This window comes from Ambystoma mexicanum, chromosome 2q (genome assembly GCF_040938575.1).
Source record: "Ambystoma mexicanum isolate Mex_15411 chromosome 2q, UKY_AmexF1_1, whole genome shotgun sequence".
Lineage (NCBI taxonomy): Eukaryota > Metazoa > Chordata > Amphibia > Caudata > Ambystomatidae > Ambystoma > Ambystoma mexicanum.
In genome coordinates, this window is record NC_090924.1 from 846,317,164 (window position 1) to 846,461,342 (window position 144,179).

Sequence of the window (144,179 nt, forward strand, 5' to 3'; positions counted from 1 at the left end):
ACCCACCCACCCTACCTGCACTCTCTCCACAGACAGCCACCTCCCCTACCCCTGCAGTCTCTACCACCACCCATCCTAAACCCACACTCTCTACCCACCCACCCTAACACCACTCTCTCTAGCCCCACTCACCAACCCTACCTCCACTATCTCTACCCCCAAGCACCCACCCCACCTCAACTCTCTACCCCACCCACTCAACCTACCTCCACTCTCTCTACACATACCACTCTCCACTCTCTCTACACCAAGCCACCCACTCTACCCCACACACTCTACCACCACCCATTTTAAACCCACACTCTCTGTTCACCCCCCAACCCCACTCACTCTAGCTTCACTCACCAACCCTACCTCCACACTCTCTCTACTCCCATCCAGCCACCCTAACTCATGTCTCTACCCCCACCTACCCACTCTATGTGCACTATCTCAATCCCCACCCACCCTTCCCCCAATTTCTCTATCCCCGCCCTACCAAGTCACATTCTCTCTAACAATACCCTCACCCATCCTACATCCACCCTATCACCACCCACACTTCCCCCACCCTGTCTATCACCACCTACCCTAACACACCCTCTCCACCCCAACCCACTCTACCACCCCTCTCTATGCCAACCCACCTACACTACCCCCCCTGTCTCTACCCCCACTCCCTCTACCCTGACCCACCCAATCTTCACTCTCTCTACCCATACCCCCACCCTCTCTATCCTAACCCTACCCCGATTCTCTCTAGTCCAAACCACCCACCCTACCCCCACACTCTTTACCCCTCCCACCCTACTTCCACTATCTCTAACCCTACCAATCCTACACCCACTCTCTCTACCCCCACCCTACCCCCACTGTCTCTTCCCCACCCACCCATGCTGCCCTACCCCCACTCTGTCTACACCCCACCCTACCCCTAATCTCTCTAACCCTACTCACCCACCCTACCCCCCACTCTTTCTAACTACACCCACCCACCCTACCCGCACTCTTTCTACCCCCACCCACCCACCTACCCTACCCCTACTCTTTCTAATATGACCCACCCACCCTACCCCCACTCTTTCTTACTCTGCCTACCCATCCTACCCCCACTCTGTCTAACCCCACCTACCCTACTCCTAATCTCTCTAAGCCAACTCCTCCACCCTACCTCCACTCTTTCTAACTCCATACACCCACCCTACCCGCACTCTTTATACCCCCACCCACCGTACCCCCACTCTTTCTAATCTGACCCACCCACCCTACCCCCACTCTTTCTTACCCTGCCTACCCATCTTACCCCCACTCTGTCTAACCCCTCCTCCCCAACCTCACTCTTTAACCCCGCCCACCCTAACCCTGCTCTCTCTACACACACTCTAAGGCCACTCACCCTACCCCCACTCTCTCTAACCCCACTCACCCACCCTACCACCACTCTTTCTAATCTGACCCACCCACCCTGTCAAGGGCACACTGATCCCAGGCACAGGGGTGGATTTAACCAACCACTCCCACACTGGTTTTGATACCTGCAAGTCGAGGCTTACGCATGCATTCGCGACCAGGGCAGGGAAAGAGGGTTAGGGTCTCGTTGATTGGATGGGGTGGGGTAGTTAGGGAAACCGGAAAAAGGGTTAGGAAGAGGTTATGGGCAGGTAGGGGGAAATTGGATGAGGTTCAACTGCTGCACACCTTCATTAGTTGTCAGATATGGTATTTCCTGCACTTCCTGAAGGCTGGTCAATTGTGTCCCAGTAGCACACTCCAAGAAACCTTACACCATGCTTATAGAATCACATAGACCTAGGCTAAACACCTAATACAACTTGGTTATACAATTTGGCAGTGGGCTACCACTGACATAGTTAGTCATGCATGCAACACTTAGCTCTGTTTATTGTCCTGTCCGAATGCACGGTCCTCGGTGTCACTGTCCCAAGCTGTCAGTTTGTGCTGCGTCTCGAAGATTGTGCAGGGCTGGTTTCAGCTACAAAGAAAGAATATTGTGTTATTCTTTGTCGTTCACTCACACGGTCATTCATTCCATGCCGCATTAATGCTTCCATTCCAAGATCGATAACGTGGCTTCCCACGAACTGTGTCACTCGATGCACTTGTCTCTAGTAAACAAGTCGATCACTATGTATGCCAGTGCAAACTTCGCCGCGCGTGGCTTGTAGCGTTAGGCTATTCCTGTTTTCTGTAATGCCAGCGTTGCGTACCTTAAATATGCGTTACACGCGTTGCTGCGCCTGCTTTCTCCCAGGTCTAATGCCCTCCGGAGCGTGGGGGGCTACCACAGTAACTTATTACCAATCCCCAACACTGCTACTTATCTAGTATGTCGGCGCAGTGGCGACTGGTATGAGCTGGGACACAATGCCCCCTGCGCTTCCCCCAGCTCCCTCTGCGGGCTTCCTTGGACCTCTATGCTGCGCATTCCCACTCCCCTTGCAGCATGTCCCAGACTTATCTGTAGCTTGGCGAGGGGCCGGATTCTCAATCTGGTGGGGCGGGGCCCCTCGCACGTGTTTTTCGGCAGAGCTCTCTCGCACACGTCTTCCTCCTCGGAATTCTCGAGCACAAACCCCGTGCTGGGGGTTTCGCGCATGCGCGTTGATGCGCGCCATGCCCGGTCTGGCTCCCGATTGGTTGCCCATGCGAAAAGCATGCCGGGCAATGTAGTCTTGGCGTGCCTTTAGCCTACAGGGAGGACAAAGCAGTCTCCTGAAGGGCAGCACCTTTCCTCTACTTGTTTTTACTGTGTGCATTTTGTTAATATGGTACAGGGCACATACATATTTACCGCTTGGGGGTCTAATTACATGTTTTGTCTGTGTTACCGTGGGTCTGCCCCTGACATCACCCCCTCACACCCACGGAAGGCCAGCAGAGGCCGGGGTTTGTCTGGAAAATTGCGATGGAAGGTGCGCAGCAGTCTTGGGGCGTGTACATGAGTGGAGGGCTCCCAGGAGCGATCCTCAGGCCCATACTTCACCCAATCTACCAGATACAGAACCCGCCCAGTCCGATCATTTTTGGAATTCAGGATGGCTCGAACCTAATATTCGGGTTCCCCTTGTACTAGGATGGGTGGTGATTTTTGGGTTTTGGTGGTCTTGGGGGCTGGCTTCAATAATGACAACTACCGACTCATAACTAACGTGCCCTATGTTCTCAAGATACTTGATAAACTGGCCTACTTACAGCTACAGGCCCATGTTGAAAAATATGATATCTTGGGCACCCGTCAGTCGGGATATAGGGCTTGTCATGGAACTGAGACAGCTATGCTTGATCTCAAATCTACACTTGCTAGCATAGCTGACAAAAACCAAGCTGCTCTGCTCATGCTATTGGACCTCTCTGCGGCCTTTGACCTAGTTGATCACAGCTTACTAGTGTCAAGGCTCGGAGAGGTCGCCAACTGCTCTGCAATTGCATCCAAATGGATCGCCTCCTATCTGGGTCCCAGAATGGTAAGGGTCTGCGTGGGTGATAAACAATCTTCCCCTATCTCTCAGACATGTGGCGTCCCTCAGGGCTCCTGTCTGTCGCCGCTGCTCTTAAACCTTTACGTCCGGCCCCTTCTCGATCTTTTGAACAAACTAGGAGTGCAATATACAAACTACGCCGATGACACTCAGGTTGTTATTCAGTTGAGTGGCTCATATAGTAGTGAGTCTGTAACCATTAACCGAATATATAAAGCCATACAAGATTGGATGGCTTGTAATTCCCTGGCCCTTAATGGTAAAAAGACTGAACTCCTTATTGTGGCATCTAAAAACACCCGGGCAAAACTGGATCCTAACTACGCCTCTTTTCATATTGCCAACAACACCATCACAGTTCAAAAGAAAGTCAAGACCTTGGGAGTAGTTCTTGATGAGGTACTCTCCATGAAACCCCATATTTCCAGCATAAAATCTAGTTGTAGTATTATAACCAAGAGAATCATATATATTCGATTATTCATATCGGAAGAGAACTGCGCTCTATTGTCCACTGCATTGATAAATTCAAGATTGGACTATTGTAACAGCCTCCTGGCGGGAACCACAGCCTCTAATATTCAATCCTTACAAGTGGCACAGAACAATGCCGTGAGTAACATCTTCAATCAGTCACGTCGCACACACATCTCTACTTTTAGGAAAAGACTCCACTGGCTACCCTTTAACCACCGCATAACGCATAAGATGCTTACTACGACCCATAAATGCCTCAGTTTTAGCAGCCCAACCTATCTGTCATCCCGTATAGGCATCAAACCCAACGTGAGGAACCTTTGTTCTTCTTTGGCGGTCACTCTCAATTATCCCAAATTCAGGACAGCCAAATTTGGAGGCACAACACTGGATGCTCAGGGTCCCCTTTTGTGGAACACTCTTCCAGCAGGTACACGGCAGATCCAGAGTTACACTGCGTTCAAACGTGCCGTCAAAACTCACTTATTCAACTTGCAATAATGTCCTGACCTATTTCTCCTTTTCCACTTTCTTGTTTGTCCTCGTCTTGTTTTGTTCTATGTGCGCCCTGAGGCCCACGGGCATGTTGGCGCGTTACAAGAATTAAAATAAATAAATAAATAACGAAGTATGGAATATTGGATGAATTTTCATTTGGGAGGGCAATTTGAGGCGCGTGGCCACAGGATTAATAATCCGCTCTATGGGAAACAGGCCCAGGTATCGTGGTTGTAACTTCCGTGGTCCATACAAGGAAATATATTTGGTAGATAGCCATACCATATCCCCTACACGATATTGGGGGCAAGCTCGACGATGTTTGTCGGTGTAATTCTTATAGGTGTTTTTGGAATATACAAGATTGTCCTGCACCTCTTTCCATACTTGTTCCATGCACTTCCTCCGCCCCGTTAAGGTTGGAAGGGTTGACTCGGAAGTTGCCAATGCAACAGGAAGTACTCTGGGGTGGTGGCCATAAAGGCAGTAAAAGGGTGATTGCTTAGTGGAAGCATGGCTCGCGTTGTTATACGCCAATTCCGCTAACCACACATGTTTTACCCAAGATGCTTCCCTACTGGCAATGAAACAGCGCAGGTACTGCTCAAGCCCCTGATTTACTCTTTCTGTTTGGCCATCGGTTTCTGGATGATAGCGCAATGTCAAGCCTACATCCATTCCGATAACCCTACAGAACTCTCGCCAAAACCGAGAGGTGAATTTTGGTCCTCTATCCATCACAATGCGGTATGGCAGTCCATGGAGGTGCACTATATGCTGAAGGAATAGCTCTGCGACCTGACCCGCTGTTGGTACCCCTATACAGGGAATAAAGTGTGCCATTTTAGAGAAGGTGTATACAACCACCAATATGGAAGTAAACCCCTGTACTGCAGGTAACTCCACTATGAGATCCATAGTAACGGTGTGCCAGGGCGCAAGGAGTGTAGGTAACGGGCATAACAACCCTGCAGGTTTTCGGTGGTCAGCTTTGTTACGTGCACATGTATCGCAGTCACTTAAATATTGTTGTATATCCCGCCGCCAAGTAGGCCACCAAAAATATCATGATACCAATTTTTGGGTTTTTGTCCTGCCCGGGTGGCCTGCCAGAGGTGAATCATGGCACCAGAATACGGCCTTTCTTTGGAGTTCTTTAGTGGGTAAGAATAGTTGCTGGCCATGATACGGAAGCCCAGCAATCACCTGGTGTTGCAGGTCCTCTGCACACCACCTGTGCAAATCCTGCACAGTTAATTCTTGTTGCACCGCCTCAAATAAACCACAATAAGCGCCAGAGGAACTATGGTTTGGGGTGCATTTTCAGTGCTCTTAACAGGGTCAGGGTATCGTGACAGAATGTCGGCTTTCTGATTACTAGTACCCGGTCTGTAAGCAATATTGAAATCGAACTCTGCGAAGAACAGGGCCCAACACAATTGTCATGGGCTTAACTTTTAGCGGTCCTGATAAATTGCAGATTTCGATGATCCGTCATCACGGTTACCGTGTGGCGGGCCCCCATCAGGTAATGTCGCCACTCATCTAAGGCGGCCTTAATGGCTAGTAATTCACGATCCGCAATGATGTAGTTTGCCTCAGCTGGAAGCAACTTTTGTGAATAATAGGCCACTGGGTGGAGTAGGCCAGACTCGGGATTCCTTTGGGATAAGATGGCCCCTAAGGCGTAGCTAGAGGCATCTGTCTCCACTACAAATGGATGGGCTAAGTCAGGGTGTCTCAGGACAGGTGCATTGGTGAAAGCTCTTTTAAGCTGTTGGAAACCCCGTTCCGCAGCTTGATCCCACACGAAAGTGCATCCCTTACGTAGTAGTCTGGTAATTGGTGTAACCAGCTCTGAGAAGTTTTTAACAAAACACTGATAGAAATTGGCGAATCCCAGAAAGGATTGGATCTCTTTTACGTTAGTAGGGGATGGACAATCTAATATAGCTTGCACCTTCTTTTGGTCCATTTGTAACCGGTGGGTGTCAAATAGTACCCCAGAAATTCAACGGTGGTACGATGGAATTCACACTTCTCTAACTTAGAGTAGAGGTGGTGTCCCCGTAGCTTTGATAGTACAGCACGAACATGCTGGCCGTGTTCCTGAGGACTGCAAGAGTATATTAAGATGTCATCTATATAGACAACAGCACACATGTCCAGATACTCTTGGATGACTTCATGTAAGAAGTGTTGGAAGGCCGCGGGCGCATTGCAGAGGCCCAATGGCATGACCTGGTATTCATACAATCCGAATTTTGTACGGAAGGCGGTTTTCCATTCGTCCCCCTCACGCACCCGCACTAGATTTTAAGCGCTTCTAAGATCCAACTTGGTGTAGATAACCGCGTCTCGTACCTGATCTAGCAGAACTGGTATGAGAGGTAGAGGGTATTGGTTTTTGATGGTAATCCGATTTACTCCTTGGTAGTCTATACAGGTCCGGAGCTCCCCGGACTTCTTGGGAACGAAAAATAAGGGGGAGGAGACTGGCGAATTTGAATGGCGAATAAAACCATTCTGCAAATTCCTAGCGATATACTCGCGGAGATATTCATTTTCCGCCTCAGTCAACGCATAGATACGACTGCATGGAAGGACAGCTCCCTGTTCGAGATCGATCCTGCAGTCGAAAGGTCTATGCGGGGGCAACGTCTCTGTGGCCTTTTTATTGAAAACGTCCGCAAAGTCGGTTTATTCCTTAGGCAAATCTTTGGGACATATCACAACTGGTTGGTTCTCTGTGGCACCAATGACACAAGAGATTGCGGTGGGCTTTGGCTCACAATGTAATCGGAAATAAGGGGAATTCAATTCAATCCGGCCTGTGATCCACTGAATGTCAGGATCATGCTTTCGTAACCAGGGCAATCCTAGAATAAACCCGAACTGTGGGCAGCAATCACATCAAAGGTGATTTCTTCCCAATGTGAGTCCCCACACTGTAGGATCATTTTTTGGGTACTATGAGTGACAGGACCTGAACAGAGAGGGGTAACATCGACAGCCTGAACCGGCTCTGGTTTTAATTTTGGGTGAACAGAGATCCCTAGTGCAGCAACACACTTGGTATCAATAAAGTTTCCTCTTGGTCCCGAATCCACCAGCATAGATACCGACCTCTGGAGTTCTGAATAGCTCAATTGACCCGATACCTTAATATGGGAAGCACTACCCCCACTACCGCCGAGCCGAGGCATTTCCCTGGGCCTTAGGTTTGGTAGGGCATTCTTCCAGAACGAAATGTCCTGATAGACCACAGTAAAGGCAAACACCTTCTTTCCTCCTCTGTCTGTTCCTTTTCCTCTTTGGACAAAGGTCCTCGGACAGAACCTATTTGCAGAGGTTCATCTCCACCTGACCTTTCTGCAACAGGGCCACGGTGTCCCCAAGACTGGTCTAACTGGACCAACGGACGGGGTTCACCTTTTCTTTTATCGCCCCGACTCTCAGCCTGATGATGGTCTAACCGCAGGGTAAGATCAATCATATCGGATCATTCCTGTGGTTGCGGGTCAACTTGGGCGATCAAATCTTTCAGATCGTGCCGTAACCCTTTGTAGAATAGGGACATTCTTTTGTCAGCAGGCCATTCAGCCTCAGCTACCAAGCGGTTACAATGTGTGACATATGTCACTAATTCCTTATTTCCCTGCCTAAGCGTCAACAGCTCTCTATCCTTATACAGGGTGGCTGCCCGCCTATTAAATACTTTTTCGAACTCACCCAAGAACCCATCCCAGTCATATAGCAATGGGTCATCTTCATGTACTAATGGATTGGCCCATGCGGCAGCATCCCCCGTAAAATAGGATATGATGAAGGCCATTCTAGACTGGGTGGATCGAAAGGCCGTGGGTTTAGTGAGAAACTGGAGGCAACACTGAGTAATGAAAGTGGTAAACTTCTGGGGATCCCCTGAATAATGCTCTGGGGGCGCTAGAGGAATTGTTGGTTTGGGTGACACCTGCACTTGTACCGGGACCGGGGCTGAACCAGGCAATGGTGAAGTCTGCGCTGCCAGGCTTTGGACTTGTACTGATAGGGTGGCATACTCCTGTCTGGATGCTGCCAGTTTGTTCTGCAGATCCTGCAGAGCTTTAGCAATCTCCGCTCCTCCATGTTGCAGAAAGAGGGGGGTGGTCACACCCACTCAGGCGCCGTAATTATACGTGGGCTGGTGCTTCTGTCAAGGGCACACTGATCCCAGGGGCAGGAGTGGATTTAACCAACCACCCCCACACTGGTCTTGATACCTGCAAGTCGAAGTTTACACGGGCATTCGCGTCCCAGACTTATCTATAGCTTGGCGAGGGCCCCTCGCACGTGTTTTTCGGCGGAGCTCTCTCGCACACGTCTTCCTCCTCGGCATTCTCAAGTACAAGCCCCATGCTGGGGGTTTCGCGCATGCGCGTTGATGCGCGCCACGCCTGGTCTGGCTCCCGATTGGTTGCCCATGTGCAAAGCATGCTGGGCAATGTAGTCTTGGCGTGACTTTAGCCTACAGGGAGGACAAAGCAGTCTCCTGTAGGGCCGTACCTTTCCTCTACTTGATTTTACTGTGTGCATTTGATTAATATGGTACAGGGCACATACATATTTACCTCTTGGGGGTCTAATGACATGTTTTTTCTGTGTTACCTTGGGTCTGCCCCTGACACACCCTACCGCCACTCTTTCTTACCCCGCCTACCCATCCTACCCTCACTCTGTCTAACCACACCTACCCTACCCCACTCTCTCTATCCCCACCCACTCACCATATCCCCACTCTCTCTAACCTTGCCCACCCTAGCCCAACTCTCTCTACCACTACCCACCCCACCCTCTCTTCCTCTACCCACCCTACAACCATTCTATCTACCTCCACCTACCCTATCTCCACTCTCTCTACCCCCACCCACCCTAACTCCACTCTGCCTACCCCTGCCCGCCCACCCCACCCCCACTGTTCCTACATACTCCGCTCTTCCTACCCACCCTACCCCCACTCTCTCTACCCCCACCACACACCATACACACACTCTCTCTACCCCCAACCTCCCACCCTACTTGCTCGCTCTACCCCCACCCACCCTACCCACTCTCTCTACTGTAGGGGAGGCATGGTATCACAAGTATGACACTGACACAATAAGTACCATTTGTAAAACCTTAATTGAAGTTTCTGGGGTTGGAAAAACTCGTACTTTGCCCTATTACTAAGATGGGAGTAGGCTCAACCATCAAACGATAAACAAAACAGTGATAGTGGAGCCTGTCAAATCAAAATGTCTTATGCTAACAAAACCTAATGCCTGCCCTATCTCTTGTAAAAAAAAGTGTATAAAAGAGAAATGTATGTAAAGAAAAAAATCAGTGTTCAAAAGAATATATGTGGCTGAATCAGCTCGTTACAATTCGCAGAGTAGGGTGGTCCCTGTAGGCAGGATGACACACTATGGCTCGGGTTTATAACACAATAAACAGTTCTGAAAAAGTGTATCGAGGCACGATTGGCCTTCCACGTTAAAGTTTATTTTTCCAGACTTCCAAATAATTTTTCAACAAAAAGTCACTCCTTTGTCGAGCTCAGACCTCTTCAAAACACAGTTCAAAGGGTCCCCCTTTGTCAGGGTCAGACCTTTCAGAACATAGTTCACATAGGTCCTCCTCTAACAAGAGGAATGGAATGACACATGCCATATTGACGCCCGAAGGAGAAGATTGAACCTCCGGATGCGAGCGAAAGATTGGGTTATACGGATTACCGGTAAGAGCTTTTTCAATTCAGCGATACCTGTCCGTTAGACCGTTAGTAACGTGCCGCTTTGGTCTGCTCCACTCCTCCCACATTCTCTGTATAGGCGATTGGAACGGCACAACATCCGTGACAAGGGCTGTTGCTATCAACTATCTATCAAGCCCCTAGCCACTTGGAACAACGAAGAATCAGCGGTCATTGATAGCTACCGCACAGTTAGGTAAGCCCTTGTGACAAATACGCTGCTGTTTTATCGACAGCAAAATACTGTTCTTCAGAATAGGACCGAAAAAATATAAAGGAAATAGATTAATCATATATTCGATCTTCTTTGCCTCCATGCTCCCTTAGACTATGAGGTACCAAGGTCAAGCAACCTGATGCCAGAAAGAGAGACTGCGCGTCAGATCCTGCAACACGCGCATCCATTTTGGCCACATGTAAATGCTACATACGATTGAAGTGAGCTAATATCACAAGAAGTAAACAAAGAAGAAAAATTGCGATATCTCACCAACCCATTACCTTGGTGAGACATTTAAGACGCTGCAATTACTGTGTATTACAACATATTGTTGACACTTGGTCTACTATAGCAAACTATGAAACAAATCATTAGTAAGCGATGGTCTGTTCTGTTTTTCGCCAGCCAGCCATTACTTTGAAGTGACAAAGGTGCACCTCAGAGCCAATTACCTATGAGGGACCGCCTTAATAACCCATTCCAGGACAGAAGTCTGGCCACATATGCAAAGAGGGTAAGGAACTGCTCTATTAGCCCACCTGCGTCCTTTTGATTAGTAGTAAACTGAATAGAGTATCGATTAGCATTAATGACCCTAGACAGCGTTGAGGATTAGCGCACACATCATACGGATAAAGACACCTCTTCCAGTGATGTAGCCTAAAGATTTGAACAAACTTAGTCCATCTTTAACTGTTAAATGACATCAACCCGTGAAATAAAAGTACAGGACAGAAGAGAATGTGACATTTTGAACTGATAAGCGGTTTGAGATAAATGACTATTCTCACACATGACCCAGATTAAATGAATGAATTTGGGCATTGTTAGTTTTATTGAGAATTACACTCCAAACAGATGGACACTTGATATCCTATGTTTGTTTTTGTTATAGGGGAGGATCTCCACATTTGCATAATGAAGAAATTGCGCAAGAATCGAGGACTTGGGCTGTAATTTAAACCAGAGCAAGAACCACAAAGAATGTTTAGGTTGCCTGGCTTGAATACTTAGGAGTTATGATGCACAGAACCATAAACCACTGATGAATTTCCCAAAAACCTATGACACCAAATGTTAAGGAAAGAAACATGTTGGGCATACAACTGTGCTTTTTATGTATATGTTGTTTATGAACTCTGGTATGTTGGGAACGGTATGAAAGGTATGAGAGTTGATGAGTGCTTGTATAATGAGGTATGACTAGTGAGGAATCACACAGCACAAGCCACTTCAGTAGGGAATTATTAACTCTTTTTCCGATTTGCTGTTGTGTTCTGTTTTGAACTACCTCCTAGGTATCGTCATAGTAATGAAGACGATTGTCATGATTTTAACCATGCTGCATAATTATTAAAATTTGTATTTTTCTAAAAAAAACCTTTGCTTTGTCGATATGGACTGAATGCAGCAAATGTGAATATCCCCCCGGAATAACAAATTTTCCTACACCACAAAGCACTTTTTGTTTGTAGACTAAAGGTTTTCACCTTTTTGAAGGGGTCGCTTTGTGGTTTGTGTGTTTTTTCCCCTTTAGCCTCCTTGAGTAGGATGTTGTCAACTTTCACTCTCCCCTTCTCTGGGAGTTAATTTAGCTTACTTCGCTTTTGCAGTTCATTCGCTTTATCATTACAAACAATGCACTGTTCACAGAGACTTTTGCGTGGGCTACTTTCTTTCGCCGGACCACTCCGTTACTCAGTATTGCTGATTTCACAGCTGTCCTTACTTCAAAGTTCATTCACAGACCTGACTTTCTTAGCGTCTCATCTACACGCATGCAGCCTTCACTTGCGTTATATAATGTTGCCACTTCAAACTTTCTTTAACACACACCAGTCTCTCAGGTCGCTTGCCAACTCACAGGCTGTGTACGTTTCTTTCTTGGATTTACGATTTTCAATTCACGAGTCAAGGTTAGTACCACAGACTTGGCCTCACCTCCCCAACTCTGGCGTTCTCCCGGGAGGGTCACTGGCATCATTGAAAGACAATGCAGCCTTCTGATGTGGGATCTGGCCTTCTCCACATGTCTTTCACGGCCGGTCAGAGGATAAGATAATTGGTATTAGGTGTATGCATTTAAAGTCAAGTGCCTGACTTTGCCTGACCTGATTAAAGGGACATGTCCAGTACAGTGTATGAGAATTAGTCTTGTTACGCTCAGTCACCCTCTTCCACGGCCCAGTGTTTGTTTAAAAAGGCAGGGAGCCGGGATATCAGGGATTCCTAACAAATAGGATGGGTTAAATTAACAAAAATGGGGGGAATACCGCGTCTCACTATCGGCTGTCTCACCCCGACTTCCCGAAGACCCCTCACCCAGGTGATCCTCCTATACTGGTCCACCCCCAGGAACTGGATCCAAAAGCGATTGCTGTGTCCTGGCCACCTGGATGACAAATCTCTGAGGATTAGGGGTGAGAAATCCCTTAGGATTCTCACACTACCCACTTCCACCCACCCTACCTACTCTCTCTACCCACTCCCACCCATTCTACCCACTCTCTCTACCCCCATACACCCTATCCACTCTCTACACCTACACACCCACCATACCCACTCTCTCTACCCCCACCCACCCTTCCCTATTCTTTCTACCCCCACCTACCCATCCTTCCCCCACTCTTTCTATCTCCAATGACCCACCCTTTCCCTGCTCTTTCTACCCCTATCCCCACCCTTTTATACTCCTACCCACATAACCCTCTTTAGCCCCACCCTACCCGACCTTCTCTACCCCCACTCATGCTATCCTACCCCCACTCTCTCTACCACCAGCAACCCACCTGACCCCAATCTCTCTACACAGAGATACCCACCCCACCCTACCCCACCCAACCTCCCTCAATCACTACCCACACCCACCCTCTCTATGCCCACCAATCCTAACCTCACCCTCTCTACCCCACCCGCCCTCCCCTACTCACTGTACCCCAACACACCCTACCCCACTCCCTCTACCCTCACCCACGCTATCCCCACTCTTTACCCCACTCACCCAATCTCCACTGTCTCTACCCTCACTCACCCACCATACCCTCACTCTCTCTACCCCACCCACCCTACCCAATCTCTCTCTACCCCACCTACCCATACTACACCCGCTCTCTCTGCAAAGACCAACCCAGCCTACCCCAATCTCTCTAGCCCACCCATGCTACCTCCAATCCCTTTACCTCCACCCACCCACCCATCTTACCTCCACTCTCGCTACCATACCTCCAGTCTCTCTATCCCATCCACCCACCCACCATACCCCCAGTCTCTCTACCCCACCCTACCTTCAGTCTCTCTACCCCACCCGCCTCCAGTCACTCTACCCCACCCACCCTTCCCCCACTCTCTCACACCCCACCCACCCTTCCCACACTCTCTCTAACCCACCCACCCTTCCCGGCTCTCTCTAATCTACCCACTCTCTCTACCCCAATTTACACCCACCCACCCTTGCCCCACTATACCTACCCCACCCACCCACCTTTCCCCCACTCTCTCTACCACACCCACCCACTCACCCTTCCCCCATTCTCTCTACCCCACCCACCCTTCTCCCACTCTCTCTACGCCCACCCACTCTCTCTTCTCCCACCCACTCTTCCCCATCTCTCTACCCCCACGCACCCACCCTACGCCCACTCTCTCTATCCCACTCACCCTTCTCGACTCTGTCTCCCCCAACCACCTACCCATCCCTACTCTTACTACCCACACCCACCCTTCCCCACTCGCTCTACCTCCATGCAACCACCCTATCCCCACTCTCTCTACCCCCAACCATCCTATCTCCACTCTCTCTACCCCCACCCATACAAAGTACCTCCACTCTCTCTACCCCCACCCACCCTACCTGCACTCTCTCTACCCCCACACACCCTATCCCCACTCTCTCTACCTCCACCCAACCTCTCCCACTTCTCTACCCCCATTCACTGTACTCTCTCTACAAAATTATTCACTTTCCAATGCTTTTATAAAAGAAGCAAATGCATACCTTATTAATATCAACTGCTTAAGTCCAAAGGAATTGTATGCATTAGATCCAGTCAATGTGTTAAAACATTATCTTGCTCATTTTCTTACAATGTAAAGATTCATTTTAAACTCAAAATGTCCACCAAGAAGGTAAGTAAATAATTTATTTTTGTGAAAAAGAAGATTTATTTATTTAGTGTGCATTTGTAAGGCACATATACATCAAGCACATTGTTTCAAAGCGCCCACAGGGCAACAGGGAGGGAACATGTGAATTAAAGGCCTTATGAACATTCAGAACGTGCAAGTGTAGAGAGAGATAGGGTTGAGGTTGAGGGGTAGGGGGGTAAGTGCTTAGGAGTGCCACGAAAGGAAGTGCTATGGAATTAGTTGCAAGCAACTGTTAAGTGCCAGGCAGAGATCACTTGGTAAGAGTGGTCAATGAGTGCAGTGAGATAGCATACACCAGTGGGGCCCCAGCGGCAAGTGCTGCGAGTGGGCTTAAGCTAAAAACTATTGGGGGGGAAGCCAGGGCCCAGAAGGACACATAAGGGCCCTGGTCACCAATATAAGCGACAGTGGGGTTAGCAAGGAAGATAGAGGGGGGAAGGAGTAGGTGAAAAGAGAAGCCTTGAGGAGCTTCCGGAATGTGAGGAGGTTCAGCTCGAGATGGGGATGAAGGGGGAGGCTGTTCCAGAGGAGAGAGCCAGCCGTGGAAAGAGATAGGCAACCAGCTCGCTGTTTAGAGAAGCGCTTGGCACACAGAGAGTTGGCGCTGGAGGAATGTAAAGATCTGGAGGGAGAGTATTTGGTGAGAGCCAGGTGTAGATGGGGTGATCAATGGCCCCAGATAGCCTTGTGGATGATGCAAAGGGATTTTAATTTGATCCTTGCAGCAACCGGGAGCCAGTGGAGAGATTTTAGTGTTGGAGAGATGCAATCCATGGGATTGAGGCAAGGTTAAGTCTTGCAGCCCTATCCTGGATTAGCTGGGGGGGTCGTAGAGAGGAAGAGGGTAGATTGAGGAAGAGGATGTTGCAGCAGTCCAGCCCAGAGGGAACCAGAGCTCTGGAGACATTGAGCTTCTGGGAGAACGTGAGGAAAGAAAGGACTCCTTTGAGGAGATAGAGTTGAAAATGTGCCTTCTTGGCAAGGTCCTGGATGTGAGGAAAGAAGGAAAGAGAGGAGTCGAAGATGACTCCAAGGTTTCTGGCTTCAGAAGAAGGAAAAGAGGGGGAACCCATAGAGGGGGGCCAGAGTCAGGGGAAGAAAGAGGGAGCAGGAGGGCCAGTGGGTAGGATCTCAGTCTCTCTGGCGTTGAGGCAGGGATCATTGGAGGCACACCAGGACTGGATGGCAGATAGGCCATCAGGAATGAAGGAGGAAGTAAGGAGTCGATCAGAGGGTACTTTGAAGGATAGTTGTGTGCCATCTACATTATAACACTGGAGATGATGGGAGAAGGTGGAAATTAGATGTGCAAGCACAACAAGATAGATGTTAAAGAGCCAGAGACACATGTTGGAACCCTGGGAAATGCCACAGGTGGCGATAGAGGCAGGAGAGGAAAAAGAGACCAGAATACCTGGGAGGGACGGTCGTTGAGGAAGGAGGTCAGCGAGTCCAGTGCCAGCTCCGAGATACCAAGGGTATCGTGGAGCTGTTTTATGGGGATGGAGTGGTTGACCATATCAAATGCAGGGGGAGAGATCAAGTAGAATCAGAACAGCTGGAGAGTTAGAAACAAGAGATGCAAGCAGTTCTTCACAAGTGTTTATGTGAGGAGTTTCCGTGCCTCTGCATGCTCGGAATCCAGATTGATGGCCGTGTAGGCAACCAACAAGCTCAGTGTGCTGGGTCAGTTGGGGGAAGACCAGCTTCTTCAGGAGTTTCCCAAGGAAGGGAGCGATGGAGATGGGGCAATAATTAGCTAACAAGAGGGGTCCACCGAGGGATTTTTCAGGAGGGGCGCATAAGAGAGTGCTTGAGGGAAGAAGGGTAAGACCCGGTAACAAAGGAATGATTGCAGAAATCTGCAAGTGCAGGGTCAAGGGAGCCAATATTGTCCTCAATGGTTCTAGAAGAACGGGAGACCTGTTTGGAGGAGACCTTCATAGAGGGGACAACTCTAGTGACCTCATCGGATGGGATAGGAGAGAAAAAGGACAGAAAGGCAGAGGGTGTTGGGTGGCCATAAGGCCATAAGTGGCAGGAGGATGGAGGAGGAGAGGGGGAAAGGGAAGAGAGAGTGCTCAGGATGTCCTGAGTTTTTGCAGTGAAGTGTGTGGCCAATGCAATGCAGAGGGAAGAGGTAAGGTGGAGACCGTGGAAGGGTTGGATAGTACCTTGCATATTTTAAAGAGTTCAGCCGTGTTGTTGAATGCCCCAGAGATGAAAGCCTGGTTGTGGGCCCTTTTCTCAGAGCAAATAGAGAGTCAGTATTGCCTTTGGAGAAGGGGACAGGGCAGTTTGTCAAAGGGTGATCCTGAAGTCTGCCACTTCCGTTTGGCATCTCTGCAACTGTGTTTCAGGGCTGCAGGTTCAGAGTTGTACCAAGTGTCATGCTTGCAGGCATGTTTCAGGCGGATCGTCATGACTGGGGCATGAATGTCGAGAGTTTACTGAGAACAGAGTCCGAGGTAGAGTCTGCTGTGAGGGGAGGGATGAAGGTGGATGCGAAGACAGAAGATGACACTCATTTAACCGGTCGGATGTCTGCGAACGAGGTTGGCAGAGCTGGGGAGGAGTGGTCAGACTGCAGAGAGGACCAAGGTGGGAGGAGAGGAAGGAGTGGTCTGACCAGGAGAGTGGGATGGTGAGTGGGGCAGAGAGCAGAAGATCAGTGTGTATCAAGGCATCGAGAGTGTGTCCAGCTGAGTGGGTAGGACCAGAGGGGAGAATGAAAAGGGAGAGCGAGATGCAGAGGCCACGGAAGAGAGTGGATGCTGTGATTGTGGAGTCAAGGTGGATGCAGAAGTCACCCAATACCAAGCTCGAGTAGATCCTCATGTCCATTTGGTTTCAGGGATTGAAGGTGCTTCATGATTTGGAGAAGATACTTCAAAAGCAGTAAGAAACTTAAGAAACTTATGTTATGTACACTTTTAAATGGAATAAAAGCCCCTGAGTTGCAGAACATACAAAAGAAGTGAAAAACTTTATAAAACGTGTCGAGTTGGCTTAAAAGAACCCTTACTTGGAGTTTTTGCAATGTTAAAGTATTTATTACATACAACAATTGGTATATTGAGAATGATAGAAGTGCTTTTTAAATATGGCTTTAAAAAAAAGTTATTGTTTTAAAAAAAATCAAAACAGACCGCGGACTTAACCGGTATCAAACATGTAAAGCTTATAACATTTTGAAAAATACCCTCCTCCCCTTTCCCTCCTCTCTCCCTTACCACCCTCTCCCCTTCAGGTGTATACCACGTGACAGGTATTTTGGGCATCTCAAACATTAAATAGAACGGGACGTATGGCAATGGACACAAAGCATGAAACATGGGGTCTAACCATAAAGGTAGGTCAACCAAGTTCAGCGCCAGTGTCTGACCGGGCATGGCAGAGCATTATAGTCTTTTTGCAAATAAGACAAGATAGGGGGCAAGGTAGCCATGAATGCCGGTAACAAGTCTTTTATATTAGCTGATAGTTTCTCTATTGCCATAATTTCCGAGACTTTGTCAAGCCATACACTGACTGTGGGTGGCTCTGGCTTCCTCCAGAATTGAAGGCGGGTTGAGAGTCTGCGATCCGCCGGGGTGCAGTTTTGCTGAAAGGTGCTAGTAAGTCCAAGAACACATACCAGAGGGCTATATGGAAAGTCTAGCTGCAGAATCTCTTTGAGCCTGGAGCGCACCTCCAGCCAAAAGCTTTGTATCAGCAGACACACCCAAAGGATATGCAGCAGCGTGCCCTCAAGACCACATCCCCTCCAGCATAGCCTATCATTGTTCGGGTTAATACGATTTAGGACGGGGTGGGATTTTGTACCACCTTGTCAGTATTTTATATATAGTTTCTCACAGGCATGGACACAACATAATCTTATTGCCGCTGTAGATCTTTTCCAAATCCTCTATGGCAACCCCAGAGCCAGGATCTCGCTCCTAGCCATCACAGTATGAGTGCCGCTCCAATCCCTTCATAGACTGAATCGCCTTATGGAGTTTAGAGATAAGCCCCTTGGCGTCCGCAGACTCCTGGAAAACCCGCTCAAGTTGCGTCAAGTCCTTTGTTGCCAATGCCCCATTGACGGGTTGGAGAGCCCAGTGCCTTGCCTGCATGCATGAAATCTGTCGGTTTCGTCAAGGCTTCCCTCCTCATTATAGCCCATGAATGTGCAGATTTTCCCCTTGGAGAATAAATCCGCCAATTTACTCAGTTCTCTGTCCGCCCACCCTAAGAAACCTTTGTCAGCCTTCCCAGGTGTGAAGTCGTCATTGCGAATGAAAGGGGTAAATGGGGAGGGGAAGGTAGTGGTGCCCTCCTCCCTTGTAACACTGTCCCAGGCCTCAAGAGAGGCCTTTGTGAGAGGGTTCAGAAAGATGCTTCGTGCCTGGCCTCAGCGAGGCAACCAAGCTTGCATCCACAGATGACATCCCACTAAAGCCAGTTCCATACCAACCCATATCTTCTCTGAATCCCTCTGCACCCAATCGATCAGTGGGAAAATTTGTGAGGCTCAATAGTAGTCCCTGAGCTTGGGAAATGAGAGTCTCCCTGTCTTTTGCTGCATATAATGTTACCTTGCTAACCCTGGGAGAGCCCCCACTCCATAGAAAAATTAGCAGCATAGCGTCCCAAGTCCCCACCATCGTCCTGGCATTGAGAACAGGAATTGATTGGAAAAGGTATAGAAAGTGCAGGAGGAAGTTCATTTTAATGATTTCCATTTTTCGCAACCATGTTAGGTGCAGCGCCCCCCAGCGATCTAGGTCTTTCCTAATCGTGCTCACCAGTGCTGGATAGTTGATACCAAAAAAGTCGCTAATTTTGCTACGTTTGTTGAACCATAGGTATTTGATACTTTTAGCTGCCCACGTGAAGGGGAACATCTGCTGGAGGGCCTCCTTCAGTCGAGGGGGGATGTTTAGACCCAGAATCTTAGACTTGGCTTCATTTATTTTGAACCCACAGACCCCACCATATCTCCCAATTTCCTCTTGTACATGACTTAACGATTCTGAGGGATCTGAAAAGGTCAAGATCATGTTGTCTGCAAAGAGGTTCATTTTATGTTGTGTGCCGCCTAACTGTATGCCTACAAAGCAGTCATTGGTTCACACCTTTACTGCTAACAATTCCATAGCCAGTGCGAATAGGAGCAGTGACAATGGACACCCCTGTCTATTGCCTCTAGTAAACCAGATCAGATCAGTTGTTGCGCTGTTGATCAGGAGCCTCGCAGAGGGGATCTCATAGTTGGAGTGGATCATTTGGATCATTGTGGGTCCCAGGTTACATTTTTTGTAGCACTTCCCTTAAAAACCTCCATTCATCCCGGTCAAACGCCTTTTCAGCGTTGAGCACCAACAAAAGCGTGTGACTCGGGTTCCTCCCCGATTTATCTATTAAGTGGGTGAGCTGCTTTTTGTTGTCCGCTGTTCCTCGTCCCCTGATATATCCCGACTGATCAGGGTTAATAAGGTTCGCCATAAACCGATCTAGTCGGTTAGTGGGGATTTTTGTAAATATCTTGGAATCTAAACTTAGTTGTGCTATGGGCCCATAGGATGAACAATGGGTTTTTTCCCAGCTTAGGTATTAATGTCACTTGGGCCTCCATCATTGATGTTGGTAGGTGGCCACCGTTTCTCACTGCGTTAAACATATCAGCCAGGGGTTTGGCCAGTATCTGACACAGAGATCTGTAGAATCCTAGCTCCTCCCGTCAGACTGGGCAGGTCCATTCCCTCTAAGTAGGCGTGTATGACCCCCTGGGTCGGATTGCTGGATGTGTATAGTTCCATGAAGAAGATGTGAAACACTTCCCTCTTCTTTTCCTCATCTCCCCACTCCTTCCCCTGGTTATCAATGATGAAATGAATAAATGCCCTGCTTGTCTGCTGCTTAAGGAAGTGAGCTAGCAGTGTTTCCTGGACATTCCCTTGCTCATTGAATTAATGGTGAACTTGAAGCATAGTTCTCTCAGGTTTCTGAGTCCTCAGGAGTCTCAACTGACTCTTGGCCACGGTCAGAACCCTGAGTTGACACCTATTGGGAGTCTCAGTGTAGGAATCATTTACTTCCCCAATTGGTTGCTCTTCAGTCAGTCCACTGCTCCCGTTTTAGCACTGCCACGCCTGCTGATAGAAACCCTCTAGCAACTGCCTTCAGCGCGTCCCAGTGGATGCCTTCTGCGGTATCCTCTGGTTGGTTGTTCTTGAGGTATTACAAAATCACCTCTTTCAACTCCTCCAGGCATACCGGGTCTCGGAGGACTTCAGACGGAAGCCGCCATCGATGGGTTTCATGATATTGGGACAAGCCCTTCATTCTTTTTATCACCATGTCATGGTCCGATAGGGTCATGGGTTCGATGTCCATGGAGATGCCGAAGTGGGTCATGCCCATTGGGATAAAAATATAGTTGATTCACTACGCCGAGAAGTGCATGTGCAAAGTGTATGTGTAGGCAGTGCCATCAGGATGAAAGCACCACCACGCATCCACCACATTGAAGTCAGTTATACGACTCCTGAGAGTGGAAGACGCCGTGCCCACAGTAGAGTAAGTGGTCCACGCCAACCTTTCTTTGGTGCCATCCATCACTAGGTTCATGTCCCCCTTTAATAGCACTTCTCCCTGTCCCTTCTTCTCAATCCCTGCTAGTAGAAAGGTTCCTGCACCGAGTTGAGGGCATAAAAGGACAGTATATTAGCTTGCCTACCCAGCAGTTCCCCTTCTACTGATATATATAGTCCGTCTGTCTCCCTGCTGGTTGCTATATGTGTAAAATTACCATCCTTGTGTGTTAGTAGCGAAACACCTGTCCTTTTACTGTATGACGAGGAACGGTATTAATGTGGGACGAATCTATGCCTCAGTCAACCGTGGTCTTTTTTAAGAAGTGGGTTTCCTGAAGTGCTACTATATGCAACTGGAGTCTACCCAGATCTCTAAACAAACGTGCATGTTTACCTGGACCATCCAGACCCCATGTGTTGAGCGTCCCCAAGTTAATCACCATGGTGCATTACAAGGATTTCTCCAACCCGCTGCCCGTCAATGACCATATCAGACCCCATCTTCAAGCCCCTTAAAGCTCTCATGTCAGACCCATTGTTCAGAACTACTGCCGCTAAAGTCCCCTGAGATACATTTCCCATTACAGTTACTGTCATTTGCTTTCCGCCCCTATTGGTATCTCCCGAGTAACCCCCAAAATATCTGCCAGGCAATAAAATACCTGCCCTGGAGGATAGAACCCCCTCCTCCTTTTATCCACCCCAGTTTGTCAGTAGATTTCCATACATGACAAGGACTAATTGCCTGACTCAAACCCCCAAACTAGTCGATCTCCAACAATAAGAACAAGGACCTTATAATAAATCCAATTTAGGGCAAATGCTCTCAAAACTATTAGGCCAGTTCCATGCCCAATGGCGATATTCTGATTTGTATGGTATCTGTATTGGGGGAAAAAACAAGGATAGGGCAGAGACCCTCTTTTTTGTTAACGGGGGGCCTGACTCTAGAGGGCAATTATGTGTTGAACAGAAAAAGCAGAGTGCATGCTACCCCTCCCTTAGACACACAGGAGGTGCTTAGAAAAAACCTACTGTAAGATAGTAATTATTTGGACTAGCTATACACTGGCAATATAGAAACATACTGATAAAACAAAGTTTAATTAAAAAATAAACAGCATAATAAAAACCCAAAAGGGGCAAGGTACATTTTTGTCTAGCAATATCAAAATATGTGAGCTTAACGCATAGTGGGTACCAAATACATAGTTAATAAATGTGCTGTAACAAATGTGCAGCACATTTTTACTGGCGACAAAATGGTGTTCCTGATTCAGATCTTGGTTTTGCAACCAATAGAGTCTTTGAGTGATAATGACTTTCTGGTGCTCTGAACTTTCCTCTGGACAACAAAGAGTTGTTGTAATCATTGGGCGTGTAAAATAGGTCTATCAACAATTCATGGCGTCTTGGGAAGAAATGTCTTAGTATCAGCTGTTATTTCAATTCTTTTTCTTCCCATACAGCTGGCATTGAGGCTCTCATTTCAGTGGACATTTTCCTTTTACAAGAAACTTGGCTTAGAACAAATATAGCCCTGATCGGTATACTGTATTCACACAGAAAGCTTTACTTAATCCCATAGGTCGCCCGAAGCAGGGCCTCTGTATTTGTGTTCGCTCCACTATGGACGCTAAATGGTTTAGTATGGAGGAGTAGCACTCTAACTGCATGTCAATCACCATAGCTAAATGTCCATCTATTAATGCAAACATGTTGATTGTTAAAATGTACATCCTCCTAAAGACATATGTCTGGCCAGTTAAGGGAGAGCATTAATGGCACCATTGCGAAATGGTTAAATTTATACATTGGGATTTTAATGCTCATTGCATAACATCTTGGGATCTACAGGGGTAGACATCTCTAATAGATATTGTCACGAGGCAGGCAGGCGATTCTTCTTTGAACCATGATGGTATATTTGGCACTAATGTTTTTTGTTGCCTGCTGTGTAATTATGAGATCTATTCCACTACGCTAAGTGATCAGGCAATGTTGAAAGCCACTTTTGATATCAATTTACAGTCTAGGTATAGGCCAACATTGAGTAGGCTGAGAAATCCGCTCAATGCATAATATTATTGGACTGAGGCAAACACACAGAAAATGTGTGAGAACATTGAGAAACTGGGGTGGAAGCTGTATGATCTATATATTGACTGTAATGGCAAGTACGATACCTGTTACGGATGATATGGCTGGGTATTCATAGGCCTCGGCGTGTCTTCCATCAGAATGTTATTAGTCCTAAGCCATTTGACATTGGGATTTATGAGAAGAAGACAGCCCCAAGGTGCGAGCTGGCCAACATTAGGTATAAAAAAGCCATTTCACTTGCTAGGCAAAATTCTGAATCGATGACTGCGAAAACAAGATATAAGAATTGGCTGGGGAAATGTTAAAGCAGTGCTTTAACTGCAATTGGAAACTGGTTATCAAGCTGATGACTAACAAATGACTCACGTACATTCTGGTTTCTGTGTCGAACCTACACCCCTGGTAAATCCCCAAAAGAATTGTGTATTGTGTGGGATAAGTGAACAATGGTGGATCCAATTTTTATGGAGACTGACTGGGATAGTGAAATATGTAGCCACACGGATACCAACCCAATCCAAGAAGTTGAACATTTAAGGGACAGGATGAGCTGCATTAATATCATTATTATTATAATGGGGTTGAAATCATACTGAGCCCAGGGACCGGATGGGCTACCCAATGTTCAAATGAAAGAACCCTCAGTTTTGGGAAGAGGTCTTCCACATAATGTTCATGGAAATACTGGATAGTGGCACCATATCAGATAGCTGGCGATCATCAAATTTAATTCCGGTCCACAAAAAAGGGCCTTACAATGACCCACAGAATTATCGCTTGCTAGCTACCCTAGATCTAGTAGTAAAGTATTTGCCACAATATTACTGAAATTACTTCAAGAATGGGCAGAAAATGTACACCTCCTTCTAACGCAACAACTTGGTTTTAGGAGAGGATGCGCCAAAGTTTTAACCATGTGGGCCCTGCAGCTACTTTCGGCTGATGTATATAATGGAATATATGGGGCAGTCTATCTCTGTTTCATCGATTATTCAGTGGCTTTTGATGCAGTGATCCGAGATCGCCTTTGGAATAAACTAACTGCTTGGCAAATAGATCCACAATTACTTTATTTCATACGACTTATGTATACTGATACATCAGTGTCAGTGCGATTATCCCAGGAAGGAACTATTACTGCGCCGGGTTCCACAAATAGGAGATTTAAGCAGAGGTGTGTTTTAGCACACCTGCTATTTAACTTCTATGTGGCAGATATGGGAGCGTCCCTGGCACAATGCTCCAGCCATCCTCCTCGTCGGGGGGCATGTACCTATTTCCTGGATAGGTTATGCAGATGACACAGTAATACTTTATTGCACTCCGCTGGGTCTACACCATTCTGTACACACCCTTGCTCAGTATGCGAAAGATAACAGCATGGTAATTAATCTTCAGAAGACCAAGATTTTACAATTGAAATGCAAGTGAAAGAAGTCTGTGCATTATAATTTGTGGTTAGACAGGATCAAATTGAGCCAAGTTAAGACTTATATATACTTGAGATGTCCATTTCCCGGAATACCATTCGCAATGACAGTTGGGAGCCATGTGACCACCATGGTGCTGCTCAAGTGGCAGGTTCAGAAAAATTGCATTAGAACTAGGGCAGGCGAGTCGGTAAAAGGCCTCTTTGAGGTATACACCAAATCAGCTATTCCGACCTTGATTATGGCTTAGAATCCATGAAAGGTGTTAGTGCTAATTGGTTAAACAAAATTGAAGGAAAACCTCTGAGGTCATTCTGGAAGTTTCTAAATCGGTCTCAGTTGAGGCATTAAAAATGGTGTTGGGGTTGATCTCGCTTGCCTAGCTGTGGAAGTTGAGGTGCACCAAACTACTTATGAACACTCTTGAAGTAAAGACTGGTGAAACCTCAAATACATTTATTCTGTTACCTGGGGCCCCTGGAGTGTTAGGCAGAATCACATGCAGTACCATTTTGGAACACTACACATCATTAAGACTACACGTGTCAGTACAATTTCACCTTTGGTACACGCCTGTACTACAAAGTAATGTGGTATCAGTGGCTGAGCAGCCAGACTTATCTGAAGAGTAAAGTGAGCAGTACAAGGGGTTACACAAAGGAATAGCACTCACAGTGATTCAAACAAACATTTAGTCAAGGTTTCTTGGTAAATAATATACATTTATTTACACAGTCAGTTGAAAAACATTCCACTAGTAAGAGCAGCACAATATCACAATCTAACATACTACAATACACAACCAATCATTTTCTTAACAAGTTCAGCTCCCCTGAAGTGGGAGTAAAATGGCACTTCAGTTACTTTGAAAAGGGGTAAAAAGACAAGGTTAAGAAGAATCAAAGCACAAATACTTTCAGAGGTAGGGCAAATAGTTTCAGTTCACTACAACCATTCAATTAAATGGGCCTGGGCCAAAGTCAATGGTTCAGAGTCTTGCATAGGATAGCACAGTTCTGGTAGTAAACGTTTAAGTCTTTGCCACGGTTTTTAGAAGTAGTTGGTCAGGCGAAAAGTTAGACGTTGGTTTAGGGAAGGACAAGCCTTCAAAGTTGAGGAAGTTTCACAAATGTTCACTGCGGCCGAACAGAGTTCTGCACTGCACTTGCACAGTACCTTTTAAATGAAGAAGAGCTGTAGCCGAGGCAGTTGTTCCTGGCAGTGCCTGCAGATCTCGCTGTCCCTGAGCTTCAGTCATGGGGACAAGAAGGAGGACGTCGGGAGGTTCCTGCACTGCCCAGGGAAGAGGCCACAAGCTTGGCAAAATGTCGGTTTATGGTGTGCCTTAAATACCACAAACTGGTATCCTTCCCACTGGGTATCCAGTTTTCAACAGCACTCTGAAGAAAATTCGACCAGTATAGGGACGGTGTCCAGGTGACTTGCGAGTTGGATGTTCCCACCAAACCCAAGGGAAGAAGTCAACCTTGAAGGGCTTCTCTGTTGCTGGAGTTTCAAGCAATTTGGACGTGCAGCAGGGCTTCACCGGTGGACCAGGAGTTGCAGCAGTCGTCTTCCTTCAGCTCGTCTTCGGTTCTTTTGTTCCAGTGGTAAACTCTGCTTTCCAAGTCCCAGAGACCTGCTTTTAAACAGTTTTCCCCCATTCATTCCAGCCTGGCTGTCACTCACACAGCACAGTGACTTTTCTTGCCAGAGAGCCAGCTGGCCAATCATGCCAGAGTGCATTCACGTCTCCTAGGAGACTAAGCACAGGGAGGTTTGGGCACCTCCCTCACATCCTGTCCACCCCATACACCCTGGCGCCAGAGGATGGCTTCAGCACTGAAGCCCGCAAAGGCCAACAAACAAAGGAACCAAACCTGGTTTGGCGTGCAGTGTTAAACACAAGAAGGACCTTTCCTAAAAGAAACGGTGAAAAAAGTCAACTGGAGTCTGTTTTTACAGATAGGTCTTGGGCGCCATATTGGAAAACATGGGTGGCCAAATTTTTAGATATCGGTGTTCGCGGTTGGAATAAATCAAGATAGTTTTGTAAAAACCACTGCCACCAGCCATTCCAAGTAGAAAAGGGTAAAATTCGACTGTAACATGAGTGTTTAGACTTAGGGGAAGCTAGGCAACCCCCTGGCACTCTATAGGAAGATAGTATATGCTGGATCTGTAAATTTAAAGAGACTAGTAAAGTCAATTTAACTTTACATGCTCTGGGAGACAGTAGTCAGTCCCAGAGAAGGTATTTAAACCTCGGAAAGACACTCCTGTGCCACTGCAATGAAGGTGTTGTGTGACACACAAGAAAAATATGATGCCTATGGAGTTGTTTTAAAACTCCATATCCAGAGAACACAAAAGTAAAACACACATCAAAATACATGAAAGAGCGGGAAAAAAGGCTCACACTCTTTCCAGGTAAACATTTAAATCCTAGAAATCCATCAGAAAGTTGCTGGGGGGTCTCAAAAGGTAAGGGAAATTAGCACATTCTTGAGAATTCTCCCTAACACATGACACGTTTAGACCTGGTATTTCAGCTAATCGGAGCCTGACGAATATAGTGTCTAATCATCTAAAAGTCATCAGCCTTCAAGTTGAGGATATATCAGAGCACAGTGTCTTTCTGTTTGAGTTAAGGAAAAGATCATTATTGTGGGACCGGATAACGACTATCGATGCTCTGACACAGCGTAAGCGAGTTCGTAAAGCAAGGTTTTGCTTGGTGTAAATCTCATAGCTATCGTCTAAAATATTGCAGCCTACCCTTATATTTGCGGCTGAACATATTGCCAGTACGTGAGGTTACATGGGCTTGGGCTAAGAAACTTAGAGAACAGAGGCTATGCCATATTTGTGGAGTTGAGATTGAGTCTTGCAGGCACATTCTGACTGGATGCCCTGGCCTAAAAATGTTTTATGATAAGGGATATGAACTGAACCTTTGATAGCGGTTGCTGCGGCAGATCATATCTGGGCAATAGGTGAAACTAGGCTGTCTCAAGAGGCCACAAGGGCTTGCTTAAAATGTATGATATTGAATATGTATTATAACAAATGACATATCTTGATAACATGTTTTATTATGTTAAAGTATGTTGCAGGGTATAGAACAATGTTTCTCTTTGCTTTTTATTTATTGTAATTATAAGATGTGATATGCAATAGGCTTGAATTATCCAAAAGCATTAATAAAAAAAAGAGAAAATATATCTCGATCTCACACAGCACTCTCTCAGAGTTCATTTTTTAGCCAGCACTGCTGCCCTAAAAAGCTAGCATTTTTGTGAATGTGTCAAATCATGTAGGATAACATTGTCTCCCAATATTAATGTCTCAAAGTCAAATCTACATCTACCCAAAGCACCTCATTCATAACCTTCACCACTTTGCCCAAGAAAGAATGTATCTTACTACATTCCAAGAGCATATGTTCCAATGTGCCCTCTCTATGTCTGCTTCCCCCACAAGGTCCAGAGCCGATAATCCTCTGGTGTATTCTTTCAGTATCCAATATACTCTGTTTAGAAGCTCAATCTGTCTGGCCCTTTCGCCCCAACTCAAAGACATCTGAGGTATATTTTTAAACATGGCTTTCCACCTCTCTTCAGTCCTCTCAGTGTTAAGATGTTTCTTCCAAGACTCTAGCAGGGCAGTGTTATTCTTCGTGACCCTTGACAAGAGGTTGGATTCTGCTGAGGCCATATGTCCTTGTCACTGTCTATGAGGGGGCTTGTGGTGGTTGGAGCAGTTTTTAATACCCCGTATTTACTATGTACACAGTCCCTGAGATTCATGTCGGATTTGAAATTCTTAAATGTGATAGAAAGCCCATCTTGAATAAGATTACTAATCCATGTTACCCTCTAAGTACCAGGCCAGCTAGAATGACATTTGTTTAACCCTCACTCACATGTTGAACCATATTGATGCATCCTTTGTGTGATATAGATCTTTTCCTAGTAAGTTGGAGATTTTCTCCAGACAGTTTCTTAAAGATTCTGTTCAGTGGGCCGTTAATGTTCCCTTCTGCTCTCGTCATCAGGAGAGGATTCCAAAAAGGTCTGTATGTGACATGCTGTGAAGGCCAAATGTTATATATCTCACAGTTAGACACATTCATTGCTCCCTGGTCACAAGGTAGCTGCAGTTTCCATAGTTTCATCCTTACAGCTTTGTGTTCCCAAATGAATTCCTGAATCAATTCATCTATGCCTTTGAAAGAGCCCTTAATGTGGTAGGGAAAGGAATCATGCTCAATGTGCAGTTAATGCATGGCACAGCTGCCATTTTCAGAGCATTAACCTTGCCCAATAATGATAGTTTCAATGCAATCCATCTTTCCAAATCCAGTTTCAATCCTGTAATTGCCATCCTCATGTTTTCCTTCATCATCATCTGCTCTGGGTGGCTAGTTAACCAAACTCCCATATATTTAATTTTCAATTGTTGCTACTGGAATCCATACTCCACAAGGTCTAATTTGGTACAGGCTACTGAACCAGGCATAGCTTCAGACTTTAGCCTGTTTATTTTGCATCCTGAAACGTTTCATCCATTCCATCAAAGATGTAAGAGAAGTACCTGGATCCTGTAGAACCAGTAAGAGATCATCTGCATATAGCCACAGTTTCTTTTCCATTCCACCAAACTTTACTCCAAGTATTCTGTCATCATCCTTAATTGAGATTGTCAAGGTCTCCAATGCCAGCACAAACAGTGGTGGCTAGAGAGGGTTACCTTGTCAAGTTCCTCGCTCCAGTTGGAAGCCTTCAGAGCACAACCAGTTTGTTGGCACTGATGCTGTAAGATTCACATATAGCAGTTTCACCTATTTAAAAAAGAAACCTCCAAAGTCCATCTTTTCAAGCGTTTGGAAAAGGAATCCCCATTCAATGCGGTCAAAGGCCTTCTCAGCATCTAAGGACAGAACTGCTCCACTGGTATCATGTGTCTGTCCTTCTGACCGCATCAAAATCAGTCTCCTCATGTTCACAGCTCACTATCTCCCTTTCACAAACTCGTGCAGTTCAGGTTGACTAGCCTCAGGAGAATGTTCTCCAGACTTCTCGGCATCGTCTTTGTCAGAATCTTGCAATCAGAAATAATAATTCTAATAGGTCGATAACTTCCCAATTCCAGAAGAATTTTGTCCTTTTTTAGCAGAAGCGATATAGTGGTGTGTGTCAATGATGTCTGGAGATGCCCTCGTCCCCATAGGATTTAGACATATCTGCCAGTAGGTTAATTATGCTATCAAGCATTATTCTATAGAATTCTGGTTGCAAACTATCCAGCCCTGGGCATTTGCATGAATTTAGGCTGTAGGCAGCTTTCTTCAGTTCATCCATCGAAATGTCCTCATCTAGTGTTATCTTGTCAGCTTCTGTTAGCTTTGATAGAGCCTATGTGCCAAATGATTTTGATAAATCCCCAGCATGAAGCCATTTCTCTGTGGCATATAGGCATAAGAAATGTCAGAATTGTGCATTGATCACATCTGGGTCATATGGCAATCTTCCAGATTTTTTCTCTATGTCACATATTGCCATGCCCTTATACATTAGTCTTAGTAGGTGAGAAAGTAGCCAACTGCATCTGTTTCCCCCCTTCAAAATATGCACATCTAGTTCCGAATAACGCATATTCTGCCTTATCAGTTTGTTCAGATCATATTTTTTCTCATTTAACGTCTCCATTTTGATTTTCCATCAAATCTTTCTCAAGCCCTTTAACAGTATATTCTAATGATTTCAGTTTCTGTTCTTTGGACCTCTTCATTTTGCTATGGAGGCCCATTACAAAGCCATTCATCATGCATTTAAAGCCTCCCAAACTGATATTCAACAGTAGCATCCGTATTCGATACCATAAAATGTTCTGATTGTTGGGAGATTTGATTCAACATCTCCTCATCTTTCAAAATTGAGGTATTCATCTTCCCGAAGTAGGCTTTATTGACAGAATAATCAAGGGCTATTTCCACCTTGATCGGAACATGGTCTGATATGTACATGTTTCCTATCTCACTCTTTAGAAAATTCTGAGTGACTCTTCTGGCTGTCAGTATTGAGCCAATGCATATGTAAATGTTGTGTGTCCAAGAGTGGAAACTATAGTCTATATCGGTTCAGTGTTCCAATCTCCAGACATCTACCAGATTAAATTCACTCAATAGTACAGTTTCCACTCATCTCCCCTAGGATGATGCCTTATTCCTGTCTGGTCACGGGTCTAGCACTTCACTAAAGTCACTAGCTAATATAATGTTATCCAACCCATGTGGGCTCATCACAAGGTGGGCGGTTTCCCGGCTGTAATATTGCCTAACTGTAATAGCGTTAGTGCCCACTGGTCTGGCGGTATTACCACGGGATCACAGGATGGGCATTAACAGTAAATCCCCATTCCCCATTGGGTCCATGCGACCCAATGGGGAATTTTCGGCGCTAAAAATTCACGCTAATACAGCTGGCGGTAAAACAGGGCGCTAAATGGGATTTTCACCTCCAGAAAAAGCTGCTTGTAAAACAGCCCATTTAGTGCCCAACTCGTGATAGGGCCAGCCCTTAAATGCGGCAGTAATCTGATTACTGCCGCATTTAAGGGCTAACGCCCAACTCATGATGAGGATCATCAGGGTATAAATGTTGCAAATCTTTTGTTTCCTGGATCTTCAGTAGTGCAGAAACATTTTCTTCCTTTGCTAACTTTTTTGTGTGACAATACCCTACCATGCAGTTTCTTCCTTATTAAAATCAGTACGCCTATTGACTTTGAATTGTATGAGGAATTGAACACATGACCCACCGATCCCCTACATCTTCTGTGCCTCTTTCTCAGTCAAGTGCGTTTCTTTGCCACATCAGTGCGTGTTTTTGCTAAATACGACAAAAGCTTTTTTCTCTTCACCAGGTAATTTATGCCATCAGAATTCCATGGTACAATCTGTAAGCTCACTTTGGCATTTATTACTCCTCTAACATTTGTTGTATAATATGACCCGTCATATTATCTTCAGTGATCCTGCAGAGAGATGGGAGAAGAGGGAGAGGAAAAGAAACCTCCCCAAACTCACAAAGTCAGTGTCAAGTCTAACTCGCAACAACAGCAAACCAGTACTCAATCTCTTAAAAGCTTTGCCCCTCCACCCAATCCCGAGCTAGCTCTATCCTCTATTAAACTCTTCTTTTCCTCCAAAAATTGTGTATTTCTATGCCCTTCTGAAGTGCACTGTGGATGTGTTCAACCTTATCTCCAAATCAGGCACATATTATACCGACCGACCTAGAACAAATATTTAGGATTGTAGAGCCCCCTAATGTTTTCCTTAAAGAATGAAATGTAAGAATATTAAAATACCCCCAATATCACTGTCAAATAACCCCCAACCTCCCTGATCGGTGCTCTAGGGTCCAAATTGTTGTAAGATATCTTCTCTCTTGGTAAGTCGTATGACAAGGGAAATCATCGCTGGAGCCATAACCGGAAATATTTATATCATATTCAGTGTTAAGGGAATAGAGGAAGGCAGCTTTGCGTGTGCCTTTAATACCCTCTCATCCGTTACTAGCGGTCCAGTGCTCTACTCCAGGTGAGCCATTAACCATTACCGTCTGCACCAACACAAAATTCATCATCCAATTTGTATTAATAAACCTGATTTACCTAAAAGCAAAAGTATTTATCACAAAAGTAGTCAAATTATCCTAACGGGGGGCAAGGGCCCGAGGTCCGAGGAAGGGGAGATCCACTTGCCTCAGATTAAATTCGACTGAGATGCTCTTAACCAAACCAACGCTTCCACGGGATTGTCAGTGCTCTTCATTCCTTCTTTCATGAAAAACTTAAAAGTTAAAATGTCTGGTTTCACCAAGATCACCTTAATGGTTTTTGCATTAGGCGGGGCCTTTTCTTTCTCGAATGCCTTCCTTTTATACACAACTTCTTTTGTAAAATCAAGAAAAATAGCGAGATGGCTGTTCCCATATGATGCACAGCCTTTATCCCTGGCAGCTTTAAGTATATTTTCCTCAGTGCTCTTTTTTGTCAGAACCTGTATAATCTAGTGGGTCTGGCTTGATCCATTCTCCCAGCTCTGTAGGCAAAGTCCAAGTCTGGTGAGTGGAGCATCCCTGCACCATGCACATTGGATAGAACATTTATAACATATTAGTTAATATTGTTTTCCTTTTCACCTACTTCATCCACTCCTACCAGGCACAAGTTATAGTTTCTGCTCTTCATCTCCAGCTCAATATTACTGGCTTTTATTCTGAGTAGTTGACTTTTCACTTAATGTTATGCTCTGAAACAGCCTGATATTCCTGATGCTAACTCTCCGCTTTCCTTCTCCACTTTAGTCACTCTGCTTTCCAGATGGTTCACCTTCACAGATAAGTCAGTCAGAGTTGTTGTCACATCTCTCACATTCTGCACAACCTTCTGTAGTAAAGCATATATAACCCTAGGGCCAGGCACCTTTTACATTTCAAGTTTAAATTTCTTTGAGGTCGGATTCTCTGCCACTTCAATCTTTTTCTTACTGATGATAGTGTTCATTATTCTTGTAATATCCGCTGGCCATTTATCCAACTTATATGGAAACAGTATGGCAGCAACTATAATGTGTTCAAGTGCATTTTCAACATTTAATGCAACTCTGTTAGTTGGGTCTGTTCTGAGCAAAGAAGCCCTACCTCTAGCACTCCAAACTGACTTAGATATGTTGCCATACATAGGGGCAATTATATTTGAGACTGTATATTGCATGGAGAGGAATACCTATGGGTAGGCTTACATATAGCATTCCATGTGCAATAATGGTTGAGTTAATAGGTGTAAACATAACACAACATTTGGGTGGAACCAGGTTTCCCTATTATGTTAGCATTCATTCAGTAAATGAATTGTAAATGCAGCCTGTCAAATGTTTGCATGGCAGAAGTCATTAACGTAATTCCCTAAGAATCTGCATGGTATTTGCTAGTACCTTGGAGAACTAAACAACTGCACCCATGTGAACATTGAATGCAGGCAGAGATTCATGAGGTTCTGTCACATCGAATGGATGAGGAAGGCCGTAGTGGCATTCACACTCTTTTCACCAGTTCAGTGTCCCAGAAGCATGTAATTTAGAACCATGTTCTGCCGGTGAATTACCATCTACTCCCCCTCCACCACTATGAAAACGAGCCCCTTTGAGTTCCTCATCTGGTAGAAATGAGTTTGGTTCCCTTCATTTGACAAGTGGACATTAAACCCATGAGCTCATAATGGCTCAGCTGTGGGTTACACACCTGCAAGGTAGGAGTAGCCCCCATTAATGCATCTTCTCCCTCATTAGAAATCACAAAGGTTACTGTGAATGGATAACTATGGGAACCTTCAGCAGTGGAAGAAATACAACTGACGTTGCGCCTGAAAGATAAACAACTTACCAAGGACTCCCCGAAATCCTTTGGGAGTGGTATGAGATATTTCTGGATTCCACCTTCTTCTTGTTGATCGTCACTATTAAGTAAGAAATCTGTTTCTGCGACATAATATCAATTCTCCAGAAACACATTTGACTAATTTAGTGGACTGCTTAACACTCTGAAATCAAAACGTTCACATGCCGTTCTGCTCAAGTTCATCAAGAATGACTATTTTACTGGATTAGACCCTTCCACTGAATCCCCTTATGCGTACTGTTAGACAATTGTAAAGTGTGAACTTTAAGAGGCATGGGGCCTCATTATAAGGTTTGCGCTGATGCAAAACCCTTCTTGGTATTCTCTTGGCTTTGCCAACACCTGTCTCAAACAATTCATTCTGTGGTATCTGCTGCTTGCAATTCATCGGCTTGCATTCATTTCATTCACAAGTTCTCATAACTTGCTTTTGTTTTGTGTGGCTTTCAAAAGTGCTTATAGTGTTTTTCACTTCATTCAGTAGTCAAGATTAATTGTTTCGGGCATTCAAAAAGCATTTGGTCCAAGTTCCCGTAGCGCCTCCGGTATGAGTGTTTCCCTGTTTTCACTCACCAGTTGTACGTGGTAGCTCACTTCGTCTCTGCTTTCCGGCTTCCAATACCTCTGCTCTTCAGTTGCAAAGGTCATAGAGAGCACTGCTCGCTCTCCTGGAGTATCGAGGCAACTGGAGTGCTTTGGTACCCCACAGCTCTTGCTGTGCCCAAGGAGGGCTTGCAGGACTTCCAGAACCTCTCGCAGCCGGCCTTGGCCTCAGCGTCCCTCTCTCCTGCCTGACATTGTTCCCGGTACTCATGTCTCCCACTACTCTCTCACCAGTCTGCTTCTTTTTCTCCAGCCAGCTTGTTCTCTGTGCTCTGTGTGGCTAGGCTTCTTATACCTATTGAAATTGTTAAATGACCACATGTGGACTTCCTGGTTGTTCCACCTGCATACCTCCATAGCCCTCTTCTTCGTCTCAGTACCAGGGATGTTTTTGGGAAGGTTTGAAATAAAGGAAGTGTGCATAAAGAACTCTGTTGTCACATCCTCTTCTTGGTACTTGTCTGTGTTAACAAAATAAGGCTGATATGTGTTTATCTCATCTAAATGAGGATGTGTCCTCCTAGTTTGTCTCTTCCTCATTCCAGTGTTGAGGTGGTGTTTCTGGGTGACATTTTGGAGGGAGGAAAGGGGGAAGGGGTGACTGTAGCCTACAAAGGCTTGGGGAATAGAAGGTTCATTCTGAAAAGGGAATGGGGGATACCATCTCTCACCTAAAGGCATCCTCTCCCCACTCCCTAGGTTCCCTCCACCCAGTTGATCCTCCCTCGCATATCCACCCCCAGAGTCGGGATCCAAAAGCGATGGCCTTTCCCTGGCCATCTGAGAGGAGGATCCAGCGGGAAAAGAAGTGAGGATGCCCTCAGGAACCTCACATACCCTTACCCTATGAATAGGGCCTCCCTCACTAGGGATGTATGCTGCTGGTTTCTGTGTTTTTGTATTGGGATCGAAGAGCAATCCCATACAGAGGTTGTGTGTATAAATGGTTCTCCTTGCCAAGTTTTAAACTGTGAAGGGCGAGGGTTGACTTCTTACAATAGTGATGGAAAGCTAGGGAAGTCAGTCCCAATGATAGTTTCCTCTGGCAAAGCTGGAATAACAGCTGAAGGAAAAATTGCAGTTATTCCTTGCACATGAATGGGTATAGCAACTTTGGAGTAGGTATCTTGGTCTCCATGGACACAAGTGATTCTTATCAAAGGTGCACCGATTAATTTCTCAGGTGGTACTAGATCAGCTTGCATTGCCGTCTGTTTACTACCAGAATCTACTAAGGCTTGTATCAGGATCCCATTCACAAGAACTGATTCGTGAGTGGACTTAGCTGATGTTCCACAAAAGACATTTCTTTGGGTTTTGATATTGTCATACGAACATGGATTCTCCCGTTATTCTCCTACCATACATCCAGTCTCAATGGCTTCTTCCCTTTTATTTTGTGAGCAATTCCTTGCTAGGTGTCCTTCCTTACTTCATCTTGGGCTTCGGGATCTGATTGTCTCTCTATCTTTTCTCACTCCCTGCAAGTAAGGTCTCTAGGTCGATTGGGGATATAATTTTCCTTTTTCTCTGTAAAAGGCAGGACAAGTAGGTCTTTGATTTTCTTTCCTCTTTTCCACCTGGTTTAATGAATGAACATGTCTGCTAGCCTCAGCACAATTTTGGGTCATTTCAAAAGCTAAAGAGAGGGTGAGTTTGTTCGGTTGTAAGCAGGCCATTGAAGTGAGGGATGCAGCAGTTTGATAAATGTTTCTATATTTAGGGCTTCCAAAACTTCAACTAATGTTTTCTTTCCCAACTATAAAGACGTGTTCTTAACTCATTATCCCAATTCCACTGGTGTTTCCCCTGGGTTCAATTTAATATTTATTAACTTTTGACGATAGAAATCACTGGTTTGTCCCACTCTTTGCAATAGACCATCTTTGATTTCGGCGAATGTGTCTGTTCCTGGGAGGTTTAGTAATTGGTAGAAAGGTTGTAGTTCCCCCTTTAATAAGGGACCCCAACAGCAAAGTTTTGACTCATCTTCCCATTGGAACTGGGTTGCTAACATTTGAAAGTTTAAGAAAAAATTCCTGAATCATACCCCTCTTTGTAGGGTTGAAGAATTTCCTATGGAATGGTTGTTTTTTCTTGGGCGGCAATACACCGTTTTAACCTGGTTTGAAACCTTTCCTCTGCTTTTCTTTGGTGATCCGCCAACTGGGCCAACACTCCATTTAAGGATGCTATGGTGTCTGCAGATGAGATGGTTTTACTTGGATTTTCTTCAGAATCAGAAAGAGAAATACATTCTGACTCCCCTTCTTTCTCAGTGTCAGAGTCAGTTTCGGTTGGGCTAGTTAAACTCACATTCCCTTTTCTTTTCTTTCTTTTTTTCCTTTCCCCAGAATACCTCTGGAAAAAGGATGGGGTAAAGTAAAAGGGGAGAATACTTTTCCAGGGCTGAAAGAACCTAAGACCCTGGGCTGAATAAATATTTGGGATTTTCTGATTCTTAAACATCCCCATGTTTCAAGTGAGAAGGCGTCAGGGGAAGAATTTCAAGAAGGATTTGTGACCTATTGTCAGTACTCACTCAGGTTTGAGGATGGGTGAATGACAAGACTCCTGTAGTCCTTTCATGTTCACTGTACCAGGCAGCACAAGGGACGCACTAGGTATGGGTTGGTGCACTCTAATTAATCTGAAAAGCGTCCAATAAGTGCACGTGGTTGGAGACAATAAATGTGCTGGACTATGAGGTAAGTATGGATTCAATTGGAAAGTAGTTTTGAAGATCAGTTGAGCAAAGATTGCAATCTCAGGAGGTCAGTTGAGCAGAGATTGCAGTCTCAGAAAGCCCAATGCCGACAAGCTCAAAGAACGTGTGTGTAGACCATATCAGTTGTCAGTCTTCAAATTTAACTTGACAGTGGAACGTAATCGCGCTGCAAAACATGTGGAAGACAATGGTCGTACAGTGGAGCGTGATCACACTGTAGGGTAAAGAAAAGATGCACCTTCGTGCTGAAAATAGAAGTAAATACCAGATACCAATTACGATGTCCGTGTGACAAAGAAGTCCATTAGGAACAGGACAGGTTTGTTTTCAATGCGGGGGTCAAGGTACCAAGTCTTCAAGACAAAGGGAAATCAGGAAGCAAAGCAGAGTTTGCTTCAGATAGTCAGGATGCAAAACGCTATAATGACGGCAATCAGAATTAGCGTTTACCGGGTTTTAGATGCTTTTAAACCCATCCAATGACAATTCACGTTGCACCAAAAGAACGTCTTCACGTGACTTGTTGGAACGCGTGACCCAGGGTGGTTGCGCTGTTTCCGCTGCTGGGAATGGAGATATGAATGTTGACTGTGTCTCCACGGCAACCTCCAACATTGTAAGAACAGAGCTCCGACTCTGCGGGAACAGCTGGAGGTATTCATTTTTGGCAATTCCACTGTTTCACTAGATTCACGACCCAATGGGGCATGACACCTATACACGTCTTGACACTTAATTGGAATCTTCAGCTGTGTGAATAGTAACCTTTTGACTGTTGACACATTCTCCTGAGCTTGAACTCTTATAGTCATTCCCTATCCTGAAGATTGCTGTACTACAAGCAACATAAGTGTTGCCCAATGTGTACCAATTGAGAGTATGCTATTTCTGACACCATTTGTGAAGGCATCAGGAAGTAGACACAGATAACAGATTCAAAATTGGATCTCAAAAACCTTATTAACTTAAATGTCAGGATGGAGTAAGGCCTAACTTGCAGTATGCTAAGGTGGGATTTCGCTACTTGAAGAAAATTTAGGATAATATGTGTCAAGAAGTCCAAATCAAATGTCTGTCTGTGTCCAACACCTGTACTTGCCCTCACAACTAACTGTATACAATGTGTAGGGATGTCAGCATCAAATGAATAATGTTCAAAATAAAGTTCCAAGCTTCTTCCAGCTCTTGGCTTGTAATCATCTTCCCCAAGTTCAGAACAGTTCACAATCTATCGGGGTTCCCTTCTCCAAGAGTTCAAATCTTACAGCGTTTTAAAACAACACAATTCCATTATACATTAAAGTCTATAATAGTTCTCCATCTGGTGAGGCTCTGTGGCTCTAGACATATGTCTAGTGAGGCCTTTAGTCCTTGCCTCTGCATTGCTAGTTATGTATTACCGGAACCCTCTTCTGTTTCACGGTAAGGGCAGCTCTTCTGGTCTCTTCTAAGACTATTGGATATTGGCAAGTATCCTCATACAGTCCCTGTTGTTCACCAGTTTCTATCCAGCAGCCTGTCCCCAGTATCAGGGATGAGGTTCACGTCCCATCTCTGTGGCCCTGCGGAAACTACCCCGCGTAGACCTGCCAGGCACAGCAGCCCTGCATGGGACACAGGAACACGTCCGGCCAATGCAGTCATGGCACACCTGGATGTGATGGAAGCACTCAAGATGAGGATAGAGGGCATGGCCAGCGAACACAACCGCCAGATCAAGGCTATAAGCAGTGCAATTAGGGGGGCTGCCAAAACCATGGTGGGTGACAATGCCCGCAGACATATGGTTGTAGAGGGATGCACAGCGGCACTCACAGGGTTTGGCTGTGAGTATGTGAATTGTGCGAGATGCAATCTGCACATGCAGAACAGATGCGTGAGGCAAATAATCTCCTCCGGCAGATGCTGCAGTTGGCTGCATTGGTGCCATCCACCACAACAACCCCCACATAGGGCTCCCTACAGGGGTCACCCAGGCGTCAGTCACTGCATCATTTACAAGGGCATTCACCTGAAAGCAGAGCATGTGGGAAGCAACAACATCCATGTTAGATGGACAATGGACTGTTGGCCTGAGGGCCGGGCACATGGACCCATATGCACTGTGTTGGGGGAGTGGGGTATGTGTGCTGGGGAGTTGGTGGGGGGAGGCGGTATGTGTTCTGGGGAGTTGGTGGGGGAGGTAGGTATGTGTGCTGGGGAGTTGGCGGGGGAGGGAGGAATGTGTGCTGGGGAGTTGGTGGGGGGGTTAGTTCCACTTTAATTAAAGCCTGTTCAAACATGACAGAAAGCAAGGACATTCATGATTGTGTACAAGTGTCATTTATTTTACAAGTGCCCTTCGTGACATGTGCCCATCCACCAATTCAGGAAGAATTCTCAAAGTCTGTCTGGCCAACCTCCCCTCCCTCACCCCATCCCTGTGTGCATTAGCCCTGGCAATGGGCACATGCATGGTCATCATCACTCCCATCCCCTGGGTGTTGCCCGTCTGCATCCGTAGGTAGTGGCACATTCCTACAGCAACAGTTGTTGTGCAGCATGGCACAAGTGAGTACAATCTTGCCAAATTTCTCTGGTGCATGTATCTGTGCCCCTCCAGTACGGTCCAGGCACTGGAACCGTGCCTTCAACAAACAAAATGTCCTTTCTACACATATACCGGTCCTACTGTGGGCATTGTTGTATGCCAGCTCTGCCGGAGTTTGTGGATTCCTCACAGGGGTCATCAGCCAGGTGAGCTGTGGGTATCCTGAATTACCTGCATGGGATGAAATGTGTACATGAGACATAGGTTGCTTCACTGGGTGTGCAAGGAATAAGCATCAATACACTATGCACTGTGGTCATCTTTGTGTGCAACGGGGACATGCAATGTGATTGGCTGATTGGTATACATCCATCATCTTTCAGGACATGCATCATCTTACCCGTACATGCACCCTGTGTGATTGAGTGGGCTGTCCTGTGGCTGATTACATTTGCCTGCACATGGGATTACTGGACTTGCACCAGTGAATGGTGACCTATGTGTATGGAATTGTGTGGGATACTCATGCTCAACAAGTACCGTCATGTAACCACTTGTGCGCCATGTCCCTTGTAGCCCACTTTATATATGCACCGCTCCCTGGGTTTGATGGGCAGAGCGGTGCACCCATACCGTCAGGTTAAGGCTCCCGTCATGACTGCCTGTTCAGCGCCAATGGTGATTTGTATTTGGTTGTGGCTGTCTCAGTGGATTGGGTGTTGGAATTTCAGCTACATGGAACCAATTATTGTTTTGTTTCACATGCATGTAAATGTGCATTGATGGGTCACTCTCTCAGGGATGTTCATGTTCGGGCTTGATCCTGATCATCTATAGTGGTTTGTTTGATGGGTATTGCATTCCTCTCACTTTGCATTCCTGTGTGGTGCCCTGGGTGAGGTTACTATTGTGTGTCAGGGTGTAATGCAGCACTGCAACACAGACAAGGTGCATTTGGGTTGTTGTGGTCCCATGTGTTATGGTGTTTTGAGAAGTGTGTGGCCATCACCTTTTGTGGTCCAGGTGGGGTGGCTGTGTGCAGGTGTCCTTGTGTGCCACACGTATATGATACTGGTGCTGTGATGGTGCGGGCTGTGGTTCCTGGTGTCATGCAAGGCCTCCTGTGGCTCTGCCCCTCACCCTACATTTGTTATACTTTGGTATGCGTTTTAGGCCAGGTTTGCACTCACCCACTATCCATGTGCGTTGAGCTCTGTGCCTCTCCATGTAGACTGGCAGTGTGCTGCTGCGCAGCACCATGGAGTCGTGGGTGGATGCAGGGTAGCGAGCGCAGCAGTGGCTGATGTTCAGTCTGGGCTACAGGTCATCTGCACGTTCAATTAATGGAAATGCTTCTAATTCCTGTATGCTGCCTCCCAGTACCGGGGTTCAACCCGTGCAACATGTGTGCTGTCTAGGTCTACAATCACATTTGGCACTTGGGCAATGACATAGAACTGTGCCATAAAGTCACCTGTGCCTGGGTGGTGGCCAATGCAATGTGTATGTTCACATGGCTCAGCAGTGCATCCAGCACATGGCCCAGGACTGCACTAAATGTGCACTGGGCCATGCCATGCATTATGGCAACTGTGTACTGGAAGCCGCCCATCGCAAGGTATTGTGGGACTGACATCAGCTTCACGAGTGGGGGCACAGCGGTGCTGATGGCAATCCTGATACCAATGTCACCTTGGATTGTGTCTAGCAATTGGGTAATGGTAGCCCTGTTCAGAGCCCTGGGTGTTGGCCTGACCCTGAGGATGGCTGCCTGGCTTGTTGGGGCTGGTCTCCTCCTCCTCCTCCTCATCATCATCATCGCCCCCCCCAAACCCTGTGCTCCCTGTGCCCTGAGCTGGTTGTCAGACCCTCTGTAGCTCCTGGCTCAGCATGCCAGGCTCCTGGTTCCAAATGGCAAACATGGTGTTAGGAAATGTGTTTGGGGCATGGGTGGGTCATTGTTTGCACATGTGCCTTTAATGCTCTCAACTCCCTGCTCCTAATGGCAATCTGGTGTTGGGAAGTGTTTTTGGGGCATTGTTTCCACCTGTGGCTTTGTTGCTCTCACCTGTGTTCTTTTACCTCCAGCATTTGGCCGGGGGTATGTTCAGCGCTATTAGCACTGTTTTTCCAGTGCTAATATCGCTGATACCCTACTTGTGATAGGTATGTGATAGCGCGTTGGGTTGTCGGTGCGATTACAGCCGGTGCTATTACAGCTGGCTGTAATAGAACCCGGCTGGAATAATACTGGCTGGATTGCAGTCGTGATCCAGCAGAGCAGTATTGGCGGCGCTAATACCATTACCACTGGATTTAAAAGCTACCGTCCAACTTGTGATGAGGCCCAGTGTCTAATACTGTCTGGTATAGGCTAAGAGCCTGGTGAGAAACCACAACTTCTGAAGCTTGTGGTGGAAAACCATCACCCGTCGGGCACAACCATTCATCAATAACAGATATGCAAAACATAGTGAATCAACATGTGCTGGCCAACTCGAATTTCGGATTGAGGTGTCATCATTCCCATGACTTCTACCTTCATCAGGGCCAAACAAAACATTTTCAGGTAGGGGTAATTCTGTCAAAAATAACCAAGTGTCAGACAGACAGTATAAGTTCCAAATCAAATTGATTACCCTGCAAGCATCTGGCTGCTTGCTGTCCAGTGTTATACAACTCCATTTTGTGTGTGGCAACCTGTGCCCCTCAAAGGAAACCAGTGTGGATAAAGTGCTCCAAGCCTCACAGTGCGCCCACGGCAACACCACAGTGCACCCCCACAACCCATCGGGCCAAAAACACCAAACAACATGGAATTAAACACATGCTTTGTTTCTTCCGGCACTGGTTTTGCCCTTGTTCTTTCTCTTCTGCGCTCTGATGCCTGCCGGCTCCAGCGCACTACAAATAAATAAATAAATACTGTCCACATTCGTTCTTACCAACATCGTGTTCTGAAGGCGAACCTTGCGCTTCTGTCATTTGGGTTTACAAACCGCAACCTAAAATAAGGGTCACTCAGTCAAAAACCTCAAGGAGAGCAAGAGGCTAGCCTGAATCAACATCCACCTCAACCAAATGATGTGTCTCTTACCGCAATCCTGGGAGATGGCCATCCTCCTTTGTGATGAATATCCAAATGTTGATGTGCATCTTATACGGAAAGTACTAAGCTGAGCAAAGTCGGATGGCACCCCAAAATGGGATCCACGTGACTCAGAATCAAGATTTTCTGTGGTATTAGTTAACTAATGAACACTACTAACATGTTGGGCACATTCATTTACCCATGCATCCTTTTAATGATTTGGATCAACATGTTCGATAACACATTTAGTTTCTATAATGATCGAATGTGTCTCAATACAAGTAGAATGACATGATATTTTAGTGTTACATCAAACTAATTGATCCTGGTGTCACTATAAGATGGCCGCCGGGATCGTACCAAGAGTAATTACGATTATGCCTGCCATTAAGCCATATGACAATGGCGACGTGTCACATGCACATGGATCATGTGATTGCATTAACATATTGAAGGACGGGATTGCGACGGGAGGCCTCCTGCGAGCTGCTTTCTGTCCCATTCCCGTCCTATATCAATTTACGAGATAAGGAGCCATCAGTTAGAGTGGGGAAATACCAATACCAGTAATACAGATCCCGTGTAGGTCAATACGAGTAACTTGACACGCAAATCTCTGTCTTTTGCAGGACCACGATTAGTGTTGGATCAACATAAATCGAGGAAGCCTTATGAGTTTGCTCTGCTGGAGCATATGTAAGTTGACAGATTTGCAATTCTTGCTGCCGTATTAAACAGATCCACCACATGTGGTGACAATCGGAATATGGCAATATCATGATTTCATTTACTTTTCAACATTATTTTCATTGCTCACAGTGAGAAAAGAACAGTGAGTAGCTGACATACTTTTTAATTACGTTTGACCAAGATATGTACTGCTTCATTTATTGGTGACCCGAATACCCATTTAGGTAATTTCTTATTTTTTATATTGTCTTACTATATCGGAGGCCTACCTACAGTGGCAGCACCAATTGAGACTGTTGTGTCCAGAACACAACCGTGACATGGTAAAGTCAGTAAATCCCAATGAGATGTTCATCTAAGTGTGAATAGCATTCCTTTTATCATTGAGATTGAGGTTCTATGAAATTCTATTACTTTATTATTGGAAGACAAAGAGTTTTATTCACCTGATGAAGGGAGAGCAATATTCCCGAAACGCGTAGTGACAACAGAAACCCCATCTTTGAACACAACATTGTAGTCAAAAAATAGGGGACTACTCCTGTATAACTCAATTCTATAATATTGTTTTGAATAATCTTTGGGTGTTTTGTTAAAAACATTTGTAAACCTTTGCAGAACTTAACGAAATTGTGAATCAACCAATATGTAGGTTAAAACCAACCCATGTTATGTATCTGAATAGGAGCTTGTCACGAACCCATTAAGAATTTAAAAAAGAAAACTCCTAGAAAAGGACTGGATAGACACAATCGACAAAGCATCAAAAAGCAGCCTCTCAAGGAACCTACCTTTAGTTGATATAAAACTGAACCATCGCAGAGGATACCTCAAAGGATTTCAGGATACATCTTTTAGAGACATTTTGCTCAGAATGAGGCTAAGCCACTTGAAAACTAATGAAATAAACTACATCCAAGGCAGGACCCCCTCGGGAGTTTGCTGCTTCTGCCAGCCTACAGTGGAGATAGAATCCATCAGACATTTATTGGTAAGCTGTCCTGGCTTGATGGAGCTAAGAGAGAAATTCCTAACTCCTGTATTGAAAAACCTCCGTACCATGGATATGGAGGATTGCAGGAGATCACTGATGAGTGGCGAAAAAACCAAGATGGTCATAGCTACAGTATCAATGATGAAACTCATAATACCAAAATTAGAGTAAGAGAGTTTGTCTCAAAGACTTTTAGGATTCTTTTTCTTTTCTTCTTTTTCATGGATATGAATGAAGATGTTTTCTTTCGTTTGAAAAAATTGTTAAGTCAATTAACTCAAATAAAATAAAAAATAATAATGGTTTATAATCCTGAATTTATTTGTGAATGTATAAATAAACATTTGATTTCTGCTTTACTTATATTATTTTTCAAACTGTTAACTTTTTGCATGAGAACGTTTGGGATTTTTCCCATAAGAGTGCCTTGATATTTCCTTGATTAACTTTTCATCAGAATCATGTGGGCCCCTAAGGTTACAGCTGCAGGAACAGTATTACCATTTTGCTGTATTTCCACCGGAAATATCACAAAAACCGTAATTATGCCCTTAGTCTTTTGACCATGCCTCCTGAAATAAAAATGCTCCATTAGGAAACTACCCCAACTCCACCATGTGTTCTTTGAATTTTCTAAAACCTGCTTATTCCAGTCCAAAGATCATCTCTGGTATTCGGAACAGGGTAGTGTACATCACAAAGCCATGGAGGCATCTAGCTGTATCTCTGAAAAGACAGACTGGAGTCAACAGGACTAGAAGTGGTGAAAAACGAGTGGCGAAAAATATGTTCACAAAACTGATCGAAATGGCAGACTGGTCCACAAATGCTGTTCCATTCAGCATTCTGTCTGAGCTTTGGAATTCTAGTTTTGCCCCCGATAGCCCTCTGACAATGCAGGAATGATCCCTAATAAAGGCATGTAAATGTTTTTCAGCCAATCAGAGGGCGGGGCAGGGCCATTACATTGGCCTCCAGTCGCCAGAAAGCACAGCTTTCCAGGTAATCAAGTTGCTGGATGTATTGCTAATCATTCATGCCAATTATGGCCCAGTTGCCCCCCGCTCCACACCTCCAGAAAATGGAGCAAAAGTTTTGGAATTACTCTCCAGTGGCAGGGTTGAATCGGAGGCTGGAGTATGTCCTTTCCACTCTGCCCAAGATCATGTCAACCCCCAACACTGAGATTTGAACACTGCCAAATGAAACATGGAACCTCAATGGAAAAGCATGCAATAGCTGTTCATGAAGAGTGTCCCTGCCGTGGTAGGGAAATGATGTAAACCTGAAGTAGCTCTCGTTCTTAGTGGTTCACAAATGATAGACACATTGCCCCTGTTTGCCATCAGTGGCGAGGCAGCAGCAGGGATAGTATCACAGCCCTAATGGAAAGCTGACTAGAGGACAGATGGGCCAGCAGATGCTGCCACTGAGGGAAGAAAAGGGTTTGGGTTACAGGAGTTAATGGGCTTTGGCATCGAAATGATTTTTAAAATTCAGAGGCCCAATAGGCTTGTGGACAATGAACAGCGAGCTGATCTCCACAATGTTATAAAAACTGTAATTGTGATTGCTCTTGTTTAGTCGACTAATAGCGAGATTGCCCGTTTAAACGTCACCACACGTGTGGCTGACAATAACCGAAGTTTCATGTTACCTAAGGACATGTCCAAGTAATGACGACATGCCGAGGTTGTAGAAAATGTCACGCTTTTAGGCGGTTATTGATTTCATGGCAAACATGAAATGCAATTTGAGATTCTCGTTTGTGCCTTTGATAATGGGCGGAGAGCCCCAGTGCCCTCACAGCCTGCTCTGCGCACGAACGAATCATGGAAATGGCGCCCTTCAGCGGCCTGAACTTCACGCTCGAGCAATGGACGCATTCTGATTGTGACTAAAATGGCTGAGCATTTTACAGGTGAACACTATACAATGTACGCCAGGCGTCTTGGTTCTCTGTAAAAAAGCAAATGCTTATATTTTTTTTATGGCGGGTCTATGTACTGTCGAACTCCCTAGAAAAAGAAAATGGATAAACACGAATCAAAACATTAAAGAGATAGACTGTTGATGCCCTAATAAGGATGCCATGAGGAATTATTCTCAATGTCGTCTTAATGTGGCTTGATCATGGACAAGGTTGAGTTGATATTATCAAAATAGAAAAGGATTAATGAAAGTAAAAAACAGACAGATCCAAAAATATATGAACAAACGCAACAGGGTGTGTGAATACTGCAAATCTGTTTTTCACAACTGCCCTTCGCAGATTCAGATAGAAGTGTAACAGCTAAAATACACTGGGTTATAGGCCATTTCAATGAACCTCTTTCTCCTGTTACAGCCCCCTTCTTTACAAATACATATACATTTTCCTCTGGCACAGCCTCCCCCTACAGACAGTGGTGCTGAAACAAATTTTGATGAGGGCTGCTGGCAACGACCTCCCTTTAATCATCATAAGACTAAAAACGAAATGGGTTGCTAAGTAAGCTGGTATGGCGATTGAGCAAAACACACCCTAAATATTTTGGAATATTGAATATCAAGGAGCATCACTAGCATATTTGTTTTAATTTGATGTGTTTTAAAAATACTCCTGAAGGAAGATCATAAATGAATCCCATATGTCCTCCATCACAGACACAGTAATGCACTGCAAGGGCCACCAAATGCATATACCTACATCAGACACAACCTGTGCCCATTTGGAATGCTAGAGGCATCAAGGAACAAGGTTACCAGCAGAGATTGTGCCAGTCAGAAGCATTCATTCTGCAGTGACATAAGTAATGCCAATCTGTGCCAGTAGAAAAACGATGTGAGCAATACAGTAAAATAAATAATATAGTTGGAAGCGTTCATCCTGCACAGTAATGCTCTATAGTTATACTGTGTCATGAATAAATAAATAAGCCTGTTGTGTCATTTCATAATACTTCTCCGAATATTGAGCCATCGAACATGTCCTCGAGTTATTGTGCCAAAAATAAAGCTTTCACCACAATAAGCAGTCTAATTAACAGTTTTGACCATATACATCAAAATTCCATTGTTCATACTTGGAAAACAGAATATGGCGAAACAACGACACCTAACATATATTGTGGGATAATGAAGAAAGCCATTTGATGCTCCTTGATTGCATTGATTATGTAGAATCCGTTACTTGGTCAGTCTCTTAAGGCTTCTATGCTGCAACAGTCTCTTTCTTGGTGTAATAGAATGCATTTTGTATATGAGATTCCTGACATGGCTCTAAGGAAGATGATAGAATTATAAATAAAATTGCTCTCTGGTACAACTATAAAGATGACTGTTACTGGAACATTATCTGTTTATACAACTGCCTGGTTTTACGCGTTTGGGTCTAAAAATAACTTTCTTTAATGAAGACCCTTGACTTAAAGGGAGTCTGTCTTGTAAGTTCAGTTTATTTTTGGAATTTAACTGGTATAAGTAACCCTGTCTGATATGAGGTCTGCTTGATATAGCTTCCTATAGTAGTCATAAAATCTTATGACCTTTTTGTCTTATAGCAATCCAAGACCAAAGTCATTGACAATGTTGTATATATATGGCCGAGCTCTTGACGCAAGTGTCAGTTTTAGTGCTCTACACTTGATAGTACTATGTCTGACATAAGGCCCTGAGCCAGGTTTCACTGTGCCTCTGCAAAACTATATGCTTGTGACCAGGTTGACTAATGGAAGCCAAGAGGAGTGTTAGAAGGGGGTCATCTGGGATATATTCGCCCAGCCAGCACAGAGGAGATTGAAAGGTGTTTGGGTGAGATCAAGTGGAGTGGTGGTGGATCAAGAGACCAGGCAGGTGAGAGCACTGGTGCAAAAGGAAAAGTATTACTCCCATTGTCACCCTGTAGAAGCCGTTCTTAACTCCCTAGCATCCATCCTGGAGGAAGGCAAAGCCTTTAGGACGGTGGGGGTCTATAGATCGGCAATCTTAGCGGGACATACAGCCATAGAGGGTTCACCCCTAGGGGATCACCCGGCAGTAATAAGACTCATCAGAGAAGCGCAATTCAAGGTCACCCAGTTCGAAAATATGCGTACATGACATCAACATAGTGTTATGTTATGATTTTTAGCAGGCTGCCAAGTGAATAAATATCTCTCTATGAAACCGCTGTGAGGGAAGCTAGCCATGCTACTGTGCCTAGTGTCGTGTAGGAGAATATCGGACGTTAAAGCACTGGAAGTTGATAGGAAGACCTATGGTCTAGAGGGTGTAAATGTTATCTTGGTGAAAAGGACTAAGACTAATTCCTCTTCCATTTCTTACCCTTATTTGACCGAGCAACCTCAGTTATGCATAGCAGTTTGTATTAGGGAGTCCAAGATCAGAACAGCGACTTTGCGGCCGGCAGGAGTATCGCAGCTGCTGATCACACGCAGGAAGCCCTTCAAGGCAGTGGCGGCATCCACCATTGCTAGGTATGTCTGCGAGGTCATGCAGCAAGCAGGTATCGATCTTTCAGAAGGTGCACTATGTGGACTAGGGATGTAACGGTATAACGGTATACCGTTAAAGATACCGTAAACCACTTAATTGAACAATAATAACCGTCACATTGTTTATACCGGTATACTGTTTATATCGTTAAGTGTGCTTTTCAATCTGATTTGGAAAAGCTGCAGTAAGCAAGTGCTGCACAGTCTTGGCCTTGCACTGCTGGATGTGCCCTCTGCAAAGTAGTTTCAGTTGGAGCAGTTTTTAATGCCACTCCATAAACCACACGTGCCTGACACAAAATCAATATGTTAGCAATAGGAAGAATACATACAGTGCCAAGAAGGAAAAGGGTTTACTTTGGTTTGGCGGCTTTGGGGTTTATGTATTTATAATGGATGTGTGCTAAACATATGAAAATGGAGGATTTCCCTGGTTCTATCATTGAATTTACATATAATAAGTCACACTGCGAAATTCACTCATCTCTGTGGGTATTCCCTGCTGCCATACCAAAGGGTAACATGTCCGTGATTACTGAACACCTTTTGGCCCGTAATTAAACTAAAGGCTGTAACATAGAGAGAGAGTGTGTGTGCGTGTGTATGTGTATGCACACAAGCGTATACTACCATCAGCCTCCATTGATCTGTGGCATGCAGGTTATCAAGATGGCAACATGTTCATCTTCACCAGTAGCCAGTGGGGGAGCTAAAAGCCTAAATGACCACTTAAGAAAAGCTATTCAGTTTGCTTTGCCAGTTGCAGCAGGGCTTCCCCCCATCCTCCTCCTCTCCACATGTGTGTGTGTTTGGTGGAAGCAAGGGGTAGCATTTCAGTGGAAAGTATGTTGAAAAGCCCAATTCTGGCCGTGGGTGCCTGGTTTTGTTTGTGATGATAAATCGGACAATTTCTGACCTTTTAGAAAATATTTGTTGAGATTAATTAACTCCACCTGCTATACCTCGATAACCATGATATACCATCAATTGGCAAGAAGGTTATCGTACCGTCATAAAACTAATACCGTGACACCCCTAATGTGGACTACTTATGAGCAGCAGAGTGGTCTAGTGACAGCTTGTTCAAGGCTTTCTATTTCAAGCAAGTCCCGTCGTTGGCAGGGGCGGTAGTGCAAAGCTTTGAACAAGCATAATGCTCCCCAGCTTAAAACACAGAGAGTCTTGATTCTATTAAAGACACAGAGACGAGCATTACTGTCCCACCCTGCGTATGCACTGTCTGTTGATTTAACAAAAATGTTGTCTCTTTCCCAAGGATGGAATAAGGCAGTGCATTCTCTGTCCCTAATTATGTCCCTGACAACCAGAAGAATGGGTGAGCGGAGACAGCGTGAGGAAGCCACAAGCGTTCTTTGGGGAAGGAGCATGTTGGTTTCCCAGTTGGGAAGTGCAGACCTGAGGAGTTTTCAGGGGCAATGCAGACTTTGAGTGGCTTGGTTTCGGTTCATACGTACGTGGATCAGTTCAGAGCATCCAAAGAAATGGAGGAGTTCTAGACAGGAGGTGACAAGGTCTACTGTGACAGGATGTGAGATGGACTACAAATGTAGATCAGAAGAGTGGGATTTGTAGTTTTTGAAAAGACAAAGAAAATGTAGGGTTGTTTGTTCATTTCAAGTTTAAGTGTTGAAACTGCTGAAGGGTAGATTAAATAAGTTAAAGCATACTGTGTCTTTAATAGAATAATGACTCCCCACGCTGTAAACTGGGGTAATGAATCTTCATTGTATCAGCTAGCGGCAGGGTCGGACTGGGGCATTAAATTGTCTCGGGCCCCATTGAATAGGTGGCCCAAAGTTGCAAATGGCAATTCATTCCTTTTGTGACAGACTGTTTGAATAGTACCCAAGGGGGAGTTCTTTTGACAAAATGTAATGCAAACTGTGCAATTTAAATAATATGTATTCAGCAACAATGGTCAAAACTACTAGCCGCACAGTGAAGTAGCTCATCAAAGTTTCCCACATTGGCCAAAAAACTGGCCCACACTAGAATTTTGTGTTTTTGGTTCGGGCATTGCCCTATTGCCCAATAGGCCAGACCGAGCCTGGCTAGCGGCAGGCAGCAGACACAGATATGATCGGTGCATGGCAAGTCAAGTTTTATAAAGCCCTCTTCTAAATGGCTTCTTCTTCCAAACTGTAATACATATTTTTTCTTGCACTCAACAGAGAGCCCGGATAAATTAAAGACAGATAAATGGTTTCTGTTTTGTGTGTGCGCAATGAAGGAACTGCTAGCCAATCTGCAAGAGGATTTCTATCAAGCAATGTACAGCTGAAAGGAAGGAGTGCTGCAGCACCCCTGGCCCTCATTCTTCCAGCGCCACTGCCCTCAGATATGCTTTACAATGCACTGAAACAGATCAACCATTATGGTCACAAAGGTTACCTGCGCAGCAGAAGGACTATGTTGTGGAAAAACAAAACACAATGGCATTCAACTGAAAGACTTCCCTTGAATACAGGAACATTATGATGTGAAAACTCAAAAGTCTTGAAATGACAAATTTAAAGTAGCTACACATTTGATGCAAAACACACACACGCACGCATAGCAGTTGAAGTCGTTATGCCTATAACTTTAACCATCATCTGTCATTCTCTTGACTACATACAAACTTCACATGCTATCAGAGGTTGGCATTGTCCATGAGACAGTTGATAACATTATATGTGGACGGGGAATCTGTTCCACCAAGATGACTGCTTCCGAAAGCATCACAAAATATATAATGGGTTCTCCAAGTGAAATTCCTAAAGATTAGGAGACATGAAGTCTGTCTCCAAAATGTAAACAATATTTGGGCAGCAAAGTTAAGGTTTCTGTTTTAAATCAAGAAATAACTTTAAATAAATAACTAATAATTATATACTCAAACATTATTTTTCAGGAAGATATCTTACCCTTCATCAAATACATACACCAAAAACCCAGTACAGCATAATATAAAGGAATAAAAGTACAACTTTATGTGAATTTCAAAATAGAAAATACAATTCTGATTATTTGCACTGCATGTTCCAAAAAACGTGTGGTACTATACGTGAAACAAGCTGCATCAAGATCTAATTCATATATACAACACAATCAATAAAACAGTAATTAAAAACCTACACTCAACAATGCAACATATAATGTCCACATACACAGAAATAGCAGCACTCATACGAGCAAAATGCAAACGCGCCTACAAACCTACTAATTAGGAAGCTAATCCGCAATGGTACTCACCGAAGAAAGTGACTAATGCTTTGCACACAATTCCTTCAAACAATCCCTTTATAAAAGTTGTTAAAATCCAGCCTAAAAACAAATAGAAACTATAAACATGTAGTGTTTTTCTGCCCATTATGTAGATGTAGGTAATGCCTCTGCCACATAGCCAATTTAACACTGGGCCTTCACCAGGACAAAAGAGAAGATCATTGTAAACCAATATAGAAATGGTGTCAATCCTGTATGTTTCTCTAATATGTCCCCGCACGTATTTTTGAAGGAATCGTGCAAATGTATCTATCGTGTCTTCAAAATCTATACCTTGGTTTTTTGGGTCACCAGAAACTTAATAGATTGGGGGGGAATAACATACAGTTGGGAATCCCCTTTAGTGCCAGCTGGTTAGAGGTCAACTCCTCTTAATATTAATTTCTCTGATCTTTTTAATAGATGGACAACATCTCAGCAGTGAAGTACATCAATCACCTTGGAGGGACAAGGTCCAAGCTCCTGGCAGAGCTAGTGAAGGATTTTTGGCACTTCTGCCTCCAGTCAGGGGCGTCAGTCACAGCGGAGTACCAGCCAGGGGCTCTCAATGTGGTAGCAGACTGGAACGCCGAATACCTGACAGATTCCAGCAACTGGAAACTGGACCCAAAGGTTTTCCAGCAGCTGGAACAACTAAGGGAACCAGTGCACATACACCTATTTGTGTCTTGACTGAATGCACAGAAAGACAGCTACTACAGGTGGAGGTTAGACCCGTCAACTCTGTGAGCCGATGCTTTTCTGCAAGACGGGAGAGGGAGACTACACTACGCATTTCCCCCCTTCATCATGATGAGCAGATTTCTGGCTAAAACGAGGTGAGAGAAGGCAGAGCTATTGCTCCAATGTGGAAGGCTCAGGTGTGGTTTCCCACTATGATGGGGCTGAACACAGATTTTCTGCGTATCTGACCGGACGGAAAACGCCTGCTCACAGACCCAGCTGGGTCATTTCATCTTCTGAGAGTGAATGGGACTCTCCCAAGGATAGCATGCAGGATATCAGGAGACGCTGGGTACTCCCAGACATTTCGAAAAAAGCTGCTAAGCTCATCACAGAGTCATGGGCACCATCCACTCGGAGGAGCTATGATGCTGTTTGGAATAAATGGTCGACCTGGTGCAGAGGGAGAGATTTTCATAAGCTTCGGCACCTATAGTAGTCGTCCTGAATATCCTGCCCTCTCTCCTGCAGGAGGGTAAGGCATTCAGGACCATTGGAGTGTGTAGGTTAGCGATATCGGCAGGGGACCTACCCATAGATGGAATTCCGGTAGGATAGAACCCTTTGGTAGTGAAGCCCCTAAAAGGGGCATGCTTCAAGGTTCCCCGGAACTGAAATACGTACAGTTCTGGGACTTAACAGTAATCTTGCACCTTTTGGTGAGCTGGGCAGCTAACAAATACCTATCCTTTAAACAATTAACAGGTAAACTGGCCATGCTACTATGCATCGTAGCTGACGTCTGAGCGCTGGAGGTGAACAAGAAGACATTCGGCCGGAAGGAGTAATTTTTACCCTGGCTAAGAGAACAAAGACAAACCCTTCATCGATTTCATATCCCTATTTACAAACCACCCAAACTGGTGCGTGGCAGAATGTGTCAGAGACTACGAGAGTAGGACAACTGAGTCGAGATCACCAGGCGTCACACAGTTGTTAATAGCACACAGGACGCATTTCCAAGCAATAGCAAGAGCCACCATTGCCAGGTGGGTGCGAGAAATCTTGGCACATTCAGTAAGAGAAGCAATGGCTTTGATAGCATACGTAACAGGAGTGACTATCCAAGACATTATGCAGGCTGGGGATTGGGCTAGCATTTAAGACCTTTTACTTTAAGCCGATCGAAGGGTTAACACAGGACCCAGTATCCTTTGCATCTGCTCTTCACCCATTTCCTGGGGCAACTATCCCTTCAGGTTGTTATTTTTATGTGTCTACGGACCTACATCTATTATTGGTGCCACGTCCGCACGTACTTTTCACATCCTTGAAAACCTTCCCATTTTACTTGTGTCTGGGAATTACTTATTAGCCAAAACTTTGCACATTTGTTGCACTTCAGCGAACTTGTGACCTGATGGCTGTACCCCTTGATACATGCCGGGTTCTCCCCTTCCCCTCCCCTGAACTCTACCCTCCCTCCTCCCCCCCTTCCCGAGTTTACCATGTCACCTGATATTTTGCTGTTGGGTTGTACTACAAGACCCAGCATCCTTTGCATCTGCCCGTACCCATCCCCTTGGGTACCTATCCCTGCAGGTCCCTGCAGGTTGATGCTTCTGTGTGTCTACGGGCCTGCACCTATTCTATGACAAGACAGGAGGCTAGCATTATGCTTTACTTTCTTGTATTTGCTGCCACACCAGCACTTTAAAACTTAACTTTAATACTTCATATTTATGTTCTTACAAAATCACAGTTATGGAAAACGAAAATGGACCAGTTTAAAAGTTTGTCTCATATCTGCATGTGATCACTGTAATCATCTGGGAACTACTAGTCCCATGATACTCATGTCTCTGGTAGTCCAATCCTCCAAGCTCTGCACCGATCAGAGGGCAGCCTCCTGTATAAGAACCCTTGTGCCCAGGTCCTTTCCTCTTTCTTTTTGCTGCCTGAGATAAGTGACATATTTCTCTATCTTTGCTTGTGGAAAGGATTGTTAGAACACGTATATATTTCGATAATTTCTATGATATGTCTATGTCAGTATGGCATTACGCCGTAGCGCGCATGGAATTAGTTTCATTTCTCCTCAAAAGAGTTTACCTTAACGCGTAGCACGAGCGTTGCGCAGCGTATCACATTCAGTCAGCGCACGTTATACTTCTTTCACAAATGTTCGAGTGTTTTGAAGAGCGGGCGAGGGCCGGAGCCGCGAGCAATTCCGCCCGCTTAAGGCTGCCGAGCCCCGCGCTCTGTAGTAATCTCGGCACCAGCGAACTCGGCGGCCGTTAGGACCCAGGGGAGCGGGAACTCCTCATGTTTCCCAGCTTCCCCAGGGATTCCGGCTTTGGCTCGCATTGCGCCTGCAGTCGCGTACGAGGGAAGTAGTTAACCAGAGCTCCAGATTCATTTTCCCCCCAAAAAAAGAACATTTTTGTATACTTTATAAATCGCGAGAAGCGGTTTACAGGCACACACTACATTAATCCTCAGCACGTGTGTAGAGCCCGAAGAGCCTTCATCTGCTGACTTCCACGCAGTTGGCCCTGCCAACACCTTGATTATGGCTCACTTTGGCACCCCCACTAACACCCCTACCACTTCCCCGGAGTGGAGTCAAGAAGAGTGGGAAGAGGATCCTTCCCATCAAGAATCAGACTTGTCACAGAGTTTTAAGAAGGTGCTCGGAGACTCCTGGCAGCAGGCTGTCTCACAAGGGGTGCAGCCCATTACAAAGAGATTGGAGACTCTGGAAATGATAATGGCTGAACAACAGAAACAGATCACAGCCAAGAAAAGACGGGCTACTAGCCCTGATGAAGGAATGTCAGCAGGACACCCCCAAAGAGGGGTTGAGAAGAAGGGGTGTAAGGTAGCCCGGAAGAGCAAGCACTCTTTGACCCCCCCGGGCAACTCTGAAAGGGTTAACACTGCTCCCCAATTGACAGGCGACCCTGTCGCCAGGCTTAAAGAAGGCTTTCTGCTTTCTGGCAAAGAACAGAGATGGCCAGGCTAGACCCCCTACCCCAGGGGTGTACAATTTAGGGGAAGACAACGAGAGCTATTCGCCCGATGATGAAGGGGCGAGGAAGAGGAAGACATCAGTAAAGATGTAGAAGACCCCCAGAACATAGAAGATACAGAAGACATGTTCGACCCCAAGGCCATCCGGCACCCTAAGTCGTCGGAATGGGTACCCTCCCCTAGAGTGGCACTATACATGGCTTAGCATATTAAAAAACCTCTGGAAAGAGAGGTAAGATCGAGAATGAGATCCGAGTGTCCTAGACCAGAGCTGCCGAATAAACTAACAGAGACCCCTGACTTAGATCCCAAGGTGGTTACGTTTGTAACCAAAACAGCTAGAGACGTCAGGAAAGGTGTAGACCGAGCCTGGAAAGGATGTCAGGATAAGCTGCTAGACATTTCGGGTCCATTAGCCAAAATGATGGACCTCGCTGAGAAATCAAAAGATACAGATATGCCAGTAGACGCAACCGTCCTAGGCAACTGGGCGCAAAGGTCAGTATGCCTCTTGGGCAATGCCAATTGTGCCCTATCTTCAGAAAGAAGAAAAGGAATCTTATTTAAGATTGACAACAAGTTGAGCGACCTGGCCACCTACGAAGCAGGCGAAGGCGCCAAAGGTCTGTTGTTCGGTGAGGCGTTTGCTAAAGAAATGGTGCAATTCGTAGGAACTTACTCCGCTTTAGAGAAGGCCCAGAATTCCATCAGAAAAATCTTTCCAGAGCAAATTTATGCCGGGACCGGACAACATAGGGGTCGCTCGTCCGGTCGCTATAAATCCCAACGAAGGCCCCACAATCAGCGCACCCAATACTGGGACTCCAGACAATAAGACTCCTTCTTCCCAGCCAGATCGAGGTTCCCTAGAGGCCACAGGGGAAGAGGATCTTACAGACAACCTGGGGCAGCAGCCGGTGAGTACCGCATGTCGGAGTATAGGAGGAAGAACCCTCCACTACCTGTGCTAATGGCAAGTGTTATCAAGCGATGCATGGGTGCTAGAGGCAGTAACAGGCCTAATGATAGAGTTTATAGGTACGCCCATGCAGAGAACAGAACCCTGCCCCATAGTTATGGCGCAAGAGGAAGCAGCGCTCCTGCACAGCGAGCTCAGCAAATTAGAAAGCAAAAATGCGATAGAGCGTAAATTCCAAAGAGATCCCAGAATCCTCAGCAACATGTTCCTAGTTCACAGAGGGGACAAAATAAGACCAGTAATCAATCTGAAGGACTTAAACGAATGGGTGTTATACAACCATTTCAAGATGGAGGGGATTCATCTTCTCCGAGACCTTCTGTGTTCCGGAGACTGGCTAGCTCGTCTAGACCTCAAGGACGCATGCCTAACGATTCCGATAGCAACTTCTTATCGGAAATATTTACGCTTCCGATGGAAGGGAGAAGTATGGCGATTCACGTGTCTCCCGTTCGGTCTGTCCTCTACTCCTTGGGCCTTCACCAAGCTCATAAAACCGGTGGCAGCAGCCATCAGAGAAAGAGGCGTACGTATCATCATCTATCTAGATGACATTCTCGTCTGCGGATCAGAAAAAGCTACTCTAGCAAAGAACGTTCAATGGGTATTCTCGCTCCTCACCTCACTAGGATTCCTAGTGAACCTAGACAAATGTAAACTACGTCCTGTCCAGAGGATAGACTTTCTGGGCTTTACAATAGACTCAGTGAAAGCCTCCCTCGAACTCCCGGGTCACAACGTAAGAGCGATCAAGAAAGAACTCAGAGCAGGGACTATTTCCCTTCGCAAACTGGCCAGGATAGTAGGTCTTCTAGCAGCCTCCATTCAGGCGATATTCCCCGGTCCTCTTCATTATCGAGCACTGCAAAGGCTCAAGATAAAACATCTTCAAGGAGGTCTTCGATACCATCAATTAGTGAGTTTGGACCACAAAGCCCTCACAGAGCTCAACTGGTGGCTAGAGAATATGGAGGCCAGGAACGGCCGCGCCATTTTTGGCAACACCCCAGATCTAGTAATAGAATCAGATGCAAGCAGGTCAGGCTGGGGAGCCAGATGCGAGCATGTGCAGACAGGAGGGAAGTGGTCAGAGGAAGAGTTACACCTCCATATAAATTGTCTCGAGTTGTTAGCGGGCTCATTCACAGTGTGCGCTTTTACGAAAGACAAGGTGAAATTTTGCGTACTGCTCAAGATGGACAACATCTCCGCAGTGCGATATATAAACAAATTGGGAGCAACGAAATCCAAAATGCTAGCCAAGTTAGCGAAGAATTTCTGGCATTACTGTCTCCAAAACAGAATCTCTGTATCAGCGGAATACTTACCACGGAAGCAGAATGAAGTAGCAGACTGGAATTCACGTTATCTTGTGGACTCCAGCGATTGGAAACTACATCCCCAAGTCTTCCAGCGATTACAGAATCTATGGGGGCCCCTACACATAGATCTGTTCGCGTCCAGACTGAACGCCCAGACACCAGAGTACTTCAGCTGGAGGATAGACCCGGATGCAGCGGGCACAAATGCCTTCCTGCAACCTTGGACAGGGGCAGTACATTATGCCTTCCCGCCGTTCATTATGATCACGAGAGCTCTAGCGAAAGTTCGCAGAGACCAAGCAGAGATCGTTATGGTGCTTCCCCTATGGAAGGCACAGCCTTGGTTTCCAGTAGCGATGGAACTTTCTACGGATTTTCCAGGATAGTGCCTTGGCTGCTGGACCTTCTTCTTGACCCATCCGGCCATCCTCACCCGCTAGTGGCAGCGGGCTCGCTACATTTGATAGCATGCAGGGTTTCAGGAAAAGATGGGACTTGCCAGGAATTTCACAACTCGCTGCAGATTGCATCAGAGACTCCTGGGCGCCTTCCACCCATCGGAGCTATAGTGCTGCATGGAATGGGTGGTCCAGATGGTGTTCGGAGCACGAGTTGGATCCAGTTTCAGCCCCTTTAGTAGAAGTCCTCAACTTCTTAGCTTTCAAATTTCAAGAAGGCGGCGCCTTCAGAACGGTGGAAGTTTATAGGTCAGCCATTTCAGCGGGCCACGATGAAATAGAAGGTACCGCTGTAGACGAGCACCCAGCAGTTGTACAACTACTCAAAGGGATGAAGCTCAAAAGACCACCTATGCCCAAGTACAAAGTGTTGTGGGATGTCAGAGACGTTTTTCGCCTCTTTCTTAAATGGCCCGATAATGAGAACTTGTCCCGATCACAGTTATCAGGAAAGCTAGCCATGCTGCTATGCCTTACAGCCTGTAGGAGAGTTTCTGATGTCAAAGCTCTTGAAATCGATAGGAAAATATTCTATCCGGACGGCATATCTTTTACCATTACTAAAAGGACAAAGACAGATTCGAGAGTGATTGACTACCCGTACTTCACTAGCAATAAAAAGCTTTGCGTAGCGCAATGTATCAAGGTTTATGAGAAAGCAACAGCGCATATTAGGCCGCAGGGAGTGTCCCAGGTACTCATTGCGCGCAGGAAGCCCTATCATGCAGTAGCATCAGCGACCGTTGCTAGATGGGTGAGATAAATAATGCATTGGGCAGGGATTGACTTGTCTCTTTTTGGCACGCATTCGTCCAGGGGGGCAATGGCTTCAAAAGCTTTTACTACAGGGGTGTCTCTACAAGACATTATGAAATCAGCAGATTGGTCCTCTGAGTCAACCTTCAAGACATTCTATTTTAAGCCTGTATCTGAGATACCTAATAGGGTGGTGAACAGCGTTGAACAAGCATAATGCAAGCCTCCTCTCTTGTCATAGAATAAAGTTTGCCCACGCTATCAGCTCAGGAAGTCTTCATTCTATTAAAGACAAGGAGGCAAGCATTATATCCCACCCAGAATCACATCAGTTGCATTGACATGTGGTTAACCTTGTAACACCGTTGCTCATTCCTACCCTCATAATGACTCTCCATTCCTTTCAGGAGATGACCACAAAACTACAGGATGAAGAGACTCTCGAGATTGAGGAAAGTCAATTCAAGTTGGTCGCGTTTGACTTTAAAGTCTACAGTTCCGAGGATTGTTAGCAGTTCATCCCGAAAGGATCGCTCCGTTGGCGAAAAGACAATTGAGTTCAAGGGCCAGACACAAAGAAAGAGGAAAGGACCTGGGCATAAGGGTTCTTATACAGGAGGCTGCCCTCTGATAGGTGCAGCTCTTGGAGGATTGGACTACCAGAGACATGAGTATCATGGGACTAGTAGTTCCCGGGTGATTACAGTGATCACATGCAGATATGAGACAAACTTTTAAACTGGTCCATTTTCGTTTTCCATAACTGTGGTTTTGTAAGAACATAAATGTGCAGTATTAAAGTTAAGTTTTAAAGTGTTGGTGTGGCAGCAAATAAAAGAAAGTAAAGCATAATGCTTGCCTGCGTGTCTTTAATAGAATGAAGACTTCCTGAGCGGATAGCGTGGGCAATCGTTATTACTGGTGTTATGTCCGCACAAACTTTTCACATCTTTATACATTTTCCCATTTAACTCGTGCCTGGGAAATACTCATCAGCCGAGTCTTCGCTGCGGCCTGGTTTGTCCGCACAAATTGTCCTACAGACTCCGATTCTGCAGTGGTTGCCATAGTAACTCAGGCACACATGGCATTGGTAACTACCATGTACCTCATCCCACGTCTGATGTCAAGGTTTGGGTCCTGCTTGCCCAACCCTCTACACATGTTGTAGGTTAGCCTCTGGAGATTTTCCTTCCCCCTGCTTTTCTAAGAGGGGCCGTTATTAAATAACAAATCGGGGTGCAAATGATCCGTACGGTTGGATCATCTAGCCTTCCCTTCACCCCCCCTGCCAAACCGCAATTGGTATGGTCTGCTTGGGACCAAGGAAGGTAGTCTAGGCAAAGGACCTAGCATTCTCCATACTTGGACCGCGCCTCTGCCTGAGTACTCTTCGTACTCCGCCGTGGACGACAGCTGCTTCATGCACCCGCCTTAGACTCAGCGGTACCTCCAGTCTCCGGCTATGTTCCGGACACTTTTTCAAATATGCTGCAGGTATTTCAAAGCTGTACTCTCGTCTTCTGGTGCACTTTTCATGCTACAAGATCTCCTTTTGGTTTATGATCCACAGGATCCTCATGACAGACACTGCCAAGCCTGACAACAGGCTTTTTAGTTGCAGCCTGCACTAAATCTAATACACCAACATTCTATGGCACATTTTTATCCTTCGTTTTGGATTCTTTTTCCTTTCAGTACAAATGGATGGACATCCCTTTCATGACATTTGAGGACCAAGCAACAAAACTTGCCACCCACATCACGTACAGGACGGGTCAAGCCGACCAGTATTTCGTACTAATAAGGACGGCACGACAAAGTCCAGGTAGGCACCCAATTGCCCCGATAGCAATGCATGTTTCACCTTCATGTAGGCACTCAAGTGCTCCACTAGTTATGCATGCCCCATCGGTGAATCCACTACTAGTCACTTTGTTCAAGGCCCACTGAGGCAACAACTAGATTAGAAACTTGCACTACTTTATTTCATTCTTTATGTAGGCACCTATCCATGCACCCTACCATCCATCACCCATTTGTTATCCACACCTATTAACTTGGTCACCCTAACCCACGTGTGGATGTTTCTATCACATCCAGTACCACTTACACTGGTCATTACCCATTTATTTCACTTCAGGTACCTGTTTGTCCTGGAGGTGGACACCGGGGTTCATCCCAGGTCTGAGTACCACATGTGACTCTGGACATACGCATAATAGATCACATGCTTGCTTACTCCTGCTTAACCAACAGGGTAAGTATTTTGTGGACTCCTTTCTGAATATTTGTGATACTCTAGCATTCCCCCTGAAGGAGGGTTTCTAACAACACTGTGCCGGTATTCTCTTCCCAATACTGATACACACATGTATCTTCTTTTTCTGCCTCCCTCTCTAACAGAGACATAAGTTATTTTTTTTGCCCCGAGGAAAGCTACATATAGATGCTATTAACCAGTGGCATAGCCGAAATGTGTTTTTCAGTGCCCTACAGTCCAACGGAGGACCACGTCTTCTAAGTATCCTCCACAGAAGCACTGGCTACTTTTTCCAAAAGATTTACAATCTTCACACGTTGACATTTGACACATTTAAAGACTTGTCCAAATACTAATCAGGTCTACAGTCTTGAATAAATGGCTACAGCCCAGTAGGATTAATACGTAACAATACCCTGGCTCTTTATTTTCACAGCAGGAATTGTTCCATTGTTGAAAATTAGTCTTGTTAGATGATTGCTATGATTACTTTAATTCAACTGTTTTCTTTCACCTGTGATTTGTTAGTTCCAAAAATGTAGTCTTGTAAATATACATGTATCTTTTGTCTGTATATACCTTCCACAAAATTTGTTTTATGATTTTGAACTATGTCATATGTTTTTTGTTGTTTTTAGATGTTTCCTTTTCTTAAATTCAAGTATATTAAAACTTTAACTCCATCAGAGTGTACTCTCACCTTGTTGCTTCTCTTAGTGACCTTTTAGGCACAGTTCCAAGCCCTTCTCCTCAAGTACATAATTTTTTGTAAACCAATGACAATGAAATGAATATTGCTCTTCATGTGGATATTTTCTTCGTTTGTTAGATAGATCGAAGGGTTGGTGGCAGCTGTAATGGGAAGCTTTGAACAAGCATAAAGCTCGCCTCCTGTCTTGACATAGAATGAAGATTACCCCTGCATACTGCGCAGGGAGTCTTGATTCTATTAACGACAAGGAGGCGAGCATTATTTTCCGACCTTGTACATGAACTGTTTGAATCATGGAATTTGAATGTTGTTATGATGTGATAAACAGTTCATGGACTCCACCCAAACGAGAATGTCTTCTATTGCCTGCAGGGAAGACCAGAAGACAATCTGAGCGATGGAGCACAGCAAGCGACTTGGTTGGGAGCAAGCGTTGGTGGCAGCTGTAATGGGGAGCTTTGAACAAGCATAAAGCTCGCCTCCTGTCTTGACATAGAATGAAGATTACCCCTGCATACTGCGCAGGGAGTCTTGATTCTATTAACGACAAGGAGGCGAGCATTATTTTCCGACCTTGTACATGAACTGTTTGAATCATGGAATTTGAATGTTGTTATGATGTGATAAACAGTTCATGGACTCCACCCAAACGAGAATGTCTTCTATTGCCTGCAGGGGAAGACCAGAAGACAATCTGACCGATGGAGCACAGCAAGCTACTTGGTTGGGAGCAAGCGATGCGACAGCAAGCGCACAAAGGAGCTAAGGCAGTTGGAAGCCCGAAGTTGTAAAGTTTTCATTTGGTTACAGTTACGAAGATGGATCAGTTTAGAGCATCCAAAGAAGAGGAGGAGTCAGAGGCAGGAAGTGACGTATGGACTTGGCATTCACTGCCAGGGAAATGTAATTTCAAAAGCAAAGAAAAAAGAAAAGAAAATGAGTAGCTGAAAGCAGCATTTTCACAGTTTTTTCAGTTATTTTGTTGAATCTGCTTAAGACTAATATTAAAGAAATTGAAGCATAATGCTCGCCTCCTCGTCTTTAATAGAACTAAGACTCCTTGCGCAGTATGCAGGGGTAATCTTCAATTCTACCTAAGCCCACTCTATGTGCCTTTAAATCCTAGTTTTGGGCAGAGCAACGAACCACATAGCAACTCCTTGTGAACAAGGTTATTTAAATGGGAGTGTTATTTAATTTATTTGGTCTACAAATGAAATACAGAAAGGCCTTAAAAGAGGACAACCGAGATGAGACCACAAAAATAAGGACTAAGGAGGATAGGGGTGGGGCAATAAAACCACAGAAAGCCTCATTTCCCACGCCCCAGGTACAGTAAATAATTAAATAACATCCGTGTACAGTACAGCTTTGCTTTTTGATGTATGGTTTGAACTGCAGGGCCACCTCAAACATTTGTTAAACTGCAATAAACCTAGGACTAAAGGAAAGCATATGAGAGCGGCGGCTTACTGGGCTGCACATAGCAGGCCCGAGTTAACTTGAGCTCTGTGTCTGTCTTCCATGCTTAGCCTTGGAAGGCACAGTGCAGCAGGCCGGCTGTCAGGACCTTTGCTGTGGCTAAAGGCAAAGCTGGTGGCAGATGGCAGAGACGTTTCCTGAAGGACGGATGGACACACACACCTCGGTGCCAAAAACGCAAGCACAACTGTACTTATAATTGATTAGCATCCATAGCCACAACTAGAGGTTTCGAAGATTAGTAAAAATTAAGACAAGGAGCCTATAAGGGCAATGAGCATATGTCGACACGAAAAGAGATGGAAATGTTACAGTCACAGTGGCTGTGTCCCTCAGTCTCTGCTTTCCTAGACTGTTATTGAATAGGAAAGCAGTATTGGCAGCTATATGCAATGCACTCAGTTCTAACATTGGCCTTGGACCCACCACCCCTGCCGTGGGCCCTGCCCTTCTCCCTTGTGACCTGTGACCTGGGAAATGGTCCAGCAGACCCCAGTTAATTTACGGCCCTCGGCCTCAGGAGTCACAATGACACACAGATACATGTATACACTCATTCTCCCTTTTGCCTCCATACATCTACTCTCTATCCTGCCCAGTTCGTCTATCTCCGCCCGAGACCAAGAGACAGAACAATTAAAACAATATTACACCCCTCACCTGCCTGTGATGTATTCATGTCTGAATCTCTCTCAGCAGGCAGGACCGCCACCGATGGCCCACGGCAGCTGGCCTGCAGATACTGTGAGATCGTCTGTTCACCTATTCCTTGTTCCTGGACCCATCAAGCCCCATTTCTCCCTCAAGTCCCTCCACGATCCACCACCATTTCTTTTTGCTCTCCATTCAATGTATCTGACCATCTGACCTGGTAACCTTGTATTAAGTGACTGCAAATTAATTCCTGAAAACACTTCCTCACATGAGTGGTGTGACAGCCTGGACTGCCGGCAGGGCAGTGGGAAAGATTTACTATAGGATAAGAGTCATCACAAGTATGTCACATGGACTTCTAATATAATTATAATGATAATAATAATACTACTACTAATAATAATAATGATAATTTGGTGATTTATGTAGCGCTTCATGTCAGATCACTCCAGCTTCTGGTGGCCAGAATCAGTTTCGCAGTTATTACCCATTTTACATACTCAACTTATTTGACCTCGGGGTGGTGAAGGGCTAAGTAAACCCTTGGGGGGATATCTCCTTAGGTATAGTGATGTGGTAGTCCCTGTTTTGATAACAGCATGTAAGCCCAAATGGGTACGTTAACCTATAGTACATTCCCTACTGTCGTATAGGGGCTCAAATGGGAATGGGGATTGGTTTTGTGCATGAGGAATTACTGGGTCCTCCATGGTTGGAATGACCCGGTAATTCCTCATTCACAGAACCCGATATGGAGGCAGCCTCTTATTAAGGGTATGGCTGCCTCCATACTCGTAATGAGGCCCGTAGTTTTCAAGAAAAACCTAAGCTGTTGCAGCTCCCATTCAATCAAAACGTTAGAAGGCTGACAAAGGAGGCAATATTATTCTGATAAAGACCTTCATGTTACACCAAATTGAATTTGTGTCCCACACACCTACTTCTGCATTTATTTCATGGAAATGTGGTCCTCTGTGATCAACATGGTCTCATTACAGTGGTTGAAAAACAATGTTCATGGAATTCACACCCTACCACTGCTGCTATCAATTTACATTAAGTTTCTCTTGCACCAAAGCTAAATATTTAGAAAACATGTTATATCTCAGTTTTTTCAGTATTTGCTCAATACGGCTGCTTTGTTACTACAATTGTGGCACATTGCAAGCTTTCAGCTAACCATTGAACAAAACACTCCATTTGTCTTACAATTCTAACCTTGTGTTTAAGATCAAAAGTTGTATTTGTTGTCTTAACCCTTTGCGCATTTGTCTTAATTTTATTTGTGCCTGTGAAAAGCCTATCAGGCCGATTCATGGAATAATTAGCGCAGCGCAAGTGGGCAAAAACGTGCGAATCGCAGTGGAGTAGCGAAAATCGCAGTGCAAGTGCTAAATTCGCACGAAAAGCAGCGCACATCGATTCATGGAAGGCCGTGCGCGAGAAAACCAGCGGATGTGCGATAAAAAAGTGCGCGGCGCACGTTGGCGCACAGGCCATCTAACTGCGTGCGCCAGGTCACAGCGAAAATCGCACAGGCCACAGCGAAAATCGCACATAGCGCGGCGCACGCAACAAAAGTAGGCGGAACACGGGCGTAACACTCGGAATGGGGAACAACTTGCCAAAACGTGGGCGTCACGGGGGAAGTACAGGGCACAAGTGCGCGGAACGCCCACACGCTCGCCTACAACACGTATTCATGGAATAGAATAGGGCAAAAAAGCGCACGCTCAAACCAGCGCACAGGCACAAACACGACCGCCACAAGAAAGCAGGCGGTAGCGTCTCTGCGGCTGTAAGAAATGTGCGCCAAAAGGTGCGCCAACAAATAGCACCTATATACTGCCATGATGAATGTCCTATACTGTGGCCCTCCAGGACAAATGACATGCAAAGGGGTACCCACAAACACGGACACCCGCTGACAAAAAATACGTGTGCGTGTATACTGGGGTGCGTGGGAAGTCTCACATGCGATTTGGCCGGGTACGTGGATTTCAGGGGTGCGCGGGAAGTTCCACACGCGATTGGCCCAGTGCAAGCAGGGTACGTGTATTTCAGGGGTGCGCGGGAAGTTCCACACGCGATTGGCCCAGTGCGAGCAGGGTACGTGTATTTCAGGGGTGCGCGGGAATTTCCACACGCGATTTCAGCAGGGTATGTGTATTTCAGTGGTGCGCGGGAAGTTCCACACGCGATTTCATCATGTTACGTGTATTGCAGGGGTGCGCGGGAAGTTCCACACGCGATTGGCCCAGTGCGAGCAGGGTACGTGTATTACAGGGGTGCGCGGGAAGTTCCACATGCGATATCAGCAGGGTATGTGTATTTCAGGGGTTCTGGGGAGTACCACACATGAATTGGCCGTGTGGGTCCTCCCAGGTGTACGCTCCACAACCTCCACGGCCCCTGCAGGCAGCCCACACCACGGGGGACTACCCTGCACCCCTGCTCATGTCCCGCAGGCAGCCCATCCACCATGGGCATGCCCCCCAGCCAACCCACATGTCACCTTGCACTACAGATCAACAATGCATGTCTCCCACCACCCCCACCCTCCAGCAGTGCAGGGGCACCCTCCACCAGGCCCCCACTCATGTCTCCCACCACCCCCACCCCCCAGCAGTGCAGGGGCACCCTCCACCAGGCCCCCACTCATGTCCCCCTGCACCCCCACCCCCCAGCATCCAGGGTCACCCTCCACCAGGCCCCCACTCATGTCTCCCACCACCCCCACCCCCCAGCAGTGCAGGGGCACCCTCCACCAGGCCCCCACTCATGTCTACCACCACCCCCACCCCCCAGCCACCATGGCCACCTTCCACCAGGCCCCCACTCATGTCTACCACCACCCCCACCCCCCAGCAGTGCAGGGGCACCCTCCACCAGGCCCCACTCATGTCTCCCACCACCCCCACCCCCCAGCAATGCAGGGGCACCCTCCACCAGGCCACCGCTCATGTCTCCCACCACCCCCACCCCCCTGCCACCATGGGCAGCCTCCACCATGCCCCCACCCATGTCTCCCACCACCCCCACCCCCCAGCAGTGCAGGGGCAGCCTCCACCAGGCCCCCACCCATGTCTCCCACCACCCCCACCCCCCAGCAGTGCAGGGGCACCCTCCACCAGGCCCCCACTCATGTCTCCCACCACCCCCACCCCCCTGCCACCATGGGCAGCCTCCACCAGGCCCCCACCCATGTCTCCCACCGCCCCCACCCCCCAGCAGTGCAGGGGCAGCCTCCACCAGGCCCCCACTCATGTCTCCCACCCCCCCCCCACCCCCCAGCAGTGCAGGGGCAGCCTCCACCAGGCCCCCAACCATGTCTCCCACCACCCCCACCCCCCAGCAGTGCAGGGGCACCCTCCACCAGGCCCCCACTCATGTCCCGCTGCACCCCCACCCCCCAGCAGTGCAGGGGCACCCTCCACCAGGCCCCCACTCATGTCTCCCACCACCCCCACCCCCCTGCCACCATGGGCAGCCTCCACCAGGCCCCCACCCATGTCTCCCTCCCTCCCCCACCCCCCAGCAGTGCAGGGGCAGCCTCCACCAGGCCCCCACCCATGTCTCCCACCACCCCCACCCCCCAGCAGTGCAGGGGCACCCTCCACCAGGCCCCCACTCATGTCTCCCACCACCCCCACCCCCCTGCCACCATGGGCAGCCTCCACCAGGCCCCCACCCATGTCTCCCACCACCCCCACCCCCCAGCAGTGCAGGGGCAGCCTCCACCAGGCCCCCACTCATGTCTCCCACCACCCCCACCCCCCAGCAGTGCAGGGGCAGCCTCCACCAGGCCCCCACCCATGTCTCCCACCACCCCCACCCCCCAGCAGTGCAGGGGCAGCCTCCACCAGGCCCCCACTCATGTCTCCCACCACCCCCACCCCCCAGCAGTGCAGGGGCACCCTCCACCAGGCCCCCACTCATGTCTACCACCACCCCCACCCCCCAGCCACCATGGCCACCTTCCACCAGGCCCCCACTCATGTCTACCACCACCCCCACCCCCCAGCAGTGCAGGGGCACCCTCCACCAGGCCCCACTCATGTCTCCCACCACCCCCACCCCCCAGCAATGCAGGGGCACCCTCCACCAGGCCACCGCTCATGTCTCCCACCACCCCCACCCCCCTGCCACCATGGGCAGCCTCCACCAGGCCCCCACCCATGTCTCCCACCACCCCCACCCCCCAGCAGTGCAGGGGCAGCCTCCACCAGGCCCCCACCCATGTCTCCCACCACCCCCACCCCCCAGCAGTGCAGGGGCACCCTCCACCAGGCCCCCACTCATGTCTCCCACCACCCCCACCCCCCTGCCACCATGGGCAGCCTCCACCAGGCCCCCACCCATGTCTCCCACCGCCCCCACCCCCCAGCAGTGCAGGGGCAGCCTCCACCAGGCCCCCACTCATGTCTCCCACCCCTCCCCCACCCCCCAGCAGTGCAGGGGCAGCCTCCACCAGGCCCCCAACCATGTCTCCCACCACCCCCACCCCCCAGCAGTGCAGGGGCACCCTCCACCAGGCCCCCACTCATGTCCCGCTGCACCCCCACCCCCCAGCAGTGCAGGGGCACCCTCCACCAGGCCCCCACTCATGTCTCCCACCACCCCCACCCCCCTGCCACCATGGGCAGCCTCCAGCAGGCCCCCACCCATGTCTCCCTCCCTCCCCCACCCCCCAGCAGTGCAGGGGCAGCCTTCACCAGGCCCCCACCCATGTCTCCCACCACCCCCACCCCCCAGCAGTGCAGGGGCACCCTCCACCAGGCCCCCACTCATGTCTCCCACCACCCCCACCCCCCTGCCACCATGGGCAGCCTCCACCAGGCCCCCACCCATGTCTCCCACCACCCCCACCCCCCAGCAGTGCAGGGGCACCCTCCACCAGGCCCCCACTCATGTCTCCCACCACCCCCACCCCCCAGCAGTGCAGGGGCACCCTCCACCAGGCCCCCACTCATGTCTCCCACCACCCCCACCCCCCTGCCACCATGGGCAGCCTCCACCAGGCCCCCACCCATGTCTCCCACCACCCCCACCCCCCAGCAGTGCAGGGGCAGCTCCATCGATGTCCCGGAGGCGGTCCAGTTCCATGACCCCGAGGGTCCGCAGGGACAACGCCGTGTCCTCCTCCAACCCCCTGCGGATTGCCTCGAGGCACTCGGCCCGCCTCAGGGCCCTCCGCATGGAGTTCTCCGCCCTGACCATTGTGAGCCGCGCCTCTTCCTCCCGCCGCCGCTCCGCACCTATGGCGTGGCCCAACCGCTGCCACACGGAAGACACTCTCTGTCCTGGGTCCCCCTGCCCTCCGGCCGATGCCTGCCCCTCCGATGTCGAAAGCCCCAAGCCTTCATGTCTCCCACCATGTTGCTGCTGCTGCTCTGCCTCTTCCCGTGCACTGCCTCCTGCTGCCTGCACATCCTCCGCCGGCTGGGGTGCAGTTGTTGATGTGGCCACCCCTGCTGGACCTCCGACTCCCGACTGTGGCAGGGATGCCTCCTCCACCAGCCTGGCCGCACCGTCAGAGGCAGCTCCACAGGGCACCCAGGTGACTGATGGGTGGGAAGATGGCACAGAGGACGACTGGCGCGTAGGGGGTCCATTTGAGGAGGGGGTCGGAGCAAGCCCCATCAGACGGAGGAATCCGGCCTGGGTGACCTGTCCCAGCAGGCTGACGTGGTCAACGAGCCATTCGAGATGACGTGCAGTCTCTCCATGAAAAGACTGCAGGTCACCTCGCATGGCCCATTGACGCAACGCCACACCAGCCAGGACAGGCTCAACCCGGACCTGGATGGCCACGTCCGCAGGCAGAGGAAGGCCAGTTGACGTCAGCTCATCCCCTGCCTGAAAACGGGTCTGGACATAGGCATCCCTGCTGGTGCAAGATGATGCAGGGACAGGATCGGGGACAGGATTGCACACAGGCACCTCCGCGGCGGCCTGTGCTGCCTCCTGTCCCTGGTCCTGCACTGCACCACTAGCACCAGTGGGATCCCCACCTCCAGACCCCGTCTCTGGTGCTTGCACGGCCTCCTCCTCCACCAAACCCCCCACCAACCTGGATGACTCCGTACCATCTTCCCCTGTTGGGCCCTGTGGGGTCCCAGCTGCCCCTTCTGCTGCCGAGGAGTCCAACTGCAACCTCCACCTCTTGGACCTCCCCCCGGCAGCTGCGGCCTGGGACGCGGCACCGGACTCCTCACTCCCCGACGAGATGACAACACGGGAGGGGAGCCGGGCCTTGCGTCTCCGGCTGGCGGTGGGATCCCCGCCACTGTGCTCCACAGCACCTTCTCCGCCCTCTTCATCAGTTGACGCTGCAGACAGGGAGAAACAAAACACAGGCATCAGGGCACTGTACAATGGACACATACACACATGACAGTTGCACATGAGTGGCATTGGCAAACCTCAGACATGTCATCACAATCCCCAACACACATGTCATTGCAACTCGCACACATGAGCCATACCACAGCCATATCGCAACTGCCAGCACCATCCCTACACATACAACAGCATGAGCAGCCAAAGGGGAGCCAGACATCACATGCAACACAGGAAGTGCACCACACATGTACATACACCACCACACTTGCATGCATGTGTACACCTCTGCCAAGTTTCGCACTGTTCAGACGGGCATCCATGTCACATCTGCCAATCAGGCTTCTACATACCGCTGTCACATGCATCCATGTTGCATCACTGTTGCACCCTTGTCAAATACACACACATGCACATGTACACAGTGCTCATACATGCAGCCGAAAACAACATACATGCGTGACATCACGGACATGTCTACTTACATACACATTCATCCAAACATGTGTGCACGCACAACTGCATTTGCCATGCAAGCCTACACACACAAGCACCATCCATGTCTCACACATTACAGCCCTCGCATGTGTCAGCCCCACGTCCCTGTAAACCCCCACCCATACTCGACCCCATACAAACAGATGTGCAACCTGCACAAGAACGAATAATCACCACACACACTGCTCACAATCAGGATGCATGTACACTCACCGCTCGACTCCAGATGGGTCTGCTTCTCTAGGACCTGGACGTGGAGCGCTAGGGATATGCGTTCCAGGACCCCCATCTGTTCTTCCGACAAGTGGCCCCGGCGCCCCTTGGCATCCGCTGCCTTCAAGAGGCGCCGGGCCTTGTTCAGGGTCCTGGACCTGAAGTCCTCCCAGCGCTTCCTGACATGTTGTAAGTCCTGGACTGCCACCCCCTCCGCGTTGATGGCAGTCACGATGTCAGTCCAGATCCCAGTCCGTCCTTCCTTGTCGGCGCGGGAACTTCCGAAGAGGGCATCATACTGCCCCAGGACTTGCTCCACCAGGACACCAACTTCGGTGGCACTGAAGCTGGTGCCCCTCTGCCTCTCTGGCCGGGGGTTGTCAGCGGTCACAGATGGTGTTTGCCCCGACATGACAACCCCAGAGGCAGGAGTGGGTGGGCAACTGGGTCCTGGGGCTGGGCTGTGGAGCGATGGAATTCCAGTCGGGAGTCTTCGGTTCCAGCAGGGGTGGTCACAGCAACAGCACCCCTGGCTGATGTGCAGGCAGCAAATGGAAGTGCACGTGGGCAGCAGGCAGTCAGGCAGCAGCAGATGGCAGGTGGGAGCGTGCTCGGGGCTCTTGGGGGCAGTAGTTCGGCCTTCTGGGCAGGAGCGTGGTCTTCCGTGTGCTTACGCGTGGCCAGCTTGGTACGGAGTGATTTGGCACGTGAAAATCCTGCACGTCAGTGTGAAAATCGAGGAAAGACCCTTAGCGCGTTAGCGCGTCAGCACGCATACGCGATTCTATTGGACCAAAGGCCCTCAGCGCGTAAGCGCGTCTGTGACGTGACCCGCACGGGTGTTCCCCACACAGCACGTGATGACAGAGCACACGTGGAAAGACTGCACGTCAGAGTTTCATCGCGTGTGATTGGTGGAAATGGCCCTACACGCAGAAGTGACAAAGCGTGTAATTGGTGGAAATGGCCCTACACGCATAAGTGACAAAGCGTGTAATTGGTGGACACGCATAAGTGACAAAGCGTGTAATTGGTGGAAATAGCCCTAGCGCGTACACGCCGCGTAAGTGACGCTGGACGTGTGGGCCTGTATAAAAGGTACGTGTAGAACACCATTTCCTTGTACGTGCTTTTCGTGGAGAGCGAGTGGGTGAATTCTGTACTTCTTGTCGTTTCACACGCGATTTACTTCACGGCGTTTCAAGTTCGTATTCCCTGTTACCTCTGACAGCTTTTTCTCTTTTTTCTCTTTTACTGGTTTACCTGGGCCTGTTCCCTCAAACAGTGTTCCCTTCTACTGTTGTCCTGTCTCCTCAGACAGCGTACAAATCTTCTTTTGGCAGTGGTGTTGCCAACCAAACGCGCTCCTTTTTCACACTCTTTTACCTGGCAGACGGTGAGTCACGCACGTATCTAACATCTGTGCTTGCCCCGTGTGTAGCCTACCCCTTCAGAGGTCATTCTAGGCTGCGTGTGACACGCATACGTTCATTCTTGTGTTACTGGGTGCCACAGCGTAGTGCAGGTTTTTCTTTCTGCACACGTGGTCTAGGAGGGGTTGCGTGCACATCATCTCCCTTTTTTGGGGCTCCTGTGCGTAGCGTGACCCGTCATCTTTCCCCAGGGGTTACAATCAGCCTTGCAAGAGCACTAGGGTACAATTACCATCTGGTACCCAACCCCTTTGACCCCCAATTGCCGAGGACAATAGTTTACAGCCACTCCCATACGCACATTTACATCAGTGCCATGGCTGGGAGGCGAGGATTCCGTAAGGGTGGCAAAGGTGGAAGAGCCACAAGTGGTGGCCGTGGTGGATCCAGTAGGGGACGTGGTCGTTACTTGCAGGGTGAGCCTGTCCCCCCATGTGTGGAGGACCAGTCAAGGGCACCCATAATCCCCCCCCTCCCGTTGAGGCTGATGTGGCTGACACCATCCATGCTCAGCCCTTGTTGGACCAGCCCATTGTGGCACCAGACCTGGCTGACTCCATGGCTGACTTCCAGGTCAGCAGGCCTATGACACGTGCGCTGGTGCACGTTGATGTCACCATGCCACGTGCATCTGGGGCAGCAAGGTCATCTGCTGCCCCAAGTAGGCAGGGCGGAGAGGCTGCAGGGGCAGCTGCGGCTCCATCCACCCCAGCCCTCACACACCCAGCCAGGACAGTGTCGGTCCTAGTCCATGCTGCTGACATTCCCCCTGACACCATTACACTAGAGCCAATGCCTGCACCAACTCCCATGCTGAGTGTGCAATCCCACACTCCTGATACAGAGTCCACCAGGGCTCCTGCCCCTAGTGTCCAGAGCGGCGCAGGACACTCAGGATCACCACCACCTTCCAAGCGGAAGAGGAAGAGTGCTCGTCCGGCACAGGCTGATGCCCCAGACACGGCTACACAGTCCGGCCCGTCCAGGAAGCCCAGCTTCACGGATGACGAACTGAATGCACTTGTCGAGTATGTGTCCGCACATGACAACGAGATGGTCATTGTTGCAGGATCCAAGACCACACCTGCACAACGGCAGGCACACTGGCAGACCATTGCGGACATCGTAAGTGCCCTTGGAATCGTGAGGCGCACAGCCAATGATTGCTATAAGCGCTGGAATGACCTAAAGCGCAGGGCAAAGAGTAAGCTGGCCTCAAGTCATGCCGCAACTCTAGTGACTGGAGGTGGGTCTCCAGTAGTAGACATGGAACTCACTCCACATGAGTCAGTCGCTGGGACCTACGTCACGGAGGAACAGATCCAAGGCGTGGGAGATCTGGCTGATTACGAGGCATTGTCCGGTGAGTGCACATGCATGTGTGCGTCATCCATGTGCATGGTGTGTGTGTGAGGGCTTCTGTTTGTGTGCCAGGTGAGAGTGTGTGTGCCTGAGTCGTATGGGTCAGCCATGTGCTTCATGCAATACATCCTGCGCAGCTGCATTTGGCCATAGCAGTATCCCTTCTGCCAACAGTAGACATCTAGCCCAACAGCACGCCAGTTGCCCTTGAAGTGTCACCTTGCCACAACATTGTTGCTTATTTTTCACTGTTCATTCAGTCAGATTGTTTGCATTCCACCACCTTTACTAGGCATGTCGCAGTCCACTAGTCACATGTCTGACATGGCTATGGTAAAGTGGAGTGACTTTGTTACCTGGATGTCATTTGTTCACACATGTCCCTGTGCAATTGGACCATTTCAGACTGGCAGCTCCAGGTGAAAATTCTGACCTGTTAGAATTTGAAAAGCTATTACATGCGGGAACTGGACTGAATGAATAGGTGCTGCCCTCCTCTCCATCTTCACTCAATAGCAATGGTACATGCCATCTGTGTGATGGCATGTGTGTTTCACCTGGCAATCACAGGCCAATGTGTGATGGCACTGCCAGGCAGCATGCAGAAAATGTGTTCATCTTCCATCTTGGTGTCATCAGTGTGTGCCATTTGCCTGCCCTTCATATGCAGTGAGGGTGCATGCATGGGAGGGTTTTAGTCATGTGGGACATGTGTCAATCAAGTACTGGTTCTCTTGCTTCTCAGCCCTCATTGTGTGCCATGGTGCTAATGCCTGTTTCCATTTCTTTGTTTTTATGTCTTTGCAGGGGAAGACGCACCTGATACTGCTGGGGTTGTGGAGATGGTGCAGACCCAGGAGGGGTCCGAGGGCCGACCAACCACCAGTGAGGGACGTGGTGTGGTGGTGGGTGAGAACCCACAAGTGCTGCAGGTCGTGCTCTCAAGGGGTTTCTCTGGCTGCACCTCCCCCGAGCTGTACTCAGGTGTTGATTCGGATGAGACCTACGTGCCGTCGCAGGTGAGTGTTCCAGGGAGGGATTCTGTTCTGTCCCACCCACCTGCACCAGGGTCAGAACCCTCAATGGGGATGTCAGTGTTGGCAGCTACGCCTTTGGTGGTTACGGATGCAGGGTCACACTCCGCGACATCTGATCCTGTTCCTGGGCCAGCAGATCAGAGGGGGAATGCAGTCCTGCAGCCTCAGGCAGTGCCGGCACAGCAAGGCGCAGTTCGCCTTGCCCCAGACAGGTGTGGTGCCCGCCGACGTGGTGGCCGTACGCCACCTGGCAATACCGCATGGGAGCAATCCATTTACGGTATGGCAACACAACAGGCAGCATCATCCGAGATGATGGCTCAGGCCATGGATAGGGTGGTCACTTCCATTGTCCCCCCTGAAAGGCTGATGGAGCGACTAGAGCAGGCAACCGACTCCATCTGCCAGTCACACAGGGAGGACATGTTGGGGTCCAACAGGGACAGGCGGGCGGCACTGGCGACTCTGCAGGAGGCCATCTCCATTGAGTCCCAGGCCCACAGGGAAGCCCTGAGGCAGGAGCTCCTTCACCTCAGGACGACTCTTGTTGAGCTTGAAGCTTCAACACACCAAAGGACAGAACAGCAGCTGGAGCGTCTCACCCGTACGCTCTCAGCTGAGATGCAGGCAATGAGGGCGGAGGTCCGGGCATCCCGTGAGTTGTTGCATGGGGACCTCCGCACACTCATCTTCCAGAACCAGACCTACCACACCCGCATGCTTGCAGCCATGGAGGAGCAGACTAGGGCCTTGCGTGGGCTGCCTCCCATAGTGCAACCACCTCCGGATGCAGCTGCACAGGGTGACAATAGCGACAGCAGTGATACTCCCACAATAGGGTAGCCGTGTGGGCCATGAGCCCATGGAGGTGTTTTTTTTTCCCAGGACCCACACAGGTGGGTTTTGGTGTGCACCCTGTCCTCGGACCTCCTGGGTGGCCTCCCAAACCACCCCGGGCCCATCAATGGCCATTTTTGATTTTTATTTTTTATTTTTATTTTTGATTTTTATTTTTATTTTTTATTTCTAAATAATTTTTCCCAATTTTTTTGGGACAATTTGTTGGCTTTCGTGGTTCCTGTGGGCATACGCAGCATTGTGTCTGGGCACATGCAGGCTTGTCATGTATTTGGTTCAGATGCTTGGGTTTGAGTCACACACACCCCTCCTGCTTCCCGTTTCCATGGGCTTGCAAAGGGTGTGCCCAAGTGACATTGACGTACATGGTGACATTGGACTCCCACTACATGTGTGGGTAGTCTAGTCAATACTGTGTATACATTCCTAGTGCATATTGCTGTTGTGTTGTACACTGCATGTTGCATTGATGTGTAACTCATCATCTGTGTCTACCTCCCAATTTGCAGGTCCCTTCCTCATGTCTACACAAGGCCCTCTAGTCTGGAGATGGGGTCCATGTTGGCAGCAGTGCACCTACAACTCTACATGGCGCCAGCACTGCACAGTTGGTAGTGGTGGGAGTGCAGGCATTTCCAGGTGGTGAGACTACTAATATATAACATTTGTGATGTAATGTTAATGGTAGTACCTGCTCAAGTTTGTTGTTGGTCCTGCATTACTGTGAGCATTTCAGGTGTTGCAAGTTTCAATTAGGGACACTCTACATTGTGACACTAGTGTCATGTTGTGGGGATTACTTTGTTTACCTGCAAATAGCATGACATGGCACGGTGTGTCGTGTGGCGGTGCTGGGGATGGGTTGGCTGACATGGCACTGTCCTCTTGTTGCATTTTGCAAGTGGGTATTCATTTGAGCTGCTTGAATGTGTTACTTCACAAAACTGCATTGGTGGTGTCTGTGTGGGTAGGGATGCACACATTGTGACACTTCCAGGTGAACAATCTCAGGCTGATATGGTTTTCACGGTTCATTCTCCAGACATTCAGGATCAGTGTCAGGTTGAGTCATCATTGATTGCCAGATGGAATGTGCCAGGGCAGTGTGCACTCCACAGGGGTGTGATTCCTATGTGAAGTAATTAGCCACTAGCTGTGTACGGGCTGCCTCCCCCCGTGCCCTTTCCCCTCCCATGCGCAGCGGCTGTGCATGTGGTTGGGGATGTGGGGCCACCACCATGTCCACGGCCAGGCCCCGGCGTGTTGCAACGTTGTGCAGGACACATGCTGCCACTATGATCCTGCACACTACTGGGGGAGCGTACAACAGCTGCCCGCCAGAACGGTCAAGGGAGCGAAAGCGTGACTTGAGCACTCCGAATGTGCGCTCCACTATGCCCCGGGTTGTAATGTGGGCTGTGTTATATCTTACCTGGGGTGGCGTGGTGGGGTTCCGAATTGGCGTCATCATGTGGGGGCTGAGAGGGTAGGCACTGTCCCCTGTGGAGGTGGTGATTGGTATCATTGGTGGGGTTGTGACCTTGCTCAGTATCTGACATGCATGCATGTGCAGTGGCATTCATACTCGCCAAGCAGCCATGTATCGCCATGCCGGCCAGCTTCTAGGTCCCGGCTTAGGGTGGACATTCGGTAAATGAAGCTGTCGTGGGTTGACCCGGGATAGTTGGCATATACTGAGGTGATGATTCCCTTGGCATTACATACTACCTGCACGTTGATGGAATGCCAGTGCTTGCGGTTCCTATAGATGTGCTCAGATGCCCTGGGGCGACGTAGAGCCACATGGGTGCAGTCGATGGCAAATTGGGAAATTGTGCCACAGCGTAAAAATCCAGGGCGGCAGCATGCCTTTCTGCAGGTGTTCTGGGCAGGTATATGATGGGCGTGCAGTGATGATGTTCAAGACCTGGTGTAGGCAGCGTGACTGGGTGGCCTGTGATACACCACCCACAATGGCACTTGTCCGCTGAAATGATCCAGTGGCTAAGAAGTGCAGTACATTGAGGACCTTCTCCAGGGGGCTGAGTGCTTGGGAGCACAGGGTGGGTGATGTGAGGTCATCCTCCCACTCACTCACCAGGTCCAGTATAATGTGTGGTGGAAACCTGTACCTCCCAAGCACCTGGTCATCAGGCATCCCGAAAAGGCTGGTTCTGGGTGTGAATATTCTGGCCCTGACTATCCTCCTCCTCCTCCTTTGGTAGGCCATGCCCACTGCTGCTAGGAACGGTATGAGCTTGTTATTTTGTTAGCGCGCAAATTAATGCGTTGCGCGTGTTGTAGGCGAGCGTGTGACCCGCGCACCCCTGAAATCCAGTACCCGGGCAATTCCCGCGCACCCCGGGATACAGGTGCGCTGACGTACTTGCGTGTGTAAGTGTCTGCGCACCCCTGATATACACGTACATAGGCCAATCGCGTGTACGCGCACTTTTGTCCAATTACACGCGATGAGACTCTGACGTGCTGTCCGATTACACGCAATGACAGTCTGACATGCAGTCTTTCCACGTGTGCTCTGTCATCACGTGCTGTGTGGGAAACACCCGTGCGGGTCACGTCACAGACGCGTTTACGTGCTGAGGGCCTTTGGTCCAATAGAATCGCGTATGCGTGCTGACGCGTTTACGCGCTGAGGCCCTTTGGTCCAATAGAATCGCGTATGCGTGCTGATGCGTTTACGTGCTGAGGGCCTTTGGTCCAATTGAATCGCGTATGCGTGCTGACGCGCTTAAGCGCTAAGGGCCTTTCCTCGATTTTCACGCTGACATGCAGGATTTTCACGTGCCAAATCACTCCGTACCAAGCTGGCCACGCGTAAGCACACGGAAGACCACGCTCCTGCCCAGAAGGCCGAACTACTGCCCCCCAGAGCCCCGAGCATGCTCCCACCTGCCATCTGCTGCTGCCTGACTGCCTGCTGCCCACGTGCACTGCCATTTGCTGCCTGCACATCAGCCAGGGGTGCTGTTGCTGTGACCACCCCTGCTGGAACCGAAGACTCCCGACTGGAATTCCATCGCTCCACAGCCCAGCCCCAGGACCCAGTTGCCGACCCACTCCTGCCTCTGGGGTTGTCATGTCGGGGCAAACACCATCTGTGACCACTGACAACCCCCGGCCAGAGAGGCAGAGGGGCACCAGCTTCAGTGCCACCGAAGTTGGTGTCCTGGTGGAGCAAGTCCTGGGGCAGTATGATGCCCTCTTCGGAAGTTCCCGCACCGACAAGGAAGGATGGACTCGGATCTGGACTGACATCGTGACTGCCATCAACGCGGAGGGGGTGGCAGTCCGGGACTTACAACATGTCAGGAAGTGCTGGGAGGACTTCAGGTCCAGGACCCTGAACAAGGCCCGGCGCCTCTTGAAGGCAGCGGATGCCAAGGGGCGCCGGGGCCACTTGTCGGAAGAACAGATGGGGGTCCTGGAACGCATATCCCCAGCGCTCCACGTCCAGGTCCTAGAGAAGCAGACCCGTCTGGAGTCGAGCGGTGAGTGTACATGCATCCTGATTGTGAGCAGTGCGTGTGGTGATTATTCGTTCTTGTGCAGGTTGCACATCTGTTTGTATGGGGTCGAGTATGGGTGGGGGTGTACAGGGCCGTGGGGCTGACACATGCGAGGGCTGTAATGTGTGAGACATGGATGGTGCTTGTGTGTGTAGGCTTGCATGGCAAATGCAGTTGTGCGTGCACACATGTTTGGATGAATGTGTATGTAAGTAGACATGTCCGTGATGTCACGCATGTATGTTGTTTTCGGCTGCATGTATGAGCACTGTGTACATGTGCATGTGTGTGTATTTGACAAGGGTGCAACAGTGATGCAACATGGATGCATGTGACAGCGGTATGTGGAAGCCTGATTGGCAGATGTGACATGGATGCCCGTCTGAACAGTGCGACACTTGGCAGAGGTGTACACATGCATGCAAGTGTGGTGGTGTGTGTACATGTGTGGTGCACTTCCTGTGTTGCTTGTGATGTCTGGCTCCCCTTTGGCTGCTCATGCTGTTGTATGTGTAGGGATGGTGCTGGCAGTTGCGATATGGCTGTGGTATGGCTCATGTGTGCGAGTTGCAATGACATGTGTGTTGGGGATTGTGATGACATGTCTGAGGTTTGCCAATGCCACTCATGTGCAACTGTCATGTGTGTATGTGTCCATTGTACAGTGCCCTGATGCCTGTGTTTTGTTTCTCCCTGTCTGCAGCGTCAACTGATGAAGAGGGCGGAGAAGGTGCTGTGGAGCACAGCGGCAGGGATCCCACCGCCAGCCGGAGACGCAAGGCCCGGCTCCCCTCCCGTGTTGTCATCTCGTCGGGGAGTGAGGAGTCCGGTGCCGCGTCCCAGGCCGCAGCTGCCGGGGGGAGGTCCAAGAGGCGGAGGTTGCAGTTGGACTCCTCGGCAGCAGAAGGGGCAGCTGGGACCCCACAGGGCCCAACAGGGGAAGATGGCAGGGAGTCATCCAGGTTGGTGGGGGGTTTGGTGGAGGAGGAGGCCGTGCAAGCACCAGAGACGGGGTCTGGAGGTGGGGATCCCACTGGTGCTAGTGGTGCAGTGCAGGACCAGGGACAGGAGGCAGCATAGGCCGCCGCGGAGGTGCCTGTGTGCAATCCTGTCCCCGATCCTGTCCCTGCATCATCTTGCACCAGCAGGGATGCCTATGTCCAGACCCGTTTTCAGGCAGGGGATAAGCTGACGTCAACTGGCCTTCCTCTGCCTGCGGACTTGGCCATCCAGGTCCGGGTTGAGCCTGTCCTGGCTGGTGTGGCGTTGCGTCAACGGGCCATGCGAGGTGACCTGCAGTCTTTTCATGGAGAGACTGCACGTCATCTCGAATGGCTCGTTGACCACGTCAGCCTGCTGGGACAGGTCACCCAGGCCGGATTCCTCCGTCTGATGGGGCTTGCTCCGACCCCCTCCTCAACTGGACCCCCTACGCGCCAGTCGTCCTCTGTGCCATCTTCCCACCCATCAGTCACCTGGGTGCCCTGTGGAGCTGCCTCTGACAGTGCGGCCAGGCTGGTGGAGGAGGCATCCCTGCCACAGTCGGGAGTCGGAGGTCCAGCAGGGGTGGCCACATCAACAACTGCACCCCAGCCGGCGGAGGATGTCCAGGCAGCAGGAGGCAGTGCACGGGCAGAGGCAGAGCAGCAGCAGCAACATGGTGGGAGACATGAAGGCTCGGGGCTTTCGACATCGGAGGGACAGGCATCGGCCGGAGGGCAGGGGGACCCAGGACAGAGAGTGTCTTCCGTGTGGCAGCGGTTGGGCCACGCCATAGGTGCGGAGCGGCGGCGGGCGGAAGAGGCGCGGCTCACAATGGTCAGGGCGGAGAACTCCATGCGGAGGGCCCTGAGGCGGGCCGAGTGCCTCGAGGCAATCCGCAGGGGGTTGGAGGAGGACACGGCGTCGTCCCTGCGGACCCTCGGGGCCATGGAACTGGACCGCCTCCAGGACATAGAAAGGAGTTCGATGATGCCCTGGCCCGGGACACCACGGAGTGAGCCGCTGGACTTGCCCGCCGCCTTTGTATATAGTTCTTTAGTTTTAGGTTTCCTTTGTTTCTTATTATGATTTGGAGTCGACGGACACTGCTCCACTTTTTGTATATAGTTGATTTTTAGTTAGGTTTTTTAGTAGGTTTCCTTTGTTCAGTTGGGCTCATGGACCCTTGGTAGTTTTTTACATACTTCTTTATTGCATAGATATTTTTTCACATTTGACTTTGGACGACATTTTTTTGGATTCTGATTTGCAGTATTTTTTTTTAATACGGACATGTAGCTTATTTTTTCTCATTGCCATTGTAGTTTGTTTCCTTTCTTTAGCATTCTTTATTTTTTTCAATACAATTTTGTTTTCATACTTCACTGTGTGGTATCATCTCATTGGTTTCATGCATGTCATATTGGGTGTTTTCCCATTCAATTGCAACCATTGTGTGTGACGGACATGGGTTCATTAGCTTCATGAACATTGGGGGTGTAACATGTAATTTCCATTTCCATGTGGGTGAATGGGTTACTTGGTAGGGCTTTTTGGCTGTGGAGGCTGACCATTACGCACATGCTTGGGGATTGTGAGGACCTGGTGGAGGGTGCCCCTGGTGGCTGGGGGGTGGGGGTGGGGGTAGACATGAGTGGGGGCCTGGTGGAGGCTGCCCCTGCACTGCTGGGGGGTGGGGGTGGTGGGAGACATGAGTGGGGGCCTGGTGGAGGGTGCCCCTGCACTGCTGTGGGGTGGGTGTGGTGGGAGAGATGAGTGGGGGCCTGGTGGAGGCTGCCCCTGCACTGCTGGGGGGTGGGGGTGGTGGGAGACATGGGTGGGGGCCTGGTAGAGGCTGCCCCTGCACTGCTGGGGGGTGGGGGTGGTGTGAGACATGAGTGGGGGCCTGGTGGAGGCTGCCCCTGCACTGCAGGGGGGTGGGGGTGGTGGGAGACATAAGTGGGGGCCTGGTGGAGGCTGCCCCTGCACTGCTGGGGGGTGGGGGTGGTGGGAGTCATGGGTGGGGGCCTGGTGGGGGCTGCCCATGGTGGCAGGGGGGTGGGGGTGGTGGTAGACATGAGTGGGGGCCTGGTGGAGGGTGACCCTGGATGCTGGGGGGTGGGGGTGGTGGGAGACATGGGTGGGGGCCTGGTGGAGGTTGCCCATGGTGGCAGGGGGGTGGGGGTGGTGGTAGACATGAGTGGGGGCCTGGTGGAGGCTGCCCCTGCACTGCTGGGGGGTGGGGGTGGTGGGAGACATGAGTGGGGGCCTGGTGGAGGGTGCCCCTGCACTGCTGGGGGGTGGGGGTGGTGGTAGACATGAGTGGGGGCCTGGTGGAGGCTGCCCCTGCACTGCTGGGGGGTGGGGGTGGTGGTAGACATGAGTGGGGGCCTGGTGGAGGCTTCCCCTGCACTGCTGGGGGGTGGGGGTGGTGGGAGACATGAGTGGGGGCCTGGTGGAGGGTGCCCCTGCACTGCTGGGGGGTGCGGGTGGTGGGAAACATGAGTGGGGGCCTGGTGGAGGCTGCCCCTGCACTGCTGGGGGGTGGGGGTGGTGTGAGACATGAGTGGGGGCCTGGTGGAGGCTGCCCCTGCACTGCAGGGGGGTGGGGGTGGTGGGAGACATAAGTGGGGGCCTGGTGGAGGCTGCCCCTGCACTGCTGGGGGGTGGGGGTGGTGGGAGTCATGGGTGGGGGCCTGGTGGGGGCTGCCCATGGTGGCAGGGGGGTGGGGGTGGTGGTAGACATGAGTGGGGGCCTGGTGGAGGCTGCCCATGGTGGCTGGGGGTGGTGGGAGACATGAGTAGGGGCCTGGTGGAGGCTGCCCCTGCACTGCTGGGGGGTGGGGGTGGTGGGAGACATGAGTGGGGGCCTGGTGGAGGGTGCCCCTGCACTGCTGGGGGGTGGGGGTGGTGGTAGACATGAGTGGGGGCCTGGTGGAGGCTGCCCCTGCACTGCTGGGGGGTGGGGTGGTGGTAGACATGAGTGGGGGCCTGGTGGAGGCTGCACCTGCACTGCTGGGGGGTGGGGGTGGTGGGAGACATGAGTGGGGGCCTGGTGGAGGGTGCCCCTGCACTGCTGGGGGGTGGGGGTGGTGGGAGACATGAGTGGGGGCCTGGTGGAGGCTGCCCCTGCACTGCTGGGGGGTGGGGGTGGTGGGAGACATGAGTGGGGGCCTGGTGGAGGGTGCCCCTGCACTGCTGTGGGGTGGGGGTGGTGGGAGACATGAGTGGGGGCCTGGTGGAGGCTGCCCCTGCACTGCTGGGGGGTGGGGGTGGTGGGAGACATGAGTGGGGGCCTGGTGGAGGCTGCCCCTGCACTGCTGGGGGGTGGGGGTGGTGGGAGACATGAGTGGGGGCCTGGTGGAGGCTGCCCCTGCACTGCTGGGGGGTGGGGGTGGTGGGAGACATGAGTGGGGGCCTGGTGGAGGCTGCCCCTGCACTGCTGGGGGGTGGGGGTGGTGGGAGACATGAGTGGGGGCCTGGTGGAGGCTGCCCCTGCACTGCTAGGGGGTGGGGGTGGTGGGAGTCATGGGTGGGGGCCTGGTGGGGGCTGCCCATGGTGGCAGGGGGGTGGGGGTGGTGGTAGACATGAGTGGGGGCCTGGTGGAGGCTGCCCCTGCACTGCTGGGGGGTGGGGGTGGTGGGAGTCATGGATGTGGGCCTGGTGGAGGGTGGCCATGGTGGCAGGGGGGTGGGGGTGGTGGTAGACATGAGTGGGGGCCTGGTGGAGGGTGCCCCTGCACTGCTGGGGGGTGGGGGTGGTGGGAGACATGAGTGGGGGCCTGGTGGAGGCTGCCCCTGCACTGCTGGGGGGTGGGGGTGGTGGGAGACATGAGTGGGGGCCTGGTGGAGGGTGCCCCTGCACTGCTGGGGGGTGGGGGTGGTGGGAGACATGAGTGGGGGCCTGGTGGAGGCTGCCCCTGCACTGCTGGGGGGTGGGGGTGGTGGGAGACATGAGTGGGGGCCTGGTGGAGGCTGCCCCTGCACTGCTGGGGGGTGGGGGTGGTGGGAGACATGAGTGGGGGCCTGGTGGAGGCTGCCCCTGCACTGCTGGGGGGTGGGGGTGGTGGGAGACATGAGTGGGGGCCTGGTGGAGGCTGCCCCTGCACTGCTGGGGGGTGGGGGTGGTGGGAGACATGAGTGGGGGCCTGGTGGAGGCTGCCCCTGCACTGCTGGGGGGTGGGGGTGGTGGGAGTCATGGGTGGGGGCCTGGTGGGGGCTGCCCATGGTGGCAGGGGGGTGGGGGTGGTGGTAGACATGAGTGGGGGCCTGGTGGAGGCTGCCCCTGCACTGCTGGGGGGTGGGGGTGGTGGTAGACATGAGTGGGGGCCTGGTGGAGGCTGCCCCTGCACTGCTGGGGGGTGGGGGTGGTGGGAGACATGAGTGGGGGCCTGGTGGAGGGTGCCCCTGCACTGCTGGGGGGTGGGGTGGTGGGAGACATGAGTGGGGGCCTGGTGGAGGCTGCCCCTGCACTGCTGGGGGGTGTGGGTGGTGGGAGACATGAGTGGGGGCCTGGTGGAGGCTGCCCCTGCACTGCTGGGGGGTGGGGGTGGTGGGAGTCATGGATGTGGGCCTGGTGGAGGGTGGCCATGGTGGCAGGGGGGTGGGGGTGGTGGGAGACATGGGTGGGGGCCTGGTGGAGGCTGCCCATGGTGGCAGGGGGGTGGGGGTGGTGGGAGACATGAGTGGGGGCCTGGTGGAGGGTGCCCCTGCACTGCTGGGGGGTGGGGGTGGTGGGAGACATGCATTGTTGATCAGTAGTGCAAGGTGACATGTGGGTTGGCTGGGGGGCATGCCCATGGTGGATGGGCTGCCTGCAGGACATGAGCAGGGGTGCAGGGTAGTCCCCCGTGGTGTGGGCTGCCTGCAGGGGCTGTGGAGGTTGTGGAGCGTACACCTGGGAGGACCCACACGGCCAATTCACGTGTAGTACTCCCCAGAACCCCTGAAATACACATTCCCTGCTGAAATCGCGTGTGCAACTTCCCGTGCACCCCTGAAATACACGTACCCTGCTCGCACTGGGACAATCGCGTGTGGAACTTCCCGCGCACCCCTGAAATACACGTACCCTGCTCGCACTGGGACAATTGCGTGTGGAACTTCCCGCGCACCCCTGAAATGCACGTACCCTGCTCGCACTGGCCCAATCGCGTGTGGAACTTCCCGCGCACCCCTGAAATACACGTACCCTGCTGAAATCGCGTGTGGAACTTCCCGCGCTCCCATGGAATACACGTACCCTGCTCGCACTGGCCCATTCGCGTGTGGAACTTCCCGCGCACCACTGAAATACACGTACCCTGATGGAATCGCGTGTGGAACTTCCCGCGCACCCATGGAATACACGTACTCTGCTCGCACTGGCCCATTCGCGTGTGGAACTTCCCGCGCACCCCTGAAATACACGTACCCTGATCGAATCGCGTGTGGAACTTCCCGCTCACCCATGGAATACACGTACCCTGCTCGCACTGGCCCATTCGCGTGTGGAACTTCCTGCGCACCCCTGAAATACACGTACCCTGCTGAAATCCCGTGTGGAACTTCCCGCGCACCCCTGAAATACACGTACCGTGCTTGCACGGGGCCAGTCGTGTGTGGAACTTCCCGCGCACCCCTGCAATACACGTTCCCCGCTTGGCGTTTGCTGTTTGCCAGCCCGGTGAACTGGTCCAGGGTTAGCGCAGCCCTTTGCGATGATTTAGCGATTTTGATGGCTTTTCCTTGCGCGAGGGCGTCCTTGGGGGCGTTACTGGCGCTGCTGCAGGGTGGCTGCGATTCTCTGCGCCACGGCTGGTTTGGAAGCCTGAAATCCATGAATACGCTGTGCGCGGAAATCGGTGTTAGCGCACGTGCCTGGCGCAGTCATTCGCACGCGGACACTCTGCGCCAGCCGCTTGCGACACTTTTCTGCGAAATTCTATGAATTACCCTCTATGTTGGCAGTACTTTTAGAAAATGTATGGAATGTTTGTTTGAACACTGGCAAGTAACCCTAGCAGCATATATCAGAACACCATTGTCTAGAGACACACTCACTACACACGACTAGATGTCCTAAAACTTCAACTTCATGAGATTACAATTTATTGTGGGGTATTTTGTTATCAGTAACAACTGTGCACTAGTTATTCAATGTATCTCCAGTGGTTAAATCCAATCATTGTTCTGTCTATAGCAATACTTGTTTTCACATTACGTCCTTCATGTACCCCCACACAACTCCTGTAGTCCTTCTGCAACATCTACGACTAGTATGCATATCAGGTGCATGGCAACGTACTTGCTACTGCTACTCAATAACTCCCAAATGTTCCAAAATATGGTTGACAACATTTCTATTTGATTTTTTCAACTCTATTTCATTATGATGTCCACTGTCACTTGAAATATTTAAGTGTCAGTTTCAAGTATGACTATGTATTAACACTTGTGTAACCCGTTAATTAACATAAATTGTTTCCCCATTTAATATTATGTCCTAAATTTCAATATAGGTCTTCTTTCAATGTAGTAATGAGTCAAACATGTATCCTGCGAGGTTATAACCGGTATGGAGCAGATGTACAGTTATTCTGACATATGATTTGACTCCTTGTCATGACATTCCGTATGTGGTTTGACTTTGGTTTATTAAAAGTCATCATTGATAACCAAACAGCCATGGTGGACTCAGTGATGTCACTTGCAACATTATGCTTGCAACTTTGTTACAGACCCTTGACACACTACACTTATTGCTTGGTTACAATCACCGGCAGGCATGTCTGCTTATTCCTTCACATATAGAATGCAGTTCTAGGTCAAAGTTTCGAATGCAAAGGATCGAATGACCAAAGGGTTGAATCAAAAGGACCGAAAACCAAAGGGTCGAAATATTTTTAATTTAAAAAAAAAAGAATTGGGGGGGTCCCCACCCAAACCCCCTTTTTTGTGGTAAAAACCCCTTTTTTTTTCCAAAGCGGAAACCCCAAAAAAAAATTATTAAAAAAAAACAAATTCGACCCTTTTGTTTTAGGTCAAATTAACTCTCACCTTTGGCATTCGATCCTTTTGAATTCGGTACTTTAACTGGACACCATAGAATGCCAACCGTTTCATCCTCATTGTGCCATGTTCGATTCAGTTAAACATTTTTCCTTTCATTACCAGAATAGCGACAGAACATTTATCAATGTGTGTAATTTGATAGAATGTAGTATTTGAGCCTTTTGGAATAGAATTTGTGAGAATGGCTTAGATTTACTGAGAGGGCTGTCCTTTTAGCCTCTTGTTAATCAATACTATTCTATGTCAAGAGCGGAGGTGAGCATTATGCTACTTTTTCTTTACTAGAAACACAAACAGCACACATAAAACCCAAACCATGATAAGAATACACTTTCCAGGAAAAATATAGGAACATGTAGTTCAACCAAAAATGTACTTGACACCGAATGCCCAATCAGCTGATCCTTCAATCTCCAAGCCCCTTGTTACCCCTCTTTTTGTCATCTTTCTTCACTGTTGAAGCTGCAAAAAAGTTAAAATTTCACTTCTCCATTATTCACAACCAAAATTAGTTTTTCTTGCTGATAGTATTGACTTATTTCATGTAGTCAGTTCATGTAGTTGCCTATATCATTAGGTGTCTGTGTGACCTATTGTATGTCGGTAAGACCACAAGGGAAGTAAGGCAAAGAATATCAGAGCATAGACCATGCATATAGAACAAGGTGTTGTATAAACCCTTGGTCGATCATTTTTCGTGCCTTGGACATAAAGATACTGAACTAAGATGGTTTGTGTTGCAGCCAGTAAAACCCTCAAGTAGAGGTGGGGACATGTCCACAATACTGCATCAAAAAAAACAAAGATGGATCTACCTGTTAGAGACAGTACATTATGGGTTAAAGGTTTCTGTTGATTGGAACCACCTTATTTCAAAAATGTGAAACGTAAGTATTAGTGGCATGTAGAGATTGAGTGACATATCGTGGTAATTTTCCCCTCTAAATCTATGCAGTGTACAGATGTAGAATAATCTGTAATAGACAGATGCCATTGCCTGAATATGAAATCAATACAGTAGCTTTAAAACTGGCTGCAAGAGAAATAGGACACAGGACCAGAAGTGACACCAACGGAGGCAGGATATTATGTAAGCATTATAAAGATAACGGTATTATGAAACCATGTACTAAACAATATGAGGTAGTATACAGATCCAAAGTATGTAGCATTAGTAGATGCCTTTTGTACTTATTGGTAATATTATCTAATACCTTAGTACATCGTGTGACATAAGTCGAATTAAGGATCCGATACCATCATTTCGTATCACTAGAGGTCATACTACAACAGTATCCTGCTGGTATCACATTGGACAAGAGAAAAACATGATTTTTTTACCCTTTAAATTCAAAACAACAGTAACTAGACCACCCGCTCCACATGAAGGAATGGGACATTCCAGTCTGCTTTCTATGGCGATTGAAATCTGAGGACGAGTCTATGAAGAGACGACGAGAATGTGGTGCAACGACAACTAGATACAATGCGTATCCCCAGAGAGGAGAAACCTACAGGGAAGAAAAAGACAAAGGCAAGCTAGGGTACGACCCCCGAATGAATGTGAGGCATGTGAGACATGGTGGAGATCAGTTGCACTATAACATCGCTATAACTGTGCGCAGTATAACACAGCGTAGCAGAATATGTGTCCAGCACAACGCGACGTGGTTGATTCCGTGGTTATGCTAAACCGTGCACCCTGAATGTAGGCAGCTAAACACAGGGTAGTTAAAGGTAAATCTTTCCCTATGAAGCCTAGACGACGGGGCAGTGTCTCCTAATACATACAACTGGGAGAGTGCATAAGAAGGTAATACTCTGAGTGGGTCGGGCCCTGTATTCTGAACAAACAGGTCAGAACGCAGGCAGTATAGCTTAGAAAAATAAAAATAAATATTGTTGCTATGGAAGCGAGTAAAATGCGGGCGAGCACGCCTAGTGGCTATAAAAATCAGCCCCGGTGTGAATATACACAGTGAAGTACGGAGAGTCAACATGGAGGGATAATGACTGGGTATCTGTTTGAAGGATTTAGGTGGGATGAGAGATGGTGAAAATGATTCCCCTGAAGCTGAGGTGATATTAAGATACTTATGATTACGAATTAGGCACGAATGACAAAAATTGTCTCATGGAAGTTCATATAAATGGATATTCTGTAATAAAAAATCTTTTTGAAAGCTTGTTAACGAAAGGTTTGTTAAAAAATCTTTGTAATGATAGATAAGTAGACAATACACCAAAGAAATATCAGGATTGACAAGGGTTTTTTCTGTTTCCATGAAAGAGAGAGACATCTACTATTTGACGAGCGCAGAACCGTTGTTGATGCAGGCAGGGAATATTGACTTCCATTTGGAGACCTCAGAGTAATGGTCAATGATGCATGCTCAGTAAATACCCAGAATTATAGATTTAATGAAATATGGAGAAATTGTGAGAGATAGAAATGAGTAAGGCTTGTGCATTCATTTGAGTGAGGTATGGTTTGCCACTCTCTCTTCAGGTGAAATGAGGCACAAGCAGTATAGGACTTCACAGCTATATGGCACTATTGGTTCCGCCCTGGGGGTGGCTCGCAGCCTGTCTTCCGGAGTGGTGGGGGGGCTTAAGGCGCCGCCACCTCGACGCCGGCCCGGGGCCGAGGACATCTTGTCGGCCGGGCTGATCGGGGAAGGTGAGGAGAGAGCGGCTCCCCGCCCAGCCTGCATGGATCATCCGCACACCGTCCGATGCAATTTCAGCATTGTCAAAGTTGTCAATCGCAGTTCCATATCAAGTTATGGTGTAGTGGTTAGTTCAGTCCTGAAACCGAGATCCCTGCAGTCCTGAAAATGGATCAGCTTGATAGAAGCAAACTTGGTCATCTGTGACAAGTAGAAGTGCAGTACATATCAAACATGTCTCAGGGGGCTCTGAGACTTCAGTATGTACCTGACACAGGTAGATTCATTTAGAAAAGATATGGCTGAGCAAGACTTGTCTGAGAAGGAGGAGCAATATGACCAGCTGGGTGGAGTGAGCTTCTTCAGAAGCAGGTCTACCAGCTGAAGGCTTGTTCTTTGCTGATTTCTTCACAAAGAAGCTTGGTAACTTAGTAGGGCCCTAAACAGCCCAAGAGAAAGCTCAATCTTCCACATAGAGGGTCTTCTGATCCAAAATGTTCTATAAGACTGAGAGAGGAAGGGGTTCCTCTTCCTATTACTAATGATTTATTAGGAGGTCCCATTCAGGACAAACTGCGTTTTAGTACTTGCAAGATCAGAAAGCTGATACATTCTATGGCACTATTGTGCAATTTAATGACTTTAGATATATGAAATTGTTTTTGAATGAAAATAAAAAAGGCTGGAAATATTAACCAAGCCATAAAGAATATTGTGTGCTGTCATCCTCTATCCACTATCCATGTGCTTTATATTCCCCTTGCTCATGTAGTTGAGTCATCGTGCATGTGATGCTAGTAGTCTGTGCATAGCGCAGGTTGATGCCATTAATTGATGCATTTATGCCACTGTTTCAGGACCACAATGACATCCTTCTATAAATGCAGGCTGGTGTGTTTCAGTGCATTGATCTTCTTTTAATGTTTTAATGTTTCCTTAGTGTACTTTTACTGTAAGTAACAGCACAGCCGAGGCAGTGGATATTGCCTCCGAAATGGGCAAACACCACAGGTGGATCTCTGACTACTGTTTTTTTCAGTGGAGCTGGACCCTTCCTTACTCAGTGTGTTTGATTCCCACTCCAGCACGAGATCCCCATGAAAGGTGCATAAGCCTTTCCCACGATCCCATCTCCGGTCTGCTTGGTATACTGCCAGAACCACTTTGTATCCATACCTGTAAGTGGCAAGTAATGCTAGGACCCATTTCTTTCTCTTCAGATGGAGATGTGATCATGCCCGAGGTTGATTGATTAATTGATTGAAGTCATTTATTAGGCACGCTATGAATTAAAGTTTCTTCAGACGCCATTGGAGATGACCAGCGAGACAGCAAACCCAGAGAACAGGTGGGTGCATTTTTCTCAGTCAGTCAGGATAGGGCTTGCACAGTGTGCTTAACTATACAAACATGCATCTACTTCAAGAAGGGAGGCATCTCATGGGCAAGGAATTAACAAGATGCTGCAGAAGGGGTTGATAGGTCAGATGATCGGGCACTGGAGAGGTTCTATCAGCAATCAGTGAGTTATCAACTTACATTAGGCCAGCGACTTTATAGTGTATTGTCATTTCACAATGTTAGGCATTCACACGCTCAGGGACATCCTCCACTCAAGGAATTGGTGGATCAGTCCGATCTCAAAGATGCTTACCTTTGAATTACAATTTTCGGCCCACACTGACATTTTCACCAGTTCGAGCAGGCAGGTCACTTCTGGGAGTTCATGAGCCTTGCAATCGGTCTCTCTTCTTCAACCTAGTGGTTCAGAAAAATCATGGAGCCCATATTTGCTTCACTCAGGTAGTGCACTGTATGCATGGTTATGCATCCAGATGACATAATCATCATATCGCAGGACAAGGAGACTCTTCGATCACAAACAAGTAAGCTGTGTCCCTTTTGCAGTAAGTTCTGGGATTCTTTGTAACCTGGAAAAAGTCTGCCTTAGTTCTGGCTCAAATTATGTAGTTCCTAGAACAAGTGGACACAATCAGTTTCCTGCTAAGTCTTCCCTCAGAGAAAGAGGGAACAATCAGATGGGAGATACACCACTTACTAAGCAAGAAGAATAATTTATACAGGGATTTTGCGAGGATCATCAGTCTGCTATTGTCATCCATCCATGTGATATTTCCTGGGCTGATACCTTACAGGGCACTCCAGAGACTAACTAATGTCTTATCAGTAGCTGACACTCTCTTCATAAAGACATTGGGCCTCATTATAACCCTGCGGTCCGGAAAAAAGGGTGCCAGTAATCTTACCGGCACTGTTGTTACTGGACCGGCATATTACAGGTCTGCCTGCGGAGCTTCCGTGTCCCCACTCCCATAGAGTCCTACTGGATTCTCTGGGAATGGGGACTTACAATTTACCGGGGTCTGACTTTCCGGGCCACCGGGGTTGTAATCTTTACGGGTCTGGTGGAAACCCACCGGTAGCACCAGCACGGTTACCGCCATACTCGTAATGAGGCCCATTATTTCTGTTACTGCACAACAGAAACTATTTCTTTTTGAAGGCAAAAATAAACTATTTATTTTTTAAAAGTTCGAGGGCTCGCCCCACTCCATGACATTGAAGCCTCTAGGCTGCAGCCCTCCATGTCATGGGGTCGGGGGAGCTCTATGACTTCAAAAAGAAATAGCTTCTTTTTGAAGCCACTCTGCCTTTATAAAGAAATGATTTCCATTATGGTTGGTCCTTAATGGAAATAATTTCTTTATGAAGTCCGAGGGACTTAAAAAAGAAACCATTTCTTTTTGAAGTAATAGGGATCCCCTCAACCCTATGACGTGTGCTTGTGTGAGTGTATGGTGAAAGGGTGCACACTTAAATGTATGGGTGGCTGCCTGATGAGCAGTCTTCGTGCACAGGGAGTTGTGCCCATTGCAGCTCAGCTTACCCATACATTGTTTGGAGCTCTTATCAGTTTCCTTTCTGTTATGGTCTTTCACCAAAAACGGAGTGGACCGTTATTTCCTTCTCAAGATGTATAATGTATCAGCAACCAGATACATTAACAATTTAGGAGGGAACTGGTCCAGGCTGTTTGCAGAGCTATAAAAACACTTTTCACGCTACATTTCAGAGAAAGTGGAGTACATTCTGGGGCTGTAAAATGTTGAGGCAGATTGAAACTCCAGAAACCTAGTGGATTTCAGTATCAAGAAACTGTACGAGGTCATCTTTCACCCGCTGAACAAGATTTGAGCTCCGTTTAAGACACAGCTTTTTGAAACCCACCTAGACATTCAGATTCTATACTTCTTCAGCTGGAAGCCAGGCTTGCTGGCCTCAGGATCAGATGTGTTCATGCAATGCTGGATTCGGGGGCAAACTATGCCTTTTGCCCCATTCACCATATCTTTGACCAGTGTGCAAAGTGCCTTTTTGGATGACTTCTGTCTGGAATCCAAGTCTACTGGCAGTTTCATTTGGTTTATGACTGCCAAGTCCCTGGAGCTCTCTGTTCTCCAGAGGGATTGCTCCAGACTTCACACCCTCTAGTAAGGAACGCAATGTTGGCCCTCATGGCCTGCGGGATTTCAGGGCTTGCTGGAAAACCTTGAATCTCTCAGCTGGACCTGCTTGACTTTCAAGTGTTACTTTCAAGTGTTACAGAATCGCTTGAGCAGTGTGGAATAGCTGGTGCCTGGAACAGGGATAGAATCCAATTTCATGCCCTTTGGCAGCAGTTCTGAGCTTCCTGGCATCCCTGGTAGAGGAAAGTCAAGCTTCACATTTCTTTAAGCCACAAACCTATGGATGGGGTACCAGTCAGAGAGCATCCATAGGTTTTCAGACTGCTACGGGGCTTACAAATAGCTTTTCTGCATGCTCCCCATTTCTTCATCCTGTGGAATATTAGTTCTACCCTAAAACCTTTAAACAGAATGGTCTGTCAATGAGGACCTATGCAGAATGGGCTTGCTTTGTGAATGGACAACTGCTTTATGCTTGATATCCTGGAGAAGAGTGCCCAATGTTTGTGCTCCTGATTTGGCAGGGTGATGATACTCTCCAGACAGTTACTTTTTATATCCAGAGAAGAAGGAACTGCAACTCTAGACTAGTTTCCTATCCTAGCTTTCTGGATCATCCTAAGTTATGTGTGGTGCCCTGCCTGAAGTGTTATGCAGCAGCTACTATTGAAATTCATCAAGGCAAAAAGGTCAATTTGCTCATTATGGTAAGTAACCCGCATAATGCTGCCTCTTTTCTGACTTTAGCCATAGCGCCTGGTAGGGGTAGGTAGACGCCTCTTGATTGGGCAATCACTCAGCTAAGGGTGCTATGGCCCTCAAGGATTTTCAAGTGGGATCTGCATTGGAGGATAAAGTTAGCTGACTGCTCCATGGAGTCCTCTATCAAGGATTTGTACCTAAAGCCTATCCATCATGTTGCTTCCTTAGTGATGATTAAGCTTTGAACAAGTATACATATCACCTCTGGTCTTGCCATAGAATGAAGATTTTCCAGAAAAGCTTATAGAATATCTTGATCTATTAAAGATACAGAGGCAAGGAATAAACAAACCTAGAAGTTAAGGTTGGGATGCCTTGCTATTCTGTTTTATCTGTGTTATGCTGGATATGACTGATATACACCATGTTTTATTGTATATGCATTTTGCTTTGCATTGAAATGTTGTCACTGAGTCTAAAGTTATTTAATGATCGGTAGACTTGTACTTAGCCCTCTCTGGTGTTTACTGTGCCAATTGACTACCTGGTTAAATTACATATTCCTAGAGTTTTCCTGGAAAATGTAGTCTTGTTAATGTTTCCTTTTTACGTGAGGAACTTGACGTGAGAAACTTGAGCTTCTAGTAAAGAAAGAGAATCACAACGCACACCTTAGTGTCTTGACTACATTCAAGGCTTTTCTACACGTTATTCTGGAAGATCTTCTTTTTTCATTTAGGGGAAAAATATAAACGAAATAAAGCAAACATGATTTGCCGAAAATAAACATGTCAGTTCCAAACTGAAATGTGTATGGGTCTATATTATATTTTCTTATACTCAATTTTTACACACGGTCTTTACATATTTTATCATTGTAAAGCATACCTTTTTAAGCAATTAGAAACAAATATATAGAAAATGACTTGCAACGTGTATTTTCTCTTTCAGAAATGTTCTCCATAAACGTATCTTCTGAATACCTTTAGAAAGCATGCACATATAAAGCACAGGTTGCACGCAACTTATCTTGATATTGCTCATGGAGTATTTCTTTTTTCATAACAACATTTTATTAGGTTATAAAAATCAACATGACATCAATGACAATTCTCAAATGCAATATCTCAGTGGTACTGGATCCAGGGACAGTGAGGGGTCAGCTAATGCCAGCAGGCGTTCCATTGTCCACTACCATGTCCGCTCTTGGTGGTCATATGGGTAGCTGCAAGCAGAGTCCATATGATTGAAGTCTATGGATTGGTCAATATAGGGGGCTGCTATGTAGCCATCTGGTGAGTGGTGGCCTTCTGGACAGTGCCGGGAATCTAGATGCATAGTCCATGAACGGGCCCCAAATGTTCATAGAATTATTGAAGGTATTAGTTTGAATTGCAGTCACCTTTTCCACCACCGCAATGTCCCAACGCTTGGACCACCATAGCGCCACTGAGGGACCGTCTTCTTTTGTCCACAACCGGGCCATGGCTATTTTTGATGCAAGGAGTAAGTGCGTACACAGACGCAGAGTGTGTCCCGAGATTGGTAAAGCCCTCCCCCCCCCCGTTCCCCCTTGGAGAACCCGGTTCTCAGGGTATGGTGAGTCCTGTGATGTCCTTGATGTGTTTAATCACTTCCCTCCAATATGTCTCCGCGCTTTGGCAGGCCCATACCATGTGAAAAAGGGAGCCAGGGATGGAACAGCCTCGCCAGCAACGATCATAGAGATTCGGATTTGCGCTATTGATCTGGACTGGGGTCACGTAATATCTATAATAGAGCTTGTAGCCTCCCTCCCTGTTTGTAATACATTGTGAGCTTTTGTGCAATCTGGCCCAGATTCTAGCCCATTCCTCTATTTCTATCTCCCGGCCCATGTCCTTCTCCCACTCGATCATGTATCTTTCTTTTTTCGTGGGGTCAGCCCTGTCCAAGAGGCGATATAGTGCTGAGATTTTACCTCTTTTTGTTGGAGTTGTGAGGGAGATCTCCAGAGCTGTTAGCTCTCTGGTGCATTTCTCCCGAACCGCTTTATGAGACAGCCAGGGCCGTATTCGGGTGTAATGGAATCTCTCCCGCTCTTCAACCCCGAACTTCTCCTTGCATCTTTCAAATGATATGGGGGAAGCCTCCTCTAGAAAGTCAACCATTTTGAGCCGGCCACCCTCCTTCCAAGACTGAAAACTATTGGTGCACCAGCCTGGTGAGAACTCTGGGTTGTTCCAAATAGGAGTTAGGGGGCTCAGTGTGCCCCGCATACCCCATTTCCTCGCTGCTGCCTTCCAACTTCGGGCAACTGTGATCGTGGCAGATAGGGGACCTTTGTTCGCTTGCGCTTTCCTTTCTGGCAGATGCGGAAGGTCTGCGGGGTTACCCAGACACCAGATCTCCTCGATTTCGGCGCGTCCTCTTCTTGCACCCAGGAGAATGTGTGTGATAGCTGGGCTGCTAGGGTGTATCTAGCTATGTCCGGCACTCCTAGCCCTCCCTGATTTCTGTCTTGCAACATTATTCTCTTACCAATACGGGGCATACCCCCAACCCCCAGACAAAACCCTGCAATTTCATTTGCATGTCCGTCAGTACTGGGCCTGGAATACGGGTCGGTATTGCTGTGCAGACATATAGCCACCTGGGGATTATATTCATTTTTATGGTAGGAATTCACCCAAACCAGGAAACTTCCCAAGAGGACCAGGTCTTTAGGCCTTTCTTTAACTTTGTAATAAGTTGCGGGAAGTTTGCAGCATATAGGTGGGCCGGGGTCTCTCGTGATATGGACCCCCAGATATTCGATCGCATCTTTCACCCATGGGATCGGCATTGCTAGGCTGAGGGCGGTTCTTTCTTGATTAGGGGTATTAATCGCTAGGGCCAATGACTTGTCTAGGTTAATTTTGAAGCCTGATAATGCCCCAAATTCATTCATTTCCTTCCATAAGGACTCAAGGGATGAAGCCAAATTAGATGCTGTTATTAACACATCATCCGCATAGAGTGCGATTTTATATTCCCGGCTTCCTATCTTGATTCCCCCTATCCTAGCGTTCTGCCTGATCTTGGCTGCAAAGGGCTCCATTCACAAGGCACAAATCAGAGGAGAGAGTGGGCACCCCTGTCTAGTGCCTCTTGAGATCTGTATTGTTTCCGATCTCCTGCCGTTGACTTGCAGCTGTGTCATGGGGGTTTGGTAGTTGGCCATTACCCAAGTTATGAAATTTGAGCCAAATCCGAAATGTTCCAGGATTGCACGTAGATACCCCCAGTCCACCAGATCGAACGCTTTATGAGCATCTAAGGATATCACTGCCACCCTGTCCCCGGATCTGTGGACATGTTCAATAATGTCTATTGTTCTCCGAATATTATCATGAGTACCTCTCCCTGGTATAAACCCCGTCTGGTCACCGTCGATCAGGCATGGTAAAACCGCTCCCAATCTGCCCGCTAGTATTTTAGCAAAAATCTTACCGTCATTGTTCATGAGCATGATTGGGAGGTAAGAAGTGGTCAGTTAGGGAGCCTTCCCGGGCTTGTGCAGCAGAACTGTTAATGACTCGGCCATCGACCCGGTGACAGAACCAGACAGCAGAAAGGAGTTGAATAATGCCACCAGCTGAGGAACCAGGAGCCTGGAATATTTCTTATAAAAGGACAGATAAGCCATCAGGACAAGGAGCCGTGGATTTCAGAGATTTAATGGCTTCGATTATTTCCTCCGCCAAAATGGGCAACTCGAGGTGCTCCATCTAAGTTGAGTGTTGTTTGGGTAAAGACTGCAAATACTTTGGTAAGTCGTCTAATACTGTTGGAGACCCATTCATGATGTCTGAGTGGTATCTTCATAGTTCATTGCTTTTATCTGTGTCGGTGTAGAGGATTTTCCCAACCGCCCCAGCTAATTTGAGGATGTTGTTCCTGCTTCGAATTTTCCACAGTTTTTGCACTGGTATTTTGTTTGCTTTATTCCCCTTTGTGTAATAAAACTGTCTTGTGAAGGCTAAGGATTTAGTGGTACGATCGGCGCAATGCATTTCCAAGGCTGTTTTGGCTTTTTTTAACTCTCTCTCAACTTTTCTGGAATATCGCTTTTTCAGATCGGCTTCTAGTTGGTTCACTCTCTCCTCCAGTTAGGCTGCGGCAATGTTCGAGACCCTTCGCTGCTCTGCTCCCGCACTAATCAGGGCGCCTCTTACAACCGCCTTCATAGCATCCCATATGATATTAGTAGGAGAGGTCTCAGTGGTATTTTCTTTGAAATAGTTAACAATTGTATTCTCGACATCCATTTTGATGCATTCATCCAGCAACAGAGAGTCATTCAATCTCCAGTGTTTTTGGACAGGGTGCTTTTGCCCCGCTATAGCTAATTTTGCAGTCACTGGGGCATGATCCGAAATCATGCAGGTTTGTATTGATATTGCATCCAAGCGAGGGTAGAGGACCCCTGAGATCAATATTAAGTCTATTCTCGAGAAGCCTTTGAGCACTTGGGAATGATGGGTGAAGTCTCTTGAAGTCCCGTTAAAGAGCCTCCAGGCATCTACGGTTTCGGTTTCTCTGAGCAGCTTGGCTAATGCTAATGCTTGTACAAAGTCAGATTTAGCGGGCAGAAGGGTCCTGTCGATTTGGGGATTTGGCATCGAGTTGAAGTCCACGCCCATGATTAGGTGCCCTTCTTGGAATGCCAAAATTAAATTTGTGATGAAGTTAGCTTGAGCAGAGTTGGGACCATAGATTGCAGCAATGGTGTTCGGCAGCTCCTCAAATAGCCCTTTGAGTAGTAGGAACCGCCCATTCGAATCTCTTTTTATAGTAATTTCTGTTAGAGGGATAGTGTCGCTCAGGAGTATGGCTACTCCTCTTTTCTTCTGGCCTGAAGTGGCAAAGTATGCTTTTTTGAACCTGCTAAATCTTACTCTATGTTCATCTTCTTGCAGTAGATGAGTTTCCTGAAGAAGAACAATGTCTCCTGCTAATTGTCCGAGTCTGTGTTCAACAGATTTCTGTTTCCCTAGTGAGTCCCTGCACATTCCATGATAGGATTGTTACTTCACTTGTGTCAGCCATAGTCTCTTAGTCCTTTTTTATCTGAGATTGGGCGCCCTCTCGCCTGCCGACCTCGATCGTCCCTGCCCGAGACCACTTTGGTGTGTCGACAATGCTTCATTGGTGTTGTTGGAATGTCATGATGTGAGCTTGAACATTGGGCCGAGCCATTAGAGCTCCCAGATCCTGGGCATTTGTATGTCCTTCGACGAACCCTTCCCCTCTCCCCCCCTTGACATGAACAAGTAAGAAAAACGACATCCTACTGCCACTGGGAAACTGGTGGCATCGATGCGCTCAAATTGGCCAACTGGGCCGCCAAGCCCACTGAGAACTAGAACTGATGCAATATACCCGCACTGCTAGGGTATCATCCTCTGCGCCTTGATGAGGTTTAGTCTAAACATGAGACTCCCATTTTCTTTTGTATTTGTAGATCCATCCATTGCACCTATCGTCAGTCGGCGTGGTTAGATATAAAGTTTCTGTTACTCACCATCGTTGATGGATTCTAATTCAAGATCACCCCGGATTGGAGTTTTTCTTGGATGGGCCTCGAGGTCTGCGCCATTGGGCAGGTTTTGACCATGGTCCATCAGAAGGTTTACTGTGCTGAGTTTGGGATGGTTCTTCGGAGTTCGAGCCGGCCCCCGATCCTCTGATGCCCATGAATTTGTCGGCCTCTTTCGGTGATCGAATTTGTCTCTGAGTCCTCTCCCATGTGAACTTGACCGAGGTGGGGAATCCCCAATGGTAGGCAACCTTTTTCCCCCGTAGCCATTCCGTGAGTGACCGCATGGCTCTTCGCTTCTGCAGCGTGGGATTCACCAGGTCTTGGTATAGTGATATTTTAGATCCTTTGAATGTTATTTGGCCCATTTGTCTTGCTTGTTGCATGATTTCGTCTTTGATTTGGTAGAAATGTACCATTACCAGGACATCTGGGGGGAAGTTAGATGTAGATCTCGGGACTGACCTGCGTACTCGGTCCAGTTCTAGAGGTGCCTCATCCGGCAGTGTTATGATGAACCTGAGCAACTCCGAGACGTGGTTTCTTAGCTCTGAGTCTGGAATAGATGATGGAATTTCCCAGATGCGGATATTGTTTCTCTGCGACCGATTCTCTGCATCCTCTTGTTTGGCTTCAATAAGGTTACATCTCTCCTCCAGAGCTTTTATTCTGTCTCTGTCGAGCTCGTGTTCGAACCGCTTGTCACATACTTCTGATTCGAGCTCCGCCGTCCTTCTCTCTACCTCCACCACTCTTTTGTCCAAGGAGTTCATTTTTTTCGTTACTTCTTCTGTGCTCTTGTGAATTTCATTTGTCAGTGCGGCGAGTAACTCCTGCAGGTCAGCCTTGGTCACCATTTGTACTGTGCTGTTAGCTGGAGGTGCACTGCTAGGGACATCCTCGCCCGAGAGACCCTTGAGCGTTTCCCCTTTTTTGGAGCGCTCGGTCGAGGCACTGGCCATTAGTGCCGCAATGTCCATTTGCTTGGACATCTTCCCACTCCTAGACATTTTCACTCCCGTCTGCCCCCTGATTTTCCCCCTTAGAAATATGTTCACCTGCTTGTCCTGCCTCTGGATGCAGGAGATAGATAGTGAGCGAGGGAAGAGGGAACCAGGCGAAGCGAACAAGCCCTCCAAAGAGGATCCGCTGAGTACTGCCAGTTGAGAATGTTGCATGATGGTATCGTCCATGCAGTTGCATTCATCTAATCCCCCATTTCAGTTCGTGGTGGGGAAGGGTACATCATTTATATCACTGCCTTCTTGGTGGTCTGTATCAATACTGGTATTGGGATAATGCTTTTACCGTTCATGTGTGCTTTCTGGCACCAGGGTAGAGGAGGCGGTAGATTTATGCAAACGCTAGCTCGACTGCTTACATAGCCGCCCCTGAGACTGCGCGGGGCGCTTCACCTCCGTTCAGGTCCCCCCCCACCGCTTTGGTTAGTCACTTAATCCTCGTTGTGGGCGAATGCTGTTGGTATTGCTAATATAATGTCCCTCTCCTCACCTCATATCCGCGGGACTGCATTTTTTTTTTGTGGCGTGTTTGTTCCTTCCGACTCTAGTGCAGCGGAGGCTTCGATGCACTGCTTGCAGTGGCCGGGTCGGCCGGTTGTTGAGTCTTGGGTGCTCGCTGCAGCGCTTATTTTCAGAGTTTCAGTTCGGGGACAGTGCCACGTCACCTGGATCTCTCTTGTGTGCCTTGGAGCGGACGGTTCCTCCTATGCGAGTGGACCTCAGATGAGCTCTGCGGTTCCACGCCGTGGATGGAATATGCGTCGGTGGGTTCCGGATCGGAATATCCCAGAGCGGTGAAGGGAGCCTCTCCTGCCTCTCCCGAGGCTTCAGCGACTCAGGGATGTGTATCGGTATCAAGGCGGTCCCCCATGTGAGGAGAGATGAGTATCACAGTCCCATGGAGGCACTCCCGATTCCAGGTCCGCTCCAGCGGGATTCTCCTCCGTTCCACTGCGGGGAACCTCCGCGGGTCTCCTGCAGCGTGAGCCCCAGCGAGCCACAAACCTCCTGGAACCTTCCTTTGGGCATCGGACATATGGCGATCTTCTTTAAGGCAATGCAGGATAGCTTGGGTCAGTTCGCCCGGCGGCCCGCGCTGGTTTCATGCGCCTGCACCTCCCCCATTCCACCGCTTCATGTGGATCAGTGGTGCGGCCGCCATTTTGTCGCCGGGAGATCCACCGATCCAGCAATTTGTCCAAACTCGGGGATTCGGTTGCCAATCAGGAAATCACTCGCCATGCATCTGCAGCCAGCCCTCCCACATGTTGTGGTTCAATTTTGGTGGAAAACGGGGGCTGGAAACGGTGTTATCTTATGCTGCACATCAGGCACGCCAGGAGCTCCTAAGAAGACATGCCGCTCGCGGCAGCTCCAAGCCACGCCCCCGCTCATGGAATATTTTGCAATAAAGTTGCTTCCTTCAACTATTACATTTTGACTTTAAAATGTATGTAATAGCACCACCATCCCAAAAATGATTTCAGAACCGTCATAGTAGTTGTGGACTGTGCATGCGTGAGCATGGCTGAGCATGGCTCACAGGTGCGCACCTCAGGCTCACACCCCTTCCAATTCACAAAATTCTGTAACCCCTTGCAGGCCCTGCAGTAGTCCAGGATTTAAGGTACCTCATACTCTAGATGGTTGTCAACTAAGTCTGGTTCATTGGATGTGCATAAGTGGGTTGAATAGGCTTCAAACGAAAGACTGGGTGGACAATAAACGATGGCAGTGACAACAGATATACAGCTGGAGGGTTAATAACTCATTCAATCAAGAAATGTCCCAAAAAGCGGGTTTGGAACTTGTGGCAGCCCTGCAATACAACATGTTTCTTGGTCACTATACTGACATGGGAGAGTTGGGCGATCCTTGTTTCACCTGATTGGTTTGGTCATCAGTTTGGGTGATAATGTAAACAAAGCAGTTATCTTTGAGCAAAAAGCTGACTGGAAACATGGGATGATGTGGGGACCTTTGTTGGGTGTAAGCATATTGGGTAACCCATGATATTTGACTATGTGTTGTCAGAACACTTCGGCCAGCTAATCGACTATGGGAGTGCCACAAAATGGCTGATTTTGTTTAACAAGCCTATTACTGCCAGCATTGCATTGTAGCCTTCCCGTGAGGGTAGGTCAGAGAAAAAAACAATGTCAGGGAGTGCCAAAGTCGGGGAGACATAGGTATGGGTTTCAAAAGACCCATGTTGTTTATAGAACACCTCTTTTTTTGAGCGTGTGTATCACAGTTGGCAGTCCAGTCATTTATGACATGAGACATGTGCCTTCACCAAAAGTAACATTGTGCCAATTCAGTAGTTTATTAAGTTATTTAAGAATACCCATAGTGCCATGCACCCATGACAGTATCAGTTGAAGCGGCTTTGCGTATGAATATACGCTTTATCGTCATGGTAGCACTCCAGGATTTTTTTTTACGAAGGATACTTTTTATCGAATCGTTCTGCTTTGTTACCTGTTTGTAGGGCTTTCTAACGTATTGTAAGTAGTCAATGTTAGTTGTGCTTAGATTGTTATGTGCACTACTGAAGTCAGGAAAACCATCACAGAGCATGTTTGGGATTTAGTACGAGAAAATCATTCCTAAGTCACATATAAAACGTTATCAGAGAATACTCACTTTGCCAAGGGCATTGCGCCTTTTTCAGGCACCCTCTGTGCAAACCCTTGCCCAAAATATCTGCATTCTAAACAAAAGTGGCATGGGGAAACTGATGAGCTGACCCAGTCACATTGCCTGTTGTTTGTATTCAGTGTCAGATCCTGAGAAAACTATCTTTTAACATTGACATTAACGTTAACACCTTAGAAATGGGATTTTGTAATATTATTTCAAAGTCAGTGAGTTTTCATTGAACCACATTCTATGAAGCAACACACTCGCATTTTATACATCTTTAAGTATAGCCCAAGTAAAGAGTCTGTGTCAGAACGAAGGCCTACCACCTGCTTCCTTGTGGAGAATGTCTGTCAAGCTTTATACGTAAGATGCAGGCCCACACGTAAATGACATTCTGGTTACACTAATGGTTGAATTGTTGTTTCTGAACATTGTAAGGATGAATATATGTGCTGATGTAACTGTTTTGTTTGTCATTTGTGAGGGTGAGTGTTTCCAACAATGTTATTTTTATGATATGTTAGGTTTTATATTTAAAAATATGTATATAGATGTTATCTTTTTATATGCAGTAACCTTAGTTTTTATTTACAAAAAAAATCCTTACTGAATCCCTAGTTTATCTAAGGGCGTGGTGTTTAATCTGACTGTTAATCACGGAGGGAGAATTGTTTTCAGTGCTAAGACTCTGAAGTTGCGCATTGTTTTGGCCATGCCACGCTTGTAGGTAGTTTGCACAACATGCAGTGTAAAGGGTTGGATGGCTGGTGATACATATTAGTTACGTTACAGCCAAGGAAGATACTTGAGGTTTCCTATTTAAAATACAATGTTCAGTTTACGATTGAATAAGCTGGTGGATGTTTCTAGAAGTATATCTGAAGAAACATGAACATAATGTAATATCATCTATCAATATAGTTGCAAGCATGTTTTTGATTGGCTGGTTTTAATTTGAATTCTTTTACCAAGACACACATGGTCATTGGGTGTGTGGGCTTTATAGTACAAGGTTAACGTTCCTATTATGTGTTGCTACGAGTAGTTACTGTTGCAAAGTGACCACATTTATTTTGCCACATCAGTCTGGGTATGGTATTCCCAGGTCCACAACTGGGGCTGTGGGCAGTGGATTATATCCGTGAACATTGTAATGAAATCTATTCAAGAAGACAGATAAAAATGCCTGGTTTAAAAATATGTAAACTACATCCTGCGCAAAGCATTTGAAAAAGAAGATCCTGATATCGCTGCGAAGAACAATAACCTTGTGCTGGGGAGGCCCAGTTGTTTGCTGTGCTCAAGAGACCCCCCTTGGCCCGTGCTAAAACATGGGGAAGAGAGACCTTGGTATACCATCATGACTTTTAATTTTTCCGAACACTTCTTTCTTTTCTGGTGAACATTATCACACACTATTTTGTAACTTATCTGTAAGGATTGGCAATAGTTTTTCTTTTAGTATAGGCCCTGTTTTATTTGACAAGCTACTACTGAAACTGCCTTATTATGAGTTGATGGTCGTTGCTTGCTCCCATTTCAGAGTTAGGTTCAGAGTACATGTTTTTCTCACGCATTTATACAGTTTAATAAACATACTTGAACTGTGATCACTTGTGTCTGTCTTTACTGTTGCCACCATGAGTTCCTTACACCCCATCTTGCCCTTTCACCTTTTGTAAATACTTGTAGAACATGTACATATCTTACCTTTTTAATCCCTTCATATGTCCCTTTGTATCTGTATGCCATTGCTGTTTGCTCTTTCTCTCCCAATGTAAGGCACCCATTCATGGGATTTCCTCACCAGCCATATGTACTTGTGTACAGAGCTTCTAGTCAAATCTCCCCTCTCTATCTAAATAAATATAAATACATTCAAATATTGTTCCAAGTTGTTTCATCATCTTTTAGGCCGAAGGCAGGCTCCCATCTCTTCCAGTCAAGGGATTGTCATGAGGTGTGCTGTGAGCCATTTTAGGAGAGCCATGTTATTTAGCATTTGTATAGTGCCTTTTACCATTTTTATGATTCCAAAGCGCTGTGGGTTGAACGCTCTTGGGACCACAGTCCAGGTCAGTAGAGAGAGTAGTGTGGAACAACGAGCATGGGCGCTTTCGGTATATGTGCAGCCAGAATGCAGTAGGTGGTGTATAGGTGTGTACTGGAGCTAGGTGTGGTGTGGTAGTTGTTTAAGATCAGTAAAATGTGTATAGCCAGACCAATGGACTATGCTATCTGCATTTTGGCGGTGCTGGTTGCTCGAGAGTGACATTATGTGTGCAGCTAGGCTGAATTTCGTGGGGTATAGCTGCATTCTAAAGACTGTTGGGGCGAACGTGGAGGTGTGTCTGTGTGTTTGCAGGTATGCCACATTAATTGAGGGGTGTAGCTGGATTACATTGTTTGTTGGTTAAGAGGCAAGAGTTGGCATAGTGGCATGTTTGAGTGTCTGACTGTTTTCCAGGGGAACCTTGTTGCTGTTCAGCTTCCAGTGCCTGTCGAGGGCGTGGTAGCTCCTTGTTTCTTGATGGGTCCGATTTTTGTGGTGGAGACTGATTGGTGGTGACAACAGGTGTGAGAAACTTGAAGGTGTCTCCTTAACTAGTCCCCGGGGATCTGTTATTCAGGTGGCCAGGATACGGCCATCGCTAGTGGATCCAGTTCCTGGGGTGGACCAGTGCGGGAGGATCACCTGGAATGGGGGTCCTGAGGGAGTGGAATGGCAACACCGATCGGTGAGACGCAGTATTCCCCTTCTCATAACCCCTATTCGACTATTCTACTACATAGGATACTCAACCTCCCTACCCACCCCCTTTTCTAACATGAACACTTTCGCACACCACAAAAGACGACGGACAAACACCAGAGCCGTTTACCTGACATGTCCCAAAGCATGGGTCAGGCAAAGTCAGGCAATTGACCATAATCACACACACATCATGGCCCTTTCCCTTCCCCACAGGTTTAAGAGTTGGAGCACAAGAGCACAATACGAGCAAAACGAGAGAGCTAACCCAGGATGGCAGTTCAAGAAGTGGAGAAAGGCGGTGAGAACCAAGGGGGTGAGAAGAAGAAAAGAGACCTGGCCCTTTGCGACCCACGCCCGTGATTCCTCTGTGGAAGAAATCATAAGACTGCGAACAAAATCTAACGTGTGCTGCAGCAGATGTCAATGGTACACTGAGTTTGCCTATGCTGATAAGCAGGAGAAAAGAAGGTGCTTGCTACCATGGTACCGTCCTTGAATCTAGATCCAAAGAAAGCCTGCAGTTCATCACAGCCGGTGAGTCGAGGGGACAATCGATAAGAAACCAAACTGTGTTGAATGAAAGTTTCAAGTTGAGGAAAGTTCAAAGAACTTGTGAAGGTCACATGGGAAAGACAGTTGAAAGGGTCCAACACCACGTGAGTGTTCAGCAAGAGACTCTAGTTGGCTTCCTATCTTTGTCGAAACTACGAATACCATAAGGCCATGCGAGGGCCGTGAGAAGAGTGTCAAAGTGGTCATAAAGAGGTCTAGCAAATTCCGCTGTACAGTCGAAAGTCTTTGACCAGCAAGTAATGGAAAGCTAATAGAAATGAATTCTGCATGGTGAGAGAAACGATTGGCAAGAGTGAACCTGACGGAGGGATGCCGATAAAAAGGGGCAAAGCCTGATGCCTCAATGAACATTTATGCTGATAAAAGTGAACCCAAGAAAGGGAGGTTCATTGTGAACTGTTTAAAAAGACATTAAGAATCGTGAAAGTAACAGAGAAGATTGTTTCAAATCCTTTGAAATACAAGTCACAGTGAACCAGTCAGAGCGAGGCTAACATTCAAAAGGGGGTGTGAGCCTGGAAGAGGGGGACCAGGGGTGTAGGAGTGAGCCTGGAAGAGGGGCGCCCTGGGGTGAAGGGGCATCACCCAATGTATAGATGGAAAGGAACTCTTTGTTTATTATTTTCTATGCAGCAGGTCCTCAGAGGCAAGAGACTTTTGTAGAAAAGAGACTTAAACCGCCAGAGGTTCTGATACCTGAGAATGGAACTGTAGAGTTGTGCTGACAAAAGCTTGAGTGTGTGCTGTGCTCTGGAATCCTACCTTGTCTTGTGCTGAAAACGTGGGGAAGGGAGGCTACTTTATCCTGACTTATCATTTGTGAACACTTCTTTCTTTCTCAAAAACCATATCCCACACTTTTTCTGTATTTAGTTGTAAGGATTGGTAATTGTTTTTTTTTTAGTATAGGCCCTTTTATTTTGACAAGACACCAGGACTGCCTTATTATTATTTGATGGTTGTAGCTTGCTTCCATCTTAGATTTAGGTTTAATTAGGCATTTTTAAAACCCATGTATGCCATTTAATAAACACCCTTGAACTGTGATCACTTGTGTCTGTCTTTACTGTTGTCACCATGAGGTCCTTATATATGGTTCAAGTGTGGGACGTGACTCAATTGAAACTAATTGGGGAAACCTACAATTTCAAAAACCTAGTCAGAGAGCCTCTAACCCTTCCATCACCACCAAGGAATCAATGGGGTTTGACATCTGTAGCAGTAGGGAAGTTGTTATCCCCCCTGGGAAAAGAGGAATAATTCCTACCAACTTGGTTTGAATACCCCCTTCGGGGTGTTACATAAGATTGGCCCAGAGGTCTGACCTAGCATGGAATTTTGGGATAGATGTCTCAGCATGCGTTATTGACCCCAAATTTTGGGCAGATGTGAAGGTTCTCCTACAGAATCTCAGTGAGAGTCCCTTTGAGGTAAGCCATGGAGATCAAATCGCCCAGGGGATTTTGGAAAGAGCTCTATTTCCCCAGTTTAAAATAATTGAGCCAGATAAAACAGACAGAGGAAACGTAGGCTTTGGGGAAGCTAATAAATCCCTTAACATTGAACAAAGGAGGGGAGAAGAACCTACCATCTATCCCGACCTAGCCTTCACTCAACAAAATGATCCAGCTCTCGCTGAAGCTTTTTTACAAGCAATTCCAGGGGGAGAAGACTTAGATAAGGGTAGTCCTTTTTTTCTCCTTAAAACAAGGATTGCTTTATAGACGAGAGACGTCTACGGAAGGTCTTGTAAAAACACAACTGGTAGTACCCAAGAGCCACCGTAAGGTCATACTAGAGATTGCGCATTCCCATCTTACCGAAGGGCATTTAGGACAATCTAAAACATAGGCACATATTAGTGGCACATTCTACTGGCCAGGTATTCACTCTGATATAAAAACCTTAATTCAGACATGCAAGATCTGTCAAAAGACCAGCAGACACACTCCTTTACCTGCCCCTCTGGATCCATTGCTGATCATAGAAAACCCCTTTTTAAGAATTGGTATGGACATAATTGGACCCCTAGAGACATCTAGACTAGGTAATAAATATGTCCTTGTGATTGTAGTTTATGCTCCCGGATATACAGAGGCTTTTCCAATGTGGAATAACACCACTCACCAGATCCTCAAACATCTTCTAGAGTATTTCTCCAGGGTAGGCTTACAGACTAACAGACCAGGGCTCGAATTTTATGGGTAAACATATGGCCGAAGTCAAAGAGCTACTACACATTACCACCTTGTGAACCTCTGTGTACCATCCCCAAACCGATGGTCTGGTTGAAAGATTCAATAAAACCCTGAAGCTAATTTTACGGAAATTGGTGGATAAGGGCAGGAAAGATTGGGACTGAATGATCCCGTGGGCACTATTTTCAGTAAGGAAAACCCCTCAGGCTTCCACAGGTTTCTCTCCTTTTAAACTACTCTACGGTAGAGAGCCCAGAGATGTCTTGGACATGCTCAGAGAAACCTGGGAAGAACGAGAGGAGGCCCCCATTCTCATTTCGCAGACTGCCACCAGAATGTGAGAACATATGAAATTAGTTTGAGACTTAGTTTGTACTCATATGGAAAAGGCCCAGAGCCAACATAAATCTGCTTATGACAAAAAAAGTAAATCTAAGATCATTATGGAGATCATTCTCCATAGAATAGAAAGTACCAATCCTATAACCCAGCTCAGATCACAGAACTGCGAGACTTGTCCTTAGCCTCAAGCCAGGGACCTTATTTCTCCAGAACTGAAATCTCTACACTGGCTCCCAGTGACTGCAAGGATTAAGTTCAAACCCCTCTGCATTGTCCACAAGGCCTTCTGGGGCCTGGGGCCTAAATACCTTCAACTCTCTCTTCCTAAATATCTTCCTTTCGGAGCCCTTCGCTCATCCGTCTCCAACTCCCTCAGGGTCAGCTGCTTCTCGAAGCAACGAGCTGGGGGTAGATCTCTCTCCGTGGCAGGGGCCTCCCTCTGGAACAGCCTTCCTGCCTCCCTGAAACTTGAGGAGAACCATCTCCGGTTCCGGAAGCACCTCAAAACCTTCCTCTTTGCTTCTGCTTTCTCTCTCCCTCTCCCCTGCTAAATTCTTCACTGAAACTGCACTGAATCTGCAACTGGGCCACTCTCACCGACCTCGGTCCTGGGCCCAGCCACTCTCCACTTGCACTGCCTCCCTGGCAACCCCTGCACTGCGGGACTGTCTCTATATCCCTAGAGCCCCCCCTTCCCAGCACTTATCTGCACTTACCTTGCACTTGCCACCATCTGGCCCTATTTATTTATTTTTATTCTACTTACTTTGTACTGCACTTCCTCCCTCCCCTTCCCCTTGCACTTTTTCCCTTCCCCCTACCCCTGCACTTGCGCGGTCTGAATGACACCTGGCCTAGTAGGATCATTGTCTGTCTTCCCCTTGTTCTCCCCTCCCTACCTCGTCGCGCCTTGAAACACTTGTGTATAGGCGCGTTACAAATGCCATATCATATCATAAACTTGCCTCCAAGTGACACAGACCTTATGAGATAGAAGAAAGCACGGGAACCTGTACTTATAAAGTAGTACAACCAGACAGAAAACAGAAATTCCATTTGTATCATGTCAACCTCTTGAAAGAATGGAAAGAGAACCCATCAGCTAACCAGGTCAAAATACTAGCCTGTCTGGTTCCCAAAGAAATAGATATCTATGACTTAATTCCTCCCAAGCGATCTATCCAACAACAAGAAGATCTAAAAGAAGTAGTGGTCTTGTTTCCCAATGTATTCTCTGAAAAACCAGGAAGAGTAAAAGACGCATTCCACTACATTAGAATGCCTGAAGGTAAAGTGGTTTATTTAAAACTGTACAGACTCCCAGAAGCCCACAAACAGGTCGTGATTGAGGAGGTCAACAAAATGTTGCAAGCCAATTTCATCAAACCATCTTTAAGTCCATGTTCCTCTCCTATCATGTTGGTTACTAAACCTGACCATTCCTGGAGATTCTGCATAGATTTCCATCAAGTCAATGCCATCTCAGACTTTGATGCCTATCCCATGCCACGCATCAATGACCTAATTGATAAACTCAGAACAGCCACCTTTCTATCCACCCTAAATTTAATCAAAGGGTACTGGCAAGTTCCCATACATGGGTCAGATAAGGAAAAGACTGCATTCTCAATGCTGTTGGGACTGTTCCAATTCAAAGTCCTCCCTTTTGGCTTACACAGTGCGCCAGCCACTTTCCAACGCCTCATGAATCAAATTCTACAACCCTATTCAGATTTCTGTGGTGCTTATATTGACAATATCGTCATTTATTGTAAGACGTGGGAGGACCATCTCTTCCATCTTTATACCATCATGAAAGTCCTCAGAAAAGCTGGCCTAACTGCTAATCCCGCTAAGTGTAGATTGGCCCAGTCAGCCGTAAAATACCTGGGCTTCTTCTTAGAGAATGGGAATGTACAGCCCCAACATGAGAAAGGAAAAGCCATCTTAGATACACCAACCCCCAAGACCAAAAGAGATCTTAGAGCTTTTCTCAGGTTAATAGGGTATCATCGCTGATTTATCCCCAACTTGTCAGACAAAACAGCTCGGCTGACAGATAAACTTAAGAATGCCAAACCCCAATATATGGAAAGGAACTCTTTGTTTATTATTTTGTATGCAGCAGGTCCTCTGAGGCAAGAGCCCTTTTGTAGAAAAGAGACTTTTCGCGCATTCGTGTAAGGGCATTGCAAGGGCTGTTACGGCTGTTTTCCCTGTCTATCAGAAGTGGAATTGTGGATCGTGCTGGGACGTTCTCATTATTTTACATCGAACGCTAATCACGGTACTTGCACTTAAGTTGACATCTGAAGCAAGAACTGTGTGAATTTCTACTAAAACAAACGTTGTTGTGGATTTAAAACAAACGTTTATTTATCTTGCAGTGACTTTTGGCTCTGCCTTTGAGCTCCAGCTCCCAGCATTCCCTTTATTAATACTGGCGTACGCGCATTCGCGCACGCGCATTCGTGTAAGGGCATTGCAAGGGCTGCTACGGCTGTTTTCCCTGTCTATCAGAAGTGGAATTGTGGATCGTGCTGGGACGTTCTCATCGTTTTCCATCGAACGCTAATCACGGTACTTGCACTTAAGTTGACATCTGAAGCAAGAACTGTGTGAATTTCTACTAAAACAAACGTTGTTGTGGATTTAAAACAAACGTTTATTTATCTTGCAGTGACTTTTGGCTCCGCCTTTGAGCTCCAGCTCCCAGCATTCCCTTTATTAATACTGGCGCACGCGCATTCGCGCGCGCGCATTCGTGTAAGGGCATTGCAAGGGCTGTTACGGCTGTTAAACTGAGAAGCTGGTGAGCGGGGAGTGCGATATTAATCACAAAGTGATTAATTGTATTTGAAATTATATTTTATTTTACTTATTTTGTTTTATTTTATTTTTTTTTTTTTTTAGTCTCCCATTGGCATAATCTCGCCTTGGGAAGAGTGATTTTGAAACTGGTTAGGAGATCTTACTTACAAAAAAAATGTATACTTTACGTACAGGCATGCCGCCGGTTGCTCATTTGGTCGGTAAAACAACTGAAACTGATCTAGTGATGATTACGCCTAAACACGGTGCACAAATTCCAAGCGTACCACGAAAGATCGTATCACTCTCGAGACTGCTTTCTAACACAGTAGACATTAGGAAATTTTATCCTGAATGTCCTCCAGCTAGCGTGTTATTGAATGCTGTATCCATTTCTAGAATGGTATTCCTAATATGATTGATAAACCACTGGGGGATGGAACAACTGTAGATGGAGAGGAGTCGACTCCTCCAATTGATTTATGTTCTCCTTCTGATTCCCTGATGATGGCCTTTTCACAAAAAGATTTATTGGGAGAATTTGTGATACCTGCAAAAAAGATTTCTGTCACTCCAACAAAGAATGTAGTGGCTACAGTACAAATACATGGAACAAACATAGGTGGTTTGATGGAAAATTACAAACACAATGATGTGATGAATGACACAGGTGAGGCTCAGAAGAATGAGCAAGGTGATGTGGGTGTAAATGGTGCTCTACAACTAGAGAAATGAATGTGAATATACAGGAATTGCAATCTATAAATATGGAAGAAAGGGAGCAACTGTCGCAATCACCAGTCTTGTTTGCTGACTCACAGCACGAGTCATCTGTGCTGTCTATATCTTTTACACACCCTACACCGCGACATTCTAGGGTGAAAGCCATAGATCAAAATGGAAATGGACAGAATAACTCATTGAGGGAAGGTAATACACTACAGGTGATGAATACAGCTTTATATGTGATAACTAAACTTTATGAATCCCTAGACTCTCGACTTATAGATCAAAATTTCCTACTCAAGGAACTGGTAGAAACAAGAATGACACATGATGTCACGACTCGCTCCCTTCGCTCCCGTTCCGGCCACTTGGGGGCATGTTTTGGGGCTTATTCCTTGCTGGACATTTCCTCCGAACCTAATGCCACAGTGCTGTAATGAATTGGGAGCGCTAAATCCCTATTTTCCAAACTACTTCCCTTCCGGATCCATTCCAGGTTTTTGGCAGCCAGCATGCTTCTTTAACCAAATGACTGTGCTTCCCAGAATGCCTGGCCCACTGCTCCACCTCCACCCTTGCAGGACAAGGTTGGGTGGAGGATAGGCAACACCTGTGGCTGCAGGTGCAGCAGTCAGCACACCTGAGGCGTGTGCTCGTTAAACAGCTTTAAAAGCCTCAGTCTCACTTCAGTCCAGCGCTGGTCATCGTTTGCAGTGTTCCTGTTTTTGACTAGTCTTTATCTCGTCCTCGTGAGTACAGTTCTTAAGTTCCCTTCTGTAATACCATCAAGAGTGTTAGTACACAGATCCTGTCATTGCTTGCCCTCCACGTGGGTTTAGCGCTGTCAGTACCTGTAACAGCAATTGGGGGTAAGGCGCTTGCCGACTTTCCTCGCGGTCAGGTGCTTACCCCACATCCCTTTTCATATATTGGTTTTGATGTCACACTCTATTTGCACTCCTGGGTTCTAGCATATCTGAGTCGTAGTTCCTGGGTGCACATTTCCCTTGCCATATTCGCTGCCTTTGTACTCGCCTGACTAATCCTGACAGTATGACCAGCCCAAAATTCCCATTGAATATGGCAAGTTTAAGAAAGAAAGGCAGCAAGGCCTCTAACAAGTTAGTACAGAAAGCTTCCCCTACATTTACCTGTGACAATCAAATCACTAGTCTTGGCTTAAATGAACTCCTTGTCACGAATGGGCATTTACGAGCAAAGTATTTTTCCCATAGGATGGCACATCCTACATTGCCTGATCCTAGTTCGATCTTTTGTTCTGATCCCGATTCTATGTCAGCGCAAGCCTTAGCCGCAGAAAACAGCACACTGTTAGACTTATTATACAAGAGTACCTCTGTTGTTGAACCCCATGATTCCAGTTGTGCTTCACCTCAGATAGAACAGTTTCATGGTACAAACATAACGAATGGAGGGGTTCCTTGCATAACTTCAGTTTTCTACCCTCAGTCCAAATACTTCTTTGCACAAGTACATACGGTAGTCCCTAATGTCAAGAGGTCTAAGGTCAATAGATTGCTTAAGGGTAATACAGACCAAGTTAGTATGAGAAAGTATAAATCTCAGAACCTGAAAGCAGTTGAGGACAATGCACAATCGGTGCACATCCAGATTGCTAGTGCAGGATCCAGCCCTGATGCCACTATGCCTCCCCCTGTGCCTACTGATAGTGATGTACAGTTAATGCAGGGCATGCTAAGAGCTAAGCTTGAGGAGTTAACACAAGAATTCATTTCTTTACAAGAGGAGAATAAGATCTTGCACGCATTCCTGAAGACACCTCAGACTTTATCCATTGATGTTGATGAAGTGAACACAGTTCAGCCCCTGAGTGCAGAGACTTTGGTAAACCATGATAATTGCCAATATGTTAGATCTATTGGAAGTGAAAGTCTTTCTTCTAGCACAGCGCTCAATCTGGGCACAGTTTCTAACAATTGTTCTGCTGATTGTCAGGGATTGCAGTTAGCTGAAGATTTACAAGCCACTCCTTTACCTAAAGTTTCCTGTGTAGCAGTCTGTCATAATTCTGAGCTAGCACACATACAAGCTTCTGATCTCCAAACACAATACACAAAGGTGGCATACACAGATTCAGTCACTACAGTAGGCTTAGGTCCTGCTCTTGATACAGCTGCTGAGACTGAAGTAGATGTTAAAGCTGATGTGGAAGACGATCTTACCTCTGGGTTCACTCTTCCTTCTGCCAATTCTGATCAATACGAACAGTCAGAGACAGTACAGATTTCATGTTCTGATGAACTCATTCCACAGTATACAGAACCAAAAGACCAGCAGGCGATTCCTGAACTGTTGATTGTTAATCTGCCTCTTTCAGAAGCTAAGACAGAGGAATGGACAATTGACGAAATCCTGATTAACAGAGACTTTACTATGGTGATTCCACTGGTTGATTTTGACTTCCACAAAGAAAGAGACTCTGTGGCACCCACTAAAGAAAAGGACTGCAAGGGTACAGTTCAGTCCTTGGTTACTGGAGCCAAGGAGTCTAATGCCCTAAAGGTGCCCTCCATTCCTGAGCCACTAATGTGTCTATCAACTTCTGAGACTTCTGTGTGTCCTCCTACAACCATTGACTCTTCTATGATCCAATCCACAGCCCTGCAGTCATCTTTGGTACACGTGTCTTCAATCAATGAACCGCTGCCATGTCTGCCATTTAATCAAGAGCCTCCACCATGCACGGGGTTAGTCCCAAAGACCCTGACATGTTTGGATTCAGCTACCGAGATGGCTCCAACTCGCATGCCTTCAGCTTCAAAGTTTCCTCTAGCCTGCCTGTCTTCAGCTACAGTGACTCATCCAGAAGATCATCCTTCAGCCAGAGAGCCTCCGGTAGTCCATCATATGTGCATGTCTTCAGTTCCAGAGTTTATTGCTTGTTTGCCTTCAGTTCATGATACACCGGTATCCTGCTTAGCTTCGCTTCCAACATCAGAGGTATACCTGTCTACACCATCAGATCCTGCTATATTTTCTACTGCTCCAGACAGTCCTCCTGAATCCCAAACATTTACTGTCGATGAACGTTTAGATTGCCTTTCTTTTGCTTCAGGAGGAGCACCAGAATGCCTGCCTTTTCCACAAGACGATTCTCCCAACTGCTTCACTTTAGCATCAGAGCCTCCTAAAAATGCAGCATCAGAGTTTGAGACTTTTGCCAGCTCCCGCTTCAGAGTCATCAAGCTGGACCAAGTGGTGAGTCAGAACCACTCACCTGGGTGTGCACAGGGGGTGGTGCAGACCGGCGTATTACCTACAGAACTTGTGCAACAGAATTCCGCCAAGAAGCACCAGTTGGGTGCTAGTAGCCAAAGGAAGGGAATGACTGCTGCAGTTCAAGATGTGTCTGTTATTGCTCCTTCTGCGAGTGTGCCTGAAATACCAAGTACTGTGTCTATCACTCCTATCGGTATGCCAAACGTCCCTGCTGTTGTATCCAACGTACAACAAAGTGGCTACACGACTGTCACCAGGAGTACCAGCCTCGTACAACCCATGGGACTTCCAGGCATCCAAGGCGTAGAATATGTGCAGTCAAACCTTAATCATTTTCAACCACAAGCCTTTTTCCAGATGGATGACAGAAAAAGATCTGAACCTCTACCTCAGCCGCCACCTTCTCTAATGGCTGAACATGAACATTTCCTGAAGCCAGCAACTTCCTCACCTCCCGCAGGTCCGCTCTCGGCAGAAAGGCTAACAGAACTTCTACCATCGTCTAAGGCAAGTTGCACCAGCCTGCCTCCCTCCTCAAAGACTTACAAGGGTCCACACCCAGTGACTGAGCTTCCTGGACCTTCCAACCCTGCTCCAGGTCCTGCAAGTTCTTCATGCCTTTCTTCGAACCATGAGTCTCTTCCTCACCAGAAGTCACCGTTTCCATCAGTATCACCTCCAAAGACAACACACTCCTATCATGGAAGCCCATCTGCCTTTGCCCACAAGCCACCATTTCCATCAGTGCCACCTCCAAAGAAAAAGCACTCCCATCATGGAAAGAAGAAGTCTCGTACGGGTGGCGGGCACCCGAAGAGGGCCGTAGGAGGGGGTATACTGTCACGACTCGCTCCCTTCGCTCCCGTTCCCGCCACTTGGGGGCATGTTTTGGGGCTTATTCCTTGCTGGACATTTCCTCCGGACCTAATGCCACAGTGCTGTAATGAATTGGGAGCGCTAAATCCCTATTTTCCAAACTACTTCCCTTCCGGATCCATTCCAGGTTTTTGGCAGCCAGCATGCTTCTTTAACCAAATGACTGTGCTTCCCAGAATGCCTGGCCCACTGCTCCACCTCCACCCTTGCAGGACAAGGTTGGGTGGAGGATAGGCAACACCTGTGGCTGCAGGTGCAGCAGTCAGCACACCTGAGGCGTGTGCTCGTTAAACAGCTTTAAAAGCCTCAGTCTCACTTCAGTCCAGCGCTGGTCATCGTTTGCAGTGTTCCTGTTTTTGACTAGTCCCTGGTTCCTGGTTCCTTGCCTTTGTACCTACTTCCTTGTTCCTGTTTTCTTGTTTTCCTCCGCCCTGAATTTCTGATTCATGAGCTAATTGATTTCTGCTCCCTTGATTTCCCTTTTTGTCTTCCTCTGTTTGCAGGCAGCAATTCTCAGTGCTTTCCCCTTTTAGATGCAGCCCAGTTTGTCTGTGTTCTATATTTCTTTGACTCTGTCCTTTGCTGCTGTTACCCATTTGCCTTAGCCTTCCTCTTAGTTTAGTTTCCTGTCTTTTCCTTGGAGGGGTAGGGAGAAGTTTGCATAGGTTATTTCGTTTTTCCCTGCTCCTGATCCTTACTTTCTAGAGGATCCATTCCATGTTTTCCACTGCACTTCTGCATTTATTTTCCCTTTGATTATTAGGTGTGGTGTGCGGTAGTAGCTAGCTCCTGTGTGAATGCTATTGTTTTCCTCACTATTTTGTAGACACTATTCCCACTTAGGTATTTAGTTTTCCTTCCATTGCTGTTCTAGCCTTTCGGGGTCCCAGTTTCTTCAACAGGATTCGTGGGCTAGCTGACATTCAAGAGGTTTATCTCGTCCTCGTGAGTACAGTTCTTAAGTTCCCTTCTGTAATACCATCAAGAGTGTTAGTACACAGATCCTGTCATTGCTTGCCCTCCACGTGGGTTTAGCGCTGTCAGTACCTGTAACAGCAATTGGGGGTAAGGCGCTTGCCGACTTTCCTCGCGGTCAGGTGCTTACCCCACATCCCTTTTCATATATTGGTTTTGATGTCACACTCTATTTGCACTCCTGGGTTCTAGCATATCTGAGTCGTAGTTCCTGGGTGCACATTTCCCTTGCCATATTCGCTGCCTTTGTACTCGCCTGACTAATCCTGACACATGAAGTAAGAGAGACAGTAAAGGCGCCTATAGCACAGGATGGTTTTAATCAAAATGAAGAGTTGCTAAAACAAATAGAATTGATTGTGCGAGCAACTCTTCATTCGGAGAGAAAAGAACGGGTTAGGAAAACACATGTAGTGCTTGAAAGTATGAAAGGAAAAGTGTGTGAAGAACAACTGAATGGCTGCATGGTTGTGCAGGAAAAGGGTAATGAAATAACAGAAATAGACAATGATAATGAATAGGAAAAGATAAATAGAAATGGCGCCGAGCAAAAGGCTGTGGGAATGAATAACCCAGTCTATAATATATTTTCAGTGCAGGGCCCTCAACTTCAAAGCACTAAAAGCACTAAAAGTTCCAAAAAGACTAAAATGAATATTTACAAGAAAGACAAGAATCAAAAAATAACAAAAGCTCAAAAAAGTAAAAATTCCAGGCAATTTATAAAGCTTCTAACATTGCCGGATAAACGTGTACAGGACAAAAGTGCTGCTATAGTGAGAAAATATGTTGCCATGGCTAAATTAAAAGAGCAAATCAAAGAACCCAATCAAGCTGTGATGGATAATTCTATATCTATAGTAAATCCGGATACATCTCAGAAAGAGCTAAAATATGCATCGCTAGACTCCTTGGTACAAGAAATAAAAAAAAAAGAAATGGAACCTGTAGTGGTCACAAGAATCACGGTTGGGGTAGATGGCGTGGAAAAAACAAAAGAAACTGTAGAAATGGACTCTGCAAATCAAGGTAGTTATATGACTCTGGAAGAGCGTAGAGAAGAAATCGAAAAATCTTTGAAACAATTTGTGACAAGACCAGTAGTGACAACAAAACAGGTAAATGAGGAGAGACCAAAGTTATGTCAAGCGAACTCAAAGAATGAATTCCAGAGACAGTCCTTAGAAAACTTGGAAGCAAGTAGAGGATTTGTAGCAAAACAATTCGATACAAGGCTGCATCAAAATATTCTAACCTTGAATACCCATGAAGTAAAGAAAACCTTTAACCAAAGATAAACCGAAAAGAATGAGAGATCGAATGGGAAACAAGTTAGTTGTAATGAAAACACACATGTAAGTCTAATTATGCAATGCAGGGGAGATGAATTTGGGATGTATGATCTAAATAGATCATCAGTGTTAAATATCTTCGGAAATGTCATAAGGTTACAAGGAGTGAAGTCCTCTGACTTAGCCCAAATTGAATTTATTCATGAATATGATAGATCAGTGGTAAAGATATGGATGTCTTCGAATGTGGTAAAGGAGGCTATATGGCAAGAACAAATGGAAATTTATCACATGGGTTTTAAGTTGCTTAATTTGGCAGAGAAAAGTAAAAAAATTGAGTTACATCAACCAAAAATATTCAGAACACCTGGAAATAAATCATGGGAACAAAATCCTATGTCGATCTCTTATTCTACCATGCATGCCGAAAGACCTCATGCTGTAAGTTTTCCTGCCACAACTGCAATGATGGAGAGTTGATAGCTAGAACATAAAACACCAAAACAGGTGGTTAGAGTGGCGTCATGGAACACCCGAGGAAATGCACATTTAACTTCCTCTTCAAAAGCTCAGTTGGAGCTATATGACATACTCATACTGCAAGAAGTTTGGTTAGAATCTGCTCCGGCCTGGGAAAATCATCAAATAGAATTGATAGCTGGAACCACCAAAAGCAGAGGTAGGCCTAAGGGAGGTTTAATGGTGATCGTAAAAACTGCCAATGGGTGGAAGCTATCGCCTTGGTACTCTCCAAACAAACATATTCAATTAGTCAAGATAACATGCAATACTAAAGTTATTGCTTGTGTAAATTTATACTGGAACCATTTGGATATAAAAGAAAATACATTTTTAAAGGATATGGGACATTGTCTAGATTTGAGAGCTAAAGACGTGTCGATAAAATATATTGTTGTAGCCGGTGATTTGAATATGAATTGCATGGAGGGTGAACAGGCGAAATTAACAGCTATAGCAAAACAATGGAATGGCTTGATGAGCGACAGAGGTTTGCATATGGTGAATGGTGCCATTACTGGAGACATCCCTCCTAAGCATACATGGCACAGGGGCAAGTTAACATTGCGAATTGACTATATATTCGTAGATAATCAAATGTTTAATCTCCTAACTGCATTGGAAATATCTGAATTTACACAGAGTGATCACAGTATATTGGCTTTGGACTGGGAGTGGATTAGTGATGATGAATGTGAGAATCAAAAACAAATGTATACAAATTCTTTGGTGTTGTCTGCAAGGGGGAACCGGTTTAGATGGACTTCCCCTATGCTGTCACAGCTTTTAAAGGCAATATCATACCCAAAAGACATTCTTGAGCCAAATGTAGAATATCAAGATGGTAACTATGTAGCTATATTGCATTTGTTCAAGCAAAAAAATGGTCGAGTAGGTTTAATTAACCAAAAAACTCATCGGTATGAAAATGATAATGAGGTGCGACTGAGAAAAGGTAGACTAAAAAAGGAGATTCGTAATCTGCCTGAATGTAGCATATTGTAATGGAAAAAAGCAACTAATAAATTGAAAAACACTTATAAAAACTGGCTTAAGGAATATAGAGCCCATTTGATTTTAAGAGATGCTAAAATTATGTTACATTCATTGGCTTCAAAAAATTCTGCTTTAATCTGGGGATTAATAAAAAATATATATGTACCTGTTCAATCGATTGTTCAAATAAATGCTGTCCCAGAGGAGGTATGGACTGATTATTATTCATCCTTATATGCAACTGCTGTATGGGCCAATAGACCCTCAGGTCCAATTGTTAAGGAAATAACTCAGTTAAAAATCACGGAGGAAGATATTGTATATTATATTAAGAAGCTAAGCTCATCTAGAGCAATTGGGCCGGATGGACTCTCCAATTTCATGCTTAGAGAACATCCACAGGCATGGGCCTCTATTTTGCGAGTATTATTTGACCAAATAATATATACAAAAATTCTTCCGAAATCATGGCAAAAATCGATCATAGTTCCTATTTATAAAAAGGGGGATAGGACGGACCCTAGGAACTATAGACCAGTGGCTCTGTTAGATGCACCAGGGAAGTTATTCGCCAGATTTGTATTGGATGAATTTAACCAATGGACTGACGAATATGCAATTAATGACCCCTTCCAGACGGGCTTTCGACCAGGGTTAGGAACGGCGGTTAATTTACAGGTAATTCATGCCATTAAAAAACATGAATTACAGGTAAAACAAATATTATACATGGCTTTTATAGATCTGGAAACCGCATTTGATTCGGTATCCAGACAGCTATTGTTTCAGAAATTGACCAATAAAAACTGCCCTGAACATTTGAAATTCTGGATTCAGGAATTTCACACAGATACTTCGATACAGGTCAGAATAGCATTGGATGGTGCATTAACCCATTGTATCCATACTTATAGAGGGTTGAAGCAGGGTTGCCGAATGGCTTCCTCGCTATTTAACTTCTATATAGCAGATCTGGCGGATGAATTTAGGAGTGTTGTCTCAGATGCACCACGGTTGATGACAGCTGCGATCCCATGGCTGTTTTATGCTGACGACTTAGTTTTGTTAGCTAAAACAGCTAGAGGGTTACAGAGGCTACTAAATGTGTTGGGTAAATATGTGGAAAATAATGAATTGAGCATAAACCTGTCGAAATCAAAGACTATGAAGATTGGCATGAGATGCAATAAAAAAGAGGTATGTGTGTCCTGGTACTTGCAATCACAGTGCCTTGAAAATGTGACCGAATACAAGTACTTAGGACTTAATATGAACGCTTTTGAATCTGATACTCCATATTATAATGAAATACGAGGGAAAATGAAGACCGCCACTGCTCAGGCCTCCTTGTTGAATTATAAATATGGAATGTTTTCTTTGAAGCCAATACTCACGTTCTACTGTCAGAAAGCTATTCCAACAGTGATATATGGAGCAGAAACGAGATCTTGGAGAGATGAATCTTATTGGTCCATATTGGAGGGTGCTTTTTGGAAATCAATTCTGAAACTACCAAAATCAGTTTCAATCTGTTTAGTGCGATATGAGTTGGGTTTGACGTCACTTTACACAATGTATATGTGGAAGTTATGCTGCATATATCGTAAATGCTTACTGAAATCGGAAGTGAATTCAATTATGCAGATACTTTCAACATATATAATGACAACTGATCATTTAGCTATGGCCAAATGGAGGGATAAGGATCAAGATTTCTTGGTGAATGCAGATGTGTCTGATGATATGTTAATGAATAATCCAATGAAGGCCAAAAAGAAAATGCTGATATGGGATTGGTGCAATACTTATGATAAATGTGTAAACAGCAAACATGGATCTGAGTACAAGGTTGAGATAAACAAGTTAAGAACGACTGAGACTTATTTATTAAAATTCCCTGGATCTAAGTACAGGAATATGTTCTTGAGATATAGATTAAACATTTGGCATACTAGGGAAATCTTGGCAAAAAGGAAGTTAATACCTAGGAAAATTATTTTTTGTAGATTTTGTAAGAACAATGAAATGAAGGGAACATTATATCATCTAGTTGTGACTTGTCCGTTATTGGTAGAAGTAAGAACTAAGTTTTTTAAACCACACTTTGAAGGTTACAAATTGATAACAAAAGAATCATTGTGATGGTATATATTTAACACAAGGTTAACAAAAGTAAGAATTGCAGTAGTTACCTTTTTACTTGCCCTGAGATTAACAGATGTGAATAATTGTGCTGAGGCGAATGATGATCACTGAGTGTATCTACAGATGAATTCATTTTTATCCACTCAAAAATTCTGTCAATGGACTGGCTGGAGAAACAAAGTGATGGTTAATTTAGCATGTTAGTATGTTTATGTGGTTTCTTCTTTGTAACCTTTTAGTTAGAAGATGATGTTAGGTAATTTGTTAGTGAAATGAATATGTATTATTTTTGTAAAATTTCTTCTTTTTTATTATTAATTGTTAAATTATATATTTTGATGTTTTTTTTTATGAATGTATTATTGAAAAGCTGATTTATCAACTGTAACAATAATAAAAAATAAAAAAAATAAATAAATAAAAGAGACTTAAACCGCCAGAGGTCCTAATACCTGACAATGGAACTGTAGGCTTGTGCTGACAAAAGCTCGAGTGTGTGCTGTGCTCCGGAATCCCACTTTGTCCTGTGCTGAAAACATGGGTGAGGGGACCCCCAGCTACTACATCCTAACTTATCATTTGTGAACACTTCTTTCTTTCTCAAGAAACTTTATGCCACACTTTTCTGTATTTAGTTGTAGGGAGTTCCAATAGGTCTTTTTTAGTATAGGCCCTTTTATTTTGACAAGACTTAACTAGGACTGCCTTATTATTATTTGATGGTCGTAGCTTGCTCCCATCTTAAATTTAGGTTTAGGTTAGGAATTTTTCCAACCTATTTATGCAGTTTAATAAACACCCTTGAACTGTGATCACTCTTGTCTGTCTTTACTGTTGCCACTATGAGTCCCTTACACAGGCAAATCTGTCCCAAAAGCGCTTGTTATTATTGCGTAGGCGCTAGCAACTCCCTCAGTCGGCTGATCTGTTAGATAGAATCCCTGCTGGGTAGTTCTATTAGGACATTCCCAAAAAGTTATGGTTAGCCAAGAATAAGTGCTAGAACGTTCCTTGTTTCATGATCCGCCACAGGAATTTCTGGGTATGTAGGATTAGCAATCAAGGCCATTTCCTGCTTTGATAGCATAGTGGGTATTTGCAGGGCAATGATCATGCTTGTAAGTGCTATTAGTTCTTGTGTTTTTGGTTCTGCTAGATAGATTACTGGTGGTGGTTCTGGTGTGTTTGTACGCTGGTAGGTTTGATAAGCAGATTAACTGCTAGATGGCCCCTGGTATCTAGTTCGGCTCTTACATTCTCAGGGTGCAGAATTAGCAGGCAAGTGTCTTCTTTGGCTCTTACATTTTCAGGGCGCAGAATTCGCAGGCAAGTGCCTTATTTGGCTCTTAGCATATTGCATAGTTGCAAAGCCTTGATCAGGCTCATGGATGCTATTGGTTGTTGGGTTACTAGTCTAGCACAATCACCCTTGGCTAATGGTGATGGATTGCTTTAGGCCTCAGAGCGTACAGAATTATTGCGGGTGAGGTAAAGAATAAATTCTGTCAGGTATAGACTTCTGTCATGCTCCCGCTAAGATTTGGGTTCCAAGACTGGGCAAAGGCTGTAGGTGGTGAGTTAGATTGCATCAGGTCTGACGGTCTATGGCAGGGTCTGTAATCAGAGGCTTACCACGCCAGGTGTCAGTCATGGTGGTAAGTTGGGTGGTTCATTACATTCCCTTGTGTGTTTTTAGGCAAAGAGCCAGGTTTTCAGTGCTGTCCCAAAGTCCATGTATTCTTCGCTGTGTCTAATGCAGGGAGGCAGTGAAGGTGGCCCTGCGACCAATTGGAAGCCAGTATAGATTGTGGAGAGCCGGTGAGATGTGGTCCCTTTGTCCCAGTGCGAGAAGCAGTCTGGCAACCCTGTCTTTTACCCCTTGGAGTATGTTTAGCTGGTTGGCCGGCACACCCAGATAGATAAAGTTTGTATAGTCAAATATGGATATAATTGCAGCCATTCTGTTTGGGTACGTAAGGTAAGGGAAAATACGCTTCAGGAGCCTAAGGTGGAAGTGACAGGCTTTGGAAGTATTGATGATGTGGTGAGACAGAGTTAAGTCTGAGACCATTGTGCAGCCACGTTTTATTACAGTGGTAGTAGTCACGGGGGAGGCCGAGTGAGGGTGGCCAAGGAGTTGGGAGGGAGAATAGAGCAGATTTTGCACATACCATGATTTCTGTTTTTACCTGGGTTCAGGAGGAGATGATTAGTCATCATCCAGCGGACAATGCCTGAGAGACATGCTGCTAGGTCAGGGCTGGTGTAGGTGGTGGAGTTAGGCATTCTCAGGATGATTTGTGTGTCATCCGCATAGTTGTAGCAAGTGAGGTTGTGTGAGTGGATGATTCTGGGCAGGGGGTCAGGTAAAGGTTGAAGAGAAGCGCAGAGAAGCAGGCACCTTTCGATTATCTGCTGTCCATTACAGAGGAATGAGGCGATCCAGCAGAGAGCTGAATCATGTATTCCTAAGGAGCACAGTCTGTCCAGGAGGATCACGTGGTTGATGGTGTCAAGCGCTGCCGAGAGGTCATGAAGAATGATAGCTGTGCATCCCTCTGAGTCTGCTGTCACTTTGAAGTCATCCCAGATAGAGATCAGCGTTGTTTCTGTTCCATGTTCTGGATGGAACCCTGATTGTGCAGGGTGTAGGAGATTGTTCGATTCCACAAAGCCATTGAGCTGTGAGTAGGCAATGTGGTTGATGAGTTTTGATAGGAATTGGTTGTTGGGGATTGGCCTGTAGTTCATTGGTAATAGAGGGTTGCTCACATCCAGAGTTTGCCTGAATGAGTGCATATGATTCATGGTTACAAACGCTTTACAAACGCTTTCATTTTAGGATAAGCATTGTGAAAAATGAAATGAGCACCAAGGCCAATATGCAATATGTACTTAATAATTCAAATGTACAGCCCTTTTATCAAAGGCATATTTTTCTAATATAGAGGTATGTGGTAATTCTAATGTTCCAAACATTGTCTTTTATTTTATGCAAAGCAGCCATGAACCTTCATTGGTGCTCTTTGGCCCCTCCCCCTTTTTCATGGAGGAATTTTGGAAGAGTTGTCCGGACCCATGTGTTATGGGGCCGGTGGGGTCTCGCAACCCATCATTGTTGGGGAGGCACTGTGCTGTTACACTTCTGCTTATGTGCCTTGGCAGTCTAATTTGCCTCCTGTTGAACGCCAGACTTTCAGCTACTTCTGTAGCCGGCTTCCCCCACAAGCTCATGATGTGGACGCTTGTCCCTCTGCCCCTGTATCTTGTTCCTGGCTCTTCTTGCTGCTTGTTGTCTCCACATTCCAATACCTGATTCACAAAGCAGGTACATCTCTGAGATGCCCTTGAACAAATCTTTGTGAATCACATATGCACTTGAGCATCTGATGGATGCTCCAGAAATCTCATGAGCTGCTCCAGTTTAGGCTTTTGGGAATCTGGTCTAATGTAGATGCAGCAAATTAGGGATGCTCATGGGCATCTCTGATTTGCTCCAGTGCAATACTGAGAATCAGGACCTTGGCACTATTTTTGAAGATTGTATTAAAGATAGATTATTGTCTTTTATCCTTGTCTGTTGCATATGTCGCTTGATACTTGATTGTCATGTATCTATTCAATTATTATGTTACAAAGTGGCAATGAAACAATGAACATACATTTTCTTTAGCAGGTCTAATTAAAGTTCTGATGACAGTCCTAATGTGAAGTGTACATAGACGTTTAGAGATCAGAAGACAAACTTGATGGGGGCGAGACAATATGTAAAGAATGTCCAGTCGGATTATAAATCTATATGTGCGCACAGTAAATGTGCCTGTTTTTTCCAATCCTCGGATATTACGTGCCCTTCTTCTTCGTGATTAGGTTCAGTTTCAAAAGAATATTTTGAACATGCATGAGTGCCATTTACTGAAATTGGTTCCGAAATGCTTTATTGAATTGAGATTTGTGTGTGATTGTTATAGATAGGGATCTAGTTGTCATTTTGGATTGACACATGTACGCTGTAATTTAAGAGAAAAGAGAATTGGATAGTTCATTATTCCTTCTATCAATTTAAATGAATGTATATTGTACTTTACTCCTTTTGAGTCTAGGAAATAAACACATCACATGTTGGTATTTGTCAGTTTCTGATACATTTTTGATGCTTATTCGCCTTTGTGCTAGGTTGAATGGAGTATAGACCCTGTGGTTAGAACTATTGCCTTGATGGTGAGAAGGATTCCTGCTGGTTTTATGTTTCTATTCTATGTTTCTACTCCTGAATTAAAACATTTTTTTAGTACACTTTATTTAAGCACTTAGCGGTATATTTTTCAACCATTTACATACAGTTGTGATGGACAAGTGCGAATGCAAGTATGTGCAACACATCGCAGAGCACCATTTATCAGTCAACAGGTGCCAGCGGGCACAGTTTCTCAGGTGGGACTCTGTTCACCAAAGCCTGTGTGTAACCCCAGAATCCAGCCCATATGCCTTTAGGTCGGCTATTCACTGGCAGAGGCATTATTTATAGTTCCTCTGCATCATTTTCCCACAGGATGTCTGAGAACCACATGTCAATCGTGGTGGGGCATTTGTGTTTCCACCTTTACAGTATGCAACGTTTAGCCAGAAGCATCTCTAAATGTACGAATCTGCGTCTCTCAGCTGACATTTTGCCTACAATCCCAAACATGCACAAACCAGGAGATGCCCCAATCCGGACCCCTGTAATTTTAGACAGCATCTGACAAATTTCTCCCCAGTATGTCGACAATTCAGAGCATGACCATAGGATATGCAGCAGGTGTGTGTCTGCAGAGTCGCACGTAGGGCGTGTGCTGGCACAATCTGGGTGAAACCGTTTATTGAAGATTTTAAAATATATAAGGTGAAACTTGGAATCGAAGCACCCCCTTTTGTCTTTTTACATATCGCCCGACCTATTAGGCATCTATGAACTCCGGTTGGAGATTACGCTCCAATTGGTTTTGACCAGGGATATCTCAGGGGGCGTTGGTGCTGTATCAGCCCATACAGAGTGGATACACTCTTCCTGCACCTCGCAACCTTTATGATATAAAACAGGCATACCTGAGGAGAAAGTTCAGCCAGGGAACATGGGCCAGTGCTCTTTAAATGCAGAGCGGATAGGCCTGTAGTGCAGCAATTGCAAAGCATTAACCCCATCTCTAGCCTTGACACTGTCCCATGCAATAAACTGTCCCTCAGTGAATATAGCCCCCAGAGTATTACATTTGGCAGACTGCCAGGTCCTCCTGATCTTGCAATCCATGATGGGGTTTAGTACAGGGATTCCCCAAATGGCAGGCAACTCTCATAATGGATAACCTCACCCAGCATGGAAAATATATTTTTCCATGCAGATAAGTGCGGGGGCAGTACTGGCCTCCTTAGCAATAATGATTCCAGGGCAGATTTGCCAACCGCTGCCCATTCCAGCTTGACATGGAGACCCCTCAGATCCAAACCAGTGTGCTGCGAATTGGGCTTGAGACACTAGATAGTACAGTTCAAAGTACAGGGCTACAATTCCCCCGGCCTCTTATGGTAGCGCTAACCTTGCCCATTTCATCCTAGCCTGACCTCCCTTTCCAATAAATTCAATGCACAGACTAGTTAGCTCACTGGAGAAGTTGGGGCCAGGCCTTACTGGGATATTTTGGTAAATATAGAGCAACTTTGGGAGGACCAACATCTTCAGGAATGAGACTCTAATCAGGAAAGATATTGGGAGCTTGCCCCAGCGTGTCAATTTAGTCTTTAGGCCCACCATATATGTTCCATAGTTCTGCTCTAGAGTTTTGGTTTGGGAGCGGGTAACAGTGATGCCCAGGTATTTAATCGAGTTGCCTGCCCAGTGAAGTCCACTGCTATTTGCTGGCTCCCTTGTCCCATCGGTCAATGGCAACAGATCAGATTTAGAACGTTCAGGCAGAGCCCTGAGTATCTGCCAGAATTGATCACCTCCTGTATAATTGCCTACACGTTCCCCTCTTGGTCCCAGAAAAACAATGGTTTGTCATCTGAATAAAGGGATATAATAAGCCTAGTCTACGCCATGAAGTTGGGATCAAACCCATAGTTGTCCAGTGCTTTGAAAAGAAAATCCCATGACTCAGTGTCGAAGGCCTATCCAGACAGATGGCTACAGCTCATGCTTCTGAGTCTGTCTGGGATAATACATCATTCTTCACAGGTTGAGCACTGTAGAGAGGCCCGCAAGAAAACCAGACTGAGCGGGGTGTATTAGGTGGGACATAAGTGGAGTTAGGCGAGTTGCTATCACCTTGGCAAAGATCTTTGCGTCAACATTTATAAGTGAGAGTGGACGGTGGGAGCTGCACTCCTCAGGCTCCAGGCTGTTCCAACACAGTGCCTCGACCATGGCCAGGTCGTGGATCGCAGACTTTTTTCTTCCAATGTCATTGGGGTTTCCAACATGGTGCTAGCTTCCTGGGAGAGTAGTGAGGTCGGAAGTGAGTATTGTTCAATCTCTTCTGGGTTGGTATTGCTGGATTGTCGATACAAGGCGGAGTAGTAGGAGCAGAAGACCTTCAGATATTATGTGTGTGATATTGCTTTTCCCCGACTCATTCCTGACCAGTATGGCCAGTATGCGACCTGGCCTATCTGCCTCCCCATATCGTCTGGCAATGGCTGTTTTATTGGAAGGGTCTTTCAGTTTACCCTCGGACTGTTGAATATCTCTTCTGATTGCCTTCAGGACTCCATACTCGGTAGACATAGCAGTCCCCTCACCTTAAGCGCCTGCCAAAGGGAGGCTACTGTCAACACAGACCCCATATTGGTTTAAAAGAAAACAATACAATGTGCTCATGCAGATTAAATGTGAACACTGTATCATGGTGCCATGGTGGTTTACCAGTCCCGTCCCGGGATAGGTCCACAAGCAAATTCAGGGTATTATGGTCAGAGAGAATTCTGGGGATTATGCTACAACTGGAGACTGTATTAAGCAGCCAGGTCGACATCAGCCAAACGTCAGTCCTGGAGTGAATGTTGTGAACTGATGAGTAAAATATGTAGTACCTAAATTTAACATTTAACACCCCTCAGCTATCCACCAGCCTGCCCCATTCATGTTGTTAATGATAGCATGGGCTGAGTTAAACAATATTCTATGCAATTTTCCTGTGCAGTCTCTAGTTGTGTGTAGTATTGTGTTTATATCTCCACCCCAAATTACCGCAACAGTGGCATACGACAGACATAGGTGAAAAATCCCCTTATAAAATGCTGGGTCATTCATTTTCTTTTTAAACTGTATTTATAAGTTTAAGTAACATGACATCATATAACAGTCACATCAAACAGTGGAGAATTGCAAAGCAAAAACAGTATACATTTCCAACGTTAATGACCAATAGCACTCAGGGAAAGACAGAAAGAAATAAAAAGAAATGGTGTATATTAGTGTATATAATAGACTGAATGTAAATGTAGCCCTACAACTCCAGGAAAGAACTCCATATTGCATATAACGTGTCCAAAGCCCCTCTGCTTTTACATATGACTCTCTCAAAGGTTGACAAGGTGAGCATATCATGAATCTAATCTTCTAAAGTTCAACCAATTTGTTGACTTCCAGGCACGAAGGACAATTTTATCCACCAACATGCACCCCTTAAACAGCCAAGCCCTGCTCGAATTGGGTAGTTTTTGTATCACCTTTCATCACCCAGGATAGATAAGGAAGCATTGGTATTTCAGTTTCCAGTACCAAATGTATTCTCTCCGACATCCCTTTCCAGAATTCTTTGGTTTTGTGACAGAACCAGATAAAGTGACTCAGTGGTCCAGCAGTTGTCATTGTCAAGTAAGTTCCTCCTATGCCTTCGCTCTGGTGTCCAGTATGTTCGGTGCAATGGTTTGGTCTGGCAGGCCCTCAGGCTCCAGTCAGTTTAAAATTATTATTATTAGATCTTTTCCAGCTTCCAGGTCACAGTACTTCTCCCAGCTCTCCAGCCCACACCAGGTGTCGCCAGAGGTTTATAGAATGCGGCTGCCGAGTGAGCGGTGGGCATACATCCATCCATTTGTGACCAGATTCTATTCTGATGAGGTAGGCAAGATGAATGTCCAATATCTTCACTTAAGATACCTCTTAATTGTCTATATTCCATATAGCTACAATCTTGTAACTCATGTTGCGGGCAAAGTTGGTAATAGGGGATCCAATTCCCATCCACAAGAAGGTCTCTGACATAGCAAATACCACGCAGATGCCAATTAGGTCAGAATATGCCTTTCCCACTAGACGTGAATTTAGGGTTTTGCCACAACGATGCATCTAAGGGTGTGTAAGGATCAAAATTAAATTCCCAGGATGTAGATTTCCCACTCTCCCTTAAAAAGTCTGTCAGCTGTGTTGTTCCTTTGCATCCTTCGGCTTAGTGATAAATAGAGCTCTGGGTTCCAATTGCGAAGTCAGATTTGATTCTGCTTCACCTCATACGTCCGTATCAGGTTTAATAATTTTGTTAATATGTCTCACTGAGAATGCTAAATGGTACTTCTAGAAAGTTCAGGACGTTCGTACCCCCTGAGCTGGTCCGCCATTGCAGCGTCATTGTGCTAACCTTGGTGGTTTGCCATCTGAGAGGAAGCATTGCATTGTGGCGTTGATATTTTTAAAAAGACCTTTTGGTGGTCTTTGAGGGAGCATTGACAAGATGTAGTCATTTTGATGCTGTTAACTTTCACCCACTGGGACAGTTTAGGAAGTGACCATCTTTGGACATCTGATTTAAGTTTAGGTAGTACAGTTAATACATTAATCTGCATTAGCTCTTGCACATTTGGGGCGATTCATATTCCTAGATACTTCATCTTGGCGGGAAACCATGTAAAATTGCATTGATGAAAGATATGTTTCGTACAGGCAGGTGAAACTTGTAGAATCTCTGATTTACTCCAACATACTCCATCCATATTTGGCCCATACACAATGACCAACAATACCTCACCCCGTTAAGCTTTCCATGCACCACAACATTTTGCCCCAACATGTCTATTTTGGTGTTCAGTGCTATAAGTTAGAGTGATCAGTGAATTAGGGTCATCACCCCTCTAGCACGTGTTGAGAAAGACCTATAGAAACGATGGCCACCCAAAGTTCTAGAAAACTCCCTGGTTTAGTGTTCCATAGCATGGGTTTCCTGCAGATACAGTACCTGGGATCCATGTCTTTTCACATGCATGAATAGTGCTTTAATGGGGTTACTTAAAAAGATAATATCATAACCATTCTCAGGTGACTGTATCTCGACTCACCAACAAAATCATGCCCATCAACCAAATGTATGTGTATCGCAGAACTGTACCTGTTTGAGATCACCAAGTGCATTTTCAGTTTTTTCCCCCAACGTACATCCCCATTCACCACCCCAACCAACACTTACCCCAAAGCACAGCAGTGTATAAGCACCCACAAACAAACACAGCCACAAATCAAACCATAGCATTCTCATAGGGGCCTACTGCTCCCCTGATTGGCAGCAATGTATCAGATGGACTGTCATGATCACTGCATCAATGTTCACTTTTTCTGCAAGGCATGCCAAATGCTGACTTAATGTGGCATGTCCTAAGATTTAAATCACTGAAATTCTTATCCCTTTCGGTCAATGTTTCTGCACATCAGGACTGTGGCTGTCTCTTCAGATTTCAATCTAATCGCATGGAGGTGGAAGAGTATAGAAATACGCTTCCATGTGTGACGTTAGCATGCATCTTGGCGGGCTTGACCACTCATCACCCTGCAAGAAGTGGAGTGTTTATGGCTGCTTGAGGGTAACTGTGCATGTGATGATTGTATACGTATATTCATAATGCAATATGCAATATTATAAAGACTAAGGGAGTTGTCCCTCACCTTCGAGAATGTGTTCACATGATTTCACATTGGCATGAATTACTCTGCACTCAGATACTGGGTGTAAGATTCACTGGTCATCACTTTAAGTAGGTCTAACATCAGCATTGTCCTAGGATGTTATTCCATGGGGTCCAATGGCTGTTCATGATTTTCACAGGAGCTTTGCTGGGTAGGGAACATTGTCAATTATGGCTAACTGTCCAGTAAACCTGGATTGGAATGTTGTGTCATAAAGCAGAATAGCAGAATATTGGTCATCTTTAACAAATGAAGTTGTTGCAAACATCAGTGGTTCAAAGTATTTCAGGTGGGTTGCGATAGAAATAATATAAACAGGGATAATTAAAAACCCATGAATGGCATTCACTTGATGTACCTTTCTCGAAAACCAATCACTAAAACCTTGCACGACAAGATTTTACCTGTGCCCCAATTTGTCTTAGCCAACCGCTAACTACCGCACTGTCATCTTTTGTCCCCCTTCCAACTAGATTTGGGCATCTGACTACCGCAGACTGCCCACCCCAGCCGTATTAACCGACAGCTGGCCAAACAAGACCACCGCCATGGCGTCAACTTACTTGCATATGGTAGGTCCACTCCTTGCAGCCTTACTTTTACTATGTTTCAAATCTTGCATCTCCGTTTCTAAAAGCGTTCTCCACCCTTAAACTACAGGATGACGCTCTTCTTACCTAACCAAGTCCGACCACGACTTGATGTCCTGAAGACAGTTCGGTACTACCTTGCAGCGCTGCCTCATTTCATCCAGCCACTGCCCTTTGTAACCTACCGAACCAGAAACACCAACCTATGTGTCGACAATGTTAAATGTATTGTGAATGTAAACAATACATGGAATATCTTGTCACTACTTTATGATTACTAACTCACCGAAATGCAACCTGTAAATGTACTTCAATTATGCATACACTATGTGCCACGGCACATAAAGAATTGTGTAAACATGTCTTCCTGTTAAAATAAACCTTCCTGTTTGTTATACTCCACGGTGATCCTTTTTTCTCCAGCTAGTATTCTCCTAGCTCCACTGCAAGGAACATTGCGACCCCCTGTCACGCCTTAGGCCTGGGTAGCCGTTGACTCTACTTCCTCTATATCTCTGTACCTTCCAGCCCTCCAGAGTCAGGCCCCCAACAAAAAAGAGGGTTCCGCCCATTTTTCCTTTCTTCTAATATAAACAGGGTACAAATGGTTTGTTTTCCGGGTTCTATTTGACAATGTCCCTAGGAAAATGCAGTTATTTGAAAATTCATTCAGCAAAAACCAATTTAAAAAAATGTAGTCATTCAAACCAAGCAATGCAAAGTGTGAAAATGTTGCCAGCAATTAAATTGCCAAAAAAGCTATTTTTAAATCCACAGAAGTACAAGACTTTAACCCTACGTATGACACAAACCTCTATTGAAAACTCCACAATCACTCTAACTCCCTTCCTAAACCTTTCTCTAACTTTTATTACAACCTTTATTCTACCCTGAACTTTTATAGAACCCTAACTCTTCAACATGCTAAACCATTTTATCTGCATGTTAATCAATGCAAAATAAATAGAAAATGAAGAATGAACTTATCTCCAGCCACATCACCAGCTCACCACAAATTACATAGTCCTTACCCTAACCCAAACCTTTGATGTGATACTAACCTTAGCCTTACCTTAACTGTAAAAATACCACTTACCCAAATGCTTTCTTTACTCTAACCACTAGGTGGATCCTAACCCATATTGTACGCCAAAATCACCAGCACACTCCAACCTCCCTAGCCCTTTCTTTAACACGTACCCAAACCATTATTCTATTAGCCTGAGCAGTACCCTAACCTTTATCCTAACACTTACCCTGACACCAAATATACCCTAAAGACTGAACCAAACCCCAAATTCTTTACTCTAACCCTAACCTCTAGCCTTACCGTAACCCCTATTTTAACCGCAAAAGACGCAATCACAAGCCCACTTCAACAATTGCCCTAGCAACACTACATTTTTGGCTACTTTTGAGCTGCACTAATTGACTACTTTTTGCTTTGCAACTTTTTCACTGGAGATGTATTTTCACCACGACTTTTTCACTGACTACATTTCCGTTGGCTACATTTTTACTCAATACCATTTTCTGAATCATTCCTCTTAGGTAGAGATGGAAGGGTGCAAGAGTTAATGTGGGAATAGGGTTGAGTTGATGAATAAATAGAAAATGAATGCGATGTAATTGAGGAAGAAGACACAAATTAAAATAGTCTTTAGTTGTGGTAGAACATTAAAATCAAATTTATATTATGGAGTGTTGGGACCCAAAGCGAGAGGAAGAGGCAAGAACAGCATTCAGTCTGAAAAAGGACACAGGGACACTGGAAAGTCTGGTCAGAATAGAGGAAGGGAAGAAAGGCTTAGGAAAAGCTTCTTTATATTGGTGTTCAACAAATAGATACAATGTAGGAATTATGGCAAGTTTCATTCCAAGATGGTCCCGGATGAGACAAGCAGGAATTAAATTGACACAGAACTAGGACTTCTGATTAAAATACAAAGTAGTAAATAAAGGTGAAGAACATATGTTGCTTGGCAGTGTTTCTCTTGGGGGATCTTTCTAGGATTTGTTCCAGGGCTTGTGAAGTTCGGGGACATCGTGGTGTAAGCAGTTTGTTCCATTTTGCATGATTTTGTTCAGGCTCTGTTCCCTTCCCACTTTGTATCACAGACACTCTTGGTGCCTCTCCCCAGCGCTTCAAATTATCGGTGCTGACTGCACATCCACCTTCCCACTCTGCTGTGCTCCACTGAACTTTCTCTCAACTTTCCTCTGCTGTTCTCACGCTGAGGGGTTCCTCGGGTGGCCCCTATCCATGGATCCCCTTCAGCGCCAGTTGTTCATACAAGGGCTAACATTCTAATTTACAAAGATGGATTCCATTCTCTGCCCAATGTCCTGCTCTATTCTCTCTTCAGTGTTTCCCTTATTTTTATATCAGGCCTGTTGCTTAAATGTTCATCTTATGGGGTGACCCGAGTTCCAAACCTTTGATACCAGATGTTAGTTTTCCTGCACAACGAGGGGCTGGAGGGTGCTGTTGGGTGCAGGCAGGGCAAAGCGATCACTCATCCCATACCAGTATAAGTACTTCAGTAACATAGATTTAGGGGACCCTGGGTGGGAAGAAGAAACCATACCAGGGATTGGCCTTTGTTAATGTCTTGCTCTTAGGAAACCTGTGATGAGCAAGCTCCTTACCACCCTTTGTTTGTTCACATTTCTTCCTTTTGGCTGTGGATCCCAGAGCAGTTTCGCGATGGATGGTCGAGAGGAAGGGAGTGGCTGGCCCCTGAGGCAACTAACATATGGATGAATCATGACAGGGAAAGGCAGAAACTGAAAATAGGAACATCTGAGGCATGGATATGACTTTTAAAATATGATTTATCCAAGGAAGATGATAGGTCATCTTTTGTCACTGTTACTGACTCTACTACATTCCAGTGACTTCCCTGCATAACATAAATGCACATGACATTTCTTGTCAGTGTGGGCTAAAGAATATTACAGAATTGTGTGACGGCAGGCAGGGGGTGGCCTTATTTTACTGGTAAGGCTAAATACATATTGTTTGTGAAGTTGTGAATAACTTACCCTTACCAAAGCAACACATGCAGTGTCTGTAACTGAGTCTCATCTTTTGTTGCAAGACCAAACACCTGTTTTCCGGGGAAAATGTTGTAATTCTTGGTAGGAAAGCAGAGATTGAATTTAGTTGCTGTAAATCAGTGCATCATTTTTTGGTGGCCAGACCAACTACTCTTCACAGCTTTGAAGTTGCAAATAACAAATCTTATCATTCTTTTTAGGCAGGTGAGTGCCTTCAAATGCTGTCACTGGGTGTGTCATCTTTTTGTGATGAAGTACTAGTTGTAGTGAAAACATATTATATTTTTTGAAAGTCGGTCGTAGAATTCAGTGATTGGAAATACTAGTTGCAGAAAAAAGGTGTATCATTCTAGGGAGACAGGAGGAGTTTGAATTCAATGACTAAGTGACTGCACCATTTTCTTTGTTGATACTAGAGAATGGCAGGTACTGTTTCCTTGCATGCCATAAATGCATGTGACATTTCTTTTCAGTATGAGGAAAAGAACATCACAGAATTGTTTCGAGACAGACAGGAGATTATATCTCATTTGGCGACTGTAACGGAATGTGTCATATTTTACTGGTCATGCTAGATGTGTGTTGCTCGAGAAGTTGTGAGCAATTTTTATGCATGACAGTACATTCAGTTTATGAACTGGGTATGTCATCTATCATTACCAAACAAAATATTAGTTAACAGTAGAAAAAAGGTGTTATATTTCTTGGTAGGCAGGAGGAGATTACATGTGTTGGCTATAAATCAGTGCGCTATATTTTTGTGGCCAGACCAATACTTTTTTCTTGAAACTGACTTTAGAGAACCTTAGACCATGGGCTTTGACCCTGAATGCAGAGATTCTTAACACAGGAAGGTTAGATGATATTACTGACCCTTTCGTCAAATCTCTGAGAGTCATCACAGAGGATTTAGCACCCTTAAAGGAAAATGGCAGGTGAAGGGTAGAAGTAATCTCAGGTTTGATGCTAACCTCATTGAGCTTAAGGCGAAACAAATTAAACACTTCTATGCATGGCGACAGTGCTTAGATTCGTGTAGCCTGGATGCATATAAAAAATCAGCGACAACCTCTAAAACGGCATTCCTCTCAGCTAAAAAGGAATAATTGTATCGTCGAATTGTGAATGCAACATCGGACAGCAAGGAGGTTTTTTAAAACATTAAAGGAACAGGAACAGCCAAAGGGCCCTTATAAAGACCCTACATTAAAAAATTAGATATAGCGTACAAATATTCGGACAGCCATGTTTAGCAAACTGGAAAAGATTAAAGAGAATATTGAAGGGAAAAAATATCCTTAAACAATAAAGATCTTGAAGCAAATCTCTATGCCATCCCAGCAAAGGCCAAGGAGCATCAGCCTTTTAATTTCTCACCAGTCTCTGAAGCAGAATTATCCAAGATCATCGCACATCTTAAAATTACTAGCTGTAAAGGGGATCCCTGCTCTGCCATGATCATCAAGTAGTGTTCACCCATACTTATTTCATCTCTCACGAAATGTGTTAATACTTCTTTTAATCGGAACTGCGTCCCAAAAGACCTCAAGAATGCATGGATCACTCCACTGTTAAAAAAAACAAACAATCACTGACCTTTGTCCTACACTAATTATAGACCCATTACCAACATCCCATTTCTTTTGAAAATATTGGATAGAGTTGCTTATAATCAGATATGACACCACTTAAATAGCTCACAGATTCTGCATAAATATAAATCCAGATTTCGGCAGAATCATGGGACAGAGACTGCTCTCCTAGCACTAAAATCCCACCTGCTCCAATTCTTGGATGACGGTCAAACATCCCTGCTTATGATTTTAGACCTCTCGGCAGACTTTGACCTGGTGGTTCATTCCATCTTGACCACCAGGTTAAGGGATATTGCCCATTTCTCAGATCAGGCCACTCAATGGATCACCTTGTTCCTGAGCGGTAGACAAGTGAGAGTTGCTAGTGAGGAAGCACAGGCAAAATCAGTGCCTTTGTTGTATGCGTTTCCTCAGGGAGCATGTGTATCATCATGTCTCTATAATATCTTCATGGGCCACTCTTCCATATGTTAGAACAAGGGGGGATCCCATTTCGCCAACTATGCAGATGGCACACAGTGTGTCATCCCCATCCCAGGGTCACACAGTACTGATGAAAAAAACATCAATAAAGTATATCATATGATCCATACTTCGATGGTCCTGAATGGCCTGGTGCTGAATAGTGAGAAAACAGAGCTCATGATCGTTGGCAGTGACACCAGACTTGCAAAATTAGATATGATGTTTAACAATTTTAACATCGACAACTGTAACATTGAGGTGAAGAATAAAGTGAAGACACTAGGTTTCATTTTGGATAAGAATCTGAATATGAAAGCTTAAGTGAACAGCCTAGTTTCCACTTCATCCTATTGTATCAAGTTACTTCGACATCTCCCCCCATTGATATCAGAAACAAATACAGAAACTCTGGCCAGAGCCATCATTGGATCCAAAATTGACTACTGTTGCAGCCTCCTAGTCGGCAATACACAAGCATATTTTCACCACCTCTAGGTCATTCGGAATGGCGCAGTGAGGGCTGTGAAAGGCCTAAGTCATAAGGATCATGTGTCTGAGGCAAGACAGAGCTGGCATTGGCTTCCCGTTCAAGCAAGAGTACATTCCAGGATGTTACCCAGTAGAAGCCATTATAAAAAAGCATAGCCCCAGTCCCTAAGATCCAATAATACCAATCTTCTAAAACCCACTGCAAAACCAATAAAGTCTGCAATGGAGCTTTTTACATAGCAGCTCCATTAGCCTGGAATGTCCTGCCCTCTGATCTCAGAATTATTGAGTCTACAGACATGTTCAAGAAAAAACTGAAGACACTTCTATTCTGCTAGTCTGCTCAAAACCTCATCACCCTGTAGCATGATCTCTGACTCCCCTTCTTCTAATTGTCTCTTGTCTTGTTCTGTTCTCCGTTTTGCGCACTTAAGCCTTCGGGTACCTGGAGCGTGGTAGAAATTATTAAACATAAACAAACACAAATCTTTTTTAGGCATTATTTTTAGGCAAGAGGGTGCATGCAGTGCTCATAAGTTAGTATGCCATATTTCTGTGGACATACCAAATATTAGTTAGAGGGAAAAAAGTCTTATAATTCTTGGAAGGCAGAAGCCGATTCCATTCATTTGTTTTATATCAGTGCAACGTATTTTATTTTCCAGACCAAAATACTAGTTGCAGAGAAAAGTCTTACAAGTATTTGTAGACAATAGGAGATTCAATTGAGTAAACCAGTGCACCATCTTTTATGGCCAGACCAAATACTTGTTGCAAGTTGCAAAGTTGCACATAACACATCGTAGAATCCTTTTTAGAAAAGAAGTGCATAACTGACTGCAACTGAGTGTATTGTCTTTTTTTCCCACATCAAATGTTATTGTCATTTTTCTCAGTATCAATACAAACATCTTAACAGGTTACAACCAGTAACCTGCTCCAATTATAAACGGCATAACCCTCCTTGCCGCCTCTCATACTGTCTAATATCAAATTATAGACCGGTTAGGTTCTGTCTGCAGGTCGGGCTACCTTCCATATTTGGTGAAGAAGGGGAGCCACTCGCCTTCAATGTTAGTTCTAGATTCTTCTAGAAGATCTGTTAAGTACTCCATGTCATAGATGGCCCTTACCTTCTGGACCCATTCTTTCTCTGTGGAAACCCTATTACATTTCCAAAACTGTGCAACACAACTCATGGTTGCCACTAATAGTATATGCACCATGTGGTCCCCATCTTCCTCTTCATCATCCTCCTCATATACCCCAAAGAGCATCACCCATGGCGAGAGCTTCCTTTTAATCCCATCAAACCCCTTGATCCATGAGAGGACCTCCTTCCAGTACCTTTGTATGTGAGAGCACCCCCACCACATGTAACTGTAATCCCTGCCTGGTTGGTGACAATTCCAACAGTAGGAGTCTACCCCTGGGTAACTTTTTCACAAGGATGGTGAGAGAGTATTGCCACATGTGTATAGGTTTAATTACTTGCATTCTATACTGCAGGAAGACCGTGGAGTTTGTCACCCTTATGCACATTTCTGACTACAACTCATCATCTATAGCTATATCTAAGACCTTTGCCCAGGCAGATGGTCTATTGGTTCTGCTAGCAGTAGTTCTTTGCACATTTTGATGATTAGGCCCTTAGACCCCAAATTTTGCAGCAGCATCTCCTCTAACACGCTGATTGCATTAAGCATCCTAGCCATTGGTACCGCCAGGACCCCTTGGAATTGTTTGTAAAAATTGTAAATGTACCCATCTTCCCCCAGCACCTTACCCACTTTAAATTGCTGCATGGTCTCGCCTAGCTCTTCTCCTGTAATTACGTCTTCCAACATGGCTCCTTCAATTGCAGTCAATCTTGGGAGGGGCAGTCTGGCTAGATATTCCTGGATTCTAGGGTCCTCTGGTGTGGGGATCTGGGAATAAAGATCCTCATAATAGGCTGTGAAGCAGTTGGGAATATCACCCTGTACCCCAACCAAAATCCTGTCCCCCCTTCTAATCCATTCTACTCTCCTCTCTCCACTGTGCCCTTGCACCCTATTCACCAGTAGAGTTCCCACTTGCTCTCCCTTTTCATAGTATCTCTGCTTAGTGTATCTCATCTTCTTTAACACCTCCCCTACCAGGATAGAGTGTAATTCCTGCATCTTCTCTCTCATGTTGACTAACAATCCCTCCCTTTTGCAGCCCCTCTTAGTAAGCTGAGCTCTCAGCCCCTTAACTCCCTCCTCAATTTATCCTCCAGTAAGCCCCTTTAATTCTTCCTCCTTGCCCCTTCTTCAGTGAGCATTTGCCTCACTGTGGCTTTGGCTGCCTCCCACACACTGCTGAGGTGCACCTCCCCTGCGTCGTTGGTTTTGAAATAATGACTGAACTCTTTTCCTAGAAATTCTTTGAAGAGCAGGTCTTTAAGGAGAGTATCATTGCATCGCCAATGGGGGGGGTCCCCTTTCATCCCATCTCCACACTTCAGACAGGGGTGACCATCTTGTGGTTGGAGCATTTTCAGCCTGTTCCTGAGGAACTAATAGGAGATATATTCTAGTGTGTGTGTGATGAGGGGGGAGGGAAACATGTACCCTCCTGTCCTCCCTGGGGAACTTGGATCTCCACATGTCGACCCAATAATGCTCTTTAATCAAAAGTATTATCTTTTTATGAGAGGAAGACTTTATATAGAGTGACTGGAAGTGAGTTTGTTGTCTTTTTGTGCGAACAGAAAAATCATAGTTGCAAAAAAAAAGTCTTAGCATTTCTGGTAGGTAGGAGAAGATTACATTCAGTGGCTTTAAGTTACAGTGCCATTTTAGTACCATGGAGCAGAGAACACCAGTGACTGACCACCTTGCATGACATAAATACACATGATATTGATTGTCAGTGTGAGTAGAACACTACAGGATTGCTTGGGGCAGGTATGAGATTAAATGATGTCCGTGTGCCATCATTTAGTGGCCAGACAAATTACTTGAAAAGTTGCAAATAATTAATGTTATAATTCTTTTTAGGCCAAATAAAGTGTATTCAGTGCCTGTAATGTGGTGCATCATCTTTTTTGTGGCAGACCAAATGCCAGTTGCAGAGAAAAACTCTGATATTTCTTGGTATGTAGAGGGAGATTACATTCAGTGGCTGCAAATAAATCTGCTATCTTTTAGTGATAAGAAAATAATCCATGTTGCAAGCTGCTCATTTTTGTGGGCTGAGGAAAGACTGGCACCAGATGAGTACCACATTTTTTTTAAAAAATTATTTTATTAATTTTATTCAAACCAAACAACAATACAAACCAAACACGCAGTGCAATTTACAACAGTTCCTTATTCACCAATTAGTCTTGGTCACTGCTCCCCCAATCCCACCCCCCTTTATGAGCCTACTTGTTCCTCGCATTCCGTATCTGCTACATGTGGCAGGGTCTCGCTTCCCTCGGATTCAGTTGGATCCGATATTGTTCCAAACAGTTCTGCTATTAATAATTTCCATGCCATCAGAGTACCCGCTTCTTCTTCCCCCCTCATGTTGCACACCTCTTGCCATACCATCGTTTCAGCCTCTGCCCATTTCTGCAACTCCTTCCACCATACCTCCACCCGTGGCTTGTGACACATCTTCCATCCCATGGCAATCCTTCGTTTTGCAAGCACATATGCCAAATCTTTTAGTTTCCCAACATGTTTAAGTTTCCGTGATCTAGGGGAAACCTCCCAGCAAGCAGGCCCAAGCTGTGTTTATGGTGAGCGTTACCCCCTTCTCTGCTAGTTTTTGTGCCACTTCACCCCAGAAACGCTCAATTACTGGGCATGACCAAAACATGTGTGTCATGTCAGCGTTTTCCCTGTCGCATTTAGGACACGCCTGTCGCCCAGCGTTTTCGAACTTGGATATCCTCAGAGGAGTCATATATGCTGTATGCGTTATATACAGCTGTATTTGTTTTAGTCGAGCATTTCTTGACACTTTCTTGTGGTATCCCAGGGCACGTTCCCACATCCCATCCTCTATCGGGGCTCCTACCTCCGCTTCCCAGTCTAGTCTCAATTGTGTCAGCTGTTTTCCGACCTTGATGAGTACCACATATTTGTGCTGCCATTTGATGTAACACTATGTCCAGAACTAGGAAGAACACAGAATACATGCAGTGCAGCCCTCTTACCATTAGCACGTCAGCATACAACCTCCATTCTGTACTGTCACTCCAGAAAATGTTGCTGCTGTTGTGCCATCGCTCTAATGACTGAATGCAGTGTTTACTTACTAATTGTACATGTAC